General features: G+C 46.1%; 1 protein-coding gene across 2 annotated transcripts; it reads left to right on the forward strand.

Moving 5' to 3' along the window:
• The first annotated feature begins 27,328 nt into the window (after nucleotides 1-27,328).
• HIRA (histone cell cycle regulator) lies at nucleotides 27,329-107,711 on the forward strand. 2 transcript variants are annotated; one of them, XM_073559102.1, is made up of 25 exons: nucleotides 27,329-27,516; nucleotides 28,160-28,222; nucleotides 29,566-29,676; nucleotides 29,823-29,913; nucleotides 32,115-32,209; nucleotides 32,294-32,389; nucleotides 32,494-32,654; nucleotides 32,734-32,901; nucleotides 33,251-33,364; nucleotides 33,909-33,979; nucleotides 44,659-44,764; nucleotides 44,865-45,080; nucleotides 54,526-54,611; nucleotides 54,736-54,924; nucleotides 56,667-56,825; nucleotides 56,991-57,186; nucleotides 70,028-70,129; nucleotides 70,364-70,512; nucleotides 70,611-70,772; nucleotides 71,634-71,692; nucleotides 71,833-71,938; nucleotides 74,083-74,205; nucleotides 103,400-103,563; nucleotides 103,795-103,883; nucleotides 106,917-107,711. In XM_073559102.1, the coding sequence occupies exons 1-25, from the start codon at nucleotides 27,423-27,425 to the stop codon at nucleotides 107,031-107,033; spliced, it is 3,087 nt and encodes a 1,028-aa protein (XP_073415203.1). In that variant the 5' UTR covers nucleotides 27,329-27,422; the 3' UTR covers nucleotides 107,034-107,711. The 2 variants fall into 2 exon arrangements, with proteins under 2 accessions (XP_073415203.1, XP_073415205.1); XM_073559104.1 differs by lacking the exon at nucleotides 27,329-27,516 and adding an exon at nucleotides 27,532-27,720.
• The last annotated feature ends 34,706 nt before the right edge of the window (nucleotides 107,712-142,417 follow it).

Raw genomic sequence — 142,417 nt, forward strand, 5'->3', positions numbered from 1 at the left:
TGATATTCTCTAAGATGGTCCATCTTGTACCACTCCCTAAGTTGCCATCTTCCTCTGAGTTGGTGCCCTTGTTTTTGCAACAGGTGGTTCGTTTGCACGGGATTCCTGAGAACATTGTATCTGACAGAGGAGTTCAGTTTGTGTCTAGATTTTGGAGGACTTTCTGTTCCAAGCTGGGAATTCAGTTGATCTTCTCCTCTGCGTTTCACCCTCAGACCAATGGGCAGACGGAGAGAACAAACCAGACTTTGGAGTCGTATTTGAGATGTTTTATTTCTGCTGATCAGGATGATTGGGTTTCATTTTTGCCCTTGGCCGAATTTGCTTTAAATAATAGAGCTAGTTCTGCCACTTTGATGTCACCTTTTTTTTGTAACTTTGGTTTTCACCCTCGATTTTCTTTAGGGCAGGTGGAGCCTTCTGCCTGCCCAGATGTTGACACTGTGGTGGAGAGAATGCACCAGATCTGGGACCAAGTAGTGGATAAGTTGTCTCTCTCCCAGGAAAAGGCCCAGCGGTTTTCCAACCGGCGTAGGACCGTTGGTCCCCAGTTTAAGGTGGGTGATATGGTTTGGTTGTCATCAAAAAATATCGCTATGAAGGTGGCTTCTCCTAAGTTTAAGCCTAGATTTATTGGACCTTACAAGATTTTGGAGATTATTAATCCGGTCTCTTTTCGGTTGGCTCTTCCTGTCACATTTAAAATTCATAATGTGTTTCATAAGTCCTTGTTGAAGAGGTTTGTTGAACCAGTAGTTCCTGTGGTGGCACCTCCTGACCCTATATTGGTTGAAGGTAACATGGAATATGAGGTAGAGAAGATACTGAATCATAGAATCATAGAATTGTAGAGTTGGAAGGGACCTCCTGGGCCATCTGGTCCAACCCCCTGCTCAAAGCAGGATTCACTAAATCATCCCAGTCAGATGTCTGTCCAGCCTCTGTTTGAAGACTTCCATTGAAGGAGAACTCACCACTTCTCGTGGCAGCCTATTCCACTCATTGATCACTCTAACTGTCAAAAAGTTTTTTCTAATATCTAATCTGTGTCTCCTCCCATTCAGTTTCATACCATTGCTTCTAGTCTTTCCTTGTGCAAATGAGAATAAAGTTGATCCTTCTACAATGTGACAGCCCTTTAGATATTTGTAGACAGCTATGAAGTCTCCTCTCAGTCTTCTCTTTTGCAAACTAAACATTCCCAAATCCTGCAACCTTTCCTCATAAGACAGGGTTTGCAGACCAGTCACCATTCTGGTCGCTCTTTTCTGAACTTGCTCCAGTTTGTTGATGTCTTTTTTAAAATGTGGTGCCCAAAACTGGACACAATATTCCAGATGAGGTCTGACCAAAGAGGAGTAGAGGGAAATAATGACTTCACGTGATCTAGACTGTATGCTTCTGTTAATACATCCTAGAATTGCATTTGCCTTTTTTGCTGCTGCATCACACTGTTGACTCATATTCAGTCTGTGATCTATTAGTATACCCAAGTCTTTTTCACATGTGCTGTCACTTAGCCCTATTCCTCCCATTCTATATATGCTTTTTTCATTTTTATTGCCCAGATGTAGTACTTTGCATTTCTCCCTGTTAAAAACCATTCTGTTAGTTGCTGCCCACTTCTCCAGTTTATTTAAATCTTTTTGAATCCTCTCTCTCTCTTCTCTAGTATTAGCTATCCCTCCTAGCTTTGTGTCATCAGCAAATTTAATCAGTTTACCCTCAATTCCTTCATCTAAATCGTTGATAAAGATGTTGAACAATACAGGGCCCAGGACAGAGCCCTGTGGTACCCCACTTGAGACATTCTTCCAACTGGATGTGCAGCCATTTACGACCACTCTTTGGGTCCGATCACTAAGCCAGTTATGAATTCACCTAACAGTTGCCTTGTCCATTCCATACTTAGTCATTTTTTCAATAAGGATTGTATGAGAGACTTTGTCAAATGCTTTGCTGAAGTCAAGATATACTATATCTACAGCATTTCCTTGATCCACCCAATCAGTGATACCGTCATAGAAGGAAATTAAGTTAGTCTGACATGACTTATTAGTTACAAACCCATGCTGACTCTGTTTAATCACTTCATTCTTATCCAGGTATTGACATACATGTTGTTTAATAATTTGTTCAAAGATCTTTCCTGGTATAGAAGTCAGACTCACCGGCCTATAGTTGCCTGGGTCCACCTTCTTCCCCTTTTTGAAGATAGGAACAACATTTGCTCTTCTCCAGTCTTCTGGCACTTCTCCTGTTCTCCAAGAATTTTCAAAGATTATGGAGAGGGGTTCAAAAATTTCTTCTGCTATCTCCTTCAGTACTCTGGGGTGTAATTCATCTGGACCTGGAGACTTGAATTCATTTAGGTTGCAAGCCTCAATTCATTTTCAGCTTTAGCTAATCTGATTTGTGCCCTGCAGGTTCTGCAGACAGCATTATATTCTTCTTTAGATATGCCTCCCTCTTTCCATTTTATAAACATTTTTTTCTTCCTTTTTAGCATGTGCTTAAGTTCTGTGTTCATCCATCCTGGTTTCCTTAAATGCTTCCTATTCTTCCCTCTTTTCGGAATTGTTAACAACTGTGCTTTGAGAATTTCATTTTTCAAGATTTCCCATCCTTCCTGGACATTTTTGTCTTTAAGGATATCCAGCCATTGGATCCCTCCAATTCTCTTTCTGAATCCCTTAAAATCTGCCTTTCTGAAATCTAACCTTGACGTCTGAGTCTTCACAGGTCTTCCGCCTCTAGTTATCCAAAATTCTAAAATAGCATGGTCGCTACCTCCTAGGGTCCCAGCCACTTTTACCTCCTCAACCATTTCCTCCCTGTTTATAAGGATTAGATCCAAGGTAGCAGTTCCCCTTGTTTTCTCCCCTACCTTTTGGAAGATAAAGTTGTCAGCAAGAGAGGATAAGAATTTCCTTGACCTGTTAGTTTTGGATGAGAGAGATTCCCAACAAATGTCTGGATAGTTGAAATCTCCCATGACAACTATGTCATATTTTTTGGAGAATTTGGCCATTTGATGCATAAAGAGTTCATCCATATCTTCAGCTTGCACAGGCGGCCTGTAGTAAATGCCTACAATGGTGTCCTTTCCATTGTTCTGTCCTTGTCTTGCTAGACGGAGACTCCAGTATTTGGTTAAGTGGAAGGGTTATGGTCAGGAGGATAATTCCTGGGTCTCTGCCTCTGATATTCATGCCGAAAGATTGGTGCGTGCCTTTCATCGGGCTCACCCGGATCGCCCTGGTGGCATGGATGAGGGTTCGGTGACCCCTCCTCAAGGGGGAGGTACTGTTGTGAGTTCATTTTTCCCTTCACCATTGAGGTCTGATGAACTCCCTCCTCTGGTGAAGGAAGGTAGTCAGGCTGATTACCAAACACATGGGCAGCTAGATGATGACTGGGTGGCTGGAATTGAGGACTGGATATAAGGCTGCCGACGCCCTTCTTCCTGGCTGGTGATTTTCCTGCTGGATTCTTGGAGACCAGTCTGATTCCAGCATCTCAAAGCTAAGTTTTTCTGCTCTGCTTTGTACTCTTCAGTTTTGTTTTTCTTTTGCCTTGTTTTTTGGGAGTTCTGCCATCCCCGGCCGGGGGTGAGCTGAACTCCATTTTTGTCTCTGATCTGTTTATATTTTGCTCTGTCTTTGGAATATACCTGAGTGCTGATATAGTCTTTTGAAGCCTAGCGACTTCAGGGCCTGTTTTTCCTATCAGTCGGTTGGCTCATTTTGATAGGGTTTTTGCGGATGGCAGACAGCAGCTTTCCTATCCTGTCCTATGTAGTTAGCTTGGGCCCCATCATTTGCTTAACCTATCTTTCTATCTGTTAGTGTTTTCATCTTGCTTCACCGTCATTATATGTTGGGGGCTGCCTATTGCTTTGGGGTCTGCTCTGGGGCAGTTTAGTTTTTCCACTTTCTGTCTTTAGGCTATATAGTTCTCCGGCTGTAAGCATCGTTCCTATTCTGCTGTGTTCCGGACCTTGCCCTTACTGTTGCCCTTAAGCCTGGCTTCGTTCGGCCATACTGGTTCCTGTGACATCACCGCCTGTTGGTCCCGCCCGCCGGGTTTAAATAGCTTTCCTGGACGTGACTACCTTGCTTGTATATCTCGTCCTGTACCTGATCTGCTAGCTGGGAGTTGCACGCTGTGCTACCTCCTTCCTTCCTGCTGAATCCACCTGGATTACCTGCTGCCTAACTGCCGCTGCCTGGACCTTCTGACGGGGTCGGCCTGAAGGCTCCTTCCAGCCCTGCCTCCACCTCTCACCGCTACTACAGCACTCACGGTATGCGCTGAAGATCTTGACTGCTGTGTGCGTTCCACCTGAGAGACTATCCATGCTACCTTTGCACATCCAGTATCAATTACCTAGTGACTTTCTCTGCCACTGCACTGTGCCCGAAGATTCCCCTCCCGCAAGGGAGAGGGCTAAGTGACTGTCCTTGCCTGCATTCTTCAGACTGTGTCTGCTTACATCTACACTGTGCCGGTGTACAACTTGCTATCTACTGGACTGAGTTCTGCTGCTGTTACCACTGCTGTCATTATCTGGCTCCGCCAGCACCTGTGCTGTTCTGTGCTGCTTGTTTAATACAAACTACTTTCACGTATACCTGTGTCTGTGACTATCATCTAGCCACTGTCTTCATAGAAACCTACTATACATCATTACAGGATATACAAGCCACCAATATGGAGACCGCAGGTGTAGAGTCCCTGGAGAAACGTGTAAGCAAGCAGCTTGCTTTGATACGGCAGGATGTGGCAGGCATTAGGACCCAGCTGGACACGCTGGAGCAACGTATCGAACACAACGCCGGGGCAGCAGAGGCACAGTTGCAACGACTGGCAAATCGGATTACGGCGCTGGAACAAGCAGCTCCTCTTCAGGGTGATCGTGTTCTGGCGTTGGAGCAAGCGATTCCTATGCAGCTCGATCGGATTGCTGCTCTGGAACAGGCCCCAGCCGCGCAGGTAGCAGGTGTTGCCCGGGATACTACACCGACCTTCCCGAAGCTTCCACCCTTCCGGTTCGCTGGTGAGAGGGATAAATTCCGAGGATTTTTGAACCAGTGTCGGATCTTCTTTGCTGCTCATGCCCCACAGTTCACTACGGAACGCTCCAAAGTTCTGACCATAGTCATGCTGCTGTCTGGTAAGGCGCTCGCGTGGGCCAACCCTTTGATTGAGACCGACGACCCTCTGCTTAACTCTATGGACAATTTCATTGCCGCAATGACGCAGATGTTTGATGACCCGAACCGAGCTAATACTGCTGAGACGACGCTGCTGACCCTTCGGCAGGGGAAGCGTTCGGTGCTGGAGTATGCATTGGACTTCCGTAGATGGGCTTTAGACACCACCTGGAACGGGGCAGCCAAGCAGGCCATCTTCCGCAGGGGATTGTCTACGGCAGTTAAGGATGAACTGGCACGCGGGGACTCGCCCGTGCTTCTTGGGGACTTCATCAACCACTGCATCCGCATTGACAATCGACTCTCTGAGCGCAGACAGGAGCGCTGGTCTGATCTACGGTTTAATAACACTGTTCCGTTCTCTTCTCCCTCCAGAGATGTCACCAGCAGGAGGAATCCCGAGCCCGAGCCCGAACCGATGCAGGTGGATGCCGTACGTAGAAATCCTCCTGATGCCCGCAAGGAGCATCGCTTTAAGGAAAACCTGTGCTTCTACTGCGGGGGGACCGGTCACTTCATCTCCGAGTGTCCAGTCAGGAGACGTAAGACGGCTGCAGCTATCATTGATTGTAACTCCGAGGCGGGGGAGTCCTGCGTCCTAGATCTGAACAATTCGGGGGGCAGAGACAATCAGAGAGACCTGGACTTTGCCGATATGAATTCGCTGGCATCTCTTCCATTGAACGCAGTGGTGATCTCGATGACATCCGTCGTTTCCTCCTTCGCTACTAAGAAGAATTCCCACTATTACCTATCCTTGAGGGTCTGCTTCCAGGGTCGGTGTGTCGAGAGCGCCGCCATGTTGGACTCCGGGGCCAGTGGAAACTTCATGGATATCGCGTTTGCAAGGAAGCATGGAATCAGGGCAGTGAAGAGGGAGTCGTCAGTCTTGATGGAGACAGTAGACGGGTCACCACTTACATCGGGACCGGTAACCATGGAGACTGAGTCGGTGAAGGTATGCATTGGAGAGGAACATGTGGAACATTTGTCCTTTTTACTAATATCTTCTCCTCACTTTCCTATTATCCTGGGGTTACCTTGGCTCCAGGTTCAGAATCCTCGCATCAACTGGGAGACCAGGGAAGTGCAGTTCCCTCCAAGTTCTAACAGCAACCCCGCTATTCCTAAGGTCGCTGCTATCCCCAAGGTAGTAGCTACGACTGAGGGACAATTACCAATGGAGTATCAGGATCTGGCAGAGGTATGTGATAAGAAGAGGGCAGATATGTTACCTCCCCACCGGCCTTATGATTGCCCGATAGAACTGATATCTGGGGCGGAGATCCCATTCGGGCGTATTTACCCTTTGTCTGGTCCTGAATTAAAGGCCTTGAAGGACTTCATCGACGAGAATCTCGCCAAGGGCTTCATCCGACCGTCTACTTCTCCTGCGGGTGCACCAATCTTCTTCGTGAAGAAAAAGGACGGGGGTCTGCGTCCTTGCATGGACTACCGTGATTTAAACAAGGTAACGGTCATGAATCGGCACCCGCTACCCTTAATCTCTGAACTACTGGAGAGGGTGAAGCAGGCTAAGATATTCACCAAACTGGATCTTCGGGGAGCCTACAATCTCGTGAGAATTCGGTCTGGAGATGAGTGGAAGACGGCCTTCCGCTGCCGTTATGGACACTTCGAATCACGGGTCATGCCGTTCGGACTACGAAATGCTCCTGCAACCTTTCAGCATTTTGTTAATGACATTTTCCGAGATGTGCTTGATGTATTTATGGTTGTGTATCTCGATGACATTTTAATCTTTTCCAGTGATCTCGAGGAACATCGGCTCCACGTGAGGACAGTGCTGCAACGCCTGCTGCATAACCATCTTTACATCAAATTGGAGAAATGCGAGTTCCACAGGGCAACAGTGCAGTTCCTCGGTTATGTCATCTCTCCACAGGGTCTCCAGATGGACGATCAAAAGACCAGAGCGATCCAGGAGTGGCCAGCGCCAGGATCGGTGAAGGAAGTTCAGAGGTTTGTGGGATTCGCCAACTTCTATAGGCGCTTCATCCGTAACTTCTCTGAGATTGTGGCTCCCATCACCCAACTGACCAAGAAGGGGGTACCGTTCCGGTGGACTCCGCAAGCCCAGGAGGCGTTCACACGGCTGAAGGACAAATTTGTGTCGGCTCCCATCTTAAGACATCCAGACCCAGACCTGAGCTTTACTCTTGAGGTGGACGCATCGGATGTCGCCATCGGTGCAGTGTTGTCACAGAGAGGAGGTGAGAAGGCAGTTCTTCATCCTTGTGCCTTTCTTTCTCAGAAGCTATCCCCGGCGCAGAAGAACTATGACGTAGGGAACAAGGAGTTACTGGCGATTGTGACGGCATTCAAGGAGTGGAGACACTTGCTGCTGGGGTCCTCAACTCCGATTACAGTTCTTACCGACCACCGAAACCTGGAATTCATGCAGTCCGTAAGATGTTTGAACCCACGTCAGGCACGTTGGAGCTTGTTTCTAAACCAATTCAACTTCATCATCTCCTACAGGTCGGGGGCACGGAATGGTAAGGCAGATGCGCTATCTAGGATTGCTGCTCCTGAGGAAGTGATTGAGTCGTCTCCTAGTACTGTTGTGTCTCCCGCTCATTTCATCTCTGCAATCCATCATCAGGATCTTCTGTCTGAGATCAAAGCAGCATACGCAGCAGATCCGTTGCTAAGGCAACCTCCCCCTGAAGTAAGCCTAAATTACAATGGAGGAGTGTGGTTACAGGAGAATCGGCTGTATGTACCAGAGGTGACAAGACTTGAAGTCCTCCGACTGATCCATGATTCTAAGATTGGGGGACATCGTGGAATAACGAAGACCCAAGAGTTCCTGGCTCGGTACTTCTGGTGGCCTTCGTACCGGAAGGACGTGGAGGGATACGTGTCATCCTGCGAGGTATGTGCTCGGTTCAAGACGCCTCGTGCGTCGCCTTCCGGGTTGTTACAACCCTTGCCTATACCATCTCGTCCCTGGAGATCCATCTCAATGGACTTTATTGTTGAACTACCGGTCTCCAAGGGTAAGAACACCATTCTAGTGGTCGTGGACCGCCTCACTAAGGCAGCACACTTTATCCCTTGCGCTGGATTACCCACAGCAAAACAGACTGCAGACTTGTTGATTCAAGAGGTGGTCCGTCTGCACGGAGTCCCGGATGAGGTGATCTCGGATCGTGGGGTGCAGTTCACGTCTAGGTTCTGGAGGTGTTTCTGCGCGGCTCTGGATATTAGAGTAAGTCTGTCTTCGGCTTACCATCCACAGACTAATGGACAGACGGAACGTACGAATCAGACCCTGGAGCAGTACCTCCGTTGCTACTTAAGTCATCTGCAGGACGATTGGGTAGATCTGCTTCCCCTGGCAGAGTTCACATATAACAACTCGCAGCACTCCTCGACTAAGCAGTCACCGTTCTTTGCTAATCAGGGTTACCACCCAAGCATCTTGCCGCAGTTCCCCAAGGAGGCTGCAGTGCCTGCTGTGTCTGACCATCTTTCTTTCTTACAGCAGAATTTGGAAGCTCTGAAGACCACCTTGACGACTGCGCAGGAAAGGTATAAGAGAGCAGCAGATCGTACCAGGAGGCCGGCTCCGGTGTATAGGGTGGGAGATACGGTCTGGTTGTCTACCAAGAATCTGAGGGTGAGGGCACCGACTGTCAAGCTGGGGCAGAAGTTTGTAGGGCCATACAAGATCGTGGCTCTAGTGAATTCGGTAGCGGTGCGTCTGAAATTACCCCCTGCCTGGAAGGTTCACCCGGTGTTCCATGTTTCCCTACTAAAGCCAGTTGTACCAAATTCTTTCCCAGGGCGTACTTCCTCTCCTCCAGCTCCAGTGCTCGTTGATGGACATGAACAATATGTCGTGGAGAAGATTCTGGATTCACGGATCTTCAGAAGGAAGTTGCAATATCTGGTCAAGTGGCAAGGATACTCTGTCGAGGAGAATTCCTGGGAACCGGTGGAGAATATCTGTGCTCCGCGGCTGCTGGAGCAGTTTCATCTAAGGTACCCGGACAAGCCTGGTCGAAGATTGTCCGGAGGACATTCTTTAAGGGGGGAATAATGTAAGCATCGTTCCTATTCTGCTGTGTTCCGGACCTTGCCCTTACTGTTGCCCTTAAGCCTGGCTTCGTTCGGCCATACTGGTTCCTGTGACATCACCGCCTGTTGGTCCCGCCCGCCGGGTTTAAATAGCTTTCCTGGACGTGACTACCTTGCTTGTATATCTCGTCCTGTACCTGATCTGCTAGCTGGGAGTTGCACGCTGTGCTACCTCCTTCCTTCCTGCTGAATCCACCTGGATTACCTGCTGCCTAACTGCCGCTGCCTGGACCTTCTGACGGGGTCGGCCTGAAGGCTCCTTCCAGCCCTGCCTCCACCTCTCACCGCTACTACAGCACTCACGGTATGCGCTGAAGATCTTGACTGCTGTGTGCGTTCCACCTGAGAGACTATCCCTGCTACCTTTGCACATCCAGTATCAATTACCTAGTGACTTTCTCTGCCACTGCACTGTGCCCGAAGATTCCCCTCCCGCAAGGGAGAGGGCTAAGTGACTGTCCTTGCCTGCATTCTTCAGACTGTGTCTGCTTACATCTACACTGTGCCGGTGTACAACTTGCTATCTACTGGACTGAGTTCTGCTGCTGTTACCACTGCTGTCATTATCTGGCTCCGCCAGCACCTGTGCTGTTCTGTGCTGCTTGTTTAATACAAACTACTTTCACGTATACCTGTGTCTGTGACTCTATCATCTAGCCACTGTCTTCATAGAAACCTACTATACATCATTACACCGGCTGTGATCGAGGGGTCTAGGGCACCGTAGGAACCCCCCACGGCTACTGCTAGTTGTTGTGGATAGGTTCAGGGGTCTGCAATCCGATAGCTGCCAACCTCTCTGGTTTTTCTGGACTTAGCTGGTATTTTGTTTTTTCCTCCTTCGGTGACTCATCATAACAGGAGTGGTTCTGCAGCTGGGAACCACAGACCACATCTCAGTACCAATGCTTTCTGGCTGATTTTGTCACTTTTGAATGTTGGTTGTGCTTTCTAACTCGTGGTAGCATGAGACGGACTCTACAACCCACACAAGTGGCTCAGGTAGTGCAGCTCATCCAGGATGGCAGATCAATGCGAGCTGTGGCAAGAAGGTTTGCTGTGTCTGTCAGCGTAGTGTCCAGAGGCTGGAGGCGCTACCAGGAGACAGGCCAGTACACCAGGAGACGTGGAGGGGGCCATAGTAGGGCAACAACCCAGCAGCAGGACCGCTACCTCCGCCTTTGTGCAAGGAGGAACACGAGGAGCACTGCCAGAGCCCTGCAAAATGACCTCCAGCAGGCCACAAATGTGCATGTGTCTGCACAATCGGTTAGAAACCGACTCCATGAGGATGGCCTGAGGGCCCGACGTCCACAGAAGGGGGTTGTGCTCACAGCCCAACACCGTGCAGGATGCTTGGCATTTGCCACAAAACACCAGGATTGGCAAATTCGCCACTGGCACCCTGTGCCCTTTACAGCTGAAAGCAGGTTCACACTAAGCACATGTGACAGACGTGACAGAGTCTGGAGACGCCGTGGAGAGTGATCTGCTGCCTGCAACATCCTTCAGCATGACCGGTTTGGCAGTGGGTAAGTAAAGGTGTGGGTTGACATTTCTTTGGAGGGCCAACAGTGAAACATGGTGGTGGCAGCAGCATGCTATGGGGGTTGTTTTTGAGCTGCAGGGACAGGATGACTGGTTGCAATTGAAGGAAACATGAAGTACAGAGATATCCTGGAAGAAAACCTCTTCCAGAATGCTCTGGATCTTAGACTTGGTCGAAGATTCACCTTCAAACAAGACAATGACCCTACGCACACAGCTAAAATAACAAAGGAGTGGCTTCAGAACAACTCTGTGACCATTCTTGACTGGCCCAGCCAGAGCCCTGGCCAAAACCCAATTGAGCATCTCTGGAGAGACCTGAAAATGGCTGTTCACCATGCAACCTGACGGAACTGGAGAGGATCTGCAAGGAAGAATGGCAGAGGATCCCCAAATCCAGGTGTGAAAAACTTGTTGCATCATTACCAAGAAGACTCATGGCTCAAAAGGGTGCTTCTAATCAATACTGAGCAAAGGGTCTGAATACTTATTACCATGTGATATTTCAGTTTTTCTTTTCTTAATACGGTAAATGTCACGGGGGCTTAGTTCAACTAAGGCTGAAATACCCGGGGCCCCTGTGGTGTCCCTTTTACTAGGGGAAACCCTGTCTGACCCTCAACCCAGGGTTTTTGCTGAAGGTGCAAATGCCTGAGCCTCCACCCTTTCCTTATCTCCTGCTCAGCCCTGCACTTAACCCTCCACCCTCCACCCAGTGAGGAGTCACACCACCAAATCTCCCACACAAATAATGACAGACAGGGAGAACTTAAACTGCACTGCACCGCACACACACAGGAATAAACAGTAATGTGAACAGGGCACAACTAAACACAAATATGGGAAGGAGAAAGGATAACGACGGATCATACGACACCAGATATGAATCTCTCTCTCTTGAACACCTCCACTCCAGACCGGAACCACTTGGTATGAAACACAAGCTATAATCGGCGACGCCCATATGCCAGTATGACTATTTAAAGACCGTGGGCGTGACTAACCTTCCAACCTGGTCTCCAGCAGGATTAACCCCCGAGAGCCTGAAGATCAAACCGGCGCCACTGAGGCTATAGTGGCTGGAGGTGGAACTACCTCTGCCTGCCGGATGCTGTGGTGTGAACAGCGTCCGACATGACAGTACCCCGTCTTCTACGAGGGACCCCAGGGCCCTCAAGACTCATAGGACCCGGCTTGTCCGGATGACGACGGTGAAAAGAACTGACCAGCCGATCCGCATGTATGTCTGAGGCTGGAACCCAAGACCTCTCCTCTGGACCATACCCCCGCCAGTGCACCAAATACTGAAGAGTACGGCGTACTACTCGAGAGTCCACCACCTTGGCGACCTCGAACTCTAACTCGCCATCCACCATGACTGGAGGTGGCATCGGCGTCGTGTCCACCAAGCCTACCACCTTTTTCAATAAAGCCCTGTGAAAAACGTTATGTATTCTGTACACCGCAGGAAGTTCCAACCGATAAGCCACTGGGTTAATGATGGCAGAAATCCTAAAAGGCCCAATAAACCTTGGACCCAGTTTTAAAGATGGGATTTTGAGTTTTATGTTCTTCGTAGCTAACCACACCCATTCACCCACACACAGGTCCGGACCTGGCACGCGTCTACTGTCAGCCACCCGTTTGTACCTGGCACTCATGCTCAACAAACGCTGTTTCACCCGCCTCCAGACTGATGACAATTGGGCTCCTAGCTGATCCTCCTCCGGGACACCCCCGGAGTCACCCTGACGTAAGGTACAAAACTGAGGATGTTGACCGTACACACAAAAGAATGGAGACTCTCCTGATGACTCTTGGCGGTGATTATTTAATGCGAATTCGGCCAGAGGAAGGAAAGTAGACCACTCCTCCTGGTTGTCGGACACAAAGCATCGTAAATACTGTTCTAGATTTTGGTTCATGCGCTCAGTTTGTCCATTAGACTGTGGATGAAACGCCGATGAATGTGACAACTTGATCCCCAACCTAGAGCAAAAAGCTTTCCAAAACCTCGCCACAAATTGCGTACCCCTATCAGATACTATGTCAGACGGTACTCCGTGGAGTCTGACCACCTCCTTCACAAATACCTGAGCCAACGTCTTAGCATTGGGCAAAGAGGACAACGCCACAAAATGCGCCATCTTTGAAAAACGGTCAACCACCACCAGGATGACCGTGTTCCCTGCCGAGGCTGGCAAGTCAGTGATAAAATCCATGGAGATTTCTGTCCATGGCCTATTGGGTACCCCCAGAGGCTGTAGCGTGCCAGCAGGACAGGTTCGGGGTGACTTAGCCCTAGCGCACGTGATGCAAGCTGCCACGTACGAGACCACGTCCTGCCGGATTTTGGGCCACCAGAAACGACGCGATACCAGCTCTAAGGTGCCCTTCACCCCTGGGTGACCAGCCAGTACCGAATCGTGGTGTTCCTTCAACACCTTAGGCCGAAGATGCAGGGGTACAAATGATTTGTTGGCGGGAAGTCCTGGTGGTACCTCCTCTTGGGCCTCGGCAATCTCCGCCTCTACCTCAGTCGTGAGAGCCGAGACCACTACCCCTTTCTGGAGGATGGGTACCGGCTCTTCCCGAGGTTCTCCCCCCGGAAAACACCTAGACAAAGCATCCGCCTTGGTGTTTTTAGCCCCGGGACGGTACGTCACAAGAAAATTGAAACGAGTAAAAAACAATGCCCAGCGAGCCTGCCTAGGAGACAGACGCTTGGCCGACTCCAGGTAGAGCAGATTCTTATGGTCGGTAATAACTGTGACCTGGTGAGCCGCCCCCTCCAAGAAGTGTCGCCATTCCTCAAAAGCCAGTTTGATGGCCAACAACTCCCTGTTGCCGATATCATAATTCCGTTCGGCCGGCGACAGCTTCTTGGAGAAGTAGGCGCATGGATGCATCTCGCTCAAGGACGAGCCTTGAGACAGTACTGCCCCCACTCCCACCTCCGACGCATCAACCTCTACCACAGAAGGTTTAGACACGTCTGGTTGCACCAGAATGGGGGCTGAAGCAAAACTATTCTTCAGACGCTCAAATGCACGTATAGCCACCTCAGGCCAGTTCGCCAGATCGGCACCCTTCTTTGTCATGTCCGTGAGCGGTTTGGCGACAGTCGAAAAGTGTTTTATAAATTTCCTATAATAATTCGCAAACCCAAGGAACCGCTGGAGTGCTTTCAGACTCTCCGGCCTCTCCCATTGCAACACCGCTTGCACCTTAGCGGTGTCCATTTTAAAACCGGCTGCGGACACAATATATCCCAAAAAGGGCAACTCCTGGACAAAAAATAAACATTTTTCCAGCTTAGCATAGAGCTGGTTCTCCCGGAGCAACTGTAACACCTGCCTAACATGCTCCAAATGAGTGTCCCGATCGCTAGAATAAATGAGGATATCATCCAGGTATACAATCACAAATCTCCCCAGGACATGATCAAATACATCATTAATAAAATGTTGGAAAACGGCAGGCGCGGTGGTCAACCCAAACGGCATAACCAGACTCTCAAAATGACCCTCAGGAGTGTTAAACGCCGTCTTCCACTCATCCCCCTGACGGACCCTTATGAGGTTATACGCCCCCCTGAGGTCCAGCTTGGAAAACCATTTCGCCCCCGCTACCTGGTTGAACAAATCCGGGATCAACGGCATTGGGTAGGGATCACGGATAGTAATCTGGTTTAACTCTCGGAAATCCAGACACGGGCGTAACCCCCCATCTTTCTTCTTAATGAAGAAAAACCCCGCGGCTACAGGCGAGGACGAAGGCCGGATGTGACCTTTGCTCAGACTCTCCGCGATGTAGTCTTTCAGAGCTTGTCTCTCAGGACCAGAAATATTAAACATCCTGGCCTTAGGTAATTTGGCCCCGGGTTTTAACCTAATAGCACAGTCATAGGTTTTATGTGGAGGCAGTTCTGAGCAACCCTTCTCAGAGAAAACATCCGCGAAATCCTGCAAAGCCTCCGGCAGGCTGGGCGTCACGGCGGACACACATGTGGCCAAGCAATTGTCTTGGCAGAAACCTCTCCATTGTACTATGTCCTGAGTTTTCCAATCAATTACCGGGTTGTGCCTGGACAGCCATGGAAAACCCAGGACCATTTGAGCTGGGAGATTACGGAGGACCCTACATGTAACCGACTCAGAATGTAGGACCCCAATGTGGAGTTTCACCTCTGCCACAAACTCAGTAATCTCCCCTTGAGGGAGGGGAACAGCATTAATGGTCACCACCTGTATGGGGTGAGGAAGTTTTTCGATCTTAAACCCGGCGGTGTGTGCAAACTCCTCATCTATGAGATTGGTGGCGGAACCGCTATCCACAAACACTGATATAGGTAGCTCTCTGCCGGCGATAATAACCTTGGCAGGGAGCATACATTGAGATACCATCATGGAGGATATGCATACGCTCAGTTGGGTCTCCTCCATACCCTCTGAGCTTAACAGTTTTCCGCCGGTGTGACCCTCTTAGGTAGTACCGGGCAAACGTTAACATAATGACCTCCTTTTCCACAGTCAAACATGCTCCGGGCTTCCGGAATCCCGGAGCGCGAGGCTGAACCTGTGCCACGCCAGCAATCTGCATAGGTTCAGGGGACTCATCTACTTCAACCACACCTGCACCTCTGTTTTTCCCCAGAGGTAGCGTCTCCTGTGCCCCCTGACGAAAATGGCGATCAATACGTATCACCAAACTCATGGCAGACTCCAATGATGCCGGAGTCTCATACATCAGGAGGGCTTGTTTCACCCTCCCTGATACCCCATGAATAAACTGGCTCCGCAGTGCTGGGTCATTCCACTGTGTGTCTACAGCCCAGCGGCGAAATTCCGAACAATAGTCTTCTGCCAAGCGCTCCCCCTGGCGGAGGGCGCGGATTTTAGATTCCGCTAGAGCCAGTCGGTCAGGGTCATCGTAAATGAGCCCGAGGGCAGAAAAAACATTATCGACCGAATGAAATGTAGCAGAGTCAGCTGGTAAGGAAAATGCCCATGCTTGGGGGTCACCACTTAGTAATGACAACACCAGCCCTACTCGCTGGGCCTCATTACCTGAGGATATTGGCCGCATGCGGAAGTATAATTTGCAGGCCTCCCGAAATACGACAAATTTGCTGCGATCGCCTGAAAATCGTTCTGGCAGCGGAAACTTCGGCTCTGCACCGATACCTGCAGATGCCGTTTGCACCTTTGCTACTACCAGGCCCTGCTGCTGAACTGCCCCTTTCAACTCGGAGACCTGTATGGACAGTGCCGCCAACTGGCGGGTTATGGAATCTAATGGATCCATGGACTCCTGAAAAAATGTGGGCCGATTATAATGACACGGGGGCTTAGTTCAACTAAGGCTGAAATACCCGGGGCCCCTGTGGTGTCCCTTTTACTAGGGGAAACCCTGTCTGACCCTCAACCCAGGGTTTTTGCTGAAGGTGCAAATGCCTGAGCCTCCACCCTTTCCTTATCTCCTGCTCAGCCCTGCACTTAACCCTCCACCCTCCACCCAGTGAGGAGTCACACCACCAAAGCTCCCACACAAATAATGACAGACAGGGAGAACTTAAACTGCACTGCGCCGCACACACACAGTAATAAACAGTAATGTGAACAGGGCACAACTAAACACAAATATGGGAAGGAGAAAGGATAACGACGGATCATACGACACCAGATATGAATCTCTCTCTCTTGAACACCTCCACTCCAGACCGGAACCACTTGGTATGAAACACAAGCTATAATCGGCGACGCCCATATGCCAGTATGACTATTTAAAGACCGTGGGCGTGACTAACCTTCCAACCTGGTCTCCAGCAGGATTAACCCCCGAGAGCCTGAAGATCAAACCGGCGCCACTGAGGCTATAGTGGCTGGAGGTGGAACTACCTCTGCCTGCCGGATGCTGTGGTGTGAACAGCGTCCGACATGACAGTAATTTACAAAATTTCTACATTTTTTTTCAGTCAAGATGGGCTGCAGGGTGTACATTAATGAGAAAAAAAAAAGAACTTTCTTGAATTTACCATATGGCTGCAATGAAACAAAGAGTGACAAATTTAAAGGGATCTGATTACTTTCCGTACCCACTGTATATAAGGCTGTAGGGTTTCGAGTAGTGAGACCCATGACCAGTACGTACAGCTTGATCTGTACATGGACTGTGTTTTGTGCATAGCTGAATTCTGCTTTAGGATTAGCAGATAATTTGAAGGTGAAGTTAAAATCCAGTGTTTTCAGTCAATTTGATGACAATCAGCTGAGAATGGGCAATCTATTTAATTTAAAAAATAAATATATATCGAAGTCTAAACTTCTATGTGGTTGTTTCCTGAGGAAGACGTGTGTTATACTTTGAAACTCGTTAAATAAAAATTGCATTAATGCATCCAGTGGTACCGAATTCTCTTTATTCCTCCAGCAACGCGGAACAATCCACCAACTTTTTCCTTCTGAACTAAAAAGTATAATCTTTATAACATATATGTTTGTAGAAGTTTATCATAGTATGAACAAACAATATTTACAAAAACATCTCCGAAGAGTTTGGACTCCACCAATACCTTTATCATTAATAATTTCTCCTGGAGTGATAGACCAACACCAAAAGTAAAGCATATAATCGTCCATAAAGTTACAAAGGAACCTAAGGAAACCTCTAAACCTTGGATATGGATGTCAAACTCAAATACACAGAGGGCCAAACTTGAAATCTTGGACAAAGTCGTGGGCCAACTTTAATATTTATTACAAAATGTCTACAATTGAGGAAAAATATTCAGGATTGAGAGTCCTCAGTAGTTGATACCTTTTAATGGCTAACTGAAAAGATGGTAATACATTGCAAGCTTTCGAGACTACTCAGGTCTCTTACAATTGAGGAAGTACAATTCTCGTACAATTGAGGAAGTTTTTCCTCATAAGATATTACGATGAACCTTTTCATATGGAAACAAATTTAAAGGCGTTGTCAAACAAACAAAGTACATTTTAATTAATCTCATGAGTCAGATCACATGACCGGAGCATTGGTTATTTCCTCTTGCACAGTGGCATACATAGAAATCATAGGGCCCCTTAGCAGAAGTTTTAATAGGACTCGCCTCCTCACACTGAAAAAAACCCCTTAACATTAGGTGGGGTCACAGAAGAGCATATCTTACAACTCTGCAACCCTTACAAAGTAATTTTCCTCCTTTTGAAGCCTCACAGATTGCCCTTACATCGCTCCCATAAAGTATGAAGCCAACAAAAGTACCCCCCAAACATAGGATACCCCTACAGTTAATTCCTCCACAGTACCCGCCACTTGCATGTTATAATGACCATATTGTGCTCCTCCGGCAAAGTATTGTGACTCCCAACACAGTATAATGCCCCAACTGTGATCCCCACAAAGTCCTCCACACAGTATAATAATGGGCCCCACTTAGTCCTCCATACAGTATAATGGCCTCCACATAGTCCTGCATACAGTATAATGGGCACATACTGTAGTTCTTCATACAGTATAATGGGCCCCACATTATCCTCCATACAGGATAATGGCCCCGCATAGTCTTCCATACAGAATAATGCCCCCACATAGTTATCCATATAGTATAATGGGCCCCACATAGTCATCCACACAGTATAATGGACACCACATAGTCCTCCATACAGTAAAATGGGCCCCACTCGTCTGCCATACAGAATAATGGGCTTCACATACTGTAGTCCTTCATACAGTATAACGGGCCCCACATAATCCTCCATACAGGATAATGGCCCCACATAGTCTTCCATACAGAATAATGCCCCCAAATAGTTATCCATACAGTATAACGGGCCCCACATAGTCCTCCATACCAAGTAATATCCCCACACAGTCCTTCGTACAGGAGAGTGGCCCCACATATTCCTCCATACAGTTTAATGGGCCCCACATAGTTCTCCCTATAGTATAATAGCCTCCACATAGTCCTCCATACAGTATAACGGGCCCCACATAGTCCTCCATACCAAGTAATATCCCCACACAGTCCTTCGTACAGGAGAGTGGCCCCACATATTCCTCCATACAGTTTAATGGGCCCCACATAGTTCTCCCTATAGTATAATAGCCTCCACATAGTCCTCCATACAGAATAATGGGCCCCACATAGTACTAAGTACTCCATAAAGAAGATTGGCCCCACAGTCCTCCATACAGCATAATGGGACCAACATAATCCTCCACACAGTATAATAGGCCCAATATAGTACTCCATACCAAATAATGGCCATATATAGTCCTTCATACAGGGTAATGGCCCCACATAGTCTTACATGCAGTATAATGGGCCCTACATTGCCGTCTTACAGTATAAAGAGCCTCACATAGTACTCCATACTGAAAAATTACCTCATATAGTCCTCCATGCAAAATAATGGCACCACATAGCCCTCCATATAGTATTATGGGTGCCATTTCCTTCATACAGTATAAGTCGCCCCACATAGCTCCCCATATAGAAAAATGGCCCCACATAGCCGTCCATTCAGTATAATGGGCCCCACTTAAAAAAAAATACTCATCTATTTGTTCCCCCTCTGCTTCAGTCTCCTCAGCAAGCGCTGAGATGTCAGAATAAAATGAAGAATGATGGGGAGGGAGTGAACAGCTTTCCTCTTCCATAATTGCTATCAACAATACAGTTGAAAGTGTGATTCAAGGGAGGGGACGGTGAAGACGTTGTGGGCCAAATATAATCACCCTGTGGGCCACAGTTTGGCATTCATGCTCGGAATTCTCACATTGGCTAAAATTAATATTCAGGAGTCCATCATGAGAAGTACACTGAAAAACAATGGTGTCTATCGCAGTATTGCAAGTAGATAGCCACTACTTGGGTTGGCTTTCAAAAAATCACCTGGACAAGCCAGAAGACTATTGGAACAATGATTTACAGATAGATGAGTCTATGGTGTTAAATGAAAAGTATTATGTTTGGAGAAAGAAAAACATGATTTCAGCATCAAAACTCATACTATTTGTGAAACACAGTTGTTCTAGTATCGTATTTTGGGTCAGGGTGTTTTTTGATAATTGATAAAACAATGAGCTTTGAATTTCCTCAGCAAATTCTAAAGGAAAATGTGAGGACATCTCTCCAAAAGCTGAATTTCAAAAGAATATAGGTCATGCAGCAAGACGACCCAAAGCACACAAGTAGTTCTACAAAAGAATGGTTGAAAAACAATACTGTTAAGGTTTTGGAATGGCCAAGTCAAACGTCTGACTTTAATCCTATAGAAATAAACAGACAAAGAAACAACAAAATATAAAGTATAAGTAATTATACGGCCAAAAAAAATAATAAAAATAAAAAAATATTAATAATTAATAATTGACCAATGTGTTTCTTCCAACAATTGGATGGCAGACCATCCTGTATAAATGAGAAAAACAACTACTGATGTATTAAAGAGAACCAGAATAATGGAAATGTATATATAAATACTGGAATGGAGGCAAAATAATATAAAATAAGCCTTTATTAAAATGATGGCCAAACAACAACAGCAACAATATATGAAAAAATGTATAAAAAATGGCAAAGAAAACCGCACAATATATAGATAATTAAATGTCTGTACTAATAATAATATCACCACTAATAAAATGGAAAAAAGGGAACATATATAATAATCCCTATATATAGTAACCAAGGAACGTGGTAGGCACAATGAAACCAAAAAATAAAAATAATAAAAATAAAAATAAAAAACAAAGGAAGGGGATATAAATATACCCAAAATTTTGTGAGAAACTAATATATATATACGTATATACGTATAAAAAAGTGATTAATATGCACCAAAAATAAAAAATTTTATATGTGTATAAACAATAATAGTGAAAAAAGAAAAAGAAAAAAAATATATATATATGCGCCAAAAGGTAGCTATATAAAACCTTATCCTAAAGAGCGCTATATGGCAGAAATAAACCAGGGACAGCCAAAACCATTAGTCAAACAGCACATGCACTAAACAGTACCGCATAAATAGAATGGGCCACAATAAACCAGACCTGATAAACCTGGCAACGGCTAATGAAGCGCTTGCACAGAAGTTGTATGCACAAACTATGCGGCACTATACAGCACAATGCACTGCTGGAAGGACAAATGCTGAGACAATAGTCAGAATAATAAGCTGTAAGTACACACCGCAATGATACACCAATGCAGCAAGGACTGTCCTGGAAATATAACGCAATATAGCACAATAGGTTACCTGAAGGATAAATAACCAGGGAGTGGTGAAAGCGGTGTGCCAAAAAGAACGCGTCCCGACGCGCGTTTCGGAAAAGTTCCTGACGAAGGAACTTTTCCGAAACGCGCGTCAGGGCGCGTTCTTTTTGGCACACCGCTTTCACTACTCCCTGGTTATTTATCCTTCAGGTAACCTATTGTGCTATATTGCGTTATATTTCCAGGACAGTCCTTGCTGCATGGGTGTCCCATTGCGGTGTGTACTTACAGCTTATTATTCTGACTATTGTCTCAGCATTTGTCCTTCCAGCAGTGCATTGTGCTGTATAGTGCCGCATAGTTTGTGCATACAACTTCTGTGCAAGCGCTTCATTAGCCGTTGCCTGGTTTATCAGGTCTGGTTTATTGTGGCCCATTCTATTTATGCGGTACTGTTTAGTGCATGTGCTGTTCGACTAATGGTTTTGGCTGTCCCTGGTTTATTTCTGCCATATAGCGCTCTTTAGGATAAGGTTTTATATAGCTACCTTTTGGCGCATATATATATATATATATTTTTTTTTTCTTTTTTCACTATTATTGTTTATACACATATAAAATTTTTTATTTTTGGTGCATATTAATCACTTTTTTATACGTATATACGTATAAATATATTAGTTTCTCACAAAATTTTGGGTATATTTATATCCCCTTCCTTTGTTTTTTATTTTTATTTTTATTATTTTTATTTTTTGGTTTCATTGTGCCTACCACGTTCCTTGGTTACTATATATAGGGATTATTATATATGTTCCCTTTTTTCCATTTTATTAGTGGTGATATTATTATTAGTACAGACATTTAATTATCTATATATTGTGCGGTTTTCTTTGCCATTTTTTATACATTTTTTCATATATTGTTGCTGTTGTTGTTTGGCCATCATTTTAATAAAGGCTTATTTTATATTATTTTGCCTCCATTCCAGTATTTATATATACATTTCCATTATTCTGGTTCTCTTTAATACATCAGTAGTTGTTTTTCTCATTTAATCCTATAGAAATGTTGTGGGAGGATCTAAAGCGTGCAGTTCTGAGAGAAAACCCATCATCATACTGATTGTAGTCTATAGGGCTTTTGATATTTCCATGTATTTTTGAAGACCTAGTGGCTGCACAAAGATATGAATTACAGTCGAGTCACAGATCACATTCGCCAATGCAAGTCTATGGGTCCATGAAGAACATCTCTTGGATGCTTTCTGTGCATTGTCTGCACAAGGGTATCGTAATAGTTATTGAAAGCAAGGGTTCACTTACTTTTGCCACTCACAGGCATGTGTTAAAGGGAATCTGTCACCTCATTTTTGGCCTATGAGATGCGGCCACAGCCATCAGAGGCTTATCTACAGCATTCTGTAATGCTGTAGATAAGACCCCGATGTAACCTGAAAGATATGAAAAACGAGTTAGATTATACTCACCCGGGGGTCCGGTCCTGTCCGATGGGCGTCGCAGTCCGGCGCCTCCCATCTTCTAGCGATGACGTCCTCCTTCTTACTTCTGCTGTGGCTCCTGCACAGGCGTTCTATATCTGCCCTGTTGAAGGCAGAGTAAAGTACTTCTCTGACCTTTCCTGGCGCCTGCGCACTGCAGTACTCTGCCTTCAAAAGGGCAGATATAGTACGCCTGCGCAGGAGCCGCAGCAGAAGTAAGGAAGAGGACGTCATCGCTAGAAGATGGGAGGCGCCGGACCGCGACACCAATCGGACCGGACCGGACCCCCAGGTGAGTATAATCTAACTCGTTTTTCTTATCTTTCAGGTTACATCGGGGGCTTATCTACAGCATTACAGAATGCTGTAGATAAGCCCCTGATGGCGGTGGCCGCAGCTTATAGGCCAAAAATGAGGTGACAGATTCCCTTTAATGGATCATTTTCCTCAATAAAGAGTTGAAAAGGTCTAATATTTTCCACTCATTTCTCGACTGGTTCTATTTATCTGCTTTTAGGTCTTGTGTGAAAATATGATTTAATCTTTGGTGAAATTTATTCAGAAATACGGAAAAATTCTGAAGGATTAACAAACTTTCAATCATCACTGTATAATTTTTGCTAGCTTGTATTGCACAACTAATTTCCACAGCGCTTTACAGCATCATCATCATATCATTGAGTACTGTGTGAAAAAAAAAAATCATAGAAGTGTCCCTTTATCAGACCTATAGTGATGATCAGGAGCAAAATAGTCACTTTCCATTCTCCATTCTGAAAAATCACTTACAAATGCTAATGCAAAATACTTCAGCATACTGCCATGTGAATGTGGCCTTATGGTGAATTCACACAGTAGTGTTGTTGCTATAAATTCTGTGATAATCATATCATTACCCTAAATGAGGCTTGAGGTAATCCTAGCACGTTTTGGAAACATCCCCATTCAGATGTATTGAATGGATTTTTAGTAGCAGAAATGTTTCCAATTATTCTATTTTGGATATTACATACAAACCAAAGATTACAACAGCAGGCTTTATGCATTGGAATGTGTGCAAAGATTGATTATGTGAAATTTAAACTGCATCACTGCTATATAGAAAATACATATAAAATGAAAGTACACAGCACAAAAATTGGGGCAATTTGTGTTTGCCCACCAGCCATGGGGTAATTTGTAGACTTTAAATGTAATATGTCAGCATGTTTGTTATGTAATCCAACAGCAGCATACTGTAGGGACAGATACCTCGATTCCAGAAATGTATCACTTAGTTTACTCAGTGCAGCAGTTGTGACAGAACGTTTCCTCTGCTGCAGATAAGGCAAAGCTCAGAATGTTGAGCGCTATGTACCAATACAGAACAGGACTACATGACACGACGAGTCCACTAGTGACAATCTCCTGCTGATGCTCTATCATGCTGCTCGCAGATTGCATAGCAAAAACCTGCTAACAGATTCCATTTAAGCCCTGAAGAGGCTTGTTTGGTAAAAATTAGGTCAGAGTCCCATCAGAGAAAAGTTGCCTTGCTGTGGCTGATGGGCACACACAAATTGGCCAATTTGTGAGCTAAGAACCTTAGTTTTGTATTCCATATAGCAGTAATGCAGTTTAAATTTCACATAGTCAATCTTTGCACATATATTAGTGTATACAGAGTGCTGCTGTATTCTATGGTTTGCATATTATGTGGTCATAGCAGCTTACTTGTTCACACTTGCTTCAATCTGTTAGGAGATGCTGGTCATTCTTTGTTTTTGTAATTTGGGTGTTAGTATATTTGACAATGTAAAAATACAGCTCTTCAATATACAAAATGAAAATCCATCAAAGGTTATCTTAAAGGGAACCTGTAAAAAAAAAACGCTATTAACCTACAGAGAGTAACCCCATATCTGCAGGTTATTAGCTTGTTTTTCACCTGACAAGTTCACTGTAAATAGAAGAGTAAAACATATAAGTTCTGCTTTCCATTTCCTTGTGACAAAAATGATCATTTACATAAGTGACATTGTATACGTCAGTTCAGATGGCATTGAATATGTATGTGTGAATCAAGTAATATAAGCAGCAAGTAGATGGCTTCTTTCCACTTCTCAGACAGGAAGTATGGTGTGCATATGCAACAAATACCTTCTTCATTTAGGAGACATTGATCCCTGCTGCTCCTATACACACGGTATACAACAATCATCGCTGCATTTTACAGCTGTTCTCAGGTTCACATATTACTACAATGTTGCCTGTACTGTGCAATCCTCATGATGAGAATGTTTATTAAATGTCTATCATTATTAAAATGTACATTAATTTAATTAAATCATTTTGTACTTTGCTTAAAAGATATTTGTTTATATCCAGAGGCCGATCATGGCAACTTGGCCCAGGGGGGACTGCTTTACACAAAAGAGCATTTAAAGGGGTTGTCTACTACTGGAAAATGTCTTATTAAACGCTGTAGTTCCCCGGGTAAAACCAAAAACTAACTTTTACTCACCTCACACACTGGCACTGTTCCAGTGATGTCAGCACCCGGTTTTACGGTGCTCATGTGACACAGCAATCAGTGGTTGCTAATGCGCTGCTTCACTCTTACGTCCCTCGGATGATGCCCTCGGGGGAGTTGTGAGTGCAGCGGCCCTTTAGCCACTGCGCATTGGCTGCGGCGCTCATGTTACATAACTACATTTAAGAATGGGTTGTCCAAGTAGTGAACAAGTCTTTTAAGGAGTAAAGATTATTATTATTATCACTAGATGGAGGCCCGATGCTATCGCATTGGAAGGGCGGTATTGTCACGATGAGGGCAGGCTTTGCAGCATTGAGAATCTCTCCCCCCAATGTGCTCGCCCACCTATCCACTCTCTCTTTCCCCATGTGCTGACTTCTCCCGTCTGTGCTCTATTCTTTGACCTGTCTACCCCATTTGCTATCCCCACTGTCTACTGTCACTCTCCTTCCTGTGCTCTGGTCTCCCCTCAAGTACTGTCCCGCTTGAGCTGTCTGTCTCTCTCACCCCTGTGTCTGACCTGTACAGAACATACCACAGCTCCTGGGCAGGGGAAGAAGCAAAAGACAATACTGACATTACAGCAGGAGATTGCAGAGGATACGTTTTTTGAGGTAAAATATTGTTTAAAAACAGTGAAATATTTTACCTCACAGAATGAATCCTCTGTGATGCCCTGCTGTAATGTCAGTATTGTTTTTTGCTTCCTCCCGTGCCCAGGAGATGTGGTATGCTCCGTACATGGTGAACTTTCATTCATTGGTAAACCCCTTTAATATGACCGGCTTCCTCTGCCTGTAGACATGTTGTGCATCTGCCGCCAGAATCAGCCGAATGATTCACTGCGCCTACGTGGAATTCGAACAGGCGCAGTATGACGCTGTTCTACTGGTGGTACCGCGCAAGAGGTTGTGTGTGTGTGTGTGTGGTGTGTACGGCGTATACAGTGTGTGCGTGTGTGGTGCGATGGTGTTCCACTGGTGGTACCGTGCAATAGGTTGGTACCAGCAGCAGTTTCCATATTGAGACACCCATCACTTGGGTGTCCCAATATGGCGGTCGGTGAACTTTCTCCGCTTGGAATTCTGGGATACGGTGACACCTGGACAGAACAGGAAATGAAAACATTACAAGGCAATTATATAGATTATAGCGCCATTTATTCCATGACGCTTTACACATGAAAAGGAGTATACATACGTTTCCTGACACAATGGAGGCCATGAGGTGTATGGCGCTCAATGCATATGGTTGTCATAAATTTCGGGAGTGGGGTTGGTGCAAATCCATTTGCAGGACCCAGTCCAGGTACCATATCGCTTATGTGCTAGACATGTGCCCTGAGTAACCGCCTCTGCTTTTGATTAGCCAAACCGGCGCAACGTCAAATGTTTGTTGTGCCGCAACTTGACACCGCACCAGGACGGCTCATCAAAAGGAGCAGCGGATGCCATCAGATCAGAGTCGATTCGCAGGGCTCCCATCTGGCAACCACAAATTACTGCCCAATGGTCCTGCAAATCAATCTGTACCAACTCTGGTCAGGAGCGTTCTCAGCTTATACGCCAAATGCGGGGGTCTGACAGCATGGGCGACCATTATGGTTTTGTGCTTTTCCAGTGGAAAGTCATTATTATGATCATTTAAAAAGGGACATTAACCCTTCGGTCTCAAACCGACTACACACATTTTGTACGGAGCCAAACAGCGACATGTGTCCTGTGACCAAAACCATTTGTGCGCCCTTCTGTCGTGCGACTATACCATCAATAACACAAGGTTACAGATTAATGGTAGTCACGTGCGACTCGCATGGAATTAGTCACAAGGCGCACGCGACCAGAGTCGTATGAGGTCACAACGCAGCGCAAGAAGTCGTTTCCAGCGAGGCAACATGGCGCCTTGTAGCCCTCGCCTGATGGTTTTGTGCTTCCGTACGCCTGAGACAGAAGACCTCGTAACATTTTGGGGACCAGTCTGACAACGTGGCCCTCACACCCCTGCTTGTTGGATGAAGCTCGCCTGGAAGGGGACAACCGACTTACTGCCCAGGTTCATTTGTTCTGGTGGTGCCTGAGTGCAGCCATTTTGGGCTGGGGAGTGACTGAACACTGAGTATCTCCACATTAATGACAAGAAGTCCAGAAAATGTCTGCCCCGTGCTACTGTCACACAGCCAAGCTACACGTGTGTGATGGAGGCAGCTCCTGCTACAGCAGTCACTGTCTCACTGATGGAAGTAGTAGCAGCCCGCCATAAAGACCCTCCTCACAGGCTGAGGTGTGAGCAGGCTCCCGGGGGCTCTGAATGCCACCAGTGTCGTCGCGTGTCACACCAGGCGGCCCTCCCTCCTCTACACTGTTGTTAGCGAGGAACGCCTGCTTCCAGGTCTATGTTTCCAGTAGGACATTTTTAAACCTTACTTCCCGCGGGCTTCCGGTCTTGGTGCGGGTGCCGGAGCGGGATGGAGCGGCGCTGAGAGGCGGCTCCGAGAAGCCTGCACAGGGGAAAGCTCCGGTGCTCAATGGGCGGCCGGAGCTGACACCCTGCTCCGGGCACAGCGGGACGATGAAGCTTCTGAAGCCCACCTGGGTTAATCACAATGGTGAGGGAGGAGCAGGCGGGGGAGACTGGCCCCGAGGGGCCACAGAAGTTGCACAGGTCGCCGAATTCTGCACAACTTTTAACGGTCACGAGTTTGAATGGGGATGAGCGTGTTGGTGCCCAGGTGTGACTGCGGGACTGCCATAGACCCCTATGGGCGAGGTGATGCCAGGAGGAGCAGTGCATGGCTCCTGCAGCTGTGTGCCCAGCACCCTCCCAGGCTCCGCACCAGCCGCAGGGGAGCCGCTCCCTGGGGGCAGGGTCTGCTCTGTCACCTGCACAGCGTGATGCCACAGCTTGTGCGGAGCGCTGCGCCTGGCAGCCATTCTGCTCACTGTTGCACTGCATTGTCGTTGCTGCCACAGTAAGTTGTGCCTTACTGATGCTTTCCTAATATCTAGCTTCTCTGAGCATTAAACCCAAACTATCTCTCGTTTTAGGAAAACCCATATTTTCCGTGGACATACACCCCGATGGCACAAAATTTGCGACAGGAGGACAAGGTGTGTTTTGGGATCATGGTGGATTGTGCCGGTCTTGTTATACGTATGTGCCTGACTCGTGTACGGTGGTGGCCGCACCTTGTAATGTGGCTGACAGCTAGGATGCACTTAAGATGCAGCTCAGGCCTCATTCAGAGGGTCGTTTTTATTGGCAGGGGCACGTGGACATGACAAAACATGGATCCACCATTCAATAGTGAGCCATATGTGAAATTCTCCCTTGTGAGAGAGTCGCGACTATTATGCTGATGACAATTGGCTCAGACTGTTATTTTACTGTGATCCAATTCTCGAGGGAATCGCAGCACAGGTGCAGAGAAGATGGAATACGTAATTTCTCGTCTTCTCCTTTGACTCTGTGCGAGCACATAAGACTGCACTCAGATGAAATTCGAGTTTGATCAGGGTACACCGAATGACAGAATCGTAGCAATGGTGAGGAGAAGATGGAGAGCAAAATTTCTTCATCTCCATTGTGTGGATATGCAGAAATCGGACTGCACGCAGAGGTCATCCGAGTGCAGTTCGATATATTCCACACACCCATAGACTTGTATGGGTGAGTGCAATCCGATTTGTTCTTCAATTGTTCCTCATGCTGAATCGGTATAAGAAAAAAAAATCACCGATCAGCACTGTCAAATAGTCTAACAATGGTCCAAGTGAAATGTGATAAAACATAGGATGGCACTCGTCCCATGATACGCTGGTGTGAGCGAGCCCTAAAAAGCACCAGAATGCTTTCACATGATCATAACAATGTAAAAACGACCAACTGTGCCAACGTGCAGTCTGAGTGTCTTTTAACGACTTCAAGGCTTCCAATAGACGTGACCTAAGCATGGTTCTGGCGGCTTGCACTTGGATGCCACTCATGATTAATACGTACAAATAATTAATAAACTACGGTGGCTGCATCTTTTGCAGGAAAACCTCAGTACGCCGGTGTCTAAAAGTCATTGTGCACTTTTCGTTATTGCTGTATGTAGTATTGGTGGGATGTTAAGGGCAGGAGTAAATGGCGACCCTGGTGGTGTGGCATGGAGTCTGCTGTGTCGTATTGCAACATCACATCTAGGGATTGTCAGCATTCCAACCCAATAAATGCACAAACAAATCTAATACTAGATTGTTTTTGTTCATGTAGCTTTGCTTAGATCGACCTATTTGTGGTTAGATGGGGTGTTTTATTTTTTTTTATTTCTGTAGCCAAATTGCAGCTCCTAAATTTTTACCTTACAGCTTTGCATACACATTTTTGGTTTACTTGGTTTTGTGACCTGTTTTGCCATAGCATAATTGTAATTTACATACTCGGTTGTTTGTTCATTGTTATTCCCCAGGGCAAGATTCTGGAAAAGTTGTCATATGGAATATGCCACCTGTTGTTAAGGAAGAAGATGAGAAGAATGAAAGTATTCCCAAGATGCTGTGCCAGATGGACAACCACTTAGGTACCAGAGTACATAGCAAATAACTGCTTGGTGGGTTCACACTTCTTGTGATATGAAAGAACTTAGGGATGGAGGACCAGCCAGCTTGTTGTCCCTGTCATGTTGTCCCTACGGAACTGGATTAAACTTTACACTCTTTGTTTCAGCCTGTGTCAACTGTGTGCGATGGTCCAACAGTGGAGCTTATTTAGCATCCGGAGGAGATGACAAACTCATCATGGTGTGGAAGAAATCTGGGTGAGCTAAGGACAACCCTCCACACTGCGTCTTGGCTTCTATTAGACGGAATTTGTTATTAAAGGGGATGTCCACTACTAAGACAACCCCTTATTCATCAAAATGTTTGGCTCCCATAAAATAATAAAGCCTCTACTCGCGTCTTGTCCTGGCGCTGTTCCTGTGGTGTCTGCACTTGTTCTCCCCGTGGCTCGCGTATGGATGTTGTGCCACCTGATGCCAGCTCCCAGTCAGTGCTGGCGTCACTGTCCCCTCCTTCAGACAAATTGAGCATGAAGAGGAAGTCTGGTCTGCAGCCTATCTGAGTTTTTCTTCATGTTCATATCGACAGGAGGCAGGGACAGATAAGCTGGCGGTGATTGGGCGCTGTTTTCACGTCACAACAAGTGCATCAGAGCACTGAGAGAGCGACTGCTGAAACGGCTCCAGCGCGGGAGGTGAGTATAAGTTTTAATATTTTATGGGGGCCAAGGGAGGGCTATGAGAAGTTGTCCAAGTAGTGGACAACTTCTTTAGCCTAGTTAGCCACACCACAATCCTAAAGGTACTGTCACACTTAGCGATGTACCAGCGATCCCGACCAGCGATATGACGCAGTCAGGATCGCTGGTGCATCGCTAAGTGGTCGCTAGTGAGCTGCCACACAGGCAGATCTCACCAGCGACATCGCTGGGGACGGGGGTCGCTACTTACCTGTCAGACGCGGCGATCCTGACGTCCTCCCGCCTGGCTCCACGCTCGTCTCTCCACAGGAAGCTGACGATGAGAAGCGGTCCTGGACGTTCTCGCGCAATCAGCGATAACCAGCGGGGGAGCGGGTCGAAGGTAAGTATCAGACACAGCGATGTCGCTAGCAATATCACTATAACGTCACAAGTTATAGCGATATTGCTAGCGATATCGCTTAGTGTGACAGTACCTTTACACTTTTGGTTGCAAGCGCCTCGCTGTGGCACGTGTAGTTGACGCCGTGTCTCACGATGCACAGAGGAGGGAGGGGTACCCGAGCTAGGAAGCTACCAAAACGGTTACCTACCTTACATGCGGAAATATAGCAAAACAAACATGCGACTAGTTGAAGCATTTTAAACTTCATTCATGGGTCTGTTCCGTATATGCAGATGGCAGAAACTACTGTTTTCCGGTCACCTTTCTCTGAAACATTTTCCACTATATTCCAGAGTAAAACATAGTGCATTCCTTATAGTGAGCTGTCTGTATTTCATGTTGCTGCGTTTAAGTATGATGACGGGATTCTGCTGACGGATTCATTTTGCGTTGTCTAAATAGTTTACAGGTTCACAGCTGCATTTCTAAAGATCCATCTCCTACAGCAAATACTTTAGTGAGAATTTAACTGTTTATTTTAGTTTAACATTTATTGAACTGAAAGTTATATATATTGAAATACAATGTTTACACACTCATTATACATACAACCATCTCATCCAGCCTGCATAACCACTACCTCCTAGATAAGAATTCTAACTCTTAGTATTACAGTATAGACAGTTTTCATCAGTGGCATTGATATTCATCTTGCCATAATTTGGAAAAATTCCCAATGGCCTCTATAAAAATGATGGATTTCTTGCATGAGAACCTGAATGTTGGAATGTTTTATTTTTAAGCACTCTTAAAGGGGTTGTCTGGCCTTAGAATTTCTGCAGTCTTGTAGCCTATGTGACTGCAGATTTGTGAAACATCACATCGCACGCTCTGTGAAAATTTTCCGGTGTCGGGTGTGACCGTAAGTAGGTGATTTGCATATATGTGGTCACATGCCGACTAGATTTGGCTCAGCCTTGCTTAATGCAAGAGTATTGGGTGAGGCTGGGCACAATCTAGTTGGGATTATAGCCGGAAGCATGCAGTTTGCATACTTGCAGTGAAATGGCTGCCCCTTTCCAGCACCGGCATCGGAGAATGCACAAAACCTGAGGATTCACAAGTGTGCAGATTCATAGAGTGACTTCAGACTAAGGCTGGACAACCCCTTTAACTCCAGGGAATTGTACATATGAAACGTTTTTCTGTACATAACCAGGAATCCATTACATTAGTTAGGAAAACATTCCAATAACCATGACTAAATGGATAACATACTGGCACATAGGGATACATAGTACCTTGTGTGCAATGGCTTCCAATCTACAAGATTGTATCTTCTGCCTCATCCTTAATGTTTTTCTGTGTCTCAGATACATTGGACCCAGTACTGTCTTTGGTTCCAGTAGCAAATTGGCAAATGTAGAGCAGTGGCGTTGCCTCTCCATTCTCAGGAATCATTCAGGAGGTAAGTAACTTGGTATATTGCTTTTAGTATTGTTGTGTAGACTGCAGAATGTTAAACTTTGTATTATCTTTTAACATCTCTCAGATGTAATGGATGTCGCATGGTCTCCACACGATGCATGGCTGGCTTCCTGCAGTGTTGATAACACCATTGTTATTTGGAATGCCTTCAAATTTCCTGGTAGGTCGGCTAGATGTATAGGACTTGAAAATATAATTATTTAGTCAAATTGTTAAGATAGTTCAACTTTTTGAAAAATGGTAATGTTTGACATAATCTTACAGAGATTATAGCCACATTGAGAGGTCATTCGGGACTTGTTAAAGGACTGACGTGGGACCCTGTGGGAAAGTATATAGCTTCTCAAGCTGATGACCATAGCCTAAAAGTCTGGAGAACTATGGATTGGCAGCTAGAAACTAGTATCACCAAACCATTTGATGAGGTACCGGCTATATAATGATCTCAGCATCCCAAAATTGTAGGTAAACCCTTGCTTAAGACAGTCTTACACTTTACTCTAGTGTGGAGGAACTACCCATGTCTTACGTCTTAGTTGGTCTCCTGATGGACATTACCTTGTATCTGCTCATGCAATGAACAACTCTGGTCCTACAGCACAGATTATTGAGCGTGATGGTTGGAAAACGAACATGGACTTTGTGGGTCATCGAAAAGCTGTCACAGTGGTGGTAGGAATCCTCTTTTGTGTTCTTTTATACTAAACATGATTGTTTTTCTCATTGCAATGCAATATAAGTCATATCCTCAAACCGAGTTGTCATTTCTAGAGCTTAAATATCCATTTCAACTAATGTCTCACAGTCTTGTGTCCAGCTCTTGATGCTGCTATCATTTTCTCTTTTAGATGTAGTGTTGTCATGTTGATCTTTTGGTGTTTCTAAGCTACCAAATACAATAATATATTTCCTACTTGATGTGAATAGTGTCGGCTTTTTTGTACATGAATATAAACTGTTTTAAATCAAGGATACATCATTGTTAACAGCATTGAAATAATGTTGCATTTTCTTCAAACAGAAATTTAATCCAAAAATCTTTAAGAAGAAACAAAAAAATGGAAGCTCAAGCAAGGTTGGCTGTCCGTACTGCTGCTGTGCAGTGGGGAGCAAGGACCGCTCACTGTCTGTGTGGGTGAGGCAATCTATCCTTCTGTTTCCAGAATTATTTAGTGTAGTTGCAGTTTAAAAAACTTAGGTGTTTGACTGTAGTTTATTTTTTTTCTTCCCTTAAATTCTTAAACTAAACTTTCACTGTAGAAGGGAAAGCTGCAGCTCTCCCAGAGCTTACTCTTGTTGTATTGTACTGTGGGATAAACCGTAAAAGGGGATGAAATGTACGACTAATCACAAAACAAACACATAATTTCATAATCCATTCAGAATCCTTGCACCTTATTTTGCATATTGTCTCTATTCTGCTGATCCAGTACAGTAGTCTGAAACTTCTTCAGAGTGGATTGCAGTTTGGGATCCTGGCTTGGATGTTTAGACTGTTGCTGTCCTTAAATTTTGCATTTACAGCACTTTATTTTCTTTAAGCTCCACTAAGGTAGTAGACTTTAATTTTTTACTCAAAACCAAAACCAAATTGTATAGATTTCAGGCACATAATATTTGCGTTATTAATCTGCATAGTACATTCATGTGGGCTTTTTTAATTTATCTCTTTATTGTAGCTCACCTGCCTTAAGAGACCTTTGGTGGTAATCCACGACCTATTTGACAAGTCTATAATGGACATCTCATGGTAATTAATGTATATGAAACCTCTATTCCTATAGTTGTTTTTTAACTGAATTTGCTAACTAGTCCCGATCAAAATTACTGTATGTGTTATGAACAGTTAAACAATTTGATAAAGAAATGATCTCTAAGAGGCCTAAAATTAAAGATGACACTCTTACTTCCAATATTGGGCAAAGAAAAAAATAGAAATAATAGATGCATGTTATATTCAACTTTTATTTTTTAAAAATAACAAAAGGGAAAATGGGCCAATACAAAAGTTTATGCACCCTGCATTGTTAGTAACTAGTAGCACCCCCTTTTGTAAGTATCACAGCTTGTAAACACATTTTGTAACCAGACAAGAGTCTGCCAATTCTTGTTTGAAGGATTTTCATCCATTCTTCCTTGGCAAAGTCTTCCAGTTCTGTGAGGTTCCTGGGTGGTCTTGCATGCACTACTATTTTGATGTCTAGGCACAGATTTTCAATGATATTCAGGTCAGGGGACTGTGAGGGCCATTGTAAAACCTTCAGTTTGTGCCTTTTGATGTAGTCCATTTTGCCTGTGTTTTAGGATCATTATCCATTTATAAAAGCCATCCTCTTTTCAACTTCAGCTTTTCTACAGATGGATTGCATCAAGAATTTGTTGAAATTTCATTGAATTCATTCTTCCCTCTACCTGTGAAATGTTACCAGTGCCATTGGCAGCAACACAACCTCAAAGCATGATTGATCCACCTCCTTGCTTAATGGGTGGCAAGACGTTCTTTTCCTGAAATTCTGTGCCCTTTTTTCCTCCACATACATACCTTTGATCATTGTGGCCAAAGAGTTCTATTTTAACCTCTTTGATCCATTGGACTTGTTTCCAAAATGCATCAGGCTTGTTTAAATGTTCCTTTGCATACTTCTAACGCTGAATTTTATGATAAGGATGCAGGAGAGGTTTTCGTCTGATGACTATTCCATGAAGGCCATACTTGTGCATGTTTCTCTGAACAGTAAAACAACTTACCACAACTCCAGAGTCTGCTAAATCTTTCTAAAGGTCTTTTGCAGTCAAGCAGATTTTTCTCTGGCAATCCTACAAGCAGGTCCCTAAAATTTTGCTTTGTCTTACAGACCTTATCTTGACCTCCACTGTTCCTATTAACTGCTATTTCTTAATTACATTTCAAATTGAGGAAAGGGCAATTTGAAAATGCTTTGCTATCTTATTGCCTCTCCTTCTTTGTGGGCCATCACCATTTTCAGAGTGCTAGGTAGCTGCTTAAAAGAACCCGTGGCTGCTGTTTTTTGGCACAAGGTTAGAGGAGGCTGGGTTTTTATAAAGCTGGAAATTTGCATCACCTGGCATTTCCTAACAATGATAATGAACAAGCCATAACCCTAACAGGATAATTAAGGTCTGAAACCTTGGTCAAACTTATCTGAGCACACAAATCTGCATCTGCCCATTTTCCTTTTTTTGCTTAAACTTCAATGGAAATGTGTTATCATTAACTTTGCCTTTTAGAGATTATTTAATTTTCAACTTGCTTAAATATTCACAATAACAGTGCCAAAACTTTTACATGCCACTGTGTATGAGTAATGACCGTATTTTCGGATTATAAGACGCTCCGGATTATAAGACGCACCCTAAATTTTGAGGCGAAAAATAGGGATTTTTTTTTAATAAAATGGTGGTGTTTCTTATAATCCATGCGTCTTATTGCTTACCGGGGGTGGTGGCTGCGGTGAAGTGGGGTCCCAGGGTCGCTGCTGGAGGAGGCAGGAGTGGGGTGATGCTGCAGGCTGGGATGAGGGGATGTTCCGATGTGCTGCACGCTGCTGCAGGTGTCTGGTGCTGCTGCGGGTGTCCAGCGCTGCTGCACGGTGATGCTGCGGGTGCCAGCGGTGCTACGGGGGTGTCCGGCTCTGCCAACATTTTGTGAAAGGCCAGAGCCTGCACAAAAATCTCGAGAGATGAGATTTTAGCCCTGATATCTAATCTCTCAAGATCTTGGTACCGAGATCTCCATCTGCGCATGCGCCGCCCCGGCGGCCATTTTCCCGGAGTCCACCGCACAGGAAACCATGGAACTGCCGGGGCTCTGGCCTTTCACAAAATGTTGGCAGCGCCGGAAACACCCGCAGCAGCATGGCCAGACACCCCCGTAGCACCTCCAGGCACCCGCAGCACCCCTGGACACCCCCTCATCCCAGCCTGCGGAAACGGTACCGGTAAGGTATATACGCTTTATAAGACGCACCCCCATTTCCCCCCCCCCCAAATTTGAGGGGAAAAAAGTATCTTATAATCCGAAAAATACGGTACATATATAATCATAACATATTAATTTTATGCAGGTGTGGAAAAATTACTGTAAGTAAACAGTGCTTTGATAAAACTGTTTAATAGTTCATTTTTTTTAATTAACAAAAATACGAACTGAGTGAGCAAAGTAAGATTGAAATAATTATTTGGTGGGATAGTCCTGTACTCAGCATCATCGAGTCTGTGTGGGATTACATAAAGAGACAGAAGTTTACATCCATAGATCTGTGATTAGTTCTCCAACATATTTGAAGTAACCATCCTGTCAACTTCTCTCAAAACTTGTGTTCAAGTGTATCTAGAATAATTGATACTATTGTGAAGGCAGTGTTGTACCAGCAAATATTGATTTGATTTAGACTTATTTTTCTTTTGTTCACTCACTTTACAGACAGTTTATTTTTTGACAATAAGCAATTAACACTAATATTTCTCCTACGCCTCATTGGGGGACACAGAGACCGTGGGTGTTAAGGGCCTGTCACACTAAGCAATATTGCTATAACGTCACTGGTTTTTGTGACGTTATAGCGATATTGCTAGCGATATCGCTATGTCTGATACTTACCACCGACGGCTCCCCCGCTGGTTATCGCTGATCGCACGAGAACGTCCTGGACCATTTCTCATCGTCAGCTTCCTGCTGGGCTTCCTGCTGTGGAGACGAGCGACGCGTGGACGCGGGCGTGAGGGCATCAAGATCGCCTCGTCTGACAGGTAAGTAGCGACCCCCAACCCTGCTATGTCGCTGGTGAGATCTGCCTGTGTGGCAGCTCACTAGCGACCACTTAGCGATGCACCACCGATCCTGACCGCGTCATATCGCTGGTCGGGATCGCTGGTGCATCGCTAAGTGTGACAGCACCTTTATGCTGCTTGCCACTAGGAGGACACTAAGTAAACACAGAAAAAAGTTAACTCCTCCCCTGCAGTATACACCTTCTCGCTGCCTGGGAATTCCCCAGTTCTTGCTTAGTGTCTGTAGGAGGCACTTGGGTTTGGTTTCAGACCCCACCGTTTTTATTTTATTTTTGATTTTCTGTAAATTTTTTATTTTTTAATTAACGGAGTGAAGGGGGCGACGGTTCCTTTCTACGGCCCGCTCTCCCCCGAACCATCAACAGGCAAGCACGTGGAGTAACCCTTCACGTACCTTTCCTGCGACGAACAGGGCTGATTCCTCTGACGATGGTTCCCATGATGGTCGAACGGATACGAGGGCAAGCGCAACAAGATCGCACAGGAGTGCATGGAGAAGGACCTGAACAGCGCTTTTTCGGATGCCCTGAATCAGCCCCAGAGCTCTCCGTCCCCCTACCCAGAGACCCAGAGGGAGGACTGATTGAGCATACCTCTTTAAGCTCTCCGTCCCCCTACCCAGAGGGAGGACCGATTGAGCATACCTCTTTAAGCTCTCCGTCCCCCTGCCCAGAGGGAGGACCGATCGAGCATCCCCCCATTCAAGAACTCCAGCTCTGCTACATCAGCCCAGGAGGATAAGAAGAATGGACTTCGGCGCTGACTTAGGCACTGGAGTTGAGGTATGGGGTCGGGTCCTGCCCCCGGGAGAAGCACTGACTTAGCGTCAGCGCACCAGCGCCCCATCGCGGCCCCCCGCGCGCTCAGCATTTTCAGATGGCTCCAGAAATTTAGTCCCCGGCCTGCTAGGCCGCAATTTCAATAGCGCCGCCCACTAGCCCCGCCCCCGGCGCCTACCACGGAGAGGCCAAAAATTGAGCCCCCTGCTTTTCCGCCCTACTAGGCCACAATTTGAATAGCGCCGCCCGCGCTATTGCCGCCGCCCCCTCCTCTTGGAGCCTCCCGCTCCTAACGAGACGCGCAATTTTAATCTCGGGGGCCATGTCTGTTACCTCTGCTGCAGTTAACCCTTGCAGGAGCAGCCGAATACTGGGTGACGCCACAGGGCCACCGTTTTTCCTCCCGGGGGACATAACACAGGACCGAGGGTAAGCTGCATCTGCCCTCAGATTAAAGCTTAACCACTTCCCGGCACATTCTCTGCAGCTGCAGCCAGTCTCTGCCGTTAACCCTTTCTGGAGCGCTATGCATCTCTCGAACGAGACAAAACGGGCTGTTAAGAAATACACCGCGTTTTTAACCGTGTGTACCTCTTGCAAGTCTGCCCTACCCAGTGCACAATCTAATCCGTTATGCACGGACCGCACGGCCTGCGCCTGAAATGCGCCCCGACCTGCGCTCCAACGCCCCTCGCAGCGACTGCTGACGGGCTTCCTGCGACTGGTACCCCTAAGTGGGCTGCGCCCTGTCACGGTCGGTGGAGTCTCTGACCCAGACTATTCTCCCTCCGGGAGGACTATTTAAGTCAGGAGCCATACTCGTCCAAGGGATGGTCAGGTCTCTGAAAAACACATGGCGCGTTCCCTAGTCAAGTTCGCGCTTCAGCATCAGCGACTCCTGTCTCTCGCTCGCCTCTCCTGAGGTTCACAGCGAGCATGCCTCTGAACTCGTATCTGACGCGTCAGCCCCTCAGAATCCCCCAACTGATCAAGAGTCGCTTGATTCTTTTATAGAATCAGTCAACAGGATTCTGTAGTTGGACGAGGAAATTATTCCTGCTCTAACACTCCGTCTCATCTATGGAACAAGCGTGTGCGCTGTTATTTACCAGCGTCCAGTAACATAGGGATTGGCCACATAAGTGGCTCACTGGGCAAAAGTATACTCTGGCTAAATACTCCAGACCTATTGAAGGATTGATTACAGTTCCCTCCGGTGAACCTTCCTGTACCGCGTCTTGCTTCTACAACGCTCCTATCTGTTTTCTGAGGGTGCGTCAATCAGAAACCCCTCCGATCGACAAAATTGACTACCTGACGTTCAATATTTGGAAGCTTCAGGAGCAGCTTTTTCTCCATCCTTCGTGGCAGTTTAGATCACCAAGGCAATGGCCGCTTGGGCAGAATGTTGTGAGCTCATTTTCGGGTTTGCTTCTGGTGAGGGATATGGAGCTGGCTGTGCTGACAGAGGAGTAGTGAGTTCTCTATCTGGACTCCCTCTGTTGGTGAAGGGAGGTAATGAAGCTGATCTAAATGGCAGAGACCGGCCACCTGAGGAAGAGGACTGCGATTGGACATCAGGATTGGATTTAAGGCAGCCGACTCCCTAGTTTCTTGCTGGTGATTTTTCCTGACTGTGGCTCCTGGTTTCCAGTTTGGTTCCTGCCTTCCTAAAGCTAAGTTTTCTCTGCTATTGTGCATATGAGTTTTTGTCTGGTTTACTTAGTTTGTGTTCAGCCAGCCCTGGCTGGGACTGGGCTGAATCCCCATTTTGTCTCTGATCAGTTGATCTCTTTTGCTCTGTCTTCAGAATATACCTGTGTGCTGATATAGTGATTTGAAGTTTAGCGACTTCAGGGCCTTTTTCTATCAGACGTGTTGGACATTCTTTTTGGCAGGGTTTTTTGCGTGATTGCAGACAGCAGCTTTTCTTTCCTGTCCTTTCTAGTTAGCGAGGGCCCCATCATTTGCTCAGCCTATCTTTCTACCTGTATCTGTGTTTTCATCTTGTTTCACCGACAATACATGTTGGGGGCTGTCTATTGCTTTGGGGTCTGCTCTGGGGCAGTTTAGATTTTCCCTTTCTTTCTTTAAGCTTATTTAGTTCTCCGGCCGTGACGACGTGTCTAGGACCACCGTAGGCACGCTCCACGGCTACTGCTAGTTGTTGTGGATAGGATCAGGGGTCTGCAATCCGCTAGTTACCAACCTCTCCGGTTTTCTGGGCTTAGCTTGCTTTTTGTTTTTTCCTCCTCGGTGACTCATTCATAACAGCAGAAGTCCTGATTATTTCATTCCAGGGCACCAATCTTCTCTCCAGGCAACCACTGTCGCCAGCCAGATGATTCACGCAGCGGTCTTTGTAGTAGACGCTTCTATTGATACCGCCAATTACGCGGCTCAATCTGCCGCTAATGCGATCTCCATTAGAAGAGCCCCAGGGCTCCGCGGCTGGTGGGCGCATGCCACATCGAAAAGAGCGTTGACTAGACCAGCTCATTTCTGATTTTACCAGGGGGAGAAAGTAAATTCCTTCCTCAGTAAAAAGGGCTGTTCGGCTGTTTCGCAACAACAGCCGACATGTTTTCGATCTTCTCTCATCATATGGACCTAACCGTTCTTGGAAACCCAGGCCTAGGGATTCTGGATCTGGGGGAGCCAGATCTCATAGATCTATCCAATGACGGCAATTGGGTCAGGAGGCTGGTGTTCTTCGGATACAATATAGAATTTCTTCTCCCCCTTCAACCCGGGGGTTTTACTTTCCTTTTCCCCCAAGAGAAAGACAAGAGTCTTCCTTTGGGCTGTTCAGGCTCTGCTAAAGGACGGAGTCATCATTCCGGCCCCCCTTCACGAAAGGTTTAGGATTTTTTATTCAGACCTTTTTTTTTTTGTGGTTCCAAAAGAGGACGGGACGATGCGACCCATTCTGGATCTCAAATTGTTAGATCAGTTTCTCAAAGTATGGTGATTCCGAATGGAAGCTCTCCCATCAATTGTCGCTTCTATGGGAAAGGGGAGAGTTCCTTGCATCCACCGACATCAAGGATGCTTAACTTCACGTTCCGATCTGCCCGTCCCTTCAGGAGTTCCTGCGTTTTGCAACTCACGAGAAAAACTTCCAGTTCTTGGCTTGTCCTTCGGACTTGCCACCGCTCCCAGGGTTTTTACCAAGGTCATGGCAGCTGTCATGGCCATTCTTCACTCTCCAAGAGTGGTAGTGTTACCGTATCTGGACGCCTGCTCATCAAGGGTCTGTCCCTTCCAGCCCGTGAGGAATCTGTGGATAACAGTAGATACACTTTCTCGCCTAAGGTGAAAGACTGTGAATGGTCTTTCCCAGGACCGGCTTGCACTTACTGCGAGTTCACCACCCTCCCTCAGGAGAGACCCAAGCCTTACATCAAGCAGCGTGGTCTCTTTTTCGACCAGTTTCTCACTCCATCCGTTTCACCATGGGAGTTCTCGGAAGGATGGTGACAAAGATGGAAGCAGTTCCGTTTTCCACCGTTCCACCTCCGTCCTTTACAACATGCATTGCTGTTAGCTTGGAACAAGAACCCATTCTCCCCGGATCGTCGGATTCCTCTGTCCCTGCGGGACAGGCAAACCCTCAGGTGGTGGATACTGAGGTCCTCCCTGAATCAAGGGAGGTCTTTACCACCACTAAGATGGTTGGTAGTAACCACCGACACAAGTCTCCTCAGCTGGGGTGCAGTCTCTCGTCGCCACATGGCACAGGGTCTTTGGTCAACCCGAGAGTCACGTCTCCCCATTAACATTTGGTGACCTGAACAATCACATTAGCTCTACGGAGCTTCCACCTCACCCCAACGGGTCTCAATCCGACAACGCCATGGTTGTAGCATATATCAACCACCAGGGAGGAACCTGGGACAGGATGGCCATGCACGAAGTGAGTTACATCTTCTATGGGGCTGAAACCAGCCATTCGCCCATCTCAGCAAGCCACATCCCGGGCTTGGAAAATTGGGAGGCAGATTTTCTCAGTCACCAAGGCATTGCCTCGGGGAAGTGATCTGGAAATCTTTCAGCAGATTTGTCTTCGTTGAGGGACCCCGGAGGTGGATCTCATGGCCTCAAGACTGAACAACAAGGTTCCTCGGTTCGTTTCCCGATCGCGCAATCCATGCGCCATCAGAGCGGACGCTGTAGTTCTGCCATGGCACTGTTTCTCGCTCCTGTACATCTTCCCCCCCCCCCCCCTCTTCCCTTGCTTCCAAGGGTCATCAAGAAGTTCAGAGCAGAGGGAGTACCAGTGATCCTAGTCGCGCAAGATTTGCCGCGCCGAGCATGGTATGCAGAATTAATACAACTGATCGCCGATGTCCCCTGGCAACTTTCAAATCGTATGGACCTACTCTTGCAGGGCCCGATTTACCACCAGAGCTCCGAGGCCCGGTCTTTGACGGCGTGGCAGTTGAATCCTGGTTTTTAACTCAGGCTGGGTTCTCTCACATCGTGATCTCCACCATGATTGGAGCTAGGAAGCCTGTGGTCGTGTGCATATATCACCGCACCTGGACAAACTTCTTTTTCGTGGGCAAGGTTCATGGTCAATCACCTCTGGTGTTTTCCATTCTGGCCATATTGGAATCCCTTCAATCTGTATTTAGAACAGGCCTCGTGCTTTACTCGCTCAAGGGCAAAATTTCGGCCTTGTCAGTGCTTTCCCAATTTGCCACCAGGCTTCAAGTCAAGACGTTCATTCAAAGAGTTTTCCATGTGGCATCTCCTTATAGAAGGCCACTCGTGGGGCCTTAACCTGGTTCTAGGGGCCTTCCTTTTCGGACCGCTGCAGGACGTGCCACTGACCGTCCTCTCTTGGAAGGTGGTCTTTCTAGTGGCAACTACGTCAATCAGACGAGTTTCGAAATTGTCAGTCCTGTCCTCCTTTTCTGCATTTTCATCAGGAAAAGGTAGTTCTCAGGATGTCCCCGTCCTTCCTGCCCAAGGTCCTCTCATCTTTCCATCTCAACGAGGAATTTGTTTTGACTTCCTTTTGTTCCAGCGGCAGTCCATCGCATCGAGAAGGCCCTCCACACCCTGGATGTGGTTAAGGCGCGAGACGGTACACCTCGCGGATGGTTCCCTTCCACAAGTCAGATGTCCTGTTCATGCTCCCAGAGGGGCATAGGAAAGGTCTAGTCGCGTCATAAGCAATGCTAACTAGGTAGATTCGCTTGGCGATTCAGGAATCCTACCGTGTCAGGAACGCGCCTGTCCCAGCTGGGATTAAGGTGCACTCTACCCGGTCAGTGGCCGCCTCTTTGCCCATTCGGCACCAGACCTCGGCAGACCAGGTCTGCAAGGCTGCGACTTTGTCCAGTCTGCATACTTTTTACAAGAAACTACGAAATTCATTCTCAGGCCTCTCCGCGAGGCTGCGACTTGGTCCAGTTTGCCTACCTTTACAAACATTGCCTAATTCATTCTCAGGCTTTTGCAGATGCAACTCTCGGCAGACGCAGCCTGCTATTGGCAGTACCACGGTGTTAACTCAGTGGTACATGGGGTATTAGCAGAAATATGCTCCCCACCCAGGGACTGCTTTAGGACGTCCCACGGTCTCTGTGTCCCCCAATGAGGCGTAAGAGAAATAGGGATTTTTGTGTACTCACCGTAAAATCCTTTTCTCCAAGCCAATCATTGGGGGACACAGCACCCACCCTGTTTGGCCTATTGGCTCACTGTAGCATTTTTAGGTTTTGACAGAGTTATGATTGTCATTCGTTTAATACTCCTACTGCTTTTTTCACCGAACTGGGGAATTCCTAGCCAGCGAGAGGGTGTATACTGCAGGGGAGGAATTAACTTTTTTCTGTGTTTACTTAGTGTCCTCCTAGTGGCAAGCAGCATAACACACCCACGGTCTCTGTGTCCCCCAATGATTGGCTCGGAGAAAATGATTTTACGGTGAGTACACAAAAATCCCTATTTTTAAAAGTATTCTTTCTTTGCAGCATTTTTCCCATAATTGCCTAAAAAACTTTTGCACAGCACTGTATATATGATATATAATCATGTTTAATTGTGTCTATCCGAAACTGCCTTGGTCTTTTTTTCATACAGATTGTGTCCTCTCATGGTGAACCTATGGGAATTACAAAAGTGGATACCCTAGATATTCCTGCATTTTGAAACTGCATTAACTACTGCATAAGTTCTTCATTGGGGACAGAAATGTTTATCACATATACTGATGATGATTAGACAGTCTCCTGTCACTGTTATACCGGAGATGATGACAGTTGAGCCTCATGATTGTTTACTTGTAGTCTATTAGCTTATTAATAAGAATATAGATAAGTGGATATTCACAATGTATTCCCAGAAGGCTAAAATAATGCTGTCTGGATTGATAGATTACCATCAAGGGGAGGAAAGCTGAGTGACATGTGAAATTCAAGGTGATTTGTTATCAGAAAAGACATTAGGTGTCCATGTCTGATAGTCACACATGTTAAGTAACTTGATGCCACCGCCTGAGTTGCCCTGTTCACAGACAACAGATTGATTGTTGCTCTTGTGCAGACCAGCAATAAAAATCATCCATACTAGAAATGACTTCTCACTAGTGCTCCATATTCTTTTAATTAAGGTACTTCGCTGTCACTATGTTGAATAATAAAGAAAAGACTGACGTTTTGCCCTTCCAGTCAATATAGTCCCAGAAGGGTTTCAGTCACAGCTCAACCTCTGGATAACTAGTCAAAGCTTTTATCCTGTAACTCATCTGCTGCTACCAATCTTTACATTTCATCCCTTACAGTATAATATTATAAGTGGCAAAATCCTGTTCTTTGGTTGCTTCTAGGACTCTAAATGGACTTGGCATATTGGTGTGTTCCATGGATGGATCTGTTGCATACTTAGATTTCTCACAAGATGAGCTGGGTGACCCACTAAGCGAGGAAGAGAAGGTATTGAAATATTCCATTCTACTTATTGCTCAAAGTTTTTAACTGTAACGTGAGTCAATTTTTTTTTTATTTTTTTAATTTTGCAAAAATATAATTGAAGAATCACATCCACCAAAGCACTTATGGGAAAAGTCTTGCTATTACAACGGAGTCCCAGCTTCCTAATACCATTATTGAAAATCCTGAGATGTTGAAGTTTCAACAAAGGCAACATCCACATTTAGATGGAGAACATGTGGCACCTGTACAGAAAGATATCCCAGCACCAAAAGTGGCTAGTATGGTAAATGGTGAAAGCTTGGAGGACATCAGAAAGGTATGAAATTGCACATGGCAAACATACAAACAGCATTTCTGTATAGTCCATTCATTAGTTAACTAGTGTTACTTCTTCTTAAAAGTATTAGCGATCACTGTATACATTTTTAGGCTGTTCCCCTGCTCTCCCCAAAACAGAGTTTAGGGTTGGCAGTATTAATAATCTGATCTATATAGTAGTATGTTTTTGTCAAATTGTTGTAAATATTGCCTGTGTGGAGGAGAAAAATTTAATATTTTTCCACCTCGTGTGGACCTTAAGTCTTGATAGTCTTTTAGGAGCAATCATTAAAGTGTTTTATCTCAAGTGACAGATGTCATTTATTCACCCCTGAGTCCAAACCGAACCATCCATCCTTCCTCATCGCATGACCTTACAAGCATGCGCTGATCCATCCAACGTCTATGGGAGTTCAGTGCTCTGCTGTTTCTATCTACCCTATAGACCTTTAATGGTGCAGTAAGTCTTTTGCTTGACCGTCCATTCATTCAAGCTACTCATCGCTATGGTGGTAGTACATTAATGAGGAACTAGTGGGTCGGAAACCTCATTCTAATGATCTGTGGAGGTCCCAGTTTATGGGACCTATCCTATCCTATCCTATCCTGTGAATTATGCCAATTTTTGGGAAAACTCCTTCAAACTGCTATCCTCATTTAGCAGACTTTTAAAGTGAATCTTGTCAATGGGGTTTTGCTATTTAACTAACCCCTTATGGACTTTTTTTGTTTCCGCTTTTTGCTCCACTTCTTATTTTTCCATCAATACAGCCATGTTAGGGCTTATTTTTTGTGGAACGAGTTGTACTTTTGAACGCCACCATTGATTTTTTTTTTTTTTTTTTTACCATATCGTGTACTGGAAAACAGGGAAAAAAAAATCAAAGTTTGGTGAAATTGCAAAAAAAGTGCAATGCCACAATTGTTTTTTGGGGTTTTGGACCTGCCATTATGATTTTCCAGGTCATTATGAGTTCATAGATACAAAACATGTATAGGTTATTTTTTTTTTTTTTTCCCCATTTTTTGGGATCTGGGGCTGGGTGAGGGCTTATTTTTTGCGCGCCAAGCTGGAGTTTTTATTGACACCATTTTGAGGTTGATTCGATGCTTTGATCGCCCATTATTGCATTTTATTGTAATGTTGCAGTGACCATAAAAATGGAATTCTGTCGTTTTGATTTTTTTTTTTTTTTTTTATTGTTACGCTGTTTACTGATTGTTTTCACTCTTTTAATATATTGATAGGTTGGGCGATTCTGAACTTGGCAATACCATATATGTGTATTTTTTATTTTTTTTATTTTGAATAGCGTGAAAGGAGGTGATTTGAACTTTTTATATTTTTTTAAATATATTTTAACAACTTTTTTTTCCCTAGATTTTACTTGCTTCAATAGCCTACTTAGGAGCCTGCAGCCCTGCAAAGTGTAACAAAAATGCTCATCTGCAATGAACGCCAGCCACAGGGCGGCGCTCATAGTGATCTAGCAATGAGAACCACAGGGGTCTTATGCAGACCCCGGGTTGTCATGCCAGCCTATCGTCAACCTGTGTTCATGTGACTCAGATGCCGATGGGCGGAGCTAAGACATTCTTCCAGCGCGGCCATGTTAATGCCAATGTTGAAGTTTGACAGTGGCATTTAACAGGTTAATAGCTGCGGGGGTTAGTGGCATATGACAGCTGGTCAGATCAGCTATCGTGTGCCACAAAAGACGCGGGCTCAGCGCTGGAGCCTACACCAAAGAGGGGGAGGTGCCCTATGACGGATATATCCATCATTGGGCCTTAAGGGGGTAATCTGAGCAGGGTTATATAGGGCAATTGAGCTAAATTCCAGTGTTGTGTCATTTACTGGTCTGTGCGTTGTTTCAGTTAGTGTTGAGCCACCCCCCCTAGTGTTTGAGTTTGGTTCGTTGAACAGGAGGCAAGTTCGTCGAATGTTCGTCGAATGTTCGTCGAACGTTCGACGAACACTGTCGAACTCCATTGAAAACAATGGCAGACAAACGCATACAAACACATACAAATCACCTTCAAAGGGGTCCCAAAGCAGACAAACTGCTCAGAAAACACAAATAACACATGGAAAAGGGACAACTACATATAGAAAAGAGGTGGAGGAGTAAAAGGAGGAGGAGACACAGATATAGGCTTGTCATGCCCTTATAAAATCAAGAAAGGCTGGAATAAAAATCTAAAATAAAAAAAAATTCTAAAATCGAAGACGATCATATACCATCGGACTTCCCACCATAAATTATGCCAACTGCCGATCGGGCGGCTTTATTCCCACGACCCTCCGAACAGCGTCCATGAAGGCACAGCCTTTGGTTTCCGGGGGGAGTATGGTTGCAAAGCTGAACCTTAAAGGAGTGTCCGGAATGGCACCACCAGGAATGGAGCCTGCGGCTTAATTGGACTACACACGGGAAACCTCACCCTGACCGGCCACAGAAAGCATTGACAAATTGCAAGCTTTCTCGATTCTGTGGGTGGTGGTGCATGGCCGTTTTTAGTTGTGCTAGCGATTTTGTCAGCTTAATTCTGTTAACGAACGAGACTCCGGCATGCCCCCGCGGTCCGCGTCCAGCTTATTAGAGAGACACGTGAGGCTCTGCCACGCGTTATCGAGCAATAATAGGTCTGTCATGCCCTTACATGTCCGGGGCTGCACGCGCGATACACTGAACGGACCAGCCTGTGTCTACTCTTCGCTGACAGGTGCGGGTAACCCGCTGAACCCAGTTAGTGATGGGGATCTGGGATTCCAATTCTTCCCCGCGAACGACGATTTCCGAGTAAGTGCAGGTCAACCGGAATTCCGGAATTAGGCCTAACAGGCATTCCTGAAAGAATGAGAAAATCCAAAGCACAGGTGCTGTAGCTTGCTTAACAGCTGGGCTCCTCTGCTGAGTAGCAGACAGTGCTTACATAAACCGGCGGCATAGCTTGGTTCACGGGTGGGCTCCTCTGCTGAGTAGGAGACACAAGTACTAGGCCCAAAGTATTCACTGGGCTAAATGGAGTTAAAAACTAGTTCTTACATAAACAGGCGGCATAGCTTGGTTCACGGGTGGGCTCCTCTGCTGAGTAGGAGACACAAGTACTAGGCCCAAAGTATTCACTGGGCTAAATGGAGTTACAAACTAGTTCTTACATAAACAGGCGGCATAGCTTGGTTGACGGGTGGGCTCCTCTGCTGAGTAGCAGACAGAGCTACAAGGCTCAAAAAGATTGAATGGGCTAGGTTGCTTGGTTGACGGGTGGGCTCCTGCTGAGTAGCAGACACAGGTACTAGGCCCAAAGTATTCACTGGGCTAAATGCAGTTAAAAACTAGTTATTACATTAACAGGCGGCATTTCTTAGTTCACGGGTGGGCTCCTCTGCTGAGTAGCAGACACAAGTACTAGGCCCACAGTATTCACTGGGCTAAATGGAGTTAAAAACTATTTCTTACATAAACAGGCATTGCAGCTTGCTTCACGGGTGGGCTACTCCACTGACTAGCAGACACTGAAGCTTTGGAGCAGACCTCTGAATCACAGGCCATAGTATGACTAAAGAGGTCTGCAGACTCACCCATCTGTGTAACCCCAAGCCATAATCTATGTAGTTTCTTAAGGTTAAAAGGGGGGGGGTGACCCCATCCACCTTGATTTGCCGATGCCAACGCCATGTAAAACACAGCAAGGGGACTCCAAAAAGAGTCTCCATTTTGTCCCAAAAATTGGGGCACAGAAACCACTTAAGTGGCTTCACTTGTCCCAGAGTTGCTTAAAATGCTTGCTGACTCTGCTGAGGTGATTTTCATAAATCATTACGCTTTTAGTCTTCCCAGGATGACAAAGGGGTTGAAAATTCCTTGCGGATCCACGATTTGTTCATCTTTAACACTGTTAGTGGAGAGCACACCACCATCGGCGCTGAACACGCGTTCAGGGAGAACGCTGGCTGCGGGGCAAGACAAGATCTCCAAGGCGTGAGTGGCGAGCTCAGGCCATTTTTCCAGATTGGAAGCCCAAAAAGAGCAAGGGTCCAGTTCCATATTCATGGCATCGATGTTAACTTGGAGATACTCCTATACCATCCTCTCTAGGCGCTGACTATGTTCAGACTTTGCGTTTCCTGTGGCCTTGCAAAGGATGGCCGAAAAAATTGGTGAAACGACTGCAAAAAATTGCTGTTACCACCAGATATGATGTTAGTGGTACGGTTAGAGCGATGACTCGACAGTCCCACGGTTGCCAAGTTAGATTTATGAGATTCAGTACGTGCACCACTGGTGTTTTGTGGAAATGCAGATGTAAGATTCTGTAACAGCCTCTGCTGATACATGCGTGAATCCCTGTCTATGGTAGGAATTAGTTCGCCAAATTTACTCTTGTACCTTGGATCTAAGAGTGTGGCAACCCAGTAGTCGGCATTACTTCGGATTCTGACAATCCAAGGGTCATGTTGCAGGTAGTGCAGCAAGAAGGCACTCGTATGTCTTGCGCATCCAGGAGGACCAAGTCCTTGTTGTCTTGGTGGCAGCGAATCGAGTCATGCTTCGTTCCTCTGCCCCCCCCAACCTCGCACAACAGAAATATCATCACGCTTTCCCTCATCTGATGAGTCCTCCATGCCCATCGCCATTTCATCCTCCAACTCTTCCTCGGCTCCTGCGCCTTCCTCAACAGTTTGGCTGCTATCATGCGCCCTCGTTATTCCCTCTCCCAGACCATCCAATGCCAGACGCGTTGGTACTGCCGACCGTCTGGACCTTGGAGATATTGTCCCTTCCACATACGACTCCTCCTGTTCCTCCTCCTCCTTTTCTCCCACCACCTGACTCCGAATACTGTTTAACATGTGCTCTAGCATGTAAATGACGCGAATAGTCATGCTGATAATGGCATCTTCAGCACTAAACATTTTTGTCGCCATTTCAAAACTCTGCAGAAGGGTGCATAGGTCCCTGATCTGGGACCTCTCCTGCAGCGTGATTTGCCCCACCTCTGGATCCCGGTGGCCCAGGCTATATGTCATAACGTATTGCACCAGGGCTCGTCGGTCCTGTCACAGTCGCTGCAACATGTGCAGAGTTGAATTCCACCGTGTCGGCACGTCACATTTTAGCCGGTGAACTGGCAGGCCCAACGACTTCTGGAGAGATGTGAGTCGATGAGCTGCGGGATGCAAACGGCGGAATTGAGCACACAGCGACCGTGCTCTCTGCAGAAGGCTATCTAGTCCGGGATAGCGGGCTACAAATTGCTGGACAACCAGGTTCAAAACGTGAGCCATACAAGGCACGTGTGTGACATTTCCCCGGCGAAGGGCCGCACCCAGGTTTGCAGCATTGTCGCACACGGCCTTCCATGGCTGCAGGTTCAGTGGAGTCAGCCATTGATGGAACTCGGTCTCCAGAGCTAACCACAACTCCTCAGCTGTGTGACTCACATTTCCCAGACATTTTAACGTAAACATCGCCTGATGCTGTTGAGCCCTGTGCCAGCATAGTAAGGAGGTGTGCAGGATTCCTTCTGCGCAGTTATAACGTGGGTGGCATTACCAGACAGGCTTTGGGTGCAGGACCGAGATGAGGTTGAGGAGGCAGAAGCAGTGGAGGAACTTCGACCTACAGAGGATTGATGCGCAACTCGTGGGGACGGCAAGACTTGGACAGCAGCCCCTTCTCCTGCTGTCACCATAGTTACCCAGTGCCCAGTCAGAGACATGTAACGCTCCTGTCCATGCCTACTCGTCCACGTGTCTGTGGTGAAATGCACCCGGTCACACACAGAGTTTCTCAAGGAAGCGGTGATGTTGTGTGCAACATGCTGGTGTAGCGCAGGCACAGCTTTCTTTGAGAAGTAGTGGCGACTGGGCATCTGGTACTGGGGCACTCCGACCGACATAAGGTCTCGAAAATCCTCTGTGTCCACCAGGCGGAAAGCCAGCATTTCTGTAGCCGAGAGCTTGCATATGGTGAAATTCAACCTCTTAGCTTTGTCATGGGTAGGAGGAAATGGTCTTTTACTTGTCCACATCTGAGGGACAGAGGGCTGGCTGCCATGCATAGACAGGGTTGAGTAGGGTGTCCCCGGCAAACTGCTGGTCTGTGAGGAAGGTGCAGGCGGAACAATTATGTTGCCTTGATCAGAATGTGGTGCTCTCGAGGTCGCAGAGACACCAGCAGGTGTTTCCACTTCCAAATTAAAGGACAGCCTGCCAAGCACACTGGCTGTTGCGGGTAAAGAGGTGGATGTTCTGCGTCCAAACATGTGTGCCTGCTGTCCCCCCAGTCACAGAGGATGAAAAGGCCGCGGATGCACAAGATGGGGCAGGCAGTGGTTGGGCAGGGCCGCTGGGCCGCATTGTAGCACAGTGAGCTTCCCACTGCACCTTATGCCTCATATCCATGTGACGGTTCATGCATGAAGTACTCAAACTAGTGAGATTTAGCCCTCTGCTTAGCTTTTGGTGACAAATCTTACAGATCACATGCGTTGGGTCATCCTTTTGGAATTTCAAAAAATGCCCAGGCTATGCAAGGCTTAGAGACCATGCGACCTGAGGAGCCACCACGACTTCTGCTCACAGGTACAGTTGTGGTTGAGGATGCCGTTGCTGACGTGCTTCCAGTACTCCGTCTGTCCAGGAAGGCGCAACCTAACCTCTTCGTCACTATCATCCTCCTCCACCTCCTCTGCTGACCTCATCGACCGGAGGACTGTGGGTTGAAGGTAAGTGGGATCTTCAACCTCGTCATCCCTCTGTGTTCCCACACCCCTCGTCCTCAGAACCGACCTCTTCCTGACGTGACCAATCAGGTATCTGAGTCTCATCCTCATCTTCCTCATTTTCTCCACAAACATGACTTACAGTTTGGGAACGAGGGTCTAGATTATGCTCAGAAGAATCTTGTTCATCTGGGCCTGGATCTGACTCACAAAGTTTCTGGGCATCAGTGCACATCATTTCCTCGCCGGGACTCACATAAGCTTTGGAGTAGACCTCTGATTCCCAGGCGATAGTATGAGTAAACAGCTCTGCAGACTCAACCATCTGTGATACACCATACTCAGACAGGCGGCTGGAGACTTGGGAGCTGTGAGGAAGCAAGTGCGCTGGGGGTGACAACTCTGAGGACTGGAGTATTTGTGAGGTTGTAGTTGAGGTGGAGGAGAGCCCACTTGAGGGAGCACTTGATATCCGTTCAAGCACCTGCTCTTTTTATGCCTCATCAGGAATTTGTGATTGGCGTGTCCGCAAGAAAGGGATCATATCCGATTGTCCATGAAAAGAAGTAGACATCTTACTTTGGCTGGAAGATGGTCTTTCTTTGGCAGATGTTCCAGTTGCTTTAGCACCTACCCCATGGACACAACCTTTTTTTTCCCTTTGCAACACGCCTATTTTGCTTTCCACCAGCAGCAGGCCTTTTGCCACTCATTTTGGTGGTTGTTATTTATTGGCAACTCTGTAGATGTTTGCCCAAATAACAATGGATGGAAACCAAGCAGAGCTCAGTGACCAAATTGTGGTACTATGCCCAAAAGGATTTTCTGGGTTAGATGTGGTAAAAAAAAAATTTAGAAACACACACGGTGTAGTTCCTTGACAGGTGGACTACACCGCTGAGTAGCACACACCGCTACTAGGCCAGAAAGGTTTTTCTGCACAAGATGCGGTAAAAAATTATTAGAAACACACACGGTGTAGCTCCTTGACAAGTGGACTACACCGCTGAGTAGCACACACTGCTACTATGCCCAAAAGGTTTTTCTGGACAAGATGCGGTAAAAAAAATTGTTAGAAACACACGGTGTAGCTCCTTGACAGGTGGACTACACCGCTGAGTAACAGACAATGCTAGGATTGGCTGAGCTAGATTTGGACAGATGCTGTGAAAAAGACAAGCACAGCACTGGCACAGACCTGCCTGCCTACACTTGCTATGAACTGCTGTAATGTAGCCCTGAAAAGGGCTGTAATTACAACTAGTCCCTACTCCCTAAATCTCTCTCTGTATGTAAGCTTGAATTCGCTGTCAATTCACACTTTTACAGTAGAGCGCCCACAGCAGCAGCGGTGCCGTCTAACACAAGCTGCAGCAGTGATAAAATGGTGGCGATGGGGGGAAATGGCTGCTTCTTATAGGGCAAGGACATGTGACATACACAGCCAATGCCCTTGCTTGTGTGAAAAAACATGCACTTTGCTTTGTGTGTGTGCACTGCTGATAGGCTGAGACACTGCACCGCCCCACTGTAAATGCGGGGAAAAAAAAGTGCATTATTTCAGCACAGATCTATCCCCCGCCCCCCACCCCCAGCCACTATGCCATGAAACTGTCTCTTAACATTGAAAACCATTATTACTGTGAAAATAAAGTTACGCTTTTGGTGAACGAACCGTTCTCAAACGTAACATCGAGCAGCCGAATTTTAAGCAAAGTGTTCGAGTTCAGCGAACGGCTTGAACACCGCCCAAAACAACTCGGATTTGAAATTGGCGAACAGTTCGACTCGAACACCGCTCATCTCTAGTTTCAATACGATTAGCATTTTATCATCCGGAGATTATCACTGCAGCACTAGGTCTCAAGTGCACAGCAGTCAGGCTAATCTGTGTAACCCTGCACCCACCAGTGATTGGCTGCTTGCTGAAATGCACAATGTACACAAGGAAGCTGCCAGTCGGGTGTGGGCGGGTTTATATACAGCTTTGCTACCACTTCTACAACATAGAAAACAGGGATTCTATCAAAACTGCACCAAGCAGTCCAGTAAGTGACACGTCACTGGAATCCGGCTCTTTTGTCCTATATTTTACTGCTTTCCGATTACATGGCAAAACCTGCTGACACATTCCATTTAACAAGGGTCTATTATTGATCTACCTTTTACCTTTTGTTGTAGAGGTGTGTCAGTTTATGTATCATTTACAATCTGTGAAAGAATAATTAGCCAAACTTGAAATGCTTTGTCTCTCAAAGTCCTGGAACCAGTGGTTCCAGATAGAGACTATATTGAGGCAAGGTGGTCCTGATTCCTTTCATCATTCCAAAGATTCTGCATTTTACATTACCCCTTGGTTATTATTATCTCTTTGTCTGTCCTAAACCATGCAGTTAGCTATGCTTTCTTTACAGCTTGATTCTAAGGCCTCGTTAGTTTCTGCTCGGCCTGTCTCCACCCATTCAGTGCCACATGTCACTATTCAGTTGACCTTAACTGGTATTGGCATAACAGGGCTGGCTTGACTATAGACAGCCACATAGTCATCTGTATACACATTTTATTTTTTTTTAATTTGATACTTATTTTAGTGATTTAGGCAGCAGATATTACTTTCTGCACATTTGCATGCTCAGATTATCTGAAAGAGAAACATGTAGCATTTCCAAGTAACCTTTTATATCCTATAATACCAATCATATTTTTAATAGAACCTTTTAAAGAAACAAGTGGAAACAAGGACAGCGGATGGCCGGCGTAGGATCACCCCATTGTGCATTGCCCAGCTGGACACTGGGTTTGTATGACTTGCTACACCTTTTTTTTTTTGTCATATTTAATGCTGTAATATAATCCATCACATGTTGTGATGACAGTACAATGTTATAAACACATTTTATTTTGGCTATTTATATTTGCAGGGACTTTTCTACAGCTTTTTTTAATAGTATTCCTATATCGGGGTCGGTCGCAGGGTCCATGCTGTCATCTCAGAGCAACCAGCAGCTCTTATCTCTGGATTCAAACACCAACAGTTCTTTAGGCACTAAATCCACCCTCGAACCAGTGGGAAATGCAAAACCAGCAGAAGAGCCTGCCAACAAAGAGAGGTACAGTGAAATGACCGTATATAAAGCTAACACTGGAATTATTGGTTAACGTCTGATTTTACTGTCTCTTTCACATATTAACTTATTGTTGTACAATGATTGATCCAATTGATCTTGTAAATCTGTAACTTGCAGAGAAATTTTAATTTGCAGTGTATACGTATTCTCCTTAGCAGTGGAGTGCCATAGTAATGAAAAATAAGACTGAGCTTTCTGCTTGTTGCTAAGGAGTATTTGTCAAGGCTAAAATTTCCAAGTGAAAGGAAAAGTTTTAATATTCATTCACTTTACGCTGATCCACACCATAATGTTGCACTAGTAGTAGCAGCTCTACTTTCAATATAGGCCAGTATAATCAATCATGGCATCATGTTCCATTCACTGTGGTAATACACGTGGATCATTTGGAGATATCTTTCTTGAAGTCTTCTGGCGTCATTGGTTTCTTAAAAACCTTTATAGTATATAATGCGCACTCATAAGAGTTATCTGAGCTTATGACTACTGACATGAAGGTAAACCAAGTGATCTTAATGATAGGTCTGCTTGAAGGTGTCGGGCATCCTAGGTAGTGATGAGCGGAAGTGCTCCTTACTCGAGTTTACCTAGGGTGCTTGGGGTATGCACCGAGTATCGCGGGTGCTCGAGTGACATGTTCGAGTTCCCTCAGTCACTTGTTTTGCATCTGTTAGACAGCCACAAAACATGCGGGGATTGCCTGAGAAACACGGGCAATCTTCGCATGCTTTTTGGCAAACAGACGCGAAACATGCGACCTAAGGTCTCAAGCATGTCACTCGAGCCCCCGTACTACTCAGTGCATACCCAAGCACCCTAGGTAAAGTCGAGTAACGAGCACTTGCACTCATCACTAATCTTAAGGCCCCATCACACATAGCGACTCACTAGCGATCCCGACAACGATATCAACGTGTCAGGATCGCTGGTGAATCGCTACATGATCGCTGGTGATCTGTCAAACAGACGGCTTCACCAGCGATCAGAACAGCGACGGCGAGCGCGCCGCGTCGCTGTGTTCGTTAGTTACCAGTGCGCTGATGCAGGGAGCTGGTAACTAACGTACACATCGGGTATCTAAGGGACGCACGTCCCTTGGATACCCGATGTGTACATTAGTTACCTGCAGATCGCTGGTCTCCCGTGCTGGCCAGCGGGAGACCAGCGACCAAAGAAAAGTCCAGAGCTTTCAAGAACGATCAGCGATACCCGGCAGGGGGTGGGCCGTTCGCTGATCGCTGTCACACACAGCGATCTCGCTGGTGAGATTGCTGTTGTGTCACAAAACTTGTGACTCTGCAGCGATCTCGCTAGCGAGATCGCTATGTGTGAGGGGCCTTTAGGGTTTGCATCAAGACTTTCTTAAAAGTGGCCATCTACATTAGATAAATGTCGGCAAAATCCACTGGGTTCTGTCGACAATCTAATGACTAGGGGAGTGTCCTAATTTTGGCTACTACACAAGACTTTTTGTTGCTAATAGCAAAGGATAGTTTTTATTTGCGCTATAGCTTTTGTTTAATATGTTTTGTTTGAAATAGTTACCTCTGTGTGTGTAGATTTTTACAGAATGATGTTATTACAGTACATAAAACAATTCAGTTTATTTAATTTCATATATTTGTTTTTTCTCTTGGGGGTTGATTCTAGTCAGAATAGATAACTGTGAAACTGTTTACTGTGAGATCATTACAATTTCCATGTCCTCTAACCATTTAATACAGTGTAAACACCACCACCGTTACTCCGTTGACACCTACAAGCGTCTCTGCCCAGCCGAAGATTGAGCCCATGAAAGCACTTGATTCTCGATTCACTGAACGATCAAAAGCCACCTCAGGGACAACAGGAATTTCGCATGCAAACCAGATCGCTGCTGATCGGTATGTATCGTAAAGAACCTAAAAAAAAAAAAAAAAAAAAAAAAAGTGTACCTTAAAATTTACAGTATCACAAGGGAATGTTAGTTTTTTTTGTTTCTTTTATGCATGATTTGTGAATCTGCTTTGGGTATGTGTGCCAAATAGTTTTTTATATTCTTTATGCAGACCAAAAGATCATAGTGTATCTAAAGAAGCAAAACCACGTGAAGTAGACAGTAGTAGCGACAGTGAAGAAAAGAATAATGCAGCAAAGTCTCTCACCAAACGGAAAGCAGAATTAGATGCAGACCTTGGCGAAAAAAGAAAAAAGGGACGACCTCGGAAAGACTCGCGCATGATGTCTGTTTCTCTCGCTGTGCAGGTTACTGAAACAGTTTTATCTTTTTAAATCCCAAATCCTCAGTACCACCCATGGTGTAATGGGCAGCACAATTCAAGGTGTACCTAGCTATAGCTATATGTTCTTTAAAGGGGTTGTGCCAAGTTTGGAAGTGATCACCTATGCTGTCACTGGATCGATCGAGGAGTATCCTTTCACTAAGAAGTGTTTAAAAATTGATTTCTCCTACGCCTCATTGGGGGACACAGAGACAGTGGGTGTTATGCTGCTGCCACTAGGAGGACACTAAGCAAATCAGAAAGAAAAAAGTTAACTCCTCCCCTGCAGTGTACACTCCGCAGCTGGATGAGATATCTCCAGTTCTTGCTTAGTGTCTGTAGGAGGCACTTGGGTCTGGTTTCAGACCCCACCGTTTTTATTTAAATTTTGAATTTTTCTGTAAATTTTTATTTTTTAATTAACGGAGTGAAGGGGGGGGGCGATGGTTCCTTTCTACGGCCCGCTCTCCCCCGAACCAACAACAGGCAAGCACGTGGAGTAACCCTTCACGTACCTTTCCTGCGACGATTTTGGGGCTGATTCCTCTACCTTTGGCGATGATGCTTGATGGAAGTTCCCGTCCGGGGCAGGCGCACGTAACGGAGAAGACTGGGACAGCGCTTACGTAGGCCCTGAATCAGCCCCATAGCTCTCCATCCCCCTATCATAGGGAGGGTCGATTGAGCGTCGCCCCTTTAAGAACTCATCCATCTCTGCTTCATCCTGGAGGATGAGAGCCTGCATAGAGGACCGGACAGCGCTGAACGTTGGAGTGGAGGTATGGGGCCGGGTCCTGTCCCCCGGGAGTAGCGCTGATGTAGTCAGCGGCGGTGCACCCAGGAGCTCTCAGCGCCCATCGCGGCCCTCACCGTCGCGCCGGCTTTCTGGCCTGCTAGGCGGCAATTTAAATGCGCCGCCCACCGGCGCCTACCTCGGGTAGGCTCAAAATCCAGGCCCCGGCTTTTCCGGCCTACTAGGCCGCAATTGGAATAGCGCCGCCCGCGCTATTGGCGCCGCCCCCCTCGCTTGGCACCTCTCAGCCTGTACGAGACGCGTGCTCCTAATCTCGGGGGGCCATATCCTTTTTTTCCTCAAGCTGTGAGGCGAGCAGCCGCATACTGGGTGTCACCGCAAGGCAACAGCCATTCCTCCCGGGGGGACCCAAGATAAGACCGGGTAAGCTCCTTCTACCCCAGATTAGGACCGGGTAAGCTGCATCTATCCCAGATTAAAGCTTAACCCCTTCCCGGCACGTTCCCTGCAGCTGCAGCAGACTCTGCCGTTAACCCTTTCAGGTCTCAATCTAAGGAAGTGAAGCGGGTTGCTAAAAAGCACACTGCGTTTTTTACAGTGTGTACCTCTTGCAAGGCTGGCTTACCTAGTGCACAGACTAATCCAATCTGTACTGACTGCGACCCGGCCTGTGAGCGCAGGTGTGGGCGATCGCCTGCCGCCGCTGCCGACGGGTCTCTTGCGTCTAGTACCCCTGAGTGGGCTGCGTGCCTGTCACGATCGGTAGAGTCTCTGACCCAGGCTATATTCTCCCTTCGGGAGGGCTCTTTGAACCAGGAGGCGTCCTTATCCCCCGAGGAAAGCTCTGGCGTTGAAAGGGAACCGTCCGCCAGCAGGGGCCGTTCTCGTTCAAGGGATGGTCGGAGCTCTAGAAAGCGGACCCATGACACTTCCTCTAGCCCTGTTCGCGCTTCTGCATCTGCGGCTCCTATCTCTCGCTCTCCCTCTCCTGGGTTTCTCAGCGAGCACGACTGATTTTGATTCTGACACGTCTGCCCCTCAGAATCCTCCATCTGTTCAAGAGTCACTTGATTCTCTTATAGAATCAGTTAACAAGATCCTGAAGTTGGATGAGGATAATGTTCCCGCTCCAACACATCCTATTTCTCTTAAGAAAACCAAGCGCGTGCGTAGGTTATTTACCAGCCATCCGGACTATAAGGAGGTGGTTCAGCAAAATAGAGATTGTCCGCATAAGCGATTCACAGGGCACAAGTCTACTCAGGCTAAATACCCCTTTGACCCAGACCTAATGAAAGATTGGTTACAGTCCCCTCCGGCGGACCCGCCTGTATCGCGCCTGGCTTCAAAGGCACTTCTGTCTGTGTCCGAGGGGTCCTCGATCAAAAACCCCTCCGATCGTCAGATTGACTACCTTGCCCGTTCAGTTTTTGAAGCTTCAGAAGCAGCGCTTTGTCCATCTTTCGCGGCAATTTGGGTCTCGAAAGCAATGGCCGCTTGGGCAGAGGTCTTGATTACCTCCTTCCAGGACGCCAATCTTCCTCCGGAAGCAACCGCGGTCGCCAGGCAGATAATTCACGCTGCGGACTTCGTAGTGGACGCCTCTTTTGACGCCGTCAATTGCGCTGCTCAAACTGCCGCTAATGCAGTCTCCATTAGAAGAGCCCTCTGGCTCCGCGACTGGCGGAGCTTCTCTCCCGTTTCAAACAGGTCGCCTTTTTGGAGAGAAACTAGATCAACTCATTTCTGATGCTACCGGGGGAAAGAGTAAATTTCTCCCTCAACAAAAAGCTGCTCGGCCGTTTCGCAACCAACAGCCGGCGCGCTTTCGTTCCTTTCGCAACAACTCCGGTTGGTCCTCTACCTTCTCTTCCGGATCAGGTCCATCTTCGCGCGGGGACAGAGGCTCCCAGGTCTTGTACAGACCTAACCGTCCTTGGAAACCCAGACCTAGGGCTTCTGGTTCCAAAGGAGCCAGGTCTCCGAGATCTACCCAATGACTTGTTGCGGTATCCGGCGGAGGCGGACAAAGTAGGCGGCCGTCTACTTTCCTTCAGCCACACCTGGCTCACGGTCGTCCACGACAAGTGGGTCAGGGAGCTAGTGTCCTCCGGATACAAGATAGAGTTTTCCTCTCCCCCTCCAACTCGTTTTTTCCTTTCCTCTCCGCCCAAGGGAAAGACAAGAGCCTTCCTTCGGGCTGTTCAAGCTCTCTTAAGGGACGGCGTCATCATTCCGGTCCCTCATCACGAGAGGTTCAGAGGATTTTATTCAAACCTTTTTGTGGTTCCAAAGAAAGACGGCTCGATGCGTCCCATTCAGGATCTCAAACTGTTAAATCAGTTTGTCGCGGTTCGGCGATTCCGAATGGAATCTCTCCGGTCAGTGGTCGCTTCCATGGAGAAAGGAGAGTTCCTAACATCCATCGACATCAAGGACGCTTACCTTCACATCCCAATCTGCCCGTCTCACCAGCAGTTCCTGCGCTTTGCAATTCATGAGGAACACTTCCAGTTCGTGGCCTTGCCCTTCGGACTCGCCACTGCCCCCAGGGTCTTTACCAAGGTCATGGCGGCTGTCATGGCCATTCTCCACTCTCGGGGTGTAGTAGTGTTACCGTACCTCGACGACCTGCTCATCAAGGGTCCGTCCCTTTCAGCCTGCGAAGAATCTGTGGAGATAATAGTAAATACACTTTCACGCCTGGGGTGGAAGATAAACTTTGAAAAGTCTTCCCCGAAACCGGCTCAGCAAATCTCCTTTACTCTGTCGCCTAATTGGGGGACACAGAACCGTGGGTGTTATGCTGCTGTCCACTAGGAGGCGACACTATGCATAATCTGAAAAAGATTAACTTTGGCTCCTCCTCTGCAGTATACACCCCTGGACGGCGTCAGCCTTCTCCTGTTTTTGCTTAGTGTCGCAAGGAGGCACACCTTTTTTCTTCCGTTTTTTTTCTTTCCTTTTTTCGTCCGGAAATACAGATGAAGAAAAGTGGGTCTCCAGCGAGACTCCCAGCATGGCTCCCTCCTCGGTCCCCTATTAGGGGTACCCGGTTGAGGTCGAGGTGGCTATTCCCCATGTCGCTCCCTCCCCAGTCCCTCGGGTCCTGGTTCGAGGTCGAGACCCCCCTCCTTCCCCAACCCCTTTAAGGGGTCTGGGTTGAGGTTGAGGCGAGGATGAAGACCCACTGACGGTGACAGACGCACCCTCCCTAATCCCCCGCAGGGGGCATTAGGTTGAGATGCCTCAGGTAGGGTCGGAGATCAGACAGCATTCCGCAGCTTCCAGGGACCCCAGACCAGCTGAGGGATCCTGTTGGGGCCGGGGGAGGGCGCCCTTTTCAGCTCTCCGCCCCCTCCTCCCTCTCCTCAGAGTCCCGGTGGCCATTTTTTCTGGATGAGATCCAGGAGAGGAGCATCACAGCGGTCTCCGGGGGGCACAGAACTGGGATCTGTCGGCGCTGGACCTAGGGGCACACCGGTGGGGTAAGCTCACAGCTGGGTTCTCATTACTCAGCTGTGAATCTATACTTCCTATAAGGCTCTCTGTGGGTTCCCTCTGCGTAGCCACCCCTGTTCGATCCCTAATAGCCAGCCTCTGTGCACTATGCCAGGCTCAAGGAAGAGAACCAGGCAGGAATGTTTCTATGCATTCTGCACAGCCTGCAAAGCCACGCTCCCTAGTGACAGCACGTATCCGCACTGCCGGGACTGCATCCAGAACTCTGGGTCAGAACCCCAGGGAGTCCCTACTGACGCTTCAGTGTCACAGGCCACGCCAGAATGGGCAACTCAGATGTCTCAGTCTATGACACAGTCCATAGACAACCTAACTGCTACATTGCTGCAAGCTCTGCAGAGTCGGGCCCCGGCTATGGACGGTACACAGCAAACGGACAGCTTGTCTCAGGAACATGTTGCTTCCGACTCTCATAGACGTAAGCGGACCCACAGGTCTCGATCACCTGAGTCGCACTATAGCACAAGGTCGTCCCCCTCCAGGGAGAGACAGCGTCATTCCAGGTCTCCTGGGCAGTCCCCTGCCACAGACAGACAGTGCAATTTACCACAGGGATCCCCCACCACAGAAGACCCCCGCCCCAGGTCGCCCTCCAGGGATCACCTTAGCGAGGCACAGGATTCGGAGGGCATCTGTGACTCCGACTCAGATAACGAAACGGACAGGTCCGTGGTACCTTCTCCCCCTAGCAATACAGCGCTAGTTGAGGACATAATTTCTGCCATTCATCGGGTGCTAATAATTCCAGAGTCGGCCCCGGAAGTCCCAGAACATAGGATTTGCTTCGAAAGTGTTCAGAAACCACCTAAGGTCTTCCCTAATCACCATGAGTTTGAGAATATACTTACCAAACAGTTTGCGCAGCCTGAGAAAAAATTCGCTAATCGCAAATATTTGGAAGCGAAGTACCCCTTCCCACAGAAAGACACCAAACAATGGACAGATCGACCTGAAGTGGACCCTCCGGTTTCTAGGCTAGCAGCGCAGACTTTACTCTCTCTGCCGGATAGCTCAACCCTCAGGGACGCAGCAGACCGGCAAGTAGAACGCATGGCTCGTTCTATTTTCGAAGCGGCAGGCGCCTCTCTGGGCCCAGCGTTTGCTTCAGTTTGGGCAGCCAAGGCCATCCTGGCTTGGGCCAAAAAACTACAGGAGGGTCTTGAGGCTTCAAATCCTGAGCTCTCGGACTAAGCGGTCCAGATAGCAGTGGTAGCAGACTACATGATTCATGCAGCCCTGGATTCCGCCAGAGGTGTAGCGGGAATAGCATCAAACGCCATCACGATCCGACGCATCCTCTGGCTGCGAGAATGGAAAGCGGATGCGGCCTCAAAGAAGTCCCTCACGCGACTTCCATATTTTACTGGAAGACTTTTCGGCGAAAAGTTGGACACCATGATAGCCAATGCCACTGGGGGTAAGAGTACCTCTCTCCCTCAACTAAAACCGAAACGCACGTTTAAACGAAGAAACCAGACGCGATTCCGATCCTTTCGGAATTCCTCGGGCTGGTCCGTTTCGCGCCCAGTGCAAAACCGTAACCGTCCTCCACGCAGGGACAACCCACGGACGCAGCAGCGACCGGACAGGGCTTGGCAGTCGAAAGCAGGCCAAGCGAAACCCAAGGGAGGAAAACCTCAGAACTTCGCTTCACCATGACTCGCGACCTCCGGAAGACACCCCACCAGTAGGCGGCCGACTTTTACTCTTTCAGCAAGTCTGGCTGCCTATTACAGAAGACAGGTGGGTCAGGGAAATAGTGTCTTCCGGATACAAGATAGAGTTCACTTCCGTTCCACCGAACCGGTTCTTCCTTTCTATTCCTCCCAACACCACCAGAAAAGGCTCGTGCTTTCCACCAAGCGGTTTCCTCTCTCCTTCAATCAGGAGTTGTGGTGCCGGTTCCCGCCAACGAGAGATTCCGAGGATTCTACTCAAATTTGTTCGTAGTCCCCAAGAAAGGAGGGCGGCGTCCGACCCATACTGGACCTAAAACAGCTCAACAATTACGTACGGGTCTGTCATTTCCGCATGGAGTCCCTCCGGTCCATCATTGCATCCATGGACCAAGGAGAATACCTCGCCTCCATAGACATACAGGATGCGTATCTCTACATACCAATGGCTCCCGCCCACCAAAGGTTTCTCAGGTTCGCGGTCAACCAAAACCACTACCAGTTTGTCGCCCTTCCGTTCGGACTCGCCACGGCTCCAAGAACGTTCACCAAAGTCATGGCGGCCACCATGGACGTCCTGCACTCAAGAGGCATCCTAGTCGTCCCGTACCTGGACGACCTCCTCATCAAGTCTCCCACTTTCAAAGACTGCGAGGTCAGTGTCTCAATCACACTAGACACTGAGTCGCCTGGGATGGCTAGTCAACCTACAGAAATCGTCGACTATCCCTACTCGGACTCTAACATTCCTGGGAATGGTATTCGACACCGCCAGGGGCCTGGTGCTCCTTCCCAAGGACAAGACACTGGCCATCTGTCTGGGAGTTCGCACACTCCTTCGCAGTCCTCTTCGATCTCTCCGGTTTGCCATGAGAGTCCTCGGCCGGATGGCAGCAGCAATAGAGGCAGTGCCATTTGCCCAGTTTCACCTCAGGGTCCTTCAACTAGCCATACTCAGATCTTGGGACAGGAACCCCTTCTCCCTCGACAGGGAGTTCAGGTTGACGTCATCAACCAGGAGGTCCCTGCATTGGTGGCTCAAACCAACCTCGCTTACACGAGGGAAGCCATTCCTCTCAGGACAATGGAAGATCCTGACTACCGATGCAAGCCTGACAGGCTGGGGGGCGGTGCACCTACATCACAGGGCAAGTGGTCACCGAGGGAAGTGACATTGCCCATCAATGTTCTGGAAATCAGGGCCATCCTCTTGGCACTGAGAGCCTTTCATCACTTGCTTGCAGCCTCGCACATACGGATACAGTCGGACAATGCCACGGCTGTGGCATACGTGAACCCCTAAGGCGGGACCCGCAGCGCCCAGGCGATGAGAGAAGTGGCTCATATCCTCCGCTGGGCGGAAGACACGAGGTCGGTACACATTCCGGGTGTAGAAAACTGGGAAGCTGACTTCCTCAGCAGGCAAGGAATGGACTCGGGGGAGTGGTCTCTCCATCCCGAGATTTTTTACCAGATCTGTCAACGCTGGGGAACCCCGGAGGTGGACCTAATGGCATCCCATCTCAATACCAAGGTCCCTAATTTCATGGCCAGGACACACGACCCGCGGTCGCTTGGAGCGGATGCCCTGGTCCAGGACTGGTCCCAGTTCCGACTCCTGTACATTTTTCCACCCCTCCCCCTAATCGACAGGGTCGTGAGGAAGATCAAGCAAGAGGGAGTTCCGACCATCCTCATCGCGCCAGACTGGCCCAGACGTACATGGTACGCCGACATCGTCCAACTTACAGCAGATGCCCCCTGGCGTCTACCCGACCATCACGACCTTCTGTCTCAAGGTCCGTTCTTCCACCAGAATTCAGGGGCTCTCAATTTGACGGCATGGCCCTTGAAACCTGGATTCTAACCCAGGCAGGTTTTTCACCGGCAGTCATTGCAACTATGATCAGGGCAAGGAAGCCTGCCTCCGCCAAGCTCTATTATCGTACCTGGAGAGCTTTCTTTTCTTGGTGCGAATCTCATGGACAAGTCCCACTCCCTTATTCCCTCCCGAAGGTACTAGGTTTTCTGCAATCGGGCCTAGATGCCAAGCTATCCTTAAGTTCGCTTAAGAGTCAGGTGTCGGCGCTTTCAGTCCTTTTTCAAAAGCGCATTGCTATTAAACCGCAAGTAAGGACTTTCATCCAGGGAGTTTCCCGATTGGTTCCTCCCTACAAACGTCCGCTGGATACGTGGGACCTCAATCTGGTCCTGACAGCATTGTAAGCTCCACCCTTCGAACCTCTTAGAGAAGTTCCACTCTCCATTCTGTCTCAGAAAGTGGTTTTTCTAGTGGCGATCACCTCGTTACGCAGAGTGTCGGAATTGTCAGCACTTTCCTGCAGACGGCCTTTCCTAGCCTTTCACCAGGACAAGGTGGTTCTCCGCACGGTACCATCCTTCCTTCCGAAGGTTGTGTCCAACTTTCACCTCAATGAGGAGATTTCACTGCCATCCCTTTGCCCGGTTCCGGTTCATAGAGTGGAGAAGGCTCTGCATACGCTTGACCTCGTCAGAGCATTGCGGATTTACGTGTCCAGGACTGCACCTTTCCGGAAATCTGATTCCCTCTTCATTCTTCCGGAAGGTAGTCGCAAGGGGCTGCCGGCTTCCAAGGCTACCCTTGCCAGGTGGATCAAGTCAACCATACATGAGGCCTACCGACTTAACAGTTCCCCTCTTCCGGCCGGTATCACGGCACACTCTACACGGGCAGTAGGGGCCTCCTGGGCCATTCGGCATCCGGCTTCGGCACAACAAGTGTGTAAGGCGGCCACTTGGACTAGCCTACACACGTTTACGAAACACTACAGTGTTCATACCCAGTCCTCAGCGGATGCGAGCCTGGGTAGACTGGTTCTGCAGGCGGCAGTACCCCAAGTCTAGGGAACTGTCAACACAATATTCGTCCACTGCTTCCCACCCAGGGACTGCTTTGGGACGTCCCACGGTTCTGTGTCCCCCAATTAGGCGACAGAGTAAAGGAGATTTTTGTGTACTCACCGTAAAATCTCTTTCTCTTAGCCTTTAATTGGGGGACACAGCTCCCACCCTGTTGCCCTTACGGGCCGTTGTTTACTGTTGAGTTCTCATATTGTTCTTTGAGCTCGTACATAGTAGCCTTCTTACAGGCATGGTTATGTTATTTGGTTACGTTCCTCCTTATGCTTTGGCACAAAACTGGAGAAGGCTGACGCTGTCCAGGGGTGTATACTGCAGAGGAGGAGCCAAAGTTAATCTTTTTCAGATTATGCATAGTGTCGCCTCCTAGTGGACAGCAGCATAACACCCACGGTTCTGTGTCCACCAATTAAAGGCTAAGAGAAAGAGATTTTACGGTGAGTACACAAAAATCTCCTTTTTAGGAATGATCTTGGACACGTCCCGCGGGTTGGTCATTCTCCCTCCAGAAAAGACGCAAGCTTTACAACAGGCAGTGCGAACTCTTTCCCGTCCAGCTTCTCACTCCATTCGTTTCAGCATGAGTGTTCTTGGAAAAATGGTAGCTGCCATGGAAGCAGTTCCGTTTGCACAGTTCCATCTTTGTCCCTTACAACACCAGTTGCTGTCAGCTTGGGACAAGAACCCGTTCTCCCTGGACCGTCGGATCCTTCTGTCCCTGCGGGTCAGGTAAACCCTCAAGTGGTGGACTCTGAAGTCCTCCCTGAATCAAGGAAGGTCCTTTCTCCCGGTAAGATGGTTGATAGTAACCACCGACGCAAGTCTTCTTGGCTGGGGTGCGGTCTTTCGTCACCACACGGCACAGGGTCGTTGGTCAACCCAAGAATCGCGTCTCCCCATCAACATCTTAGAGATTCGAGCGATCAGATTGGCTCTACGGAGTTTCCACCATCTCCTTGCAGGTCACCCCATCAGGATCCAATCAGACAACGCCACGGCTGTAGCGTATATCAACCGCCAGGGAGGTACCCGGAGCAAGATGGTCATGCACGAAGTGAGTCACATCCCTCCATTGGGCCGAGACCAACCATTCCTCCATCTCAGCAATTCACATCCCCGGCGTGGAAAATTGGGTGGCAGATTTTCTCAGTCGCCAAGGCATTGCCTCAGGAGAGTGGTCTCTTCATCCAGAAGTCTTTCACCAGATCTGTCTTCGTTGGGGGACTCCGGATGTGGACCTCATTAGCTCCAGGCTAAACAACAAGGTGTCTCGGTTCATTGCCCCATCGCGCGATCCATGTGCCATCGGAGCGGACGCCCTGGTGCTGCCATGGCACCGGTTCCGGCTTCCGTACATCTTTCCCCCTCTTCCCTTGCTTCCGAGGGTCGTCAAGAAGCTTAGAGCAGAGGGAGTGCCTGTGATCCTAGTCGCGCCAGATTGGCCGCGCCGAGCATGGTATGCGGAACTAATAAAGCTGGTCGCCGACGTTCCCTGGTGACTTCCAGATCGCTTGGATCTGCTTTCTCAGGGCCCGATTTACCACCAGAACTCCAGGGCCTTGTCTTTGACGGCATAGCTGTTGAATCCTGGATTTTAGCACAGGCTGGATTCTCTCCCGACGACATCTCCACCTTGATTGGTGCTAGGAAGCCAGTATCCAGACGTATCTATCACCGCACCTGGAAAATATTCTTTTGATTGTGCAAGGATCATGGTCGTTCCCCTCTGGTATTCTCCATTCCGAGAATATTGGAGTTTCTTCAATCCGGACTAAGATCAGGCCTCGCGCTTAGCTCGCTCAAGGGCCAAATTTCGGCCTTGTCAGTGCTTTTCCAACAAAGAATTGCCACCAAACCTCAGGTCAGGACGTTTATTCAAGGAGTTTACCATGTAGCGCCTCCTTATAGGAATCCACTAGAACCATGGGACCTTAACCTGGTTCTCGGGGCCTTACAAGAGGATCCTTTTGAACTGCTGCAGGACGTGTCATTGACCATCCTCTCTTGGAAAGTGGTCTTTCTAGTAGCCATCACTTCAATCAGGACAAGGTGGTTCTCAGGACGTCCCCATCCTTCATGCCCAAGGTCGTTTCCTCTTTCCATCTCAACGAGGAAATTGTTTTGCCTTCCTTTTGTCCAGCACCAGTCCATCGCATTGAGAAGGCCCTCCACAGCCTGGATGTGGTTAGGGCGCTGAGACGGTACATCTCGCAGACGGCTCCCTTCCGCAGGTCAGATGCCCTGTTCATACTTCCTCAGGGGCATAGGAAAGGCCTTGCCGCGTCCAAAGCAACGCTAGCTAGGTGGATTCGCTCTGCGATTCAGGAATCCTACCGTGTCAGGAACGCGCCCGTCTCTGCGGGGATTAAGGTGCACTCTACCCGGTCAGTGGGCTCCTCGTGGGCCATTCGGCACCAGGCCACGGCAAAACAGGTTTTGCAAGGCTGCGACTTGGTCCAGTCTGCATACCTTCTCAAAACATTACCAAATTCATTCTCAGGCCTCTGCAGATGCAGCTCTCGGCAGACGAATCCTGCAATCGGCAGTACCTCAGCCTTAACTCAGAGGTACATGGGGTATTAGCAGATGTATGCTCCCCACCCAGGGACTGCTTTAGAATGTCCCACTGTCTCTGTGTCCCCCAATGAGGCGTAGGAGAAGTAGGAATTTTTGTGCACTCACCGTTAAATCCTTTTCTCCGAGCCATTCAATGGGGGACAGAGCACCCGTCCTGTTTAGCCTACTGGCTCATTTGTAGTATTCCTAGGTTTTGACATAGTTCATTACTGTTGACTGTTTAAGCTCCTACTGCTTTTTTCACTGAACTGGAGACATCTCATCCAGCTGCAGGGTGTATACTGCAGGGGAGAAGTTAACTTTTTTTCTTTCTGATTTGCTTAGTGTCCTCCTAGTGGCAGCAGCATAACACCCACTGTCTCTGTGTCCCCCAATTAATGGCTCGGAGAAAAGGATTTTACAGTGAGTACACAAAAATCCCTATTTCCTTTCATTGCATTTCTGTTTTCCTTCAGCACTGTAAAACCTTCCTATTGCTACCTCCGATCAGTGTACCACTTTTAACCTAAATAATATTTGGGCGGATAGTGATGGCAACTGGCAAAAGAATTTATAGATGTGAGGGGGGAGAAGAATAGCACTCTGTGCCAAAAATATAGAGCTGTCTAGCCTTATTGGATGTGTAAAGGGATCATTACAAATGATTCATGCTGCCAGTGTATAAAGGATTCTAATACTTGGTATGTTTTAACAGCTTTTGAAAAATCTATTAAACCTATTATTGTAACCTAAGGGTAGTAAATTGCTTTATCCAAGCATCCTCAATACTGTATAAATTTGCAGATCTAAAGCAAACATTGTTAGATTGATATGAAAAAGTTTAATGGTTTCCTTTAATATTGATGACCTATACCATTCACTACTATAGGCGCGCACTTGCAGTACCATTCATGGAGCTACTCAAAATATAAAATATAAATACTTCAGTTTCAGCAGCAAGTATAATTTCACCTTCACCCCAAGTCATCAAGAACTGGCATTATCCACGCCAGTCTTGATGAGAGGGTGTGGGTAGATGCTCCTAATTCTCTTGATGAATTAGGTGCGGCTTTGAAAAGTGGCGTACACGTCGACAAAAATCTTAACTCCAGTCATAGATTTCTGGTGTCGTCAAGCTTGTCTAATTCATTATGAGCTGTGCCATCTGCCCACTTTGGCAAAACTTTGGATTGCAGAAAATAATTGCGACTTACCATAGCGATTGATGTCAGAATTCTGATGTAATCGCTTTCATGATCAGGGCCATAAGTGCTTTTCATTTATGTTCAACATGCACCTGAACCCTGCTACATGATCAGTACAGAGGCTTCTCCATAGTAGTATAAGCCTCGCTTTTGTTTAATTTCCTCGTTTTAAAATCCGATTAACTCAATTGTTTAATTTAATATTTTAAGTCTCAGGTGGCTTCAACATCCGAGAAGGACTTAGCATGTATGACTTCTGCAATATCGCTTCGATTGCCCATCCCAACCATTCAGAAATCTTTTACCTTGCAGGTCAGTCAACTATATAAATTAAAAAAATAAGCAATCTGTTGATTTTCAAAAATTTTCCAAAAGTTGAGCACATGGAATACAAAATAGGGTTAGAACTAAAACCAGCATATTCGGTTTGATGCTTTGCGTTCCAACAGTTTCACTGTTAATAGTTCTGCAGTGTTCCAATTGTGTTTATGTATTTTGTCAGGTTACTCAAATGCCAAGAATGTACTTACTTTTCCAACTTTTCAGATTAGTGCAGACCCCACAATATACATTGAAGTAGAGAATGATTTCCGATCAGTAGGCGGATCAAAAATAAGCCAGCTCAAGTGTAACAGAGACGGGAAGGAATGGAGGACGGTGCTTACAAGTCGCATACTTGCAGCAGCAGGAAGCAAGTTAGTATTGTCACATGGCTGGGTGTTTTGAAGCAATCTAGCAAGTATCGTATAAATTTGTAACGGTTTCCTTTTTTTTTTTTTTTTACATACAATAGTGAGATGGTTTGTGTAGCTTGTGAGAAGCGAATGTTATCAATGTTTTCTAGCAGTGGCAGACGAGTATTTCCACCTATCATTCTGCCTTCCCAAATCTCTACTATACAATGCACAGGCCGCTTTGTCATGGCTCTCACGTCCTCAGCTGCTCTTTCTGTTTGGTGAGTAATTGAAAATTGTCCTGCATGAAGCAATTGCTTGTATATCGATCTCCCACAGCATTAAAACTATTGACAGGTTAAAGTGAATGACATTGGTTATCCTGGGACAGTGGCACTTGTCAGGGAATGGATCTATTTGGCAGCAAGTGAACAGTCATTTCTTGAATCTGATATCTTGAATGCCGGAATAACTGGTAAACATAAGCATTCAAGCAAGTTTGACAAATGAGCTAAATTGTGATGGCTGCATGACTTGGAATAGGGCAGCTTCATAGTGGCAGGTTGTGTAGGGTGTTTCCAGAATGCACTACCTGCCAGAAGTTGCCCAATGAGGAGTGAATACTAGTCCATCCTACCTGATCCTACAGTAAAACAAATTACTGATACATGTAATGCTGAAGTAGGATGATAGGTTTTTGGAAACACACTGTGCATTGCAGCTTGTTACGTATAGAGCTGCACAATGGCAGATGACTATATGCCCATGCTGTTCACTGTCTGTTACCAAAAGATACTATTGTTGGCACAAATACATTAAACCAAGACCATGGAACAATGGAAGAAATTGGCCTGGCCAGATGAATCATGTTTATTTTTTTCATCATGTGGACGCCCTGCTGCATTACTTACCTGGGAAATATTATGCGTCAGGATTCACTTTAGGGAAAAGGCATCCTCTCTAAAGATTGGCTGCAGCATTCATGCTCGCTGTAACAATCACCAGAATCCTATATTCTAAATAAAAAATAAAAAAAGAGAATGGAAACCCCCTTTCATGTTATGGCTGATCAGAGTATTTACATTACTGTGATAACATGGTATTTCACATGTGTTTATAGCTGCATTTGTTGTGTTTTTTAGGGATGTCCACAATCAGAAAGCGGTTATAAGGAATGAATCTTTATTGCCCATATTAACAGGTAACCACTTCTGTATTCCAGTTGTTTTATTGCTTGTTTGTTTATATTCTAATACATTATTGGCTAAAATGCTATTTTTCCGTTAATTTTATCAGATATTGAGAGATATATATTTTTCCCCACCATTTATTTGTACTTAGGGAATGACCTGTTGGTTTCTCAAACGTTGCTTACGCAGAGAGGAGTACCTGTACTAAGCTTGTCTAATGGGAAAGCATATTGCTTTAATCCTGCACTCTCCACGTGGTAAGACTTTAAATGTGTAATTCTAGGATCATCCCATTTTGCACAGTTGTAATAACTACATGTGATTGGGTTTGTGTATGGTAGTAAGAATCCTAACAATTAATGTAGAGTTTTTGATCCCAAACAATAAGATTCCGTTCCTACTAGTTACAGAGAACCTGTCATGTCTGATAATGCTATTAACCTGCAGATAATGGGTTTATCTTCAGGTTAATTGCATTAGAAAGCTGTGTGGCTCTTGGGAGAAAATGAATTTTATTCCTCCTGGGATGTGCTGACGTGGCTACAGTCACAGCTTACAGCACGTGTGCGGCTGCTGGGAGCACGGCCCTGTGCTTTAACTGACAGCCGACTTTACAGTGCATAGGTCAAAGTTCCGGGACGTGCTTTCATCAGCTGCTCTCTGTGTACTGAGCAGTGACTGTAGCCATCATGGCACGCCTTTATGAAAGCCGGAGGCTCCCAGGAGGAATAATGTTAATTTATGCTCAGGAGTCGTGCTTTCTGTACAGCAGATTAGCTCCATAACTGCAGGTTAATAGTGTTTCACGTGACAGGTTCCCTTTATCACCATTATTATAGCAGTACATCTGGAGAACACTGAACATTTGAAGGTTTTTCTTTATGGTATTTGGCAACAAGTTGATGCTGACTACACCTCAGAGCAAATGCTGCGACTTTGGCTTACCATCTGCAATGATTCCACACAATCTTTATCTCTAAAACAGCAAATATCTCCTCACTAAGCAGTGAACATAATTATATTTGCCGGTCCTCAAATGGCTTTTTTAAATGTGGTTATAATAGCAGTAAACCATGTAGCATTGTCCCAGTCAGAATTTTCCTTCATACATAAACCACATGTAAAATAACACTGTCCCACACATGCCATACATGTCTGATGGATGTGGGTCCACCTGCCACCATTCACAGCGACACCCGCCTCTGTTAGACATTTGTGGCCTATTTTGAGGTTGCTATAATTGCCTAGGAAAACGTATAACTAAACACTGATACATGATATGTGGTAAATGGGATCAGTTATTTTTTGCACAGTATGTTGGATGCGCAACATGCCGAGTGCCATTACTACATTTTTGATACTGTCTGCACCAAAACTAATAGTCAGTCTGTGGAGTGTGGATACCTCTGTTCTGGTATTGAGCAAAAACATTTGCAGGACCAAGCAGATGGATCAGGCCGTTGCAAACATTCTCAGCTTGAACTCGAATGCCGACATTCTGGGCACTTCTTGTGATCACTAATCCCTCGTGATGTCAAGGGAGCCTAGTAATCACAAGAGGTGCTAGGTAGGATGCTGGCATTCTGGGCACCGCTTGTGAGATCACTAAGTCCTCATGATGTCACAAGAGGTCCTAGGGTGCCAGCATTCAAGTGCCATCTGAGGAAGTTCACACTGCCCGACTTGCTGCCTCATCGTGTAAAAGTGTCCTACCAATCTGTCTACTCTACTCTTTTTACTTATCTTTACTTATCTTTATGGAAAATGTGATTGCTAATTAACCTAGTAGTGGAAGGATATTGCTAAATTATGAGTGCTTCTGAAAATTGTCATTTTTTCAATATTTTATATCCAGCTGTTAACTGTGGACATGATCTTATTTATTGGTACTTGGGAGTCTTTTCTTATTCAAAAATATGTAAGGTTTTTTGGCTATAAAGTTGTATCCATTGCATTTGGATCTAATGGTGTTATTCAGGTTACACTCAGATTGGCCGAATTTCACCCAAAACTATTTATATCTACATGCAGCTCTTTCAAAGACAAGTCCATCAATACCTTTATGGCCAGTCATTTCCTCTGAGAAATTAGATTCCTTGCTGACAGATTCCCTTTAATAGGTGCATTTGAGATTTTACTTATGCTATAAACTCAATACTTTATATGCAGAGAATAATTGTTTTTGCCATCCAACCTTATTAAAACTGTTTCTTTTCATTATGATCAATCTTTTTCCTTTTTATGTGATCTAAACACAACACTTATTACTAAATATTATTAAATATTGTCAAATGCATGCTTTTATTTTAACAACAATGTTTGTAATATTGTTTTGAGTTCTCCAAAATCTACATGGTTTGTATTACTTTTGCATTAATTGCTGTTTTCTGCACCTTAACAGGAACCTGGTATCTGACAAACAAGATTCCTTGGCGCAGTGCGCAGATTATAGGAATTGTTTGAGCTCGCAGGAAGCCATGATGTGCTCTGGACCACTAGCCATAATCCAAGGAAGAGCGTCCAAGTAAGAAAATAATATATTCCACCCTGAATTAAAGTCTAGCTCAAACTATAATTTTTTTTTGTATGTCTACATACCCTTAATCATAAGGAACTTTGAAACCTTAAATAGGTATTTTCAAGATTCTCTCCCTCATGGCACTTATTACAATGTCCCACCCACAAATTTAGTGTGATTTCTTCTTTGCCTCATTGGGGGACACAGGACCATGGGTGCTGCTTCCACTATGAGGCTGACACTAAGTGAATACAAAAAAGTTAGCTCCTCCTCTGCAGTATACATCCACCACTGGCTGCAGCCCGAACCAGTTCATGCTTAGTGTCCGTAGGAGGCACATGGGTCTGGTCTTCAGACCATTTGTTATTTTATTATATTTTTTTACTATATTTTTCTATTTTTCAATGGATTACAGGGGCGACGGATCCTTTCAAGGGTCCGATCTCCCCAAACCAACAACTGGCGAGCATGTGGAGTGTTGCCTCCACGTATCCTCTCCTGCAACGTGCAAGCAATGCCTGAGCTTTCCTTTAAGTGAGATGGGTCCTTTAAGGGCACCGCTCTCCCCACACCAGCAACAGACGGGAACATGGATTGTCGCTTCCATGTACCCCTTTCTGAAGCCAGGCTACAACCGAACAACAGTCCTGTCCTATCCTAGGGGATTGAACCCCTTGGATGTACAGAGGCTCTCATGGTGTCCGTGCGGCCCCCACTGAATCGCCACTGACTGAACGGTGACGAATGGAGGGCGGATGGTCCCTCTCCACCTCCCTGTCAAAGGGATGGTGGATTGAGGGCTCCCTGCACTGTCCATATTCCAGCTGACCTGAAGGCGGGAACGTTTCTCAGTCTGGGGCCTGCGCTGCGGCAGTCTCCAGACCGGGACGCACACCTCCGGTAAGTAGGACTCAGGACGTAGTATGGCAGCACCACCGGAGGAAGCGGAAGCAGCGGCTCTGGCGGCAGCGGAGGAAGCGCTCCCCTCCCCCGGTTGCTCTCTGGCCCGCATGAAAAAATTTAGGCCCCGGCTTGGGCATACCTTAAGGAATATTCGCCCCCTACGGCCCCTGTCGTGGCGGCGCTCCGCCCATTTTTTTGGAAGTTTCTGGCGCCAATTTCACCCTTTTCTGGGCATGTCTCGCTCCCTATGAGACTTCCTCCGGATAAGTCTCGGCGGCCATCTTCCGGTCTCATCCAGGGGGGAAATAGCGCTGTCACCGCCTACCAAGTCACGCGCACGGCGAGACTTCCTGGTCCCTCAGCGACCATCTTTTCTGATGGCACATGTGACATGATCGCTTGTAACGGGGATTCTTCAGGACCCTTCTAATGGATGGCCTCACTGGCTGTTCCCTGGCGAAGGACCGCTCACATGGAGCCTCTGGACTGGGGTAAGACCTGGACGGCGCCCTATATAAATATATATTAGTCCTTCCCTACATGGGCTCTGCTACATTGCGCTATGTCCATTCAGAATGGCTATCAGTGAGAAGATAACCATTGCTATAAGCATTCTATGGCTTTTCAGTCACCCTTATACATTATGTAATGTGCCTGAGCAGGACGGGGACTGACATCCATGCTGAGCAGGGCTCGCAGTGGCCTGACCTGAATGGTGGACCGCTGGATCAAACAGCGCCTGAAGCGGAATGCGGTCCTGGGATCAAAATTCCCTCATGGCTGACTTCGGACCTGCAGCACCCAAGGGCAACAGCCCTGGGTAAGTGCTCTGACCCTGCAGCAGGCACATCAGCCCCATTGGCCCTCCCTGCAGAGGGATATACCTCTTCTTGCAGGGACTGAGATCCAGACTGCACCCAGGAAACCCCCAATGGGCATAGCCCCCCCGCACTGGGCTTCGTCGCTTCCACAGTCCATAGCGTTATTGGCCAAAGCGATAGTCCCTTCATGATCCCTTCTCTACTGGTCGGGGCCTTCACCTGCCTGCCTCGGACAAACTTCCCTCATTTTTTAATGCAGCACGGTCAGTGGTTAGCACTGCATCCTTGCAGCGCTGGAGTCCTGGGTTCGGATCCCTCGAAGGGCAACATATGCATGAAGTTTGTATGTTCTCCCTGTGTTTGCAAACTTGGTCAGCAGGAATTGGTCTCCGGCGACAAATCCACGGATTACAGAGAGGTGACGGATCCCTTCAGGGCTCCGTTCTCCCCAATCTTACAACTGGCGGGAACGTGGAGTGTCGCCTCCACGTACCCCTTCCTGAACAGTTCTTTCGTCCAATAGCACTTCTCCTGGTCTTCTAGCGCCTCGGCATCCGTAATCTGTTTCTTGTTCCCCTTCCCAGGGGCCTGCATCGAACATGGCTGTGTGTTCGAGCCTGACGAACGAGTGGGTGGAATTGCACTCGTCAGAGTTTTCTAGCGACGGTGGATAGTCTCATTGAGGCTGTCAACCAGACTTTAAGGATTGATGAGGACTATATCTCTGCCCCGACCCATGTGGGTCCTCGAAGAGAACTATACATCCTCATAGGGTGCTCGCAACCATCCAGAGTTTCAGGACATAGCTCGACCTGTTAGGCTATGTGCCCACGTAGCGTTTTTTAAACGCTCAGGAAACGGGTTCTCCTTCCCAGAAAACGCGTGGTTTTGCGCAAAAGGCGCGCGTTTTTGATGCGTTTTTTCCGCACGTCTTTTGGACTATAGGAAATAGCCAAAAACGCAGACCTAAGCGGAAATTAATGAACATGCTGCGTTTTTCACCACTAAGCGTCTCCTTCACGGTAAAAAACGCATCCATTGGCACAAAAAGGCCAAAATGCATTTAAATGCATGGGATGCTTCTTTTTAAGTGTTTTTGATGCGGTTTGACCCCGAAAAACGCATCAAAAACGCTTTAAAAAAGCGCTGCGTGGGCACACAGCCTTAGAGAGCGACTGGATAAACGACTCACAGGTCAGAGACCTCTAGAAGCGAGTTATCCCTTTCCTCGGGTCAGCGTAAGGAGTGAGTGGAATCTCCTCCAGCTGACCCACCGGTATCTCATCTGACGTCGAGATAGATAATCCTGCCTTTCGAGATTGGAAGCATCAAGTTCGGCACTCTTGCCCTCCTTTGCAACTGTATGGGTAGAAAACCATGCTCTCTTGGCAGAGCTATACAGACCAGCGAGCTTCCCCTGGGGACAGTGAAGCTGGCAATCAGCTTACTTTGGCCGGGAATTATTTGGTGCAGGCTTCTATTGATACAGCCTCTAACGCTATCTCTATCAGGCGATCCCTGTGTATCGGGCAATGGCGTGCAGAATCTGCGTCCAAACATTCTAGCTTCTCTGCCTTATCAGTGCAGCCATCTATTCATAGAAAAGCCAGATCACCTTATCTCTGACGTCTCAGGGGAAATATTCTTCCCCCCCCCCAGCACAAGTCAAGCGGGTCACCTGCTTTTGTTTTCATCAGGTCTGGCTCTCTGTTGTGTACAACGAATGGGTCTGGGACCTGGTGTCTTCTGGATATAAAATACTTCCCTCCTCGTTTCAGAGAACGAAAGATTCCAGGGGTGATACTCAAACCTGTCCGTGATCCTAAGAAAGGGTCGGGTCAATGTGGTCAATCCTGGACCCCAAACTTCTAAACAAGTTTTGGCAGGGTTCGGCTCTTCAGGTCCGAATCCCTTTGTACTGTGATAACCCCTATGGATAAGGGGAGTTGCTAGCACCCATCGACATCCGGGATGCTTGGCTTCACATCCCCATCTTTCCCCCTCTCCAGAAGTTCCTGTTCTTTGCTGTTCGCAAGGAACAATTCCAGTTCACAACCGCTCCCAGAGTGGCCATGAAGGTCATGGCGGCTGTCACGGCCATTCTGGACTCTCGGGACATGGTCGTGTTGCCATACTCAGACGACTTCCTAATTAGAGGACCGTCCTTCCAACTTCTCGGAATACTCTTTCACGCCGGGGCTGGTTGATATTAAAAAAAAAAAAAAAAAATCTTCCCCAGCTTCAGGTCTGCGAATATCCTTTTTAGAGATGAACCTGGACACTTCTCAAGGGTCAGTGATTCTCCCTCAAAACAAAATCTTAAATTCGTCGGTCTCGGGATCCAGTAGTCTTTGTCGCGGACGCACTGATTGTCGTCTTCCGTACTTGTTTCCCCCGCTTCCTTTACTTTCAAAGAGCATCAGGTAGATCATAGTGTAAAGGGTTTCCAGTCATTTTAGTCACTCCAGATTGGCCACAGCTTATCGCCGACATTCCCTGGAGGCTACTGGATCGACCAGATATGCTGATTCCAACTTGCCACCAGAATTCAAGGTCCCTGTGCTTAACGGTTGGCCATTCCATCCTGGGTCCTAACTAAGGCAGGGTTCTCCCATCACGTGGTTTCGACCATGGTTCGTGCCCGGAAGCCTGCGTCAGTGTGTATCTGTCATCACACCTGGGAAAAATTTTCTCAGGGTGCAGACACCGGACGGCCTTCCATTGTCTTCTCCATTCCTACCATTTTGGAGTTCCTCCAAGCCGGCTTGCAGTCAGTCATGGCGCTTAGCTCCTTGGAAGGCCAGCTCTTGGCTTTATCGGTTTTATTTCAGCGCAGGATTGTTGCCAATCTGCAGTGACGACTTTTTTTTCCAGGAGGTCATGTGGTCCCCCTATAGGATTTTGTTGGATGCGCAGGACCTTATCCTGGTCCTGGGTGTTCTTTTTTAGACTCCTTTCTTAATCTTCCACCAGGACAAAGTGGTTTTCAAGCCGTCCACGGTTTTCTTGACCAAGGTGGTCTCTTCTTTCCACCTCAGCGAGGATATCGTTCTGCCCTTGTTTTGTCCGGCACTTGTATATCGTATTGAGAGGGCTCTTCACGCTCTACATAGGGTGAGGGTTCTTTGAAGATTCGTCTCGCGGATGTTGTCCTTCCGTAAATCGGACGCCTTGTTCGTGCTTACTAAGGGTCACTGGAAGAATGCGGAGCAGGAAGTTATTGTGGAGCATGAAGTAGGCAAGCCCACGCTACTGGATATATATGACTTGGTTAAATTTTGCAAAACCACATTAACGACCCTTACACACAGAGTGGAAGGGGTTAAGTGGGGTGACCAAACTGAAAGCTGCCATGAATAAAGTTGATACCAGAATAGGTGCAGTTGACGAAAGAGTGAGTGTGCTGGAAGATCAGCTTGCTAAGATGCAGAAGTCTCACACTCAGTGCCTGCAGAAGTGTGCTGCCCTGTCTGATAAAAATGTTGACTTGGAAAACCGGTCCAGGAGGAATAATGTGAGACTAGTGGGCATCCCTGAAAAGGCTGAAGGGACTGACCCCACGAAGTATATTGAGGAGTGGCTCCAAAGTAAGATCGGCGCTACTAATCTGACAATAATAAAAAATAATCTTTATTTTTATATAGCGCTAACATATTCTGCAGCGCTTTACAGTTTTGCACACATTATCTCTGTCCTCTAATGGGCTCGCAATCTAAATTCCCTATCAGTAGGTCTTTAGAGTGGATTGTTTGCAGTGGAAAGGGCACATCAAGTTCCCATGAGACCCCTCCCGCCGGGATCTCCCCCTCGTACCATCATTGCCAAAATCCTTAATTATAGAGACAGACAGACATACTAAGGAAAGCCAGAGAGACTGATGAAGTATTAATGGTCAAAAGATCTCTATTTATCCTGACTACTCGGTTGAGGGGCAAAAGCAAAGGATTAGGTACGGGGCAGTGAAGCGGAGATTGAGAGACTTGGCATTGAGCTACTCCACACTATACCCAGCAAAGCTCAGGGTTGTGGCCCTGGGCACGGTTCATTTTTTCTCAACACTGGAAGAGACTACTAAATGGTTGGACTCAAATTCTAAGAAACTTAAAGCGGGAAAGGAAAGAGGGAAGTGAGAAGAAGTTGAAGATTTATATGGCAAAAATTGGACGATTACCGCTCTAGAGAGTCTGAAGGTTCCTGTTTTTAATATGGGATGCAGATTACGGAGGGATAATTTATATTCAAAAACTGTACCATTATAGTTTTGTACATGTGGAGGAGTTGTTGGGGTGTGCTAGTTTGATAGCAACTTTAGAGGTAACGTTAAGAGGGTAATCGGAATCAGGTTTATCCACTCTCCGAGAGGAGAGGTTGAATATATACCAAAGTTATGTTTATGGGTTATTGTAGTGTTAAATGTTGGGGAGGGTGGAGGGAGGGGGGAGTGGAAGTTTGTTGCTTCAGAACAAGTTCTAAAAAGCACATGCGGCGGTCTATTTCATGGGGTCTGGGAAATTATCCACTTGAGTATATATGATGGGGGATAGAATTAAAATACTCAGTTGGAATATAAGACGACTGTCTGAAGGGACACGAAGGGCGGCAATTCTGGAATATATTAGAAAGAGGGGGCCGGATGTGATATGCCTTAAGGAGACGCATTTGAGTGAAAAGGTGGAGATATTACAAAGGAGGTGGATTGGGAAGGCGTATCACTCCACATATTCTTCATACGGTAGGAGGGGTTTCTCTACTCAAAGGGAAATCTACGCCATTTGAGGAAATGGAGAGCCATGTGGATAGTGAGGGACAGTATGTTTTTTAATTTGTCGAATTTATGGGCAGCTGTGTATATACCGCCCCCATTCTCGAGGACTAAGATCCAAGAAATATTTGACCTATATAAGAAGGGAATGGGATTACCACTGCTACTTATTGGAGATTTTAATAATGTAATAGATGAAGGGTGGGATAGACATAAAAAGGGATTGGATAAAGGGGCAAAGAAACTGTTGCCATTTGGTATTTTCATGAGGGAATTGGGGATGGTGACTCTCTGGAGAGTGAGGAATGAAAATGAAATATGCTACTCTGCGACTTATGGGTCCCTTTCAAGGATAGATATAGCACTGGGCAATGAGTTAATGACACGGACGGTTTGTGGGGTGGAATACCTCCTGAGGGTAATTTTGGATCATAAGCCTATTGAATTATCTATTAAAAAGACAGAGGGGAGGACTGGGCGAGGGGGTGGATGGAGGATGCACCCCTTATGGCTTGAACATATAAATATGGATATCACAGAGAGGGAGATGAAAGAATACTGGCAGCTTAATGAGGGCAGTGGTAGTAAACGGGTAGTTTGGGATGCCATGAAAGCTTTTCTGAGGGGCCTCTATTTTTGCGAAATATCTAAGTATAAATCTAAAACTAGAATAAATAAAGCAATTGTGGAGTCATTGGAGAGGGCGGAAATGGATATGGTGGTGGATCCATTGGCGAAAAATCAGAGTAGGCTTAGGGAGACCCAGGAAGCAGTTAATAAGCTACATAAGCGTATATTTGGAGAAGGCGGAGAGAAGGAGAGCTTTTCAGAAAACACAATCCTGGGCCAATTACTCTCGGTGGTGTCGGCGGCACAGAGAGATTCTTCATATGTGTACAAATTAAAGACGGATGAGCGGGTACTGTTGGAAACCACAGGGGACATCTTGGGAGAATTTGGGAAGTTCTATAAAGTTATATACATCTGGATTGGAGGCCTCTGTTGTGGACATTAAAGGTTTTCTTGGGAGGACGAGACTCCCTAATATTAACCCCTTCCTGACATCCGACGTACTATCCCGTCCACGGTACCCGGGCCCGTATGACCGTGGACGGGATAGTACGTCTACCGCGATCAGCGGCGCCCACGTGGTGAGCGCCGCTAATCGCGGCCGGGTGTCAGCTGATTATCACAGCTGACACCCGGCACACTGTGTCAGGGGCGGTCACGGACCGCCCCCGACACGTTAACCCCTTGCACACCGCGATCAAACATGATCGCGGTGTACCGGGAGTTAAAGGGAAGCATCGGCAGGGAGGGGGCTCCCTCCGTGCTTCCCTGAGCCCCCCACGGCAGCGCAATGTGCAGCGCTGCTGCGGGGGGCTCCTTTCCTCCAGGCCCCCGAATCCAAGATGGCGACGGGGGCCTTCGGGGGCCTGCAGGAAGCTGGCTTCCTCAGTGCCTGCAAAGCGCAGGCATGAGGAAGCCTTCGGCACTGCCTGTGACAGATCGCTGATCTGTCACAGTGATCTGTGATGTGACAGATCAGCGATCTGTCACAGGACAGTGATGTCCCACCTGGGACTATGTAATAAAGTAAAAAAAAATTAAAAAAAATCGCCAAATAAATTAGTAAAAAAAAAAAATATTCCCCAATAAATTCATTTTTTGAAAATAATAATAAAAAAAACAATAAAAGTACACATATTAGGTATCGCCGCGTCCGTAACGACCTGCCCTATAAAATTGTCCCATTAGTTAACCCCTTTAGCGAACCCCCTTAAAAAATAAAAAACGAAGCAAAAAATAATGATTTATTATCATACCGCCAAACAAAAAGTGTAATAATGCGCGATCAAAAAGACGCATATAAATATCCATGGTACCGCTGAAAACGTCATCTTGTCCCGCAAAAAACGAGCTACCACACAGCATCATCAGCGAAAAAATAAAAAAGTTATAGCTCGCAGAATAAAGCGATGCAAAAATAATTATTTTTTATATAAAATAGTTTTCATTGCATAAAACCGACAAAACATAAAAAAACGACCTAAATGAGGTATCGCTGTAACCGTACTGACCCAAAGAATAAAACCGCTTTATCAATTTTACCGCACGCGGAACGGTGTAAACGCACCCCCCCAAAAGAAATTCATGAAACGCTGGTTTTTGTTCATTCTGCGTCCCAAAAATCGGAATAAAAAGCGATCAAAAAATGTCACGTGCCCGAAAATGGTACCGATAAAGCGTCAACTCGTCCCGCAAAAAATAAGACCTCACATGACTCGGTGGGTCAAAATACGGAAAAATTATAGCTCTCAATATGTGGTGATGCAAAAACTATTTTTACAATAAAAAGCGTCTTTAGCGTGCGACAGCTGCCAAACATAAAAACTGCCATAAATAGTAAATCAAACCCCCCGTTATCACCCCCTTAGTTAGGGAAAAATAATAAAATAAAAAAAAATGTATTTATTTCCATTTTTCCATTAGGGTTAGGGCTAGGGTTAGGGCTAGGTTAGGCTTGGGTTAGGGCTAGGGTTAGGGCTGAGATTAGGGTTAGGGGTGTGTTGGGGTTCGGGTTGGAGTTAGAATTGGGGGTTTCCACTGTTTGGGCACATCAGGAGCTCTCCAAATGCAACATTGCGTCTGATCTCAATTCCAGCCAATTCTGAGTTGAAAAAGTCATATGGTGCTCCATCCCTTCCAAGCTCTGCCATGCGCCCAAACAGTGTTTTACCCGCACATGTAGGGTATCAGCCTACTCAGGACAAATTGCAAAACAATTTTTGTGGTCCAATTTCTCCTGTTACCCTTAGGAAAATAAAAAATTGGGGGCAAAAATATCATTTTTGTGGAAAAAAATGATTTTTTTATTTTCACGTCCGAGCGTTATAGACTTCTGTGAAGCACTTGGGGGTTCAAAGTGCTCACCACACATCTAGATAAGTTCCGTGGGGGGGTCTAGTGTCCAAAATGGGGTCACTTGTGGGGAGTTTCAATAGTTTAGGTACATCAGGGGCTCTCCAAACGCACATGACACCCGCAGACCATTCCATCAAAGTCTGCATTCCAAAACGTCACTACTTCCCTTCCGAGCCCTGACGTGTGTCCATACAGTAGTTTTCTCCCACGTATGGGGTGTCAGCGTACTCAGGACAAATTGGACAACAACTTTTGGTTTTCAATTTCTCCTGTTACCCTTGGGAAAATAAAAAAATTGGGGACTTACTGATCATGTTTGTGGAAAAAATACGATTTTTTTATTTTCATGCCCTGGCATTATAAACTTCTGTGAAGCCCTTGGGGGTTCAAAGTGCTCACCTCACATCTAGATAAGTTCCTTAGGGGGTCTAGTTTTCAAAATGGGGTCATTTGTGGGGGGTTTCCACTGTTTAGGTACATTAGGGGTTCTCCAAAGGCAACATGACACCCGCAGACCATTCCATCAATGTCTGCATTCCAAAACGTCACTACTTCCCTTCCGAGCCCTGACGTGTGTCCATACAGTAGTTTTCTCCCACATATGGGGTGTCAGCGTACTCAGGACAAATTGGACAACAACTTTTGGGGTTCAATTTCTCCTGTTACCCTTGGGAAAATACAAAAATTGGGGACTTATTGATCATGTTTGTGGAAAAAATACGATTTTTTTATTTTCATGCCCTGGCATTATAAACTTCTGTGAAGCCCTTGGGGGTTCAAAGTGCTCACCTCACATCTAGATAAGTTCCTTAGGGGGTCTAGTTTACAAAATGGTGTCATTTGTGGGGGGTTTCCACTGTTTAGGTACATCAGGGGTTTTCCAATCGCGACATGGTGTCCGATCTCAATTCCAGCCAAAAACGTCAAGTGGCGCTGCTTCCCTTCCGAGCTCTGCCATGCACCCAAATAGTGGTTTACCCCCACATGTGGGGTATCAGCGTACTCAGGACAAATTGCACAATAACTTTTAGGGTGCTGTTACCCTTGGAAAAATAAGAATTGAGGGTGAAAAGATCATTTTTGTAGAAAAAATACGATTTTTTAATTGTACTGCTTTATGTTATAAACTTCTGTGAAGCCCTTGGGGGTTCAAAGTTCTCACCACACATCTAGATAAGTTCCTTATGGGGTCTAGTTTCCAAAATGGTGTCATTTGTGGGGGGTTTCCACTGTTTAGGTACATCAGGGGTTTTCCAATCGCGTCATGGTGTCCGATCTCAATTCCAGCCAAAAACGTCAAATGGCGCTGCTTCCCTTCCGAGCTCTGCCATGCGCCCAAATAGTGGTTTACCCCCACATGTGGGGTATCGGCGTACTCAGGACAAATTGCACAATAACTTTTAGGGTGCTGTTACCCTTGGAAAAATAAGAATTGAGGGTGAAAAGATCATTTTTGTGGAAAAAATATGATTTTTTAATTGTACCGCTGTACGTTATAAACTTCTGTAAAGCCCTTGTGGGTTCAAAGTTCTCACCACATATCTAGATAAGTTCCTTGGGGGGTCTAGTTTCCAAAATGGGGTCACTTGTAGGGAGTTTCCACTATTTAGGTACATCAGGGACTCTCCAAACGTGACATGGCGTCCGATCTGAATTCCAGCCAATTTTGCATTGAAAAAGTCAAACGGCGCTCCTTCCATTCTGAGCTTTGCCATGCGCCGAAACAGTCGTTCCCCCTCACAAATCAGGTATCAGCGTACTCAGGACAAATTGCACAATAACTTTTGCAGTCCAATTTCTCCTGTTACCCTTGGTAAAATAAAAAAAATTGAACCTGAAGTATTTTTTTTGTGAAAAAAAGTTAGATGTTCATTTCTTTTTAAATATTAAAAAAAATTCCTGTGACGCACCTAAAGGGTTAATAAACTTCTTGAATGTGGTTTTGAGCACCTTAAGGGGTTCAGTTTTTAGAATGGTGTCACTTTTGGGTATTTTCTATCATATAGACCCCTCAAAGTGGCTTCAAATGTGATGTGGTCCTAAAAATAAAATGGTGTTGTAAAAATGAGAAATCGCTGGTCAACTTTTAACCCTTATAACTTCCTAAAAAAAAAAATTTTGGTTCCAAAATTGTGCTGATGTAAAGTAAACATGTGGGAAATGTTAGTTATCAAGTTTTTTGTGTGCCGTATCTCTGTGATTTAAGGGCATAAAAATTCAAAGTTGGAAAATTGCGAAATTTTCAAAATTTTTGCCAAATTTCCGTTTTTTTCACAAATAAACGCAAGTTATTTGAATGAAATTTTACCACTAACATGAAGTACAATATGTCACGAGAAAACAGTGTCAGAATCACCGGGATCCATGGAAGCGTTCCAGAGTTATGACCTCATAAAGGGACAGTGGTCAGAATTGTAAAAATTGGCCCGGTCATGAACGTGCAAACCACCCTTGGGGGTGAAGGGGTTAAAGATAGTGACAGGCTTAGGTTGGAAGAGCCCATAACGGAGGAGGAGATAGAATCTGCCATCATGTCAATGACGAATAATAGGGCCCCTGGGGTGGACGGTCTTCCGGGAGAAGTCTATAAGCAATTAAAGGGGGTGACCATGACTCAGTTAAAGACAGTTTTTGAGGAGGCACTGAAGGAAGGGGAGTTGCCAATGTCAATGAGAGAGGCGGTTGTGGTGGTTATTCCGAAGGAGGGAAAGGATCCGGAATTGGCTGAATCATATCGGCCCATTTCATTGCTGACGGCGGATGTTAAGATTCTTGCTAAGGTCCTGGCTAACCGAATAACGAGTGTGGTTCATGACCTTGTTCATCCTGATCAATCTGGCTTCATGCCAAATAAGTCCACAGCAATTAATCTGCATAGACTATTCTCCAACTTGCAGCTGCCGCCGGACAATGGGGGTAGTAGGCTGGTGGTGTCACTAGATGCGCGTAAAGCGTTTGATAGTGTTGAATGGGGGTATCTCTGGGAGGTGTTGCGGAGTTTAGGGTTTGGGACAATTTTTATTTCATGGATACAGTTATTATATACATCCCCGACTGCTAAGATTAAAGTTAATGGGCAATTGTCGGACAGTTTTGGCCTTTACAGAGGGACTAGGCAGGGGAGTCCGCTGTCTCCGTTACTTTTCATGTTGGCGGTGGAGCCCTTGGCGCAGACATTTAGGAATGTGGCCTCAGTCAAGGGATTTAAATATGGGAAGATAGAAGAGAAAATAGCCCTGTATGCAGATGATGTACTGCTCTTGGAGGATTCTGGAGAATCATTGTTGGGGGTGATGAACATTCTTAAAACATTCGGGAGTGTGTCGGGCCTAGTCATTAATTGGGAGAAGTCCAATATTATGGTGGTTGACAGCGGGAAAGATGAGCTTATGTTAAGGGGAGAGAGAACAAAACTAGCGGTGGTTCAGCAATTTATATTTCTCTTACGCCTCATTGGGGGACACAGAGACAGTGGTGTTATGCTGCTTGCCACTAGGAGGACACTAAGTAAACCAGAAAAAAAGTTAACTCCTCCCCTGCAGTATACACCCTCTCGCTGGATGAGATTTCTCCAGTTCTTGCTTAGTGTAAATAGGAGGCACTTGGGTCTGGTTTTAGACCCCACCGTTTTTATTTGATTTTTGATTTTTCTGTAAATTTTTATTTTTTAATTAACAGAGTGAAGGGGGCGACTGTTGCTTTCTATGGCCCGCTCTCCCCCGAACCATCAACAGGCAAGCACGCGGAGTATACCTCCCCGTACACTTTCCTGCGACGATTGGGGCTGATTCCTCTGGCGATAATGGCGATGATCTTTACTGTCCCAGTAATCCACGGATGCGAGTGCATGCTTGTGGAGTGCAATGAAGAAGACTGGAACAGCGCTTCCGAATGCCCTGAATCAGCCCTATAGCTCTCTATCCCCCTGCCATAGGGAGGATCAATTGAGCATACTACCCAGCTCTGCTTCATCAGCCAGGAGGATGAGAAGACCTGCATGGATGGCCCCGGACAGCGCGGCCTGCCGAGCACTGGAGTGGAGGTATGGGGTCAGGTCCTGGCCCCCGGGAGAGGCGCTGACTTAGAGCCAACCGCGCTATCGTCGCCGCCCCCCCCCTCCTCTTGGCGCCTCTCATTTTTTACGAGACGCGCAATTCTATGCTCGGGGGCCATGTCTTTTACCTCAGCCTGCTCTGGACACGAGGTGTGCAGGATACCGGGTGACACCACAGGGCCACCGCTTTCCTCCCGGGGGACACAGCACAGGGCCGTGGGTGAGCTGCAACTGCCCTCAGATTAAAGCTTAACTCCTTCCCGGCACATTCCCTGCAGCTGCAGACAGACTCTGCCGTTAACCCTTTCAGGAGCGCTATGTCTCAATCTAAAGAGACTAAACGGGCTGCTAAGAAGCACACTGCGTTTTTTACCGCATCTCTGCCTTACCCAGTGCACAGACTGATCTGTTATGCACAGACTGCAACCCAGCCTGTGCCCCGACCTGCGCTCAAACGCCCCTTGCCGCCGCTGCTGACGGGCCTCCTGAGTTTAGTACCCCTGAGTGGGCTGCGTACCTGTCACGGTCGGTGGAGTCTCTGACCCAGGCTATATTCTGCCTCCGGGAGGACTCTTTAAGTCATAAAGCGTCCTTACCTCCCGAGGAGGGCTCTGGCGACGGCCGGGAACCGTCCACCAGCAGGGGCCGTACTTGCTCAAGGGATGATCAGATCTCTAGAAAGCAGACGCATGACGCGTCCCCTAGTCACATTCACGCCTCAGCATCTGCGACTCTTGTCTCTCCCTCTTCTGAGGTTCACAGCGTGCACGACTCTGAATTCGAATCTGACACGTCAGCCCCTCAGAATCCCCCAACTGATCAAGAGTCGCTTGATTCTCTTATAGAATCAGTCAACAGGATTCTGAAGTTGGATGAGGAAAATATTCCCGCTCCAGCACATCCTATCTCACTTAAGAAAACCAAGCGTGTGCGCAGGTTATTTACCAGCCATCCAAGCTTAAAGGAAATTGTCCAGAAACATAGGGATCGTCCGCGTAAGCGGTTCACAGGGCAAAAGTCTACTCAGGCTAAAAACCCTTTTGATCTAGACCTAATGAAGGATTGGTTACAGTCCCCTCTGGTGGACCCTCCTGTATCGCGTAATGCTTCTAAAACGCTCCTATCCGTTTCTGAGGAGTCCTCAATCAGATGCCCCTCTGATCGTCAAATTGACCTACCTTGCCCGTTCAGTTTTTGAAGCTTCAGGAGCAGCGCTTTTTCCATCTTTCGCAGCAATTTGGGTCACTAAGGCAGTGGCCGCTTGGTCAGAAGTCTTGATTACTTCCTTCCAGGGCACCAATCTTCCTCCGGAGGCAACCACTGTCGCCAGGCAGATAATTCATGCAGCGTACTTTGTAGCCGCCAATTACTCTGCTCAAACTGCCGCTAATGCAATCTCCATTAGAAGAGCCCTATGGCTCCGCGACTGGTGGGCGGATGCCACATCTAAAAGATCATTGACTTCTCTCCCCTTTCAAATGGGTCATCTTTTTGGAGAGAATCTGGACCAGCTCATTTCTGATACTACCGGGGTAAAAAGTAAATTCCTTCCTCAACAAAAGGCTGTTCTGTCATTTCGCAGCCGACGCGTTTTCGATCTTTTCGCAACAATTCCGGTTGGTTCTCCTCTACCTTCTCTTCCCGATCAGGTTGGTCCCTGCGCAGAGACAGAGGCTCCCAGGTCTCATACAGACCTAACTGCTTTTGGAAACCCAGGCCTGGGGCTTCTGGATCTGCGGGAGCCAGATCTCATAGATCTGCCCAATGACTTGTTGTGGTATCCGGCGGACACCGACAAAGTAGGCGGTCGCCTACTTTCCTTCAGCCACGACAAGTGGGTCAGGGAGCTGGTGTCCTCCAGATACAAGATAGAATTTTCTTCCCCCCCAAGAAAAAAACAAGAGCCTTCCTTCGGGCTGTTCAGGCTCTGCTAAGGGACGGAGTCATCATTCCGGTCCCTCATCACGAAAGGTTCAGAGGATTTTATTCAAACCTTTTTGTGGTTCCAAAGAAGGACGGGACGATGCGACCCATTCTGCATCTCAAACTGTTAAATCAGTTTGTCAAGGTACGGCGATTCCGAATGGAATCTCTCCGATCAGTTGTGGCTTCCATGGAAAAAGGAGAGTTCCTAGCATCCATCGACATCAAGGACGCTTACCTTCATATTACAATCTGCCTGTCCCACCAGCAGTTCCTGCATTTTGCAATTCACGAGGAACACTTCCAGTTCGTTGCCTTGCCCTTCGGACTCGCCACCGCCCCCAGGGTCTTTACCAAGGTCATGGCCATTCTCCACTTCTCGGGGATTAGTGGTGTTACCGTATCTGGACGACCTGCTCTTCAAGGGTCCGTCCTTCCAGCCTGCGAGGAATCCGTGGATATAACAGTAAATACACTTTCGCGCCTGGGGTGGAAGATAAACTTCGAAAAGTCTTTCCTGAAGCCAGCTCAGCAGATTTCCTTTTTAGGAATGTTCTTGAACACTTCCTGCGGGTTGGTCATTCTCCCTCCAGAAAAGACCCAAGCCTTACAACAGGCAGCGTGGACTCTTTCCCTACCAGTTTCTCACGCCATTCGTTTCAGCATGAGAGTTCTCGGAAAGATGGTGGCTGCGATGGAAGCAGTTCCATGTGCACAGTTCCATCTCCGTCCCTTACAACATGCGTTGCTGTTAGCTTGGGACAAGAACCCGTTCTCCCTGGACCGTTGGATCCTTCTGTCCCTGCGGGTCAGGCAAGTCCTCAGGTGATGGACACTGAGGTCCTCCCTGAAACAAAGGAGGTCTTTTCTCCCAGTAAGATGGTTGGCAGTAACCGCCGACGCAAGTCTTCTCAGCTGGGGTGCGGTCTTTCGTCACCACACGGCACAGGGTCGTTGGTAGACCCGAGAGTCACGTCTCCCCATCAACATTTTGGAGATATGAGTGATCAGATTAGCTCTACGGAGTTTCCACCATCTCCTCGCAGGTCACCCCATCAGGATCCAATCCGACTTCGTCACGGCTGTAACGTATATCAACCGCCAGGGAGGTACCCGGAGCAGGATGACCATGCACGAAGTGAGACACATCCTTCATTGGGCCGAGACCAACCATTCGCCCATCTCGGCTATCCACATCCCGGGCGTAGAAAATTGGGCGGCAGATTTTCTCAGTCGCCAAGGCATTGCCTCGGGAGAGTGGTCTCTTCATCCGGAAGTCTTTCAGCAGATTTGTCATCGTTGGGGGACCCAGGATGTGGTTCTCATGCCCTCAAGAGTAAACAACAAGGTTCATCGGTTCATTGCCCGATCGCGCGATCCATGCGCCATCGGAGAGGACGCCCTAGTTCTGCCATGGCATCGGTTCCGGCTCCCGTACATCTTTCCCCCTCTTTCCTTGCTTCCGAGGGTCGTCAAGAAGATCAGAGCGGAGGGAGTACCAGTGATCCTAGTCGTGCCAGATTGGCCGCGCCGAGCATGGTATGCAGAACTAATACAACTAGTCGCCGACGTCCCCTGGTGACTTCCAGATCGCATGGATCTACTCTCACAGGGCCCGATTTACCACCAGAACTCCGGGGCCCTGTCTTTGACGCCGTGGCCGTTGAATCCTGGATTTTCGCACAGGCTGGGTTCTCTCACGACGTGATTTCCACCATGATTAGTGCTAGGAAGCCTGTGTCCATGCGCATCTATCACCGCAGCTGGAAAACCTTCTTTTCATGGTGCAAGGATCATGGTCGATCCCCTCTGGTGTTTTCCATTTTGGCCATATTGGAGTTCCTTCAATCCGGATTAAAATCAGGCTTCGCGCTTAGCTCGCTCAAGGGCCAAATTTTGGCCATGTCAGTACTTTTCCAATGCAAAATTGCCACCAAACTTCAGGTCAAGACATTAATTCAGGGTGTTTCCCATGTGGCGCCTCCTTATAGAAGGCCATTGGAATCATGGGACCTTAACCTGGTTCTCGGGGCCTTACAGGAGGCTCCTTTCGAACCGCTGCAGTACGTGTCACTGACCGTCCTCTCTTGGAAGGTGGTCTTTCTAGTGGCAGTTACGTCAATCAGATGAGTTTCGGAATTGGCAGCCCTGTCCTGCCATTCTCCGATCCTGAATTTTCATCAGGACAAGGTAGTTCTTAGGACGTCCCCGTCCTTCCTGCCCAAGGTCGTCTCCTCTTTCCATCTCAATGAGGTAATTGTTTTGCCTTCCTTTTGTCCGGCGCCAGTCCATCGCATTGAGAATAAAATATATATAAACTTGGCACACACCAAAGGTTTCTGATGCAGAAAGGTGATTTTTAATTATACAACAGTACATACATACACAGACGTTTCGGTCTAGGACCTTCATCAATGTACGATATATTGTACTGTGAGATTCTTAGTGACTGGGCTTTGTGAGATAGACCAATCCTGTGAGGAGGCACATGAAGCCGTCCCACTGCGTGGTGGTTTGTGGAGTGTGGACGCACTTGGGATTCGCGGCGGATACTGCGTCCACACTCCACAAACCACCACGCAGTGGGACGGCTTCATGTGCCTCCTCACAGGATTGGTCTATCTCACAAAGCCCAGTCACTAAGAATCTCACAGTACAATATATCGTACATTGATGAAGGTCCTAGACCGAAACGTCTGTGTATGTATGTACTGTTGTATAATTAAAAATCACCTTTCTGCATCAGAAACCTTTGGTGTGTGCCAAGTTTATATATATTTAGTTCACGGATTGGGATCCTACTTGGGCACCACCTACAATTCTCAGGGTTGTGCCAACGGTTTTGTTCTTCCATCGCATTGAGAAGACCCTCCACACCCTGGATGTGGTTAGGGCGCTGAGATGGTACATCTCGCGGACGGCTCCCTTCCGCAAGTCAGATGCCCTGTTCATACTTCCAGAGGGGCATAGGAAGGGTCTAGCCGCTTCAAAAGCAATGCTAGCCAGGTGGATTGGCTTAGCGATTCAGGAATCCTACTGTGTCAGGAAAGCGCCTGTCCCAGCGGGGATTAAGGCGCCCTCTACCCGGTCAGTGGGCGCCTCTTGGGCCATTCGGCACCAGGCCTCGGCAGCACAGGTCTGCAAGGCTGCAACTTGGTCCAGTCTGCATACTTTTACAAAACATTACCAAATTCATTCTCAGGCCTCTGCGGATGCAGCTCTCGACAGACGCATCCTGCAATCGGCAGTACCTCAGTATTGACTCAGTGGTACATGGGGTATTAGCAGATGTATGCTCCCCACCCAGGGACTGCTTTAGGACGTCCCACTGTCTCCGTGTCCCCCAATGAGGCGTTGGAGAAATAGGGAATTTTGTGTATTCACTGTAAAATCCTTTTCTCTGAGCCATTCATTGGGGGACACCGCACCCACCCTGTTTAGCCTACTGGCTCATTGTAGCATTCTTAGGTTTTGACATAGTTATGGTTATTGTTGACTGTTTAAGCTCCTACTGCTTTTTTCACCGAACTGGAGAAATCTCATCCAGCGAGAGGGTGTATACTGCAGGGGAGGAGTTAACTTTTTTTTCTGGTTTACTTAGTGTCCTCCTAGTGGAAAGCAGCATAACACCACTGACTGTGTCCCCCAATGAATGGCTCGGAGAAAAGAATTTTACGGTGAGTACACAAAAATCCCTATATTTGGGTGTTCAGGTGTCACTTCCACTGTCTAGTTATATTGACCTTAATCTGGCTCCGTTGTTGGGGAAAATTCAGAAATAAAATAGGGACATGGGGTAGATTGCACATCTCAGTGGTGGGGAGAATCAATTTGATTAAGATGATATCGATGCCCCAGCTACTATATGTGCTACATAATGCCCCTTTCTGTATACCCAAAAGTGGTTCCGTACCATTAGTTCTATTCTGCAGAGACCTAAAGATGAAGGGGGTTTGGTGCTTCCGAACCCTTGGATTTATAATTTAGCTGCGCAGGGTCAATATTTGAGGGGTTGGAGAGAGGTTGGTGATATGGGCTCAACACATTGGGTTTTAGCTCATGTTCTAGATAGGAGTCCATTGGTTCAGGGTTTGGAAGCGGGATGCTTTAGAAAGCTTGGACTGGTTTACCGCACTTTTTTTTAATGATTCATAGGGTGTGGGGGAGGAAATTAAGAAGATTAGGGGGATGGAATATCTAACTGACTTTTCTCCAATATGGCAAAACTATAATTTACCGGAGTTTGTTAAAATGGGGGATTTTAAAAATTGGAAGGGTTTGGGAATATGTTACATTGGCCAGGTACAGGATGGGCAGGAGTTGTTACCCTTTGAGAAACTACAGGAGGTTTGCGGGCTGCCGGGGGTCTGTAGGTTTCAGTATAGGCAGTTTCACCACGCTTACAGGACTCAGAGTAAAATGGTTAATATGAGGGTTCAGGCGGATATTCTGGTAAATTATATCTGTGCAAAAGGGGAGACGAGAGAGGTGTTGTGTCAGATATCTACAGGGACCTACTGTTTGCCTTTCTACAAAGATATTCAATTAAAGCAAAAGAGAAATGGGAGAAAAAGGTGGGAGAGAGAGAGGAAGATAAATGGGAAGTAATAATGGAATATATAACTAAGCTGTCACTGATCGAACCGGCCAGACTCTGTTATATGTGCTCCATAGAGCGTATATGACCAGACATGCTGTACAAGGCCGAATTGAGACAGACCTCGGAATGCCAGAGGTGTCAGACTGAGGGGGCTGGGATTATTATACACATGTTATGGCAATGTCCAAAACTGAATACATTTTGGGTGGAAGTGACGGCTGCAATTGGAAGGGTATATAACTGTAGAATTGAGAGGGACTCTGTGGTATGTATCTTAGAATATGTAGATGAGATCAGGGTATTGAATTGCCATAAGCTAGCAATAGCTAGATTATTGTTTATTGCGAGAAAACTGATTGCCAGATGTTGGATAAGTGAAGAGCCACCGACAATGCGGGAATTTTATAGACAGTTTGACTATATTGTAGGTATAGAAAAGAGTATCTATGTTAAAAGGAAAAAGGCTAGTCATTTTGAAACAATATGGAATCCCTGGACGGAGAGGTGCTGACCTCAGAAGATCTATGCTGCATTACTGTGTATTTTTATTTAATAGTTGTATGTGTGCTTTAAAGAGGGAAGGGGGGAGGGGGAAAGGGTAGGGAAATATATTGTAAAAATTTATAACTTGTCTACTTTTGACAGATTGACTGACTGACTGACTGACTATGTCTGTTGTTTTGTAATCTGTTATACAATAAAAATGTATCTGATTTAAAAAAGAAGAAAAAAAAAGGGTCACAGGAAGTGCTTAGCCGTCCCTAATTCCACTGTAGCCTGGTGGATTCCCTCTGCAATTCATGATTCCTATCCTTTCGGAAGCAAACCTATCCGAGCAGGGATTAGAGCACACTCCACTCGGTTGGTGGACGTTGCTTGGGCCATTCGGCACCAGGCATTGGCGGAGCAGGGTTGCAACTGGGTCCAGTCTTCACATATTCTCTAAGCACTATCATATCCACACTCGGGTGTCTACGGATGCGGGTCCGGGCAGACTGTCTGCAACTGGCAGTTGCGCCCCTCTGGTCAGTTGATACGTGAGGTTTGATCTGTCATGTTGTTCCCCACCCAGGGACTGCTTTGGGACGTCCCATGGTCCTGTGTCCCCCAGTGAGGTGAAGGCGAAACAGGGATTTTTGTGTACTCACCGTAAAATCCTTTTCTCCGAGCCATTCATTGAGGGACACAGCACCCATCCTTTTTGGCCTGCTGACTATATTTGTCTTTGGTTGGACAGGTTGTACCTGTATTTGATGTTTATGATCTCCTACTGCTTTGTCACTGAAGTTTTTTGGGCTGGAGCCAGTGGTGGGTGTATACTGCAGAGGAGGAGCTAACTTTTTTTGTATTCACTTAGTGTCAGCTTCCTAGTGGCAGCAGCATACACCCAAGGTCCTGTGTCCTCCAATGAGTGGCTCGGAGAAAACGATTTTACGGTGTGGCTCGGAGAAAGCGATTTTACGGTGAGTACACAAAAATCTCTGTTTTGTGGCTTCATAGAGGTAGGTCTAATTTTTTTTTTTTCTCTAAAGGCAAAGCAAACCAAAGTAAATACTGGACCTTACTATAAGATGAACCCCAGGTGGTTTAGACAGCAGAAAAATATTTTCCTAATAATTTAAAACTTTCCTGGTGGTGTAAAGAAGTGTGTGGGTCAATATCTTTTTTTTTTTTTTTTAATCAGATCATTTTTTTTTATTGAAAAAGATATCAAGATAAATTCATATTTTAATTTTGTTTTTAGAAACAATCAAAACTAAATAAGACACACAAATAAAAAAACATATAAGTCACTGCAAACCAAATTAAAACTGGTTCATATTAACATTCATTGTAGGTATTATTATTCGCTTACTATAATTTACATACATAAATACCGTCTGAGGCTAAGTTCACACGTAGCGGAACTCCCGCGTAATTAGCTTGCAGAATGCTAGCATTTTCCAAGCGATTTGTAGCATCGCTTGGAGAACTGATTGACAGGTTGGTCACACTTGTCAAACATAGTGTTTGACGAGTGTGACCAACTTTTTACTTTTGAGGCTGCCTATGCAGCATCAGTAGTAAAAAGATCTAATGTTAAAAATAATTAAAGAAATAAAAAAATCGGGTTATATTCACCTTCCGATGTCCCGCGCCGCATCCTCAGGCCTCCGCGATGCTCCGGTAGGTCCCGTTCCCAGTGATGCATTGCGGCAATGACCTTTGATGACGTTGCAGTCTCTCGAGACCGCTACAGTATCGCGAGACAGCGACGTCAGCAAAGGTCATTATCGCAAAGCATTAGTGGGAACGGGACCTGCCACGTGTATCGCTGAAGCCTGGGGACGCTGCACGGGACATCGGAAGGTGAATATAACCTGATTTTTTTATTTTAATTCTATTTTTTACAGGGATATGGTACCCACAGCCCGGAGGACAGTCTCCTCTCCTCCGGACCGTGAGTACCATCCGCAAATGTTCTGCTTACTTTTCGCATGGTGGGCACAGCCACATGCGGAAAGTAAGCAGAACAATGCATTCCTATGTGGGCGGAATTGCCGCGATTCCGCAAAATAATGAGCACGCTGCGTATTTTTCCGTGATGCGATTCTGCCGCTGGAAAATCCGCAGCATTAGCACAACATTGCGGAATCCCATAGGATTGCATGGGGTGCTGTTTTTTGCGTTTTTGCGTTAAAAACCGCGACGTGTGAACACAGCCTGACTGTTCTTGTATTGCATTAAAATATGGAGAATTATAGCATTTACATGTAAGTTTCCAGGACCCTCAATGCACTGGGGTATAATAGAGAGGTAACGGATCTATTGTTAGTGTTTTCGCCTACGCCTCATTGGGGGACACAGGACCATGGATGTTATGCTGCTTGCCACTAGGAGGACACTAAGTGAACACAGAAAAATTTAACTCCTCCTCTGCAGTACACGGAGTATACCTCCCCGTACCCTCTCCTGTGACGAAGGGGTCATGCCGAGGCTCATTTAGGGCGACGGTTCCTGCTGGTCCCGGCCTCCCAACGGCAGCAGAGGCAAATGGAGGTTTTCCTTCATGTTTCCTCCCCCGGACCCACCCTGCAGCCCATGGACGTAAGCAGCAACCTCTCCATCCCCCTCTGTAAAGGGGGATCGATTGAGTAATGTACCTTTAACAGCAACGCAGCTCCAGCTCTGCTATGCCGCCTCCGTGAGTATGACAGGGGCTGATCTGGGACGGCTTCTCACGGCACTGCCGTCATGACAACGCCACGGGCAGTGGGTCCTGGTCCCTGGGTGGCAGGGGGAGCGCTAATTCGGCGCCCAGCGGCATGTGCGCTGTGTCCGGCCGCTGCCTTTCTTCTGCCAGAGCGCGTCGCCGGCGGCCGTCATAAATTGAGGCCCCGGCTTCTAGCTGCGGTAGGCCGCAGTCCACAGATCCGCCCACCGCGAGTGGGGAGGCTAGCGGGCGGAAGAGTCAATTTCTTCCCCAACAAAGGCCCGTCCCGCCGTTTCAGAATCAACAGCCGACTCGTTTTCGGCCCTTTCGCAACAATTCCAGCTGGTCCTCTACAACCTTGTCTTTTGGATCAGGTCGGTCCCCGCGTGGAGACAGAGGTTCCCAGGTCTTATACAGACCTAACCGCTCTTGGAAACCCTGGCCAAGGGCATCTGGATCTAGGGGAACCAGATCCCATAGATCCTCTACACCATGACTCTTTGCAGTATCCGGCAGACGTCGACAAAGTAGGCGGTCGTCTACTTTCGTTCAGTCAGACCTTGCTCGCGGTCATCCACAACGAGTGGGTCAGAGAGCTGGTGTCCTCCGGATACAAAATAGTTCCCCCCCCCCCCTCCGACACGGTTTTTCCGGTCCTCACCTCCCAAAACAAAGACGTCAGCTTTCCTTCAGCCTTCGGGCCGTTTAGGCGCAGCAAAGGGACGGAGTCATCATTTCGATTCCTCAATACGAAAGGTTCAAGGGTTTTTATTCAAACCTTTTTGTGGTTCCAAAGAAGGACGGAACGATGCGGCCCATACTGGACCTCAAGATTTTAAATCAGTTTGTCAAGGTACGACGATTCAGAATGGAATCTCTCCGTTCAGTTGTCACCTCCATGGAAAGAGGAGAGTTCCTAGCATCCATCAATATCAAGGATGCTTAGCTGCACATCTCGATTTTGTCCATCCCACCAGCAGTTCCTGCATTTCGCAATTCGCGAGGAACACTTCCAGTTCGTTGCCTTGCCTTTCGGTGTCGCCACCGCCCCCAGGGTCTTTACTAAGGTCATGGCGGCTGTCATGGCCATCCTTCACGCTCGGGGAGTGGTGGTACTTCCATATCTGGACGACCTTCTGATCAAGGGCCCGTCCCTTCCAGCCTGCGAGGAATCCATAGGCATCACAGTAAATACACTTTCTCGCCTGGGTTGGAAGATAAACTTCGAAAAGTCTTCCCCAGTCCCAGCTCAGCAGGTTTCCTTTTTGGGAATGATCTTGGACACTTCCCGCGGGTTGGTCATTCTCCCTCCAGAAGAGGTCCGAGCCTTACAACAGGGAGCGCGGACGCATTCCCGACCAGTTTCTCACTCCATACGTTTCAGCATGGGGATTCTCGGAAATATGGTAGCAGCGATAGAGGCGGTCCCATTCGCACAGTTTCATCTCCGCCCTTTGCAACATGCGCTGCTGTTGACTTGGGACAAGAACCTGCTCTCCCTACATCATCGATTCCTTCTGTCCCTGCAGGTTAGACAAACCCTCAGGTTGTGGACACTGAAATCCTGAATCAAGGGAAGTCTTTTCTCCCAAGTACGATGGTTAGTGGTGACCACTGACGCAAGTCGTCTTGGCTGGGGTGCGGTTTTCGCCACCACATTGCACAGGGTCGTTGGTCCATTCGAGAGTCACGTCTCCCCATCAACATCTTGGAGATACGAGCGATCAGACTAGCCCTACTGAGTTTCCACCATCTCTTAGCAGGTCACCCCATCAGGATCCAATCCGACAACTCCACGGCTGTGGCGTATATCAACTGTCGGGGGTACCTGGAGCAGGATGGCCATGCACGAAGTGAGTCACATCCTCCGTTGGGCCGAGACCAACTATTCGCCCATCTTGGCGATCCACATCCCGGGGGTAGAAAATTGGGTGGCGGATTTTCTCAGTCACCAGGGCCTCGCCTCAGGGGAGTGGTCTCTTCATCCGGAAGTTTTTCAGTAGATTTCCCGTTGCTGGGCTACGCCGGATGTGGATCTCATGGCGTCAAGACTAAACAACAAAGTTCCTCGAACCGGTTTTGCCTCTGTACATTTCTCCCTCTTCCCTTGCTTCCAAGGGTCATCAAGAAAATCAAAGCAGAGGGGGTACCAGTGATCCTAGTCACGGCGGATTGGCCCGCCGGGCATGGTACGCAGAACTAGTCCAATATATCGCCGACATTCCTTGGCGACTTCCAGATCGCATGGATCTACTCTCACAGGGCCCGATTTACCACCAGAACTCCAGGGCCCTGTTTCTGATGGCGTAGCCGTTGAATCCTGGATTTTAGCACAAGCTGCTTTCTCTCACGAGGTGATCTCCACCATGATTAGTGCTAGGAAGCCCGTGTCCATGCGCATTTATTACCGCACCTGGAGGATCTTCTCGTGGTGCAAGAATCATGGACATCCCCCCTCGTGTTGTCCGTCCCTTCCATATTGGAATTCCTACAATCCAGATTAGAGTCAGGTCTCGCACTTAGCTCACTCAAGGGTCAAATTTCAGCTTTGTCAGTTCTATTCCAACGCAAGATTGCCACCAAGTTGCAGGTGAAGACGTTCATTCAGAGAGTTTCCCATGTGGCGCCTCCCTATAAAAGGCTGTTGGATTCATGGGATTTTAACTTGGTCCTCTGAGCCTTACAGGCTAATTTTTCTTTCTTGGAAGGTGGTTTTCCTAGTGGAAATTACATCAATCAGATGAGTTTGAGTTGGCGACCCTGTCCTGCCCTCCTCCGTTCCTGAATTTTCACCAGGACAAGGCAGTTTTGAGGACTTCCCCGTCTTTTCTACCCAAAGTCGTGTCTTCTTTTCATCTCAATGAGATTGTTTTGCCTTCTTTCTGTCCGGCACCAGTCCATCGTATCAAGAAGGCCCTCCACTCCCTGGATGTGGTTAGGGCTCTTTAGACGGTACATCTCGCGGATGGCTCCCTTCCGCAAGCCAGATGCCCTGTTCGTGCTTCTAGAGGGGCATAGGAAAGGTCTAGCCACCTCAAAGGCCACACTAGCCAAGTGGATTCGCTCGGCTATTCAGGAATCCTACCGTGTCAGGGGCACACCTGTCCCAGCAGGGATTAAAGTGCATTCGACTCGATCAGTGGGCGCCTCTTTGGCCATTCGGCACCAGGCGTCGGCAGAAAAGGTCTGCAAGGCTGCAACTTGGTCCAGTTTGCATACCTTTACAGAACATTACAAAATTCACTCTCAGGCCTCTGCAGATGCGGCTCTCGGCAGGCGCATTCTGCATTTGGCAGTAACACAGCAGTAAGCCAGTGGTACATGGGGTATTAGCAGTTGTATGCTCCCCACCCAGGGACTGCTTTAGGATGTCCCATGGTCCTGTGTCCCCCAGTGAGATGTAGGAGAAAAAGGGATTTTTGTGTGTACGCACCGTAAAATCCTTTTCTCCGAGCCAATCATTGGGGGACACAGCACCCACCCTGTTAGCCTATTGGCTTGTAGTCTCGTTCTTAGGTTTTGACATAGTTATTGTTCCTTGTTTAATACTCCTACTGCTTTTTTACCGAACTGGGGAAATCTCAGCCAGCAAGAGGGTGTATACTGCAGAGGAGGAGTTAATTTTTTCTGTGTTCACTTAGTGTCCTAGTGGCAAGCAGCATAACACCCATGGTCCTGTGTCCCCCATTGATTGGCTCAGAGAAAAGGATTTTACGGTGACTACACGCAAAAATCCCTATTTTCTGCACCAGGATGTGTATTCTACACATATAGCTTTACAGCAAGCACATTATGTACCCTGCAGTGCACACATATACTCACACTCCGCTCAGCTGCATCATCAAAACACATACACAGCTCAGCGGCAGCATTTACACATGATCAACTACACCATTCTCAGCTCTACTACACCATGCTCAGCTATATTTAAACAACACTCACACAGCTCAATCACAACCTGTTCAGCTACATAATCGAAACAACACATAGACACTATACATTACCATGGTTTGAAGTTTCTTCCAGGCATGTGACTTCAGCTGGTCTGGAGGTGCTGCATCCGTGCAGGTGTTGGTAGCATCTTCTCCTGTCCTGCGCTGATCAGTGTAGACAGGAGGAGAGAGATCTGTTCTCTCAGTAATCAGTATTGTGAGGAAAGAGGGAGACACAAGCGCAATAATGGGTCTTATCCCACAAATAAAGTAAGAGGTTTGACAAAAAACTGCTCACCTGGTAGGTATTCAAAGCATGTATAGATAAGAGCTGCTGCAGATCCACAAGTCGGTCACCGACTATCTGAAACAGAGCTCTGCAAAGGAATACGTGGATTTCGTCCGCTCTGCCCAAATGATGAAATTCCAGAAGGTTAATAAGGTTTGACAGTGGTTTATTCTACGCGTTTCAAGGTTTTTTGCAACCTCTTCTTCAGGTGGTATTTCCTGAACAAGAGGTTGCAAAAAACCTTGAAACGCGTAGAATAAACCACTGTCAAACCTTATTAACCTTCTGGAATTTCATCATTTGGGCAGCGCGGACGAAATCCACGTATTCCTTTGCAGAGCTCTCTCTCAGTAATCAGGAAAGAAGCTTCCTCCAGACGACAAGACGCAAAAACTTTATAGCAATATTTTTTATTTTTTTTATCATCCAAAAAATACAGTGTTTCAATACTTTGTACAAGTATGGAAAGTCTGAATTTTAATAATTTGTAACAAGCTTTTACATTTACTCCTTATAGGACAGTGCATAACTTAAAGATCGCTGGGAGTTTGTCCACTGGCACCTCCACTTACCTGAGAATGGGGCTTTACATGGGGAAAACAAAGCACGCTGAGCATAGCGCCTCTAGAAATCCCATAGAGAATGAATGGAGTAGAGGAGGCAAAATACAGAGCGCTGGTTTTCTTGGGTACATGAAGGTCCCTATGCTCAGATGCCAAGGGGCCCACTCCTAGAATTGGTGTGGTTCCTTTGGATAGCGGATAGAATCATAGAATGTTAGTTGGAAGGGGACCTCCAGTGTCATTGTGCCCAACACCCTGCTCAATGCAGGTTTCACTAAACCACCTCAGACATGTCTGTCCAGCCTCTCTTTGCAACCTTCCATTGAAGGAGAACTCGCCTCCCCTTGTGGCAGCCTGTTCCATTCATTGACCACCCTCACGGTCAAAAAGTTTTTTGTAATATCTATTCTGTATCTTCTCCCTTTCAGTTTCATTCCATTGCTTCTCGTGTTTCCATGTGCAAATGAGAATAAGGATGATCCCTCTACACTGTGACATCCTTCAGATATTTGTAGACAGCCATTAAGTCTCTTAGCCTTCTTTTGTGCAAGCTAAACATTTCCAGATCCTTTAACCAAGTGTTTCTCAACTCCAGTCCTCAAGACCCACCAACAGGTCATGTTTCCAGGATTTCCTTAGCATTGCACAGGTGATGGAATTAATGCTTGAGCAGGTGTTGAAATCACCTGTGTAATGCTAAGGATATCCTGAAAACTTGACCTGTTGGTGGGTCTTGAGGACTGGAGTTGAGAAGCACTGCTTTAACTGTTCCTTGTAGGACATACTTTGCAGTCTGCTCATCATCCTGCTAGCTCTTCTCTGAACTTGTTCCAGTTTTTCAATGTCTTTTATAAAATGTGGTGTCCAGAACTCTTTCAGATTAGGCCTGACCAAGAAGGGGTAGAAGGGGATAATTATATGTGATCTTGACTCTATGATACTCTTAATACATCCTAGAACTGTTTGCCTTTTTTGCTGTGGCATCACACTGTTGACTCATATGCAGTCTGTGATCTATTAGTATACCCAATTCCTTTTCACACATGCTGTTGCTTAGTTCTATTCTTCCCATATTGTAGATGTAATTTTCGTTTTTCTTGCCCAAATGTAGAATCTTGCATTTTTCCCTCTTAAATACCATTCTATTAGTCTATAACTTAACTTGGGTACAAACCATTTAAATATTTGTTTTTATTTTTAATTAGTTTTATAAGTAATAGCTTTGTAATTTTCAGTGCAGGCAGACAGGCCGCTCACCTTTTCACAATGCCTCACCAAGTGCAGCAGGAAACAACCATGGCTTACCTTGAGAATCAGATTGCGGGTGCCCTGATACTACAGTCAAGCCAGGAATACAAATATTGGTTGCTCATCTATGCACGTTACCTAGTTAATGAAGGTGAGTTTGAATCTCTAAAATGTATGCCAACATGAAAAACAATCATTTTTATCTGGCATGACTTTTTTGCATTTTAAAATTATAAAAAAATAAGTGACCTTATCAGAGCAATTCCTGCTCACAGAGCAGATGCTGAAACACAAGTCAGTGAGACACAACTCTGCATGATAAAAGTATTGAAATAAGCATTTAACATATATTAATGCAGATGGAAACACACTTGCCCCACAGGTTTTGAACAGAAGCTACGTGAAGTATGCCAGGAGCTGCTTGGTCCTGTCCATCACTCATCTGACAGCCAATGGGAATCTAAAATATTGGTAAGCTTCTTGAAAATTTTTCTTGTACATGTAGAATTCCTATACTTACTGGTACTCTTAGATTCTCCATCACCTTCTTAACCCCTTAAGATCATCAAACATGATCGCAGTGTACCGGGGGCATAGGGAAGCATCGGACAGGGAGGGGGCTCCCTGCTTGCTTCCCTGAGCCCCTCGGAACAGCGCGATGTGACAATATAATAAAGTTAACAAAAAATCATATGTAAAAATAATTTTTTTAAAAATCCTAAATAAATTAAAAATAAATTCCCTAATAAATTCTTTTTTTTTGTAAATAAAAAAGAAAAATACACATTTAGTATTGCCGCATCCGTAACGACCCGCCCTATAAAACTGTCCCATTAGTTAACCCCTTTAGTGAACCCCTTAAAAAAAGGCAAAAAACAAATGCTTTATCATACCGCCTAACAAAAAGTGCAATAACACGCGATCAAAAAGACGTATATAAATAAACATGGTACAGCTAAAAACGTCATCTTGTCCCGCAAAAAACGAGCCGCCTTACAGTGTCATCAGCAAAAAACTAAAAAAGTTATAGCTCACAGAATAAAGCGAGGCAAAAATAATTATTTTCTATATAAAATTGTTTCTATTGTATAAAAGCACCAAAACAAAAAAAAAAAAAGATATAAATGAGGTATCGCTGTAATCGTACTGACCCGAAGAATAAAACTGCTTTATCAATTTTACCACACGCGGAACGGTGTAAACGCCCCCCCCCCCCCCCCCCAAAAGGAATTCATGAAATGCTGGTTTTTGTTCATTCTACATCCCAAAAATCGGAATAAAAAGCGATCAAAAAATGTCACGTCCCCGAAGATTGTACCAATAAAACGTCAACTCGTCCTGCAAAAAATAAGACCTCACCTCACATGACTTTGTGGGTCAAAATATGGAAAAATTATAGATCTTTTTGGTGATGCAAAAACTATTTTTACAATAAAAAGTGTCTTTTAGCGTGTGACAGCTGGCAAACATAAAAGCCCGCCATAAATAGTAAATCAAACCCCCATTTATCACCCCCTTAGTTAGGGAAAATAATAAAAAATTTTAAAATAAGTATTTCCATTTTCCCATTAAGGTTAGGGCTAGGATTGAGAATAGGGTTAGGGTTGTGTTGGGCTGAGGGTTGGAGTTAGAATTGGGGTGTTTCCACTGTTTAGGCACATCAGGGGCTCTCAAAACGTGACATGACACCCGCAGACCATTCCATCAATGTCTGCATTCCAAAACGTCATTACTTCCCTTCCGAGCCCCGACGTGTGCCCATACAGTAGTTTTCTCCCACATATGTGATATCAGCGTACTCAGGACAAATTGGACAACAACGTTTGGGGTCCAATTTCTCCTGTTACCCTTGGGAAAATAAAAAAATTGGGGAGTAAAATATCATGTTTGAGGAAAAAATGATTTTTTTTATTTTCACGCCTGGGCGTTCTAAACTTCTGTGAAGCCTATGGGGGGGTTCAAAGTTCTCACCACACATCTAGATAAGTTCCTTACGGGGTCTAGTTTCCAAAATGGGGTCACTTGTGGGGGGTTTCCACTGTTCAGGCACATCAGGGACTCTCCAAAAGCGACATGGCGCCCAATCTCAATTTCAGCCAATTTTGCGTCAAACCGCACTCCTTCCCTTTCGAGCCCCAACATGTGCCCAAACAGTGTTTTACCCCCACATATGGGGTATCAGCGTACTCGGGACAAATTTCACAATAACTTTTGGGGTCCTGTTTTCCTTGGGGAGGTGAAGAGATCATTTTTGTGGAAAAAATATGATTTTTTAATTTTACGGCTGTACGTTATAAACTTCTGTGAAGCCTTTGGGGGTTTAACGTTCTCACCACACATCTAGATAAGTTCCTTGGGGGTCTAGTTTCCAAAATGGGGTCACTTGTGGGGGGTTTCCACTGTTTAGGTACATCAGGGGCTCTCCAAACGTGACATGGCATCCGATCTCAATTCCAGCCAATTTTGCACTGAAAAAGTCAAACAGGGCTCCTTCCCTTCTGAGCTCTGCCATGCGCCGAAACAGTGGTTCCCCCCCACATTTCAGGTATCGGCATACTCAGAACAAATTGCACAATAACTTGGTCCAATTTCTCCTGTTACCCTTGGTAAAATAAAAAAAATTGGACCTGAAGTAATTTTTTTGTGAAAAAAAGTTAAATGTTCATTTTTTTTTTTTTTAAACATTCAAAAAATTCCTGTGAAGAACCTGAAGGGTTAATAAACTTCTTGAATGTGGTTTTGAGCACCTTGAGGGGTGCAGTTTTTAGAATGGTGTCACTTTTGGGTATTTTCTATCATATAGACCCCTCAAAGTGACTTCAAATGTAATGTGGTCCCTAAAAAAAAAAAAAAAATGGTGTTGTAAAAATGAGAAATTGCTGGTCAAATTTTAACCCTTATAACTTCCTAACAAAAAAACTTTTGGTTCCAAAATTGTGCTGATGTAAAGTATACATGTGGGAAATGTTACTTATTAAATTTTTTGTGTGTCGTATCTCTGTGATTTAAGGGCATAAAAATTCTAAGTTGGAAAATTGCGAAATTTCCGTTTTTTTTTCACAAATAAACGCAAGTTATATGAATGAAATTTTACCACTAACATGAAGTACAATATGTCACGAGAAAACAATGTCAGAATCACCGGGATCCATGGAAGCGTTCCAGAGTTATTACCTTATAAAGGGACAGTGGTCAGAATTGTAAAAATTGGCCTGATCATGAACGTGCAAACCACTCTTGGGGGTAAAGAGGATAAAGGTAGTTTCCATTTGGAGCCATAGAGTATTCTTTGCTGGGGATTCCAATTTATAAGCCATTTTTTTTAAATGGTAGCACTCACTTTTAGGATGAAATTCGATATTGTGCTTAATAGAATTCATGGCAGAGAAGACCTATCACATGATCACCACTGGGGCCTAATGGACGTGATTGACTTAAAATGGGATTCCATAATTTTATCTTAAAGAAAATGTACTGATATTTGGTATGTTTTTGATATTGCAGGGATTTAGGAAAAGGCGTTTACTGCAGGAATTGCTCCCACTTATTGGACAAAATCTCAGATTCCAGCGTCTTTTTACGGAATATCGGGAGCAGCTGGACAGTCTAACGGACAAATAACACTTGGTTGACATCATTAACCTCCTTTTGGTTGCTCTCCTTTGTGTGCTTGCCTGCTAGTTTTGGAAGATGACCAGCATGGCAATGACCACTGTGAGAAACAAAGGTGCTGTGGGGAACATGCGTGGACATGAAGGATGAACTAAAGAAGCCATTTTTTGGCCTGCTGAGCATCAGCTTGAAGCCCTGTATTTGTTCTATCTTTCATAATTGCTGGAAAACTGAAGCTGTCTGTTAAAGACCGAAGACAGGATGTGGCCATTGTTTGCAAGAAAAGCACAGGACGTTACTAAAACACTTGAATCTCTTTGCCCCATCCATATTTAGGGTAGTGTCCCATTGCTTAATCAAGACCTTGCACTATACAAATGTAAAGATATTGGTCGCGTTGAAGGTTTTATTTCCCCAAGCCAAATTTCATCTGTGAGTATAAAAAGAATGCTGCCCCATTTCAAACTATTTTTATACTAAACTGTACTAACTTGAAATGCACTGTCCACAGGCCAACAGTCAGCCCTACATGTCCGGCGAATGTAGGAAGGTCAGATTATGACTGCTGTGTTAAAATAATCCAACAACGATTCTGTACTCATTTGGTTTTTGATTTTTAAATGTTTGTAAAAAACAGGGTTTTTCCATTCCTTTTCTAACTTCCAATTAAAAAAAAAATGTATCACACTTCCTTTTGTATTCAGATAAGATCCCATAGAAAATGAGCGAAGCAGCAGTCAAGCTTGCGCATTGCTGCTCAATTCAGACTGGTAAGAAGTTCCCTGTTCTGGAGATTGGTCGGGATCTCATTAGTTGTACAACATCATACAGGGAGCAGGGAAAGGGATTAGTGGTGCCTCACCGGAATCTGGATGAACACAGGTGCCAGGAACAAGTGGCTGGATACCACTCATTAGCAATAGCAAAAGAAGGAAAAAAGTTCCAGCACCAGGCGTTTCTTCATTAAAATCTTCAATATAGCCTATGATTTAGAACTCTGTTCAAAACGCGTCAGGCGTTTAGGGGCTGCGTCCCCGCATGATGATTTATTCTTGACATGAAAATAACATTTTGAAGATTTTAATTAAAGAGACGCCTGGTGCTGGAACCTTTTTCCTTCTTTTGCTCTTATTAGTTGTACCCCACTGATCTAGAAATGATCACCTTTCTGATAGATGAGTGATGACTTCTGATCCGAATACCATTTAACTTTATAAAATATTTTACTAGGCTTTTTACAAAGTTGCATTAGTAATGCCGATTTAAGGAAAGCTGCTGAATAATCTCCCCTAAGACTGCGCTGCCCAGATAAGGATACATGGACATTAAGCAGCTATATACTGCACTCTTTAGAACAAACCTGGACTTCTTATGCAGAATTAGCTCATGCTCAAACTTGTATAAAGCATAGTAAATATGTTGCAATCTAAAGTTGTACAGTGTGGATGCCATAGACTATAATACCAGTGTCCTTACTCTAAATATGGCCCACTATATCCATTTTGTATGGAGACTGTTGATTCATCCTGTATACTCATTAGATCATTCACTTCTTAAAAGGAACCCCTCATGCCCTTTTTAGCATGTAAATTGTCCCAAGTGCATTGTTAGGCCTCTTTCACACATCAGGTTTTCGCCGTCAGGCGTGATCCGGAGCTTTTGACAAAAACCGGATCCGGCGAAATGCAATGCCGGATCCGGTTTCCCCCCCATTGACTTGCATTAGAGCCGGATCGAGCCGGATGGCCATGCGTTTCATCCGATTTTCGCCGGATCCGGCAATGTGACGCGATCCGGCGCCTGGAAAAAACGGCTACTGTAACGTTTTTTGTCTCCGGCGAAAAAGCCGGACACGCCGGATCCGGCGTGTCCGGCTTTTTCATACAATGAAAGCCTATGAGCGCCGCAATGCGCCTGATCCGGCGAAAGCCGGATCCGGTGGCCGGATCCGGTTTTTTTGGTCTGAGCATGCTCAGTAGCTCTGCCCACAAGACCTATATAAAAGCAAGACAGTGGGACCCTCAGCCACACCCAACATGCCACCCAAGCCAAGAACCAGGAGCAGGAGAAGGCAGCAGACATCTGCAGCAGCACCATCAGCACCACCCCAAATGGAGCAGCATGCTGAACAACGGGAGGGGAGTCCAGCAGCAGATGAGAGACGGTAATTATCAAATCCCCCATTCCTCCAAACTAGGGCTATGGAATATCAAGATATTCATTGGCCCTTTGTTTCTCTTTATTCAACAGCCGCCCAATAGATGCAGCAGCAGCAGCAATGGCAGCAGCAGGAACACCACCCACAGCCATGGAGTCTGGCCAGCAGGAAGACAGCACATCATCTTCTGGGAGCCCTCCCTCGTATCGTCAGCGTTTGACGGTAAGTTTTTATTTCCAAAATCCATCATCTCTGTAATATATGTCTATTCATTGCCTTTTATTTCAAAACAGGAATCACAAGATGAAGAGGAGCTCCCAGAAGAAGAAGGAAGGGGTGGACAGACACTTGGAGTGGGCTCACAATTGGTAAGTTTTTTGCATCAAACGCAGAAACACAACATCACACTACACACAACACATAGAAAACAATGTTCTGCAGACCACACACAGCAAACAAATGCCTACATCCAAAGACACAACATTTTTTGTTTTCTTCTCTAGTCTTCCCAATCTGGTGCTCGGCCAAGAGGTCCTCGCAGTGCCTCCCAGGGTCGTCGGCGACAGCAACGCGGCGGTCACCAGCGTGTAAGTATAGATATTTTTGCTTTGTTTTTTTGCACTTTTTATTTCACTTCTTTTGTGGAGGCTAATTATGTTATTTTTGTCTTTTTCTTTAACAGCCTTCACAGCGTGCTCCCGACTCTGACGGTGAGGATGGAGGAATCGATGTGGACCACCTCATCGATCTCGTCAGAGAAAGGGAGCCGCTCTGGAATATGGCTGACCGCCGCCACGCTGACCTTATCGTTACCCGACGACTCTGGGAGGAAATCTGTTCGCTCCTTGTGGACCGCTGGGAGGACCTCGAAGCTCGGGCCCAGATTAAAGAGCGTAAGTATATACAGTACCGGTTGCTTGATTTAAACCAGTGTTTCCCGAACTCCAGTCCTCGTGGTCCCCACGGATCATGTGTTCAGGATTTCTATTTACTTTGGAAATCCTGAAAACATGACCCCTGGGGACCATGAGGACTGGAGTTTGGGAAACACTGATGTTGTATACTAACCACTTTGTCCTTTCTCGTTTCAGGGGAGAGAATTGTGAAGCGGTGGCGGTCTGTGAGGGATCGTTTCAAGAAGGAGTTCAATAAAGAGATGCGGGCCCCGAGTGGATCTGGAGGACGCAGGAGCAAGTACAAGTACGCACGAGCCCTGTCGTTCCTCCAGGATACAATGCTCACCAGAAGGTAAATATTACACACCACATGTGACAAAAAAATGTTTAGATGTAACTTTTTTTTTTCAGCCAGGGCCATACCGTGTCACTATTTTAATTGGGTTTTTTTCTCTCTATTCCACAGCACGGTGAGCAGCACTCGGGAGCCTGCACGATTGGACCCTTCTGAGGCGATCCCTGAGGAGACCGGCACCGAGGGACACTTCGACCGCCCCGGTACATCTGCACCTTCCCAGCCTTCCCACACATTCGACCCATCTGTCCCATCCACCAGCACAGGAGCATCGTGGCCGCCTACATTACATGAAGCTGCTGGTGAGGAGATCGCTTTCCCTTTACCCCACCCTTCTGCCCCTGCCACCTCTAGTACACCTGCGGGTACTGGGTGGCAGCGGGGTCAGGAAAAGAGTTATGCGCCAGAGTTCTTGCATCTGAATGCATCTTTCCAGAACTGTCTAAAAGTCTTGTCAGAGCAAATCTCCGCAGGCTTTCAGCAGATCAACTCCAGCATTCTGGAGGTGAAGACACTTCTGCAAACCATGCATTCAGAAGCAAGATCTTCGCCAAACCACACCTTTTTCAGGTCTGTTGTGGAGCGCATGGCAACAATATCTCCTACCCAGCAGATGCATGTAATGCATTCGTGCCACGGTGCTCTACAGCAGGTTACCTCCCAACCTCCACCTCCCACCACTGTAGTTCCTCCACCTGCACCCCCTCCAGCCACTTTCCATCCTCCCCCTCCTATTACATCTGCACCCCCTCCAGCCACTTTCCATCCTCCCCCTCCTATTACATACCAGCAACCTCCCCAGTACCAGCAACCTCCCCAGTACCAGACATCTCCCCACTTCCAGCAACCTGCCCCGTACCAAACTCCTTCCCCGTACCAAACTCCTTCCCCGTACCAAACTCCTTCCCCGTACCAAACTCCTTCCCCGTACCAAACTCCTTCCCCGTACCAAACTCCTTCCCCGTACCAAACTCCTTCCCCGTACCAAACTCCTTCCCCGTACCAAACTCCTTCCCCGTACCAAACTCCTTCCCCGTACCACTTTCCATCAACATCATCTGTTCCTACAGTCCCTGCCCATCCCTCCACTCCACCGCCCACCACCTCTTCTGCCTCCCACATGTCCACCCATTCTGTAGCTTTTTCCAAGACATCACCTCTAACTGTTCCTTCCCCACCACGATCCCAGTCCTCTCTCCACACTCCCATTGTCGAAGTGTCCCGCAGCCCCTCCAGCAGTATTTCCACCCCACACTACACAGATTTATGATGTGTTTTGTAATAAAAATGCCCAGTTGGTTTCAAACCTTTATTAAAAAAGTTTTTTTAACTTTAAAAACAGTTTACAAAAAAAAAATATTTTAAATAAAAGTTAAATTATTGTTTACACTGGTTGTCTGTCATTTCTTTCTGCGGCGAAATATGTTTAAAAAAAAGGTTAAATACAGGGTATTTAAAAGGTAAAAAGGTATTCAAAACCAGGTATATAACTGTGGGTAAATTTTAGCTTTTTGCCACAGTTGTGTTCCTGGTTGTGTTTGAAGCAAAGTATTTCACCTAAAAAGTTGTGTTTATTGTTGGTGATTTCCTAACAATGTACAGAACTTTTGTTAAAAGGTGAAATACTTTGCATAAAACACAACCAGGTACACACCTGTGGCCTAAAGCTAAAAATAGAGACCATGACAAGATAGCCAACTTTGGTTGGCAAAGGTATATACTGTTGGTACAGAAGGTACACAAGTTTGGTTAGGGCACAAATCTTTCACACTCTGTCATCCTGCCAGTGTACTCTGCCTTGAGGTGACATAAAGTATAGTGCAAAATTGTCCCTCATTACTGAAACCGTCACAGAACTTCTAGTGGTAATGTCATGGTAATCTTGCAAGGTGGTTTCTTCAGAGGTGTCCTCAATGGAAATGGGTTCCTTGCAGATAACAAAATTGTTGAGTACCACGCAAGCTTTGATCACCTCGTCAACAGTTTCTGTCTTGAGGTTGATCGCAGTCAATAGGACCCGCCATTTGACTGTCAGAATACCAGGGTGGATAAAAATCTTGATTTTTTTAAAAAAATCAAAAAAATCAGATTTTTTTGATTTAAATCAGATTTTTTTGATTTAAATCATTTGATTTAAATCAGATTTTTTAATCAAGTTGTACACAAGCAAAACTTTGTCTTTTTGCAAATCTAATTGTTTTACACAAATAAAAATATTAAAACAGTTGATTATGAAACCTAATAATTTTTATTTGCACTATTAAACACTCAGAATTGAACTACAGAGAGTAAGTACTTTTTAACAATAGCCTATCTCTAACGTTTGAAGTAAGCAAACATCTTCAGTGAATACATCAGTCCTTTAAGCCTACTGTTTATTTAGGACTTTTAATAGGAAAACCAGTTGTCCTGCTTTAGCAGTTCCTAAGCGGTTTCGGACTGTTGTGTGCACAAAACCAAATGAAGAAAACAATCTCTCTACTCCTGCGGATGAAGCCGATGCAGTCAGTAGCTGAGTAGCTAGATTTATTATCTTTGCTGGAAGAACAAGTGATTGCGACTTCCACCAGTACAGTGGTTTAAGTTCATTAACGAAGTTATCTGCAAACATGTATTTTTGAAATGGTGCAGATTCACACTTCAATTTCAGCACAGTTGCCACAATGTCATGGTTAGTATTGGCGAGCCACTCCATTGCAGAGTTGATTTCCGCCTCAGATAATTTTTTCCCTCTGTAGATGGGATGCAAGATATTGGCTAAATAGTGTTCTTCTTTTAATGCTTGGTCCTTGCGGTGCTGTATTGCAACCTTTACATTGTTTGAGAGGTTCAAGAGATCTAGAGAACCTTCTAAATCTTTCCAAACTTCTGTGGCATCAGCTATGGTTGCAGTATCTTTCTACATTTTATCCAACGCAATCGATATTGGCTTTAACCTTTCCAAAAGGTCCTCGGCATTTCTCTTCACACCAAGATTTAATACTTTGCTTCGTATATTAGCATCAATTTTATCCCGATGTGTTTCGCAAATGGACAGTAATTTTGACCAGTTGTTAATAAACAGTTCCAAGCAGTCAGCCAAGGTATTCCATCTAACATCTTGTGGTAGAACCAACTTCAGTCCTCCCATTTCCTTGTAGGTTGCATGTGCAAAATGATTATTGCGGAAATATTTAACAATTTCTACAACATGTTCCTTGACACCCAAAATATGCAGGTCTTTTGCCAAAAGATGCAACAAATGGGCAGAACAACCGTATGTAATGACATTTGTGTCATCCTGTGCCAGTTCCGCTCGCATTTTTGCCACATTGCTTGCGTTATCAGTAACTAAGCTCCTTACTTTACATCCAAACTGTTCTTGGCATTGGTGAATTGAGTTCTTAGCAATTTCAAGTAAATATTCAGCAGTATGTGAATTTCCAGATGTGTCGATTGTGTCTGTAAGGTAAGTTTCACCATCTTCTGTTGTGACACAAGTGCAAATTATGGGGTCGTTGTGGATGTTGCTCCAACCATCCAAGCTTATGTTAACAACCTTGTCTTTCAAATATTTTGTACAAGCCGCTCTTTCTATGTCGTATACAGCCTGAAGATGTTTTCCTGAGATATCAAATCTACTTGGTGGTTTGTAGCCTGGTCTAATTCCTTCGATCATTTGTACAAACAATGGGTGCTCAACTAGTCGGAAAGAAGAATTGGTTGCAAATATGAATTTAGCAATTAATTCATCAAAATGTTCTTTCTGGCTCGTCGTAGTCTTTAAGATTAATTTTTCTACACTTTGCACGCAAAGTTTTTTTTTGGGCTGCTTTGTTGAAGTTGTACCCAGATATTGATTGTCACGTGCAGCACAAGCCATATTTGACCCTGAAAGCACAGAAATTAAAAATATAAATCGACTGCGTATTTGAAGAAATATAACGAAAATATTGAAACAAACTTTTTGAACAATGTAATGGTCCTCGTCCTATAAGGGCTGTCTCAAAAGTTGTGCTACTCAAGTTTTCCGGTGAGGTTGCTGTAATACTGGTAACTAATATCAGAGCCTCAGCAACTGAAAAAAATTATGTCACAAAAGTTTTAAAAATGTTTTTTTTTTAAAATGGTCAATTTGGCAGACTTCAAAAGTGAATTGCAGCCTACAATAAAAAAAAAATAAGCGTATACACACTTTATTTTTACTTAAAGGACATGTGCACCTTTATTTTTTAAGGTGCAGCCAGTCACAGTGTGCACATGTCCTCCCCCCGCAGCTCTCTTACCTCCGATGTCAGCGCTGCGGGGATCCGTGGCTTCGTTCTGCCCGTCCGCGAGCGCGCCTCCATTCATTTCAATGGAGCGTGCGGCCCGCTGACGTCACGCCGCTGGATCACTGCGAGTAGGCCGCAACCGGAGGACGGGAGGCGGACGGTCAAAACGAAGCCACGGATCTCAGCGCTGCGGGGATCGGAGGTAAGAGCGCTGCGGGGGGAGGACATGTGCACCTTAAAAAAAATAAAGGTGCACATGTCCTTTAGCGTTAATTTTCTGTGAAATATTGCCTTAACATAAATTTAAATTCTATACTCCAGAACTACCAGTGCTAGAAATTTTTCTTTTCATAGACTTTAACCATCCCAGTAAAATGTCTGTTAAAAAAATAGGTTGTAAATTAATTGCCAGACTTACCACTAGTACTAGGCTCCTGGTGCATAAGAAGCTGTGGGGGTTCATTGACATTAGTTGTATCACTATCAACATCTTCATTTCCCTTCTGGTTGCAGTTTTCATAATGTGATTTCAAACGGCAAACAAGTCCTTGGATGGATATCCTTTTGACAGTATTTGCACTTTGCTCTTGCACCTTTCTTTCCAAGATCTGCTGCTGGCATCTCAACAAAATGAACCCAAATAGGGTCTCTCTTACGACCTGCTGCCATGGCAGGCTCACACAGATCACTTATGAAGTTTGTTACTACAGCCTGAGCCAAGCACTGCTGATGTTACTACAGCCTGAGCCAAGTACTGCTGACTATCCAACAAGTTTGGGCATGTCAACTGAATGCAGGGGAAAAGAAACTAAACCAAAACTGAAACCAAGCTAGAAGTGTGGAATTAAAGGGGCAGTATGAACAAAATGTGGAGGCTATTAATAGTTTATACAATTAAGACATGCTGCTTTTAAACACCTACCTATTGCCATATAGTAAAACAAAAAAGATTTTTACTTACTTTGGGGTCCCCCCCTCACCCTGGCGTTAGATCGTTGCCCCTAGTTTCGTCCGTGTAACTATGGGCGCACATGCACACTGCTCTCACTTCTCATTTTAATCGTGATTTATATTAAAAAAAAACCTTTTGATTTAAATCAGTGATTTAAATCATGATTAAAATCATGATTTAAATCGATCCAATTTAAATAGAAAAAAATCTTTTGATTTAAATTGTGATTTAAATCATGATTTAAATCGGCGTGATTTAAATCAATCCACCCTGCAGAATACCAAAGGTACATTCAACCATTCTTCTTGCTCTTGTGAGGCGGTAATTAAAAATGCGTTTTGGTCTTGTCAATCCTCTGCTAGAGTACGGTTTCAAAAGGTGTTCTGACAGCTGGAAAGCTTCATCCCCTACACAGACAAATGGCATAGGTGGACCAGATGTTTGCGGCAGCGGTCTAGGTGGTGGGAACTGGAAGGTGTTTCCATACAGTTTACGCCCCATGGCAGACAGTTTGAAAACTTGAGAGTCATTGGAGCGGCCATAGGCCCCAATATCAACAGCAATAAATTTGTATTCCGCGTCAGCGATGGCCATGAGGACAATTGAAAAATATTTCTTGTAATTGAAATATTCCGATCCCGATCCGGCTGGCTTTACAATGCGGATATGTTTCCCGTCCACAGCGCCCAAGCAGTTGGGAAACTGACATATCTGTTGAAACTTGTCAGCAATTTCAATCCACCTCTCTGTTGTGGGCTCCGGTAAAAACTCTTCAGCTAAGGAGTCCCACAGTGCACGGCATGTGTACTTCACTATTCCAGATATGGTGGAAATCCCGAGTCTGTACTGGAAATGCAGTGACGAAAGGGATTCTCCAGTTGCAAGAAATCTGTGGGGAATTAAAAAACAATAAATTAGTTTTAAATCACAGCATTACATACCAAATCTCAGCTATAACACTTGGAGATGCAAACTACCACCAACAAGATTGCAGTGAAAGTGTGCTCTGATGCGATCACATCCAATAAATGTGGCTTACCTTAAAGTCACCAGACGCTCTGCGGGTGAAACAGAAGCGGCAATAGGTGTCCGCTTTTCTTATGAGGTGTGCAATGCGCTCCACCAAGTAATCAAAATTCTCCATTTTCATCCGAACATATCCAAAAAATGTATCCGGGTTTCGTCGAAGGTCCATGCAGAATGTAGAATAGACCCCACGCGTCATTCTCTTGGCTGTGATGGGGTGGATCCACAAACGTCGTCTACGATGCCTGATGCGCTGCTGTCTCGCTCTCTCCTTCTCCAGAACAATCACCCTCAAACGATTCGCCTCCGCTATAAAATCCGCCAAATTCTTCAAAATATTTCCAATCACAACATCCATCTTCGCCAGTAACTTGCTCTTCTCTCCAACCTGCACTTTCTCCTCTACAACCTGTCAAAGAAGGGCTGTAGGAACACGCTATATATAGTTTTCCAGTAGCCAATCCCGTTCGGAAGGCCACAAGGGTCAATTTTAAAAACCGGATCCGGCGTAATCCGTCGAAAAACGGATAGAAAAACGGACGAGACGGATCCGGTTTTGTCTGTCAAGAACAAGACGGATCCGTCACATCAGGTTTTACAAAACGTTTGCCGGGTCCGGTGTTCCGGCACGACGCCGGATCGCGCCTGACGCCGAAAACCTGATGTGTGAAAGTAGCCTTAGTGATGCAGTGCGCATCACTAAGGCCCCTTTCACACATCAGTTTTTTTACATCAATCACAATCCGTCGAATTTTGAAAAAAACTGATCCAGCGATTGATGCCGCTGAATCCGTTTTTTTTCTCATTGACTTGTATTAGCAATGGATAGCCTCATGTTTCATCCGTCGGAAATTCTTTGTCGGCTGGAGACGATGCACAAAGGAACTATTTTTGTCTGTCGAAAAGTCAGACAGCGACGGATCAGTCGCCGTCCGTTAGAATGGACACCTATGGGCAACGGATCCGTCGTAGTCCGTCACATGACGGAATCCGGCAACTGATTCCTTTTTTTTAACTGAGCATGCTCAGTTTACCTCTGGTCACTGGTGTCAGCTGATGGGACAACTGATCCCATCATCTGACACCTACTACTACGAATTGCAGTGAAAGCAGGAGCGGCAGATGGGAGTATTCATCTGCCGCTCCTGCGCTGAATATAAATAAATAAAAAAACTGCATGGGTTTCCCTCTATTTTTGATAACCAGCCAGATGAAACTCACAGCTGGGGGCTGCAACCCTCAGCTGTCAGCTTCAGCAAGGCTAGTTATCAAGAATAGAAGGGTTCCCATGCTTTTTTTTTTTTTTTTTTTTTAATTATTTAAATAAATAATTTAAAAAAAAACAACGTTGTGGGGTCCCCCCAATTTTTAACAACCAGCTTTGCTAAAGCAGACAGCTTGGGGGTGATATTCTCAGGCTGGTAAGGGGCCATTGATCTTGGCCCCTCAGCCTATAAATAGCAGCCCGCAGCTGCCCAGAAAAGGCGCATCTATTAGATGCGCCAATTCTGGCATTTTGCAAGGCTCTTCTCACTTGCCCTGTAGTGATGGCAAGTGGGGTAATAAGTGGTTAATGTCTCTTTGCTAGTGAAAGATGACATTAAGCCAGGTTAATAATGGAGAGGTGTCAATAAAACACCTATCCATTATTAACCCTAGAATAGTAAAGGGTTAAAAAAGATACACACATTAATTAAAATTTCTTTTAATTAAATAATCACACCAAGTTTTTGACATTTATTAATCTGCTAATCTAAAAAAAGACTATGTTCTGTAAAAAAAAAAACAACAACAATATACATACCTCTCCACTGTTCAGTCAGGTCCCCACTGCAATCCATCACAAGGGGTTAAGTAGTTTACAACGGGGATCGGTGCTAATGCTACCGCTGTAAACCACTGCAGAATGAATTAATTCATCTCTGCGCAGGCGCCCCGGCTGAACGGGAATGAACTAATAAGCGTGGGAAAGTTTTTAAACTTTTTCCCACGCTGTCAGTTCACCGCCGGTCAGGCGGGGAGTGTGTGCAGCCTCAGTAACTACCGCTGACGTCAGTGAGGCTACGCGGAGTCCCTGGCTGACCTAAATTGAACTGACAGCGTGGGAAACTTTCTGAAACTTTCCCACGCTATTGAGTTCACTTCATGTTATGAATATGAATATCAGTCCGCAACTGTCTGCGTAGCCTTGCTGGCAATAAAATATAGGGGGACCCCATGTCATTTTTTGGGGGGTCCCCCTATTTTAATAGCCAGTAAAGGCTATGCAGACAGCTGTGAGCTGATATTCATAGCCTGGGAAGGGGCCATGGATATTGCCCCCCCCCCGGCTACAAATATTGGCCCCCGGCCGTCAGCTTTCCCCTTATGGCGCAGAAAATTGCGCGGGAGCCCACGCCATTTTTTTTTTTTAAATATATATGGCTATATAGCCATGGATATATAAACTGTGTTCCAAATTCTTATGCAACAAGAGTTTAGGAGTGATAAGGTTAGAATTTTTTTGTTTGTCATTTAAACTCATTGATGGTGATGTGTGTCAGGGCTCTTTATATCACAGAAAGCAATTGCAGATACCTGTGCAAATTAGTTTGGCAGGTGTGTCCAAATAAAGGCAAGACTACTTAAGAAGGCTGTTCCACATTATTAAGCGTGATAAGTATAGCGTGGCACTACCGCAGGGTGCACAAGTAGGTTACCCAGACCCAAATGAATAACAAATAGTAACTTGGCACTCAACTTGAATGATCCTTTTTGAAAGAAAATTTTATTATGTGCAGTCTCAGAAACGTTTCGGCCCACAACAGGCCTTCATCGGTCTGCCGACTGATGTCACAGTGTGGTGACTAAATGCAAGTCCAAAATTTCGTATATATTGATTCCTGCTATCAAGGTTGGTGCAGGTGTGCACTGTGCACTCACTTGATACTGTTTGCGTATGGGCTGGTAAACTAGCCAGACTCAATATATATTGATTTTGGTGCGGTATCTAACTCCTTGGATTCAAATTAGGATGATGCACATTGTGGGATGCTTGGCCATATAAAACAGGCGTTTGATATGAAAAACTAAGTGCTCTTGAACCATAGGTCCATCCAGGACTGTAGCTGAGAGGGAGCACAAGATAAGCGGTGTAATCAATGTAGTGGTATCCCCTAAAGCTTGTGGAGGTCGGTTGGGGTATGTAGATCAAAATGCGGTATCCACCGCTTGTATGACAGCTCTCTGACTGCTCTCTCACCGCGTTTTGATCTACATACCCCAACTGACCTCCACAAGCTTTAGGGGATACCACTACATTGATTACACCGCTTATCTTGTGCTCCCTCTCAGCCACAGTCCTGGATGGACATATGGTTCAAGAGCACTTAGTTTTTCATATCAAACGCCTGTTTTATATGGCCAAGCATCCCACAATGTGCATCATCCTAATTTGAATCCAAGGAGTTAGATACCGCACCAAAATCAATATATATTGAGTCTGGCTAGTTTACCAGCCCATACGCAAACAGTATCAAGTGAGTGCACAGTGCACACCTGCACCAACCTTGATAGCAGGAATCAATATATACGAAATTTTGGACTTGCATTTAGTCACCACACTGTGACATCAGTCGGCAGACCGATGAAGGCCTGTTGTGGGCCGAAACGTTTCTGAGACTGCACATAATAAAATTTTCTTTCAAAAAGGATCATTCAAGTTGAGTGCCACATTATTAAGCAGCCTACATTTTTTGCCAAAATGGGAAAGAAAAAGGATGTGTCGGCTGCTAAGAAGCAACAAATTGTGGAGTATTTAGGTCAAGGCATGACTACAATCAACATTGCCAAGACACTTCATCGTGATCATCGCACAATCAAGAAGTATGTAGCTGATTCCCAGCACACACGTGTGCGTGCTGATAAGGAAAAATTGAGGACTCTTTCCAACAGGCAATTGCGTCAGGTTAAAAGAGCAGCTGCAAAAATGCCTTGTCATAGCAGCAGACAAGTTTTTGAAGCTGCTGGTGCCTCCAACTTCCCCAGAACAACAAGATGCAGGGTCCTTCAGAGGTTTGCAGCCATCCTGTCGACCACCTCTATCCACTGCACACAAGCAGAAACGACTCCAGTGGGCCAAACGATACATGAAGACTGACTTCCAAACTGTTTTGTTCACCGATGAGTGCCGTGCAACGCTCAATGGTCCAGATGGATGGAGTGGAGGATGGCTGGTTGATGGGCACCCCATGAAAACACGGCTAAGGCGCCAACAAGGAGGAGGTGGAGTAATGTTTTGGGCTGGAATCACGGGGAGAGAGATTGTCGGCTCCTTTAGGATCCCTGATGGGGTAAAGATGAACTCCATAATCTATGTGGAGTTTCTAAAACAGCACTTCCTGCCATGGTTCAAGAGGAAGAACCGTGCTTTCCGCAGCAAGATCATTTTCATGCATGATAATGCACCGTCTCATGCTGCAAATAACACATCTGCATCTCTGGCTGCTATGGGAGGACAAAGTTATGGTGTGGCCACCATCTTCCCCTGACCTCAACCCCATTGAGAACCTCTGGAGCATCATCAAAAGGTGTGTCTATGATGGCGGAAGGCAGTTCACATCTAAGCAACAGCTCTGGGAGGGTATTCTGTCCACATGCAAAACAATTGAAGCACAAACCATCCAAAAACTGACAAATTCAATGGACGAGAGAGTTCAGAAGCTTCTTTCCAACAAGGGGTCCTATGTGCAAATGTAACATCACCTAGAATAAAGTTTTGACTTGAAAACTGATTTCATTTTGTAATAAGCTGATAATGCTTATAATTTCACAATTGACCATTTTTTTGTTCAAAATAAAAAGGTTGAAAACTCTGCTGTGCATAATAATTTGGAACATGCATTTTGAGTGTTTCTTATTTTTAAAAATTTACTGTTTTCATAGGCAGTTTGTTCAAAAACATTGCAATTATACTAGAATATTAGATGACTGGAAAATAACAATGACTGCAATTCATATAGGTAATTTAGAGAAAATATGAGGAAATATTTTTTGCATAATAATTTGGAACACAGTGTATAGCCTTAGAGATATATATATATATATATATATATATATATATATATATATATCCAACAATGTAGACCAGCTCACTCCTGTGAACCACCTGGAACCTCAGCTGACCTGGTTAACTCCGTTGTGCCCGGATCTGGATGTAGGAGTCCATCCATACAAATGTGAACAACGACAAAGCAAAGTCCAGCAATAACGTGAGCAATCCAGGATACTGTTAAAAAAATTTTTTCTTTCTTTTTATTCATAAATCCATTAAAATGCAATGGTCCAAGCAGTTCAAAACAGCAATAACGCAGGAAAGTAGTGCAGATAGGATTACGTGTTTCAGCGGTAGAACCCGCCTTCTTCACGGTCCAGAATCTAATCTGCTTTCTAAACATGGAACCTTATATACATCCCACTCCCATCAGGGTAATTATAAACATATGTGAGAGACTTAAAAACATGAGCTATAAAAGCAGATCAAACATATTAACTATCCACATATTGATCAGTATACAACATGCATAAAGATTATAAGGAAAGAATTCAACATATTGGAGAAAAATACATTAGGAATGTCCGATAACCTGACCATAAGATTTAAGGCCCTGTGCACACGGTGCAGACTCCGTGCAGTTCCGCAGCAGATCTGGCCCTGCAGAACTGCACGTGATGTACAGTACCATTTAAGGCTATGTAAAACAAAAAAGGCTGTGCACATGCTGCAGATTTTTCCGCGCAGATCTGGTGCAGAATAAAAGAAGCAGCATATCGCTTCTCCTGTGCGGCTCTGCTGCAGCTCTCCACCTGCTCCATTATAGAAATCTGCAGGGGAAATCCGCACAAAAACTGCACCAAATCTGCGATAAATCTGCACTAAAACTGCAGGCAAAACGCAGATCATCTTACCTAAAGATTTAGCAAAATCTGCGCGGAAAATTCCACAGCAGAATCGGCACCGTGTGCACATAGCCCCAGTGGTACAAAAACATAGAACAATAATATTAACCAGCATTATATAATACAAATATATCAATAGTGCATAATGATATCCAGGCGGTTATTAAAGCCCTGTGGCATGCGAGTCCCCAACTCAAATATCCACCTACTTTCTCTTGCAAGCACTTTTTTATGAAAATCTCCCCCTCTCAATGGTTTTTTACATGCTCAATGCCCATAAAGGAGAAACCGCGTAAATCCCCATTATGTTTTTTTGAAAAATGTCGGGATACTACTGATGCACCAACCATAGGCAAATTACTAGCGTCTGATAGGTGTTTGCGGATTCTAGTTTTAAGGGGATTCATCGTACAACCTACATATTGCATACGGCATATATTGCAATTAATTAGATACACTACATTCTCCGTATTGCAGTTTATAAAAGAACAAACATTAAACTGTTTTTTATTGGAGATAGATGTAAATATTTTGGATTTATTAGCAAAACCGCAGCACTTACAGATATTGGCACCGTATTTAAAAAATCCTGTTGTTTTTAACCAATTGCTAGGGGAAATTTTATCCGGATCTTTGAACATGCTGTGTGATAATAATGTAGCTAAAGTCGGGGCTCTTCTTGCCACAAAGGCAATATCATTATTTTCCACAATATTTTTCAAAATATCATTCTGAGATAACAAGGGAATATATTTTTGATGATTTTAACAATAGAATTAAACTGAGGACTATAGTTGGTACTGAAAACCACCCTAGATTTTTTAGAGTCAAACTGTCTTTTTTTCTCAGTAGATTCCAACAGCCTAACCCTATCCATGCCTGCTACCATTTTCTTGGCTCTCTCCAAGGACCAATTAGGATACCCCCTTTTTTTTTTTTTAAATTATTACAGGTCATTTCAATTCCTTCCTCCAATTTGTCACTAGATGTAGTATTCCTTTTTAGTCTAATAAGCTCCCCCACAGGAATATTCTGAATGACATGTTTGGGGTGATTAGAGGAAGCCAATAAAATACTATTGCATGCAATGGATTTTTTATAGGGAGATATCAGAACCCCATCATTGTCCAGATCTGCGGTCAGTTTCAAATCCAAGAAGTTAATTGATACCTCATGACCACTACTAGTAAATTTTAGATTGAAATCATTCAAATCCAAATAAGAGAAAAAACTTTACTCTGTCGCCTTATTGGGGGACACAGAACCGTGGGTGTTATGCTGCTGTCCACTAGGAGGCGACACTATGCATAATCTGAAAAAGATTAACTTTGGCTCCTCCTCTGCAGTATACACCCCTGGACGGCGTCAGCCTTCTCCAGTTTTTGCTTAGTGTCGCAAGGAGGCACACCTTTTTTTCTTTTTTTCCTTTCGTCGGAACAGATGAAGAAAAGTGGGTCTCCAGCGAGACTCCCGGCATGGCTCCTTCCTTGGCCCCCTTTTTAGGGGTGCCCAGTTGAAGTAGAGATGGCGGTCCCCCATGTTGCTCCTTCCCCAGTCCCTCGGGTACTGGTCCGAAGTTGAGACCCCCCCTCCTTCCCCAACCCCCTTCAGGGTCTGGGTTGAGGTTGAGGCAAGGATGAAGACCCCCTGACGGTGACAGACGCACCCTCCCTAATCCCCCGCAGGGGGCATTAGGTTGAGACGCTGCAGGTAGGGTCGGAGTACAGACAGCATTCTGCACCAGGGACCCCAGCCCAGCTGTGGGATCCTGCTGGGGCCGGGGGAGGGTGCAGGCAGACGTGGCACAGCAGAGACAGGGCTTTCTGTGCCCCTGCCTCTGCAGCAGCAGTGGCTCCATGGCGCTCCAGGGACCCCCCACACAGGAACCGCTAGCACTGCTGCCCCCACCGCTAGCCAGTCGCCCATTCTGGGGGGGTCCGGTGCAAATCCGACCCCCTCCCGGACTACCGCGCCGCTCTGGAGCCCTCCTGGGCATCAGGCCTCTAATTTAGACCGCGGCTTCGGCCTAGCCGAAGCCGCCGCCTTTTCCCCGCCCCCCTGGCCCGCCCCTGGCACGCCCCCCCGGATGACGAAAATGACTGCAGTGTCATAGAAGGGGCGGATCGAGGCAGGAAGGGCGCGCTTTTACATGGCCCAGCGCGCCCTTTTCCAGCTCTCCGCCCCCTTCCCTCTCCACCTCAGAATCCGGTGGCCATCTTGCTGCACCTGGAGGAAGGCAGCACAGAGTCTCCGGGGGGCACAGGACATGGGGCTTATCAGCGCTGGACCTAAGGGGAGCACCGGTGGGGTAAGATCACAGCTGGGTCCTTGGTACTCAGCTGTGAATTCCTATAACCTATAGCGCTCTCCTACTCCTTTTTCCTCTGCGTAGATACCCCTGTAGGGTCTCTATTAATCAGCCTAGGTACTATGTCGGGCTCAAAGAAAAGAACCAGGCAAGACTGCTTTTATGCAGTCTGCACAGCCTGCAAGGCCACTCTCCCCAGCGGCAGCACGTATCCGCACTGCCGGGACTGTACCCAAAAAAAACGGAGCAGAACCCCAAGAAGTCCCTACCAACGCTTCTGCGACCGCTACTGCGCTGGAATGGGCAACTCAGATGTCGCAGTCTATGACACAGTCTATAGATAACCTGACCTCCACATTACTGCAGGGTCATGTCTCCGCTATGAACGTTACCCAGCAAAGGGACGTCCGGTCTCATGATCAGGGCGCTTCCGACAGTTCGAGGCGTAAGCGGACCCACAGGTCGCGTTCAGCTGTGTCCTCACATAGCAATAGGTCTTCCCCCTCCAGGGAAAGACACAGTGGCCTCAGGTCACCGAGGCCGTCCCCTGATAGAGAAGGACAATGCGGATCTCCACAATGATCCCAGACTACGGGAAACCTCCGCTCTAGTTCGCCCGCTAGGGAGCTCCTTAGCAATGCGCAGGACTCAGAGGGCATATGTGACTCCAATTCAGATAACGAAACAGAGAACGCTTTGCTCCCTAGTCCCCCTAGCAATACTGCGATAGTTGAGGATATCGTCTCTTCCATCCTTCGGGTGCTGGACATTTCAGATCCAACCCCGGAAGCACCAGAACACAACATTTCCTTTGAAAGTGTTCAGAAACCATCGAAGGTCTTCCCTAATCACCCGGAATTCCAAAAAATCCTTTCTAAGCATTTTTCGCAGCCTGAGAAAAAATTTGCCAATCGCAAGTATTTGGAAGCAAAATACCCCTTTCCACAGAAAGACACCAAGGATTGGACAGATCCGCCTGAAGTGGACCCTCCAGTCTCTGGGCTGGCAGCACAAACGCTTCTCTCGCTGCCGGACAGATCAACCCTCAAGGACACGGCAGACAGACAAGTCGAACGCATGGCTCGTTCAATCTTTGAAGCGGCAGGTGCCTCTTTGGCTCCCGCATTTGCTTTAGTCTGGGCAGCCAAGGCCATCATGGCTTAGGCTGCTCTATTGCAAAAGGGCCTTCAAGCTTCAAATCCTCAGATGGTGGACCAGGCGGTGCAAATTGCAGTGGTGGCAGATTACATGGTCCTTGCAGCGTTGGACTCTGCAAGAGGAATAGCGGGAATAGCATCAAACGCCATTACAATCCGGCGTATTCTCTGGCTAAGAGAATGGAAAGCGGATGCGGCCTCAAAAAAGTCCCTAACAAATCTCCCGTACTTCAGTGGCCGTCTTTTCGGTGAAAAGCTGGATACAATGATATCCAATGCTACCGGGGGCAAAAGTACTTCCCTCCCTCAACTAAGACCAAAACGCACGTTTAAAAGGCGTAATCAATCTCGTTTCCGATCCTTTCGGAATTCTTCGGGCTGGTCCGTCTCACGCCCAGCACAAAACCGTAATCGTTCCCCCCGCAGGGACAACACACGGCGGCACAGAGGCCAGACAGGAACTGGCAATCAAAGGCAAGCCAGGCAAAACCTAAAGGAGGAAAACCTCAGACTTTTCCCTCGTCCTGACTCATGCCCTCTCAAAGACACACCACTTGTTGGCGGACGACTGCTACTCTTTCAGCAGGTCTGGCTGCCTATTACAGAAGACAAGTGGGTCAAGGAAATAGTGTCTTCAGGATACAAAATCGAGTTTACTACCAGCCCACCGCACAGGTTTTTTCCATCTGTCCCTCCAAAATCCCCGCTCAAAGCTCAGGCCTTCCGTCAAGCGGTTTCTTCCCTCCTGCGAGCAGGAGTCATAGTGCCAGTCCCAGCAGAAGAGCGCTTCCGAGGGTTCTACTCCAACCTGTTCGTGGTGCCCAAGAAGGGAGGCAGCATCCGACCCATACTAGACCTCAAGCAACTCAACAAGTACGTTCGAGTTCGTCACTTCCGCATGGAATCCCTCCGGTCAATCGTTGCGTCTATGGAAAAAGGAGAATATCTTGCCTCCATAGACATACAGGACGCATACCTGCATATACCAATTGCTCCCGCCCATCAGAGGTTTCTCAGATTCGCAATCAACCAAGACCATTATCAGTTTGTGGCCCTCCCGTTCGGTCTGGCCACGGCCCCCAGAACATTTACAAAGGTCATGGCAGCTACCATGGATGTTCTGCACTCCAGAGGCATAGTAGTCGTTCCATACCTGGACGACCTTCTCATCAAGGCCTCCACCCTCAAGGACTGCGAGGTCAACGTCTCGATCACGATCGACACTCTGACGCGCCTGGGATGGTTAGTCAATTTACAGAAGTCCTCGACTACCCCGAGTCAGTCTCTGACCTTCCTGGGGATGCTATTCGACACCTCCAAGGGTCTGGTGATCCTCCCCAGGGACAAGGCACTGGCTCTCCGTCTGGGAGTTCACACACTCCTCCGCAAGTCCCCCAGATCTCTCCGGTATACCATAAGAGTACTTGGCAGGATGGCAGCAGCAATGGAGGCGGTACCATTTGCCCAGTTTCACCTCAGACCCCTTCAACTGGCCATCCTCAAGTCCTGGGACAGGAATCCGTTCTCCCTCGACAGGGAGTTCCGGTTATCAGCAAACACCAGGAGGTCCCTGCACTGGTGGCTCAAGCCAACCTCGCTTGCAAGGGGAAAATCCTTTCCGGTCAATGGAAGGTTTTGACCACCGACGCAAGCCTTATGGGTTGGGGCGCGGTGCACCTACATCACAGAGCGCAAGGCAGGTGGTCACCAAGGGAATCGACCATGCCCATCAACATCCTGGAAATTCGGGCCATCTTCCTGGCGTTGCAAGCCTTCCATCACTTGCTGGCAGACTTTCATATCAGAGTACAGTCGGACAATGCCACGGCAGTGGCATACGTGAACCATCAAGGCGGCACCCGCAGCATCCAGGCGATGACCGAAGTAACGCGTATCCTACAGTGGGCGGAGGATGCAAGGTCGGTACTCTCCGCGGTCCACATTCCGGGCGTGGACAACTGGGAAGCCGACTATCTCAGCCGACAAGGAATGGACTCTGGGGAATGGTCTCTCCATCCCGAAGTCTTCGGTCAGATCTGTTATCGTTGGGGGACCCCGGACGTGGATCTGATGGCATCCCATCTCAATGCCAAGGTTCCCAATTTCATGGCCAGGACGCGCGATTCGCGATCGCTCGGAGCAGATGCCCTGGTTCAGGACTGGACCCAGTTCCAGCTTCTGTACATTTTTCCACCCCTCCCCCTGATCTCCAGAGTCCTGAGGAAGATCAAACAAGAGGGTGTTCCCACCATTCTGATCGCTCCAGACTGGCCCAGGCGTACATGGTACGCCGACGTCGTGCAACTCACAGCAGACGCTCCCTGGCGTCTCCCCACACGTCCCGACCTCCTGTCACAAGGCCCGTTCTTCCACCAGAACTCAGGGGCTCTCAATTTGACGGAGTGGCCATTGAGACCTGGGTTTTGACCCAAGCAGGTTTTTCACTGGACGTTGTTAAAACCATGATCAGGGCTCGAAAGCCAACTTCAGCCAGGATTTACTATCGTACCTGGAAGGTTTTTCTTCACATGGTGCGACTCTCGTGGGCAGATTCCACTTCCCTATTCTCTTCCAAAGGCCCTCGGGTTCCTTCAGTCAAGCCTGGATGCCGGGCTATCCCTGGGCTCGCTGAAGAGCCAGGTCTCAGCGCTTTCAGTGCTCTTTCAGAGGCGTATTGCTAACAAGCCGCAAGTGTAGACTTTTCTCCAAGGGGTTTCCCGATTGGTTCCCCACTACAAACGTCCGTTGGAGACGTGGGACCTCAACCTGGTCTTGACAGCACTACAGTCACCTCCTTTTGAACCCCTTAGGGTGGTCTCACTCCGCTTTCTATCGCAGAAAGTGGTTTTCCTGGTGGCAATCACCTCGCTACGCAGGGTGTCTGAACTTTCAGCTCTTTCCTGCAGACAACCCTTCCTGGTTTTTCATCAGGACAAGGTGGTTCTCCGTACAGTACCATCCTTCCTTCCGAAGGTCGGGTCCAGCTTCCACCTCAATGAGGAAATATCACTACCGTCTCTTTGCCCGGCTCCCGTTCATAGGGTAGAGAAGGCTCTGCATACGCTTGACCTTGTCAGGGCATTGCGTGTTTACGTGTCTAGGACTGCTCCTTTCCGGAAGTCTGATTCACTTTTCCTTCTTCCAGAAGGCGTTCGCAAGGGCCTACCGGCTTCCAAAGCCACCCTTGCTAGGTGGATCAAGTCCACCATTCAAGAGGCTTACCGCCTCAACAATTCTCCTCTTCCGGCCGGTATCACGGCACACTCTACGCGGGCGGTAGGGGCCTCTTGGGCCATTCGGCATCAAGCCTCAGCACATCAAGTGTGTAAGGCAGCCACTTGGACTAACCTGCACACATTTACAAAACACTACAGAGTGCATACCCAGTCCTCAGCGGATGCGAGCCTGGGTAGACGGGTCCTGCAGGCGGCAGTACTCCAAGTCTAGGGGACTGTCGGCACAATATTCGTCCACTGCTTCCCACCCAGGGACTGCTTTAGGACGTCCCACGGTTCTGTGTCCCCCAATAAGGCGACAAAGTAAAGGAGATTTTTGTGTACTCACCGTAAAATCTCTTTCTCTTAGCCTTTAATTGGGGGACACAGCTCCCACCCTGTAGCCCTTGCGGGCCGTTGTTACGGTTGGGTTCTCATATTGTTGTTTGAGCCTGTTTATAGTAGCCTTTTTTTTTTACAGGCATGGTTATGTTTCTGGTATATTCCTCCTAATGCTTTTGCACAAAACTGGAGAAGGCTGACGCCGTCCAGGGGTGTATACTGCAGAGGAGGAGCCAAAGTTAATCTTTTTCAGATTATGCATAGTGTCGCCTCCTAGTGGACAGCAGCATAACACCCACGGTTCTATGTCCCCCAATTAAAGGCTAAGAGAGAGAGATTTTACGGTGAGTACACAAAAATCTCCTTTTTGCAGACGAGAGACTACCCCTCCAGACAAATATCAGATCATCAATAAATCTCCCCAGCCAAACAATATCCTTGTATGGGTTATCAATATTAAAGATATAGTTTTCTTCCCACACAGACATAACCAGGTTAGCTAGGGAAGGTGAAAACTTGGCGCCCATGCTCACACCCTGTGTCTGGAGGAAATATCTCTCATCAAACACAAAATAGTTGTGGCTTAAAAGAAATTGAATTGAGGAAACAATAAACCTCTGGATGGAATCCTCATAATTACTGTATCTGGACAAATAATATGTGATGCATCGTAACGCGACGTGATGGGGGATAGAAGGATATAACCCCACCACATCGCAAGATAACCACACATAATCAGATTGCCAATGAAATTTTTCCATAATCTGTATTATACTTTTGGAATCTTTAAGATGACTTCGTGTTAATGGCACTAAAGGTTGAAGATAAAAATCCACCCACTCCCCTAGTTTCTCACTGAATGACCCGATCCCAGACACGATGGGTCTGAGAGGGGGAGGAAAAACCTCTTTATGAACTTTAGGGAGTGAGTGGTATATTGGGACAATCGGTGTTTCACAAATTTTTTAATTCTGTCTGAAATAGCACCCATACTAATTCCCACCTGTAATAGATGTAATAATTCAGAGTTAAATGAATTAGTTGGATTAGATGGCAATTCAATATAGGTGCTACTGTTTTCTAGATCCAGCAAGTTCATTTTCTTGTATAAACCAGCATTGAGAGCCACAATAGCGCCCCCCTTGTCTGCCTGGACAACAAGGAGATCGCCATTAGCCCTCAATTCATCAATTGCCCTATGTTCAGAAATACTCAGATTAAATTTAACCTCTTGATGTTCTACTTGATTATAAAGAGACACAAGCTCACTTTCAATTGTTTCCTGAAAAAAATCAAGGAAAGGAGGTCTCAATTTTACTGGGTAGAACATGGGATTACGAGTCTGAAACCTGTCATTTAGATTAACCCTATCCTCCAACTCTGTCTCCCCCTCTAGTTGTCTTAAATTAGAGACAGCTACCTGTTCACTAAAATGAATACAATTATTATCAGATGATATACTGACAGATGATAAATCATTATACACGAGTATTGTCCTCATTATAATGAACTTTAAGGGTCAAATTACGTGCAAATCTATTGATATCAACAATAGTGTCAAATAAACTGAATTTTTTAACTAGAGAAAAACCTAGTCCTTTAGACAAGAGTCCAATCTGTGAGTCTGTCAAAATATAACTGGAAAGATTGAATACAGGAATCTCCATTAACGGTGCTTGCGAAACGTCATATGAAAACCTTTTGGACTTGTGTTTCCTTCCTCCCCTCTTGCATATTCGTTTTTTGGCAAGGCACCTTCTTGTTGAAAGTTCCTTTTTTGGTGTTTTTTGCCACCAGTCTGAATACTGGCTACTGAAGCAACTGAGGAGTCCGTTAATTCATCCGATGTTTCCCCAAAAGAGGTATCATAATTGGCCGTAGAATTAAAAGATACTTTAGGTTTCTTATACCAGGACTTATGTTTTCTCAGAATAGAGGGAGGATTACTAGCCCAATTATATATTTTGTCATTCTTATAATCATCAAGATCTCTCTGAAATTTTCTTTTCTTTATAGCTATGATAGAATGCTCCCTTCTTTTTAGATTATTATACATACGGTCCTAGAATTTAGTGATGGTATCTGAAGTCTCCAGATTTTTAACAGAATTTTTGATAAGCTCAATTTCATTATTAATTTTAACAAGTTCCTTATCCTCCTCCTCTATAATCAGTTTAATCAATTTAAGTGAACACTCGCTCAGAATAATGTCCCAGTTTTTTTGAAAGTCCGCTCCATAAGCAGTGGTGGATTGTTTTTTCAGTCTGAGAAAACGCGGTATCATTTTCCTCTCCAAATATCCATTAAGGGAGTTGTGGTCCCACCAGAGCTTTTGCTCCTTACGTAAGGATTGCTCCAATTTATTTAATATGGAGTTAGTACTTTCAACAACAGGACAATTTTCATTCAAATCTTCCTGAAAAATACTGGCAAGCTTATTGAGACGTACCATATGGTCCTGTGTATCTCTCGTGGAATCCTTAGAAGGTAACATGTTGTATTCAAATGACCAATGAAAATAAATCCTGCTGCAGTGAAAAGCTGTTCCTTACGGGGAGAAGCACGGTCAAAACTCCCAATAACATATAAATCCAACAATGTAGACCAGCTCACTCCTGTGAACCACCTGGAACCTCAGCTGACCTGGTTAACTCCGTTGTGCCCGGATCTGGATGTAGGAGTCCATCCATACAAATGTGAACAACGGCAAAGCGAGATCCAGCAATAAAGTGAGCAATCCAGGATGCTGTTAAAAAAAATTTTCTTTCTTTTTATTCATAAATCCATTAAAATGCAATGGTCCAAGCAGTTCAAAACAGCAATAACGCAGGAAAGTAGTGCAGATAGGACTACGCGTTTCAGCGGTAGAACCCGCCTTCTTCACGGTCCAGAATCTAATCTGCTTTCCAAACATGCAACCTTATATACATCCCACTCCCATCAGGGTAATTATAAACATATGTGAGAGACTTAAAAACATGAGCTATAAAAGCAGATCAAACATATAAACTATCCACATATTGATCAGTATACAACATGCATGAAGATTATAAAGAATATATATATATAATATATATATATATAAAAAGGATCATATGGAAGGATTGAGTAGTGATAGCTAGTGTTGAGCATTCCGATACTGCAAATATTGGGTATCGGAATGCTCAACACTCATAATGCAATGAGCCAGTTGTGTTAGGCATGTTAACTAATGGCATGTGTTGTGAGTTCATTTTTCCCTTCACCATTGAGGTCTGATGAACTCCCTCCTCTAGTGAAGGAAGGTAGTGAGACTGATTACAAAACACCTGGGCAGCTAGATGATGACTGGGTGGCTGGAATTGAGGACTGGATATAAGGCTGCCGACGCCCTTCTTCCTGGCTGGTGATTTTCCTGCTGGATTCTTGGAGACCAGTCTGATTCCTGCATCTCAAAGCTAAGTTTTTCTGCTCTGCTTTGTACTCTTCAGTTTTGTTTTTGTTTTGCCTTGTTTTTTGGGAGTTCTGCCATCCCCGGCCCGGGGGTGAGCTGAATTCCATTTTTGTCTCTGATCTGTTGATATTTTGCTCTGTCTTCAGAATATACCTGAGTGCTGATATAGTCTTTTGAAGCCTAGCGACTTCAGGGCCTGTTTTTCCTATCAGTCAGTTGGCTCATTTTTATAGGGTTTTTGCGGTTGGCAGACAGCAGCTTTCCTATCCTGTCCTATGTAGTTAGCTTGGGCCCCATCATTTGCTCAACCTATCTTTCTATCTGTGTTAGTGTTTTCATCTTGCTTCACCGTCATTATATGTTGGGGGCTGCCTATTGCTTTGGGGTCTGCTCTGGGGCAGTTTAGTTTTTCCCCTTTCTGTCTTTAGGCTATATAGTTCTCCGGCTGTGATCGAGGGGTCTAGGGCACCGTAGGAACCCCCCACGGCTACTGCTAGTTGTTGTGGATAGGTTCAGGGGTCTGCAATCCGATAGCTGCCAACCTCTCTGGTTTTTCTGGACTTAACTGGTATTTTGTTTTTTCCTCCTTCGGTGACTCACCATAACAGGCATGGCTGTGATTGGCTGCTGAATGTCATCATGATGCGCGGTCTGCGGGCCTGCCGGGGGTCTGTGCGGGCCTGCCGGGGATCTGTATGGGCCTGGCCTGTTGGGGGTCTGTGCGGACCTGCCGGGGGTCTGTGCGGACCTGCCGGGGGTCTGTGTGTCTGTGTGCAGGCATCTTCCGATGGGACTACAAGTCCCATCGGGCTATGCCTGCTACAGTGACAGTGATTGACACATTAGCCAATGATGGGACAGTAGTAGTCCCATCATCCGGCTAATGTGTTGAATGTAAAAAAAACAACATACATACTACATATATACTACATTCATACTACATACATACTACATATATCATAGAATCATAGAATCGTAGAGTTGGAAGGGACCTCCTGGGCCATCTGGTCCAACCCCCTGCTCAAAGCAGGATTCGCTAAATCATCCCAGTCAGATGTCTGTCCAGCCTCTGTTTGAAGACTTCCATTGAAGGAGAACTCACCACTTCTCGTGGCAGCCTGTTCCACTCATTGATCACTCTAACTGTCAAAAAGTTTTTTCTAATATCTAATCTGTGTCTCCTCCCATTCAGTTTCATCCCATTGCTTCTAGTCTTTCCTTGTGCAAATGAGAATAAAGTTGATCCTTCTACAATGTGACAGCCCTTTAGATATTTGTAGACAGCAATTAAGTCTCCTCTCAGTCTTCTCTTTTGCAAACTAAACATTCCCAAATCCTGCAACCTTTCCTCATAAGACAGGGTTTGCAGACCGGTCACCATTCTGGTCGCTCTTTTCTGAACTTGCTCCAGTTTGTTGATGTCTTTTTTAAAATGTGGTGCCCAAAACTGGACACAATATTCCAGATGAGGTCTGACCAAAGAGGAGTAGAGGGAAATAATGACTTCACGTGATCTAGACTGTATGCTTCTGTTAATACATCCTAGAACTGCATTTGCCTTTTTTGCTGCTGCATCACACTGTTGACTCATATTCAGTCTGTGATCTATTAGTATACCCAAGTCTTTTTCACATGTGCTGTCACTTAGCCCTATTCCTCCCATTCTATATATGCTTTTTTCATTTTTATTGCCCAGATGTAGTACTTTGCATTTCTCCCTGTTAAAAACCATTCTGTTAGTTACTGCCCACTTCTCCAGTTTATTTAAATCTTTTTGAATCCTCTCTCTCTCTTCTCTAGTATTAGCTATCCCTCCTAGCTTTGTGTCATCAGCAAATTTAATCAGTTTACCCTCAATTCCTTCATCTAAATCGTTGATAAAGATGTTGAACAATACAGGGCCCAGGACAGAGCCCTGTGGTACCCCACTTGAGACATTCTTCCAACTGGATGTGCAGCCATTTACGACCACTCTTTGGGTCCGATCACTAAGCCAGCTATGAATCCACCTAACAGTTGCCTTGTCCATTCCATACTTAGTCATTTTTTCAATAAGGATTGTATGAGAGACTTTGTCAAATGCTTTGCTGAAGTCAAGATATACTATATCTACAGCATTTCCTTGATCCACCCAATCAGTGATACCGTCATAGAAGGAAATTAAGTTAGTCTGACATGACTTATTAGTTACAAACCCATGCTGACTCTGTTTGATCACTTCATTCTTATCCAGGTATTGACTTAAATGTTGTTTAATAATTTGTTCAAAGATCTTTCCTGGTATAGAAGTCAGACTCACCGGCCTATAGTTGCCTGGGTCCACCTTCTTCCCCTTTTTGAAGATAGGAACATTTGCTCTTCTCCAGTCTTCTGGCACTTCTCCTGTTCTCCAAGAATTTTCAAAGATTATGGAGAGTGGTTCAGAAATTTCTTCTGCTATCTCCTTCAGTACTCTGGGGTGTAATTCATCTGGACCTGGAGACTTGAATTCATTTAGGTTAGCTAAGTGTTTCCTCACTATCTTTCTGTTTATAGATATCCTGGATTCTTCTATTCCCTTAATAGGACAGTGAATAACAGTTGGTGTTACATTTCCTTTCTGAGAGAAAACAGATGCAAAATAGGAATTTAAAAGTTCAGCCTTCTCAACATCCTGTCTTACCATTTCATCATTTTCATCCTGTAAAAATCCTATAGCATCTTTGACTTTTCTTTTACTTTTGACATATCCCCAAAATCCTTTATTATTGCTTTTGACATCTCTTGCAAGCCTCAATTCATTTTCAGCTTTAGATAATCTGATTTGTGCCCTGCAGATTCTGCAGACAGCATTATATTCTTCTTTAGATATGCCTCCCTCTTTCCATTTTATAAACATTTTTTTCTTCCTTTTTAGCATGTGCTTAAGTTCTGTGTTCACCCATCCTGGTTTCCTTAAATGCTTCCTATTCTTCCCTCTTTTCGGAATTGTTAACAACTGTGCTTTGAGAATTTCATTTTTCAAGATTTCCCATCCTTCCTGGACATTTTTGTCTTTAAGGATATCCAGCCATTGGATCCCTCCAATTATCTTTCTGAATCCCTTAAAATCTGCCTTTCTGAAATCTAACCTTGACGTCTGAGTCTTCACAGGTCTTCCGCCTCTAGTTATCCAAAATTCTAAAATAGCATGGTCGCTACCTCCTAGGGTTCCAGCCACTTTTACCTCCTCAACCATTTCCTCCCTGTTTATAAGGATTAGATCCAAGGTAGCAGTTCCCCTTGTTTTCTCCCCTACCTTTTGGAAGATAAAGTTGTCAGCAAGAGAGGATAAGAATTTCCTTGACCTGTTAGTTTTGCCTGAGAGAGATTCCCAACAAATGTCTGGATAGTTGAAATCTCCCATGACAACTATGTCATATTTTTTGGAGAACTTGGCCATTTGATGCATAAAGAGTTCATCCATATCTTCAGCTTGCACAGGCGGCCTGTAGTAAATGCCTACAATGGTGTCCTTTCCATTGTTCTGTCCTTGTATTCTTACCCAAACAGTTTCCACAGAACTCCCAGTCTCTGAAGCTTCAATCTCTGTGCAGATATACGCGTTTCTAACATACAATGCAACACCCCCTCCTCGTTTATCAAGTCTGTTTCTTGCAAATAAGTTGTATCCTTCTAGTCTTGTATTCCAATCATGTGTATCGTCCCACCAAGTTTCAGTGATTCCAATGACATCATATTTCTTTTCCTGTGTTAGTAGTTCCAATTCTCCTTGTTTGTTGCCCATGCTTTGTGCATTAGTATAGAAACATTTTAGTTTGTGATTGGTTTCTCTTTCTCCAATATTTTTATTAATTAGATTCTTTCGTCTTTGTTCTTCCTTTCCACTTCTATTAGCAGAGTTCTCAATAGCATTTGTCAGGTGTATGGCTTTTTCTGGTCTTTTGCTTCCCTTCCCATGTTGTTCTAGTTTAAAGCTCTCCTTACAAGTGTAGCAAGGCGACTTCCAAATACATGCTTTCCAGTCTTCGTAAGGTGCACCCCATCTCTAGCAAGTAGTCCATCTTATAAGTAGTTCACTCCGTGATCCAGAAATCCAAATCGTTGCTGACGGCACCATCGACGTAGCCAGTTGTTCACCTGCAGAATCTTATTCCACCTCCTTGGTCCATGGCCATCCACTGGGAGGATGGAAGAGAAGACCACCTGCGCTCCCAGTTCTTTCACTTTCTTGCCTGTCTTCAAAGTCTCTGCAGATGGTTTCCAGGTCGTTTCTTGCGGTGTCATTTGTCCCCACATGTAGTAGCAGGAATGGGTAGTCATCTGTAGGTCTGAAGAGTCCTGATATCCTGTCAGACACATCTTTAATTTTTGCACCTGGAAGACAGCACATTTCTCTTGAAGTTATATCCGGTCTGCAGATAGCGGCCTCTGTTCCTCTCAACAGGGAATCCCCCATGACCACCACTCTCCGTTTCTTCTTCACAACATTTTTCTTTCTCCATCCAGGAGGACTCTGAAGGCGTACAAGGTTGCTGTTTGTTGGCAAAGTCTTATCCTGATGTATTTCTTCATCATTTTCCTGCGTGAGAGCCTGGTACTGGTTTCTGAGCAGTATGGGTGCTGACTGCCTCCTGATCCTCCTGCTTCTCTGGGTCACATGTCTCCATTCCTCTGTTTCTTCAGGTGCACTTCGAATTTCTTCTCTTTCTGTAACATGAAGAGATAATTCTGCTCTGTCCAAGAACTCTTCACCTTCCTTAATGATCTTCAACGTAGCCAACCTCTCTTCGAGATTTTGCAACTTTTCCTCCAACAGGGACACAAGCTTGCATTTGTGGCATGTGAAGTTTGGCTTTTCCACTGGTAAGTCTGTGAACATGTAGCAAGAAATGCAGCTCACCAAATGGCTCCTGGCCTCTTCCATCTTGAGATTTCTTAAATACGATAAAAGATGAGCCAAAATCGGTTTTTCCGATTTCCTCTTTTCAGCTGCAACGGCCAAAACCCAGTGATCGTTGAGCTCGCGGAGACTCTTCACTTATCCCAGAAGGCACTGGGAATATGCAAATGATCTCCTCAAGACTCTTCCCCTGGTTTTCCGATTTCCTCTTTTCAGCTGCAACGGCCAAAACCCAGTGATCGTTGAGCTCGCGGAGACTCTTCACTTATCCCAGAAGGCACTGGGAATATGCAAATGATCTCCTCAAGACTCTTCATACAACATACATACTACATACTTACTACATATATACTACATTCATACAACATACATACTACATATATACTACATTCATACAACATACTACATACTACATATATACTACATTCATACAACATACATACATACTTACTACATATATACAACATACTACATACATACTACATTCATACATACATTCATACAACATACATACATACTACATATACAGTTGTGGCCAAAAGTATTGACACCCCTGCAATTCTGTCAGATAATACTCCGTTTCTTCCTGAAAATGATTGCAAACACAAATTCTTTGGTATTATTATCTTCATTTAATTTGTCTTAAATGAAAAAACACAAAAGAGAATGAAGCAAAACATTGATCATTTCACACAAAACTCCAAAAATGGGCCAGACAAAAGTATTGGCACCCTCAGCCTAATACTTAGTTGCCCAACCTTTAGCCAAAATAACTGCGACCAACCGCTTCCGGTAACCATCAATGAGTTTCTTACAATGCTCTGCTGGAATTTTAGACCATTCTTCTTTGGCAAACTGCTCCAGGTCCCTGATATTTGAAGGGTGCCTTCTCCAAACTGCCATTTTTAGATCTCTCCACAGGTGTTCTATGGGATTCAGGTCTGGACTCATTGCTGGCCACCTTAGAAGTCTCCAGTGCTTTCTCTCAAACCATTTTCTAGTGCTTTTTGAAGTGTGTTTTGGGTCATTGTCCTGCTGGAAGACCCATGACCTCTGAGGGAGACCCAGCTTTCTCACACTGGGCCCTACATTATGCTGCAAAATTTGTTGGTAGTCTTCTGACTTCATAATGCCATGCACACGGTCAAGCAGTCCAGTGCCAGAGGCAGCAAAGCAACCCCAAAACATCAGGGAACCTCCGCCATGTTTGACTGTAGGGACCGTGTTCTTTTCTTTGCCTCTTTTTTCACCTGTAAACTCTATGTTGATGCCTTTGCCCAAAAAGCTCTACTTTTGTCTCATCTGACCAGAGAACATTCTTCCAAAACGTTTTAGGCTTTTTTAGGTAAGTTTTGGCAAACTCCAGCCTGGCTTTTTTATGTCTCGGGGTAATAAGTGGGGTCTTCCTGGGTCTCCTACCATACAGTCCCTTTTCATTCAGATGCCGACGGATAGAACGGGTTGACACTGTTGTACCCTCGGACTGCAGGGCAGCTTGAAACTGTTTGGATGTTAGTCGAGGTTCTTTATCCAACATCCGCACAATCTTGCGTTGAAATCTCTTGTCAATTTTTCTTTTCCGAAGTGTCACGTCGCCATCGGATACAGGGACTGCTGTTCCTGCTTCGGCCACTAGGAGGCACCAGACTGGCACGTGTCTACCTGTTATTACTGTAGTGTTAGATGTACGTAATGAAGAACAGTGGGAAAGGACCGCGCATGCGCAGTGGTGAGGCGCCGGGTACTGTAGCTACAGAAGGGTTGAGCCTAGACTGTATGGGCTCTTTCCAGGTCCTGACTACAGCCCTTACAGTCTTGCCTGCTGACTACTGAAGATGCTAGACTGTATGGGTTCTTTCCAGGTATCTATTAATGTAAATACAGACTGTACGGGCTCCTGTCAGGTATCTATTATTGTAGATATAGACTGTATGGGCTCCTGTTGTTGAAGAGAGCCTTAAGTTCAAATACTTAATTAAACTCAAGTGTATTATTTCACCTTACATGAGCTTTTTCAGATCAGTGTGACACTAAAGATGGCTTCCATTTCCTGTTGCCTCACACCATGTGCTCATGGATCTGGAATTTCCTGGTTGGCCAAACACTATGTGCTCCATGGATCCGCCCACTCTGATGACATCATGGACCGACCCAACCTGATGACCTCATGGATCCGCCCTGATTTGCTCACTGCCCAACCCACTAACCAATGGAATACATCCGAACACTCCCAATTTAGAGTTAACCGAGCCCCCTTACAAGGGACATATAAATCTATGTTTGAATCATTAAAGGCTCTATCTTTCTCTCACTCTTGCTCTCTTGGAGCTATGCCATAGATTGATCAAAGAGAGGTTACATCCGACTGTGTCTGGAGTGATTCTTTTAGTGCGCACTGATCAATACCCATTGGGCTAGGAGCAGGCAACTAGTGAACATTATTGTTCAACCTAACACTGTCAGGTATATTATTGTAGATACAGACTGTATGGGCCCGTCAGGTATATATTATTGTAGATAAATAATGTATGGGCCCCTGTCAGGTATATATTATTGTAGATACAAACTGTATGGGCCCTGTCAGGTATACATTATATTATTGTAGATATAGAATGTATGGGCCCCTGTCAGGTATATATTATTGTAGATACAAACTGTATGGGCCCTGTCAGGTGTATATTATTGTAGATATAGACTGTACGGGATGCTGACAGATATATTACTGTAGCTAGACTGTATGGGCTCCTGTCAGGTATATATTATTGTAGATACACACTGTATGGGCTCCTGTCAGGTATATATAACTGTAGATATGGACTGTATGGGCTCCTGTCAGTTATATATAACTGTAGATATAGATTGTATGGGCTCCTGTCAGGTATATATTATTGTAGACCAGGGGCGTAACTAGAACTGATTGGGCCCCATAGCAAACTTTTAAACGGGGCCCCCTTCAAGACACACACCCTTCTAGACGCACCCCCTTCAAGATGCACCCTCTTACCGATAATGCATATTAGAGTTGGCTGAGTGGCTGGCCTGGCATTAATTAAGCTGAGACAGTGAGGGCTGCCTGCCTTCCTCCGCGCAAACCGACCTCCAGGAACTACATTTCCCAGAGGTCCATGCGGCAGGCAGCTCTGCAAAGAGCTAATAGACAGCGAGGGCTCAGGGAAGGGGCGGGACTGAACTAGTCTGAAGCAATACACTGGCTGCAGGCAGGGAGGCGGGCCCAATATGTGCTTTGCTCCGCACAGCAGGCACAGAAATGCAGCGTAGGCTGCGAAATCATAGTGTACATTTTTTTCCACCGGGGTCCCGGAACCCCTACACTACACGCACCGGGCTGGCGAGCCCCCAAGACAGCGTTGGCCACAGTACTCGCCGGAGCGCCGCAGTAATGTACTGTATATGCTCGTGTATAAGCCGACCCGCGTATAAGCCGACCCCCCCCCCCCCCCCCCCTAATTTTGTCACAAAAAACTGGGAATACTTACTGACTCGCATATAAGCCTAGGGTGGAATATGTCGAAGCTACGTGTAAATTTCAAAAACAAAATGGGCCCCATAAGATGCTCCATAAAGTTCATGATGGGTTTCATAAGATGCTCCATACAAAAATATGCCTAATAACGGTGCACAGTGAATAATGGTGGCCCTATAACATGCTCCATAATAACATATGCCCCATATAATGCTGGAGTGATTGGTGGCCCCTTATAATGCTGCACAGTGATTGGTGGCCCCTTGTAATGCTGCACAGTGATTAATGGCCCCTTGTAATGCTGCAGTGATTGGTGGCCCCTTATAATGCTGTACAGTGATTAGTGGCCCCTTGTAATGCTGCACAGTGATTAGTGGCCCCTTGTAATGCTGCAGTGATTAGTGGCCCCTTGTAATGCTGCAGTGATTAGTGGCCCCTTGTAATGCTGCACAGTGATTGGTGGCCCCTTGTAATGCTGCACAGTGATTAGTGGCCCCTTGTAATGCTGTACAGTGATTAGTGGCCCCTTGTAATGCTGCACAGTGATTAGTGGCCCCTTGTAATGCTGCACAGTGATAAGTGGCCCCTTGAAATGCTGCACAGTGATTACTGGCCCCTTGTAATGCTGCACAGTTATTAGTGGCCCCTTACAATGCTGCTGCCGCTGCCTCAATTAAAGACAAAAAAACCTATATACTCACCTCGTCTCTGCAGCTGCTGCTCCTCAGCGTTGCCGGCCCTGCACAATGACTGTTCAGGCAGAGGGCGCCTGCTAACTACGTAATGGCGTCCTCTGACCTGAATGTCACTGCCAGAGAAGCAAGACAACAGAGCGATGCGCAGCGGTGGACAGGTGAATATGGCTCCCTCCATTATACTCACCTCTCCTAGCATGTGTCTTGCAGCCCCCCGTGCTTATTCCATCTCAGCGCTGCTCTTCCTGCTTTCAGTGTCCACGTGGTGCCGCTCATTACATATGCGCATATGTAATAAGC

This window comes from Dendrobates tinctorius, unplaced genomic scaffold (assembly GCF_039654945.1).
Source record: "Dendrobates tinctorius isolate UK_male_01 unplaced genomic scaffold, ASM3965494v1 ptg000265l, whole genome shotgun sequence".
NCBI lineage: Eukaryota > Metazoa > Chordata > Amphibia > Anura > Dendrobatidae > Dendrobates > Dendrobates tinctorius.

Excerpts from the sequence above, each read along its gene's own strand:
- HIRA (XM_073559102.1), top strand. The coding sequence starts at position 27,423 with ATGCCACCAGTGTCGTCGCGTGTCACACCAGGCGGCCCTCCCTCCTCT. Across the intron at positions 27,517-28,159 it reads CTTCCAGGTCTATGTTTCCA|GAAAACCCATATTTTCCGTG; the intron begins GTAGGACATTTT and ends CTCTCGTTTTAG. Across the intron at positions 57,187-70,027 it reads CTGTTTCTCTCGCTGTGCAG|TCTCAGGTGGCTTCAACATC; the intron begins GTTACTGAAACA and ends TAATATTTTAAG.